This window comes from Spinacia oleracea, chromosome 2, assembly GCF_020520425.1.
Source record: "Spinacia oleracea cultivar Varoflay chromosome 2, BTI_SOV_V1, whole genome shotgun sequence".
NCBI classification, from domain to species: domain Eukaryota; kingdom Viridiplantae; phylum Streptophyta; class Magnoliopsida; order Caryophyllales; family Amaranthaceae; genus Spinacia; species Spinacia oleracea.
Genome location: NC_079488.1, coordinates 4,410,906 through 4,555,084, shown reverse-complemented (window position 1 = coordinate 4,555,084; position 144,179 = coordinate 4,410,906). Strand labels below are relative to the sequence as shown.

General features: G+C 37.2%; 7 protein-coding genes, 1 long non-coding RNA gene and 1 pseudogene across 13 annotated transcripts in view; 2 read left to right on the top strand and 7 right to left on the bottom strand.

The window, feature by feature from the left end:
• Positions 1-1,836: 1,836 nt before the first annotated feature.
• LOC130468256 (uncharacterized) lies at positions 1,837-1,936 on the bottom strand (annotated as a pseudogene).
• Positions 1,937-35,782: 33,846 nt separating this feature from the next.
• On the bottom strand, positions 35,783-41,505 carry LOC110803465 (transcription factor bHLH35). Its single transcript, XM_022008977.2, has 5 exons — positions 41,247-41,505; positions 40,836-41,004; positions 39,676-39,948; positions 38,722-38,892; positions 35,783-36,015 (listed from the first exon to the last, which is right to left on the bottom strand). The coding sequence occupies exons 1-5, from the start codon at positions 41,315-41,317 to the stop codon at positions 35,944-35,946; spliced, it is 756 nt and encodes a 251-aa protein (XP_021864669.1). The 5' UTR covers positions 41,318-41,505; the 3' UTR covers positions 35,783-35,943.
• A 1,260-nt stretch (positions 41,506-42,765) lies between these two features.
• On the bottom strand, positions 42,766-52,843 carry LOC110803454 (phosphoribosylaminoimidazole carboxylase, chloroplastic). Its single transcript, XM_022008964.2, has 16 exons — positions 52,586-52,843; positions 51,402-51,623; positions 51,169-51,280; positions 50,537-50,599; positions 50,303-50,441; positions 49,961-50,016; positions 47,784-47,857; positions 47,554-47,701; positions 46,917-47,090; positions 46,651-46,738; positions 46,434-46,538; positions 45,168-45,265; positions 44,956-45,073; positions 44,500-44,594; positions 43,755-43,861; positions 42,766-43,372 (listed from the first exon to the last, which is right to left on the bottom strand). Exons 1-16 carry the CDS (start codon positions 52,774-52,776, stop codon positions 43,279-43,281), a joined length of 1,884 nt encoding a protein of 627 aa, XP_021864656.1. The 5' UTR covers positions 52,777-52,843; the 3' UTR covers positions 42,766-43,278.
• An 11,108-nt stretch (positions 52,844-63,951) lies between these two features.
• Positions 63,952-76,402, top strand: LOC110803448 (cleavage stimulating factor 64). Of its 3 annotated transcripts, XM_022008954.2 has the most exons (11): positions 63,952-64,133; positions 65,915-66,055; positions 66,159-66,237; positions 67,476-67,650; positions 69,955-69,988; positions 70,103-70,344; positions 70,418-70,495; positions 72,029-72,064; positions 72,160-72,618; positions 72,843-73,169; positions 75,864-76,402. In XM_022008954.2, exons 2-11 carry the CDS (start codon positions 66,022-66,024, stop codon positions 75,984-75,986), a joined length of 1,587 nt encoding a protein of 528 aa, XP_021864646.1. In that variant the 5' UTR covers positions 63,952-64,133; positions 65,915-66,021; the 3' UTR covers positions 75,987-76,402. The 3 variants fall into 3 exon arrangements, with proteins under 3 accessions (XP_021864646.1, XP_056692384.1, XP_021864648.1); XM_056836406.1 differs by lacking the exon at positions 67,476-67,650 and having other exon boundaries at positions 69,955-70,028; XM_022008956.2 differs by lacking the exons at positions 63,952-64,133; positions 65,915-66,055; positions 66,159-66,237 and having other exon boundaries at positions 67,482-67,650; positions 69,955-70,028.
• An 810-nt stretch (positions 76,403-77,212) lies between these two features.
• On the bottom strand, positions 77,213-82,637 carry LOC110803461 (BTB/POZ domain-containing protein At5g48130). The gene is made up of 6 exons (XM_022008970.2): positions 82,408-82,637; positions 81,357-81,490; positions 81,170-81,239; positions 80,509-80,719; positions 79,022-80,079; positions 77,213-78,512 (listed from the first exon to the last, which is right to left on the bottom strand). The coding sequence occupies exons 2-6, from the start codon at positions 81,449-81,451 to the stop codon at positions 77,793-77,795; spliced, it is 2,154 nt and encodes a 717-aa protein (XP_021864662.2). The 5' UTR covers positions 81,452-81,490; positions 82,408-82,637; the 3' UTR covers positions 77,213-77,792.
• A 1,590-nt stretch (positions 82,638-84,227) lies between these two features.
• On the bottom strand, positions 84,228-103,835 carry LOC110803449 (K(+) efflux antiporter 4). Of its 2 annotated transcripts, none has more exons than XM_022008958.2 (20): positions 103,455-103,835; positions 103,176-103,219; positions 100,184-100,242; positions 99,688-99,766; positions 99,499-99,560; positions 99,329-99,404; positions 97,383-97,457; positions 96,803-96,874; positions 96,619-96,702; positions 95,617-95,685; positions 95,110-95,187; positions 94,834-94,922; positions 89,759-89,855; positions 89,615-89,668; positions 86,813-86,908; positions 86,278-86,466; positions 86,097-86,174; positions 85,854-85,898; positions 85,198-85,287; positions 84,228-84,695 (listed from the first exon to the last, which is right to left on the bottom strand). In XM_022008958.2, exons 1-20 carry the CDS (start codon positions 103,816-103,818, stop codon positions 84,666-84,668), a joined length of 1,830 nt encoding a protein of 609 aa, XP_021864650.2. In that variant the 5' UTR covers positions 103,819-103,835; the 3' UTR covers positions 84,228-84,665. The 2 variants fall into 2 exon arrangements, with proteins under 2 accessions (XP_021864650.2, XP_021864649.2); XM_022008957.2 differs by having other exon boundaries at positions 84,228-84,856; positions 103,455-103,834.
• A 2,009-nt stretch (positions 103,836-105,844) lies between these two features.
• Positions 105,845-111,737, bottom strand: LOC110803464 (uncharacterized). 2 transcript variants are annotated; one of them, XM_056836405.1, is made up of 4 exons: positions 110,744-111,737; positions 110,568-110,637; positions 107,041-107,154; positions 105,845-106,091 (listed from the first exon to the last, which is right to left on the bottom strand). In XM_056836405.1, the coding sequence occupies exons 1-4, from the start codon at positions 110,986-110,988 to the stop codon at positions 105,945-105,947; spliced, it is 576 nt and encodes a 191-aa protein (XP_056692383.1). In that variant the 5' UTR covers positions 110,989-111,737; the 3' UTR covers positions 105,845-105,944. The 2 variants fall into 2 exon arrangements, with proteins under 2 accessions (XP_056692383.1, XP_021864667.1); XM_022008975.2 differs by having other exon boundaries at positions 110,568-110,640; positions 110,744-111,736.
• On the top strand, positions 111,579-112,614 carry LOC130467731 (uncharacterized). The gene is made up of 3 exons (XR_008927437.1): positions 111,579-111,719; positions 111,790-111,863; positions 112,471-112,614. It is a non-coding gene; the product is annotated as an uncharacterized lncRNA (long non-coding RNA).
• Positions 112,615-130,374: 17,760 nt separating this feature from the next.
• The window catches only part of LOC110803453 (zinc protease PQQL-like), an 18,182-nt gene continuing 4,377 nt past the window's right edge, over positions 130,375-144,179 (bottom strand). Inside the window, exons 4-22 of one of the 2 annotated variants that reach the window (XM_022008963.2) lie at positions 142,214-142,351; positions 141,984-142,118; positions 141,650-141,907; positions 141,435-141,572; positions 141,253-141,322; positions 140,954-141,167; positions 139,472-139,577; positions 138,843-139,076; positions 138,073-138,237; positions 137,847-137,996; positions 137,677-137,768; positions 135,524-135,605; positions 133,333-133,416; positions 133,125-133,241; positions 132,920-133,030; positions 132,711-132,791; positions 131,938-132,120; positions 131,079-131,195; positions 130,375-130,681 (exon numbers count right to left, since the gene is read on the bottom strand). In XM_022008963.2, the coding sequence (XP_021864655.1) occupies positions 131,124-131,195; positions 131,938-132,120; positions 132,711-132,791; positions 132,920-133,030; positions 133,125-133,241; positions 133,333-133,416; positions 135,524-135,605; positions 137,677-137,768; positions 137,847-137,996; positions 138,073-138,237; positions 138,843-139,076; positions 139,472-139,577; positions 140,954-141,167; positions 141,253-141,322; positions 141,435-141,572; positions 141,650-141,907; positions 141,984-142,118; positions 142,214-142,351 (2,430 nt within the window). In that variant the 3' untranslated portion in view covers positions 130,375-130,681; positions 131,079-131,123. The remainder of the gene's footprint in view (positions 130,682-131,078; positions 131,196-131,937; positions 132,121-132,710; positions 132,792-132,919; positions 133,031-133,124; positions 133,242-133,332; positions 133,417-135,523; positions 135,606-137,676; positions 137,769-137,846; positions 137,997-138,072; positions 138,238-138,842; positions 139,077-139,471; positions 139,578-140,953; positions 141,168-141,252; positions 141,323-141,434; positions 141,573-141,649; positions 141,908-141,983; positions 142,119-142,213; positions 142,352-144,179) is intronic. The other variant, XM_056836404.1, reaches the window with a different exon arrangement.

Sequence of the window (144,179 nt, the reverse complement as noted above, 5' to 3'; positions counted from 1 at the left end):
TATTGAGGATTGCAAATCGCCCTGTGAGCTGAGGGCGAAATGCGACCATCGGGCAGAATTAAAAGAGAAGTGAAGCCATCTACACGCGCCAGATCGGGCGCAGTTCGCCCGGTCCGGATCGGGCGCCCATCAGAAGCTGATTTCAACCTTTCGCAAACCGCCCGATCGGGCGGAATTTGGCCCAATCGGGCCGACTATCGAGCACTTCGCCCGATCGGGCGAAGCGTTGCCCGATCGGGCGACGCCAACCTCTGCAGCTTTTTGACGTGGTTTCTTTTCCATTTTTTATGTTATTTTTGGGCAAACTATATAAGCTAGCCTTTATTATTTTGTAGGGGATCTTGGAATTCTAGTTTCTAATTACTTAGTTTTTATTTTAGTTCTCTCTACTTTCTCCAAACACTTAGTTTTAATTTTAATCAAAGATTCAAGCTTTATTATTCCATTGTCCTTTAATTCGGTATTATCTCTTGCTCTAATTTAATTCATTGCTTTAATCATGTTTTCCATTATGCTAATTGCGTTGTTATTTATTATCATGAGTGAGTAGTTTAATTTCTAGGGTTTAGGGGATCCATGAATGTATGATTGGGATTATATGTGGACTTGATTATTGATTGATTGATTATAATTTCTATAGCTTATTATTATTGCTCGTCAATTCTGTTCGGCCGGACTATTTTGATTTGAGCTTGATTAACCTTGGATTATGCGCCGAGAGGTATAAATCTGATGTTTTAGGTCTGTGGCTATTAGATAGGAATTATTTCTAGTACGTAGCGAGATCCCGCTAGTTGTTCTATCTTAAGGAATTCATAAGATTCGAGAGATGCATGTTTTCCTAGTTATGATTGTTAAATGATTTTTATTGTCCATTGTCCAATCCCGGTCTGCATTTATGGTGAACCGCTGCCCTAGATTCCTTTAATATTGTTATTTTCCGATTTGATTATTTGCTTTAGTTTAATACACAAACCAATCCAAACTCTTGTTACCAGTAGTCTAGATTAGTAATTTAATAGTAGAAAGAACGCTTGTTTCCCTGTGGATACAATCCCTGCTTCCCTTGCTATATTTTTAGTTGGTGAACGTTATGTTTATCTTTGATAGGAGTGCGATTTAGCCTGTCAAATTTTGGCGCCGTTGCCGGGAAAACGGTTTTATTTTCTGTTATTAATTGTTTTTCTAGATTATTGTTTGTTACTTCTCAAGGGACTCCCGTTCCTTGAGATCGGATCTCACGACTGTTTTCTAGTTTTTGCTTGTTTATGCCCAGGACTGTTCATACCAGCGATCTGACTTCGTTCGATCCTGAACCTGAACGGACCTTTCGTAGACGGCGTAGATTTGTTGAACAGTAGAGAGACTATTCTGACTCTGAATCCGACTATCTGATTAGCAATCTATTCCATACAGATTCAGAGATGGGTGACCAAGCACCACCACCGCCACCCCCACTTGTGCCAAGGCTTACAGACTATTCTAAACCAAGTCTGTCTATGCTTCCCAAGGCAATCATGCCTTCCATTGCGGTCGAAAATTTCAAGATCGAACCCCAGCTGATAAACATGATCGAGAGACACCAATTCGGTGGGGAAAAGGGTGAAGATCCCAATCTCCATATTCAGTCTTTCATTCGGTATTGTGCCACCATTAAGCAGAAGAATTTAACACCGGAGCAGACTATGGAGATACTCTTTCCATTTTCATTGAGTGGGAAGGCAAAGCAATGGATTAACATTCTCAACCGCGCAGCTATGAAAATCACCGATTGGAATTCCTTGGCCCTTGCGTTCTATGTTAAACATTTCCCACCTGAGAAGATAGCTCGTCTGAGGGGTCAGATACTAGGTATCTCTCAACAAGCAGATGAGAGTTTGTTCGAAGTTTGGGAGAGATTCAAGGACTTGCAAAGAGAGTGCCCGCACCATGGTTTGGATGACTGGTTCCTGGTTCAGCAGTTCTATAAAGGTCTGGGTAATGAGTCTAGGTGTCTTTTGGATTCAGCTGCCAGTGGGAGATTTATGCAACTGGAGGTACCTAGAGCTTTAGAGGTGATTGAGGAGATGGCCATCCATAGTGCCCAATATGGGAATCCTAGAGGTTTTGCCGATCGGGGTGTTAAGCATGAGATGAACTCTATTGAACAACTTACTGCTCAGCTAACTGCCCTACATCACAAGCTAGATAATATACAGATCGCATCTTCCCAATCCACCCAACATGTTAGTGTCGCTGCAATGAGTGCCCAATCTGCCAATGTCTGTAATGGTTGTGGGATGCAAGGCCATTATGCACAGGAATGCCGGAGCTCTATCGAACAATGCAATGCATTCCAGTCCTACAAGCAGAATAATCCGTACTCCAACTCTTACAACGAGGGGTATAAAAACAACCCCCTACTATCATATAGGAGTACTACTGTCCAGAATCCCCATCAGATTCAACAACCTCCACCACCACAATAACAGTACCAACCACCACCACAACAGTCATACCAACCGCGGAGTAACTACAACCCGCGGCCTAGTGGACCACCTGGTTTTCCTCCACAACCTCAACCCACACAGCTTGATCCCATGCTTATAGAGATGAGGAATATGATGTTGGAATTGCAGAGGTCTCTGAGCGAAAAGGATGCCAAAATCGATGCCCTCACTGCTCATAACAAGATCATGGATAAACGGTTGGCATAAATGGCTACTACTCTTGCAGAGAGACCCAAAGGTCAACTCCCTTCACAGCCTGTGACCAGAGAGTATGTAAATGTTGTCACTTTGCGGAGTGGATATGAGTATGATGGGCCGCCTATGACTATTGAAGAAGAGGTTGAAGTATCTGTCAGTGGTGCTGTGCCAAGAGAAAGTGAGAAGGTGGTCAAGGAGGAGGAAGCTAACACAAGGGTTGAGAAGAAAGTTGAGATACAAGTTCCACCTATCAAACTTCCTTTCCCTCATCGTCAGCTAAAGAACAAGCTAGACAAGCAGTTTAGTAAGTTCTTAGAAGTAGTAAAGAATCTGCAGGTAACGGTCCCTTTCACTGAATTAATTACTCAAGTACCTACATATGCTAAATACATGAAAGACATCTTGACTAGGAAGAGAGCATTTAGTGAGGTGGAGACTGTTGCATTTACTGAAGAGTGTAGTGCCTTACTACAAAATAAGTCTCCACCCAAGTTGAAGGACCCCGGGAGTTTCTCTATCCCGTGTAATATTGGCAACTTTTTTATTGACAAAGCCTTATGTGATTTAGGTGCCAGTGTTAGTGTCATGCCCCTGTCTGTATGTACTAAGTTGAACATGGGTGATTTAAAAGTTACCAACATAACTCTGCAAATGGCTGATAGATCTGTAAAATACCCCCTAGGTGTTTTAGAAGATGTGCCTGTTAGAGTAGGTAAATTTTTTATTCCTGTTGATTTTGTTGTGTTGGACATGGAAGAGGACAGGCAGATTCCTATTATTTTAGGTCGACCTTTCCTACACACTGCGGGGGCAATCATAGATGTCAAGAATGGCAAGCTGACCTTAAATGTGGGGGATGACAAGGTTACTTTCAATTTAACCCATGTTGCTAAGAGCCCTATGGTAGAGGAGTCATGTTTTGGAGTCAATGTTTCTAATGATTATTTTAATACTAAATTGACTCATACTGACTCCAACAATCCTTCGGAAAAAGCGCATGTTTCAAATTGTTTTGCAGATGGAGGTGATCGGAGTATGAACTCTTTGGCATGGGTTCGAAAGGAGGCACGATCTGATGATGCTGAGACCCGAAAGGCCGAAAGCTCGGTGAACGGTGGGCACCGCATTCATGATAGGGGTCGTGATCTGTCACTTTCCGCACCACATAGCTCATCCAAGGCAATTGATTTGACACCAGATGGCACCATCTTTGGTGCCCCCATTCGATGAGTTGTCGTGGCTCTCATCCCCTTCCTTTCGTTGTCTGTGCATAAACTGAGACTGTGTAATGGGGACATTACATCAATCTAATAGGGAATGAGTACTTAACTATCCATTTATTGCTTTCCGTAGTGTACTTTATGCTTTCGTTTTGTGTGTTTTAGTATAACTTTTTATCAAGTGTGTGATTCAGTGTAGTCTTTGGTATTGGAGAGGCGAGAAGAGGGTATTTTACGGTTTGGGTGTTTAATGTTGTGCAGGTCTAAGCTTCAAGTTCGAAAAAGTGGAACAAAAGCTGAAACGGAGAAGCCTGTGAACCGCCCGATTCGGATCGGGCGAGGTGCGCCCGATCGGGCGAGGTGCGCCCGATCGGGCGAGGTGCGCCCGATCGGGCGCGTGTCGATTCAAGAGAAAGGTTGCAAAATCTCCCGAACGGGCGACGGTTGCCCGATCGAATCAAAGGGCGAGTAAAATGCCCGATCGGGCGAAATTCCGCCCGATCGGGCGGTCGATGATGACGTCATTCCAAACTTAGGGAAGGATGCTGGGCTCGAAAAAGTCAAAAAAAATGGGTGTCGAAAATCGCCCGATCCGGATCGGGCAAGGAGCGCCCGATCGGGCGCGCACAGAAAGAAGAAAAAAGTTCAAAAATCTCCCGATCGGGCGAGCTGCTGCCCGATCGGGCGATTTGCAAATCAGCGACAAATAAACCACGGGATCTTCACTTCCTCCTTCACTTCTTCATCTTCAACCTTATTTTCTCTCTCTTCCTCCATTAAACCCCAACTCTCACAAACTTCAATCCCTCATATCTCCCTCAAATCTCCACCAAATTCAACCCTCTTTACATCAAAATCACCCTCTCATCATCCTCTACAACCTATACCCAACCAATTTCAGTTTACTCCACTCTCCACCAAACCCCCAAATTCAACCAAAAACTCAAAACACCACCAAAAATTCAGATTTTCACCATGACTAATCGACCAAGGAGGAGTTGCACCACACAACCAAGGAACCAACATGAGGCTTCCACAAGCCGAGCTCGGGAGCCGACACCACCACCTCCACCGCCCCAATCCGAAGCCGATGAGGACTTTCCGGATGTCATTTTTGCTACGAAGTGGCAACAAGACCGATTCATCCACCTCAAGAAGAGGGAGGTAATCCCCACTCGTTTTATTTGTCAAAGGTCTTTGCATGCAATGGGTATTGAGAGTGATGTAAAACGTCTTTTTCATGGTGTCGGTATGAAGGATATGTATAGTATGTTGCGTCTCACCTTTAGACGTATAACTTTGGAATTTCTGAGTTCGTTGGTTTTGCGTAGAGATGGTTATAGTACTGTGTCGGCGGTTCAGTTTCGCTTGATGAACAGTAATGTTACCATGAGTATAGCTGATTTTGGTGGGATTTTTGGTTTTTCCACCGCCTATAGTAGGAAACCTGGTAGTGCTCATAACAACTGTACCATGTGGGGAAAGCTGACGGGTAATGATAATCCCGATAGTATGCAACACTTGCATTCTTCCAAGATACAACACCCTGTCCCTATTGTTTTCTACAGGTTTCTGGGGTTCACAATTTTTGGGAGAGAGGAGACCTAAAATGTTAGGAGTACTGAGTTGGAGATTTTGGGTGGCTACGTTTTAGAAGGGGAAGAGAGGTATAAAATGAACCTAGCACATCATATGGCCTCCAACTCTTTTCTATATCCACTAGCACACATACCCCTCGCATTACCGTTGGTGGGTTGATCAACCACATTGCCATGGCTACAGTTAACTTTGTTGAGGCTAACCAAACCCCGGTTTTGGGTAGCAACTTACTTGATTTGGCCTATTTTGCTGGACTTCGCCGCCTACAGGGTGAGCATGGGTTGTTTAGGCCGGGTGCCATGTGGTGGATGTTTGAAGGGAACAAGCTTTTCACCTTGCCTGACCCTCAGGGCAGCACCCGTTTCAGACCCAGTCAGGCTCACTATTTATATGCTGGATTTGAGGGTGAGCCGCAGCCTGACCCGCAGCCCCAGCCTGACCCACAGCCAGAGCCCCACCAGTTCGAGCCCGAGCCTCGCACCTACTTTAGGAGGGGGCGTCGAGGAGATGAGGGGAGGCCACAAGGTAGGCCTACACCAGAGGAGGAGCAGGGGTCCATTCATGAGAGGTTGGGCAGACTTGAGCTCGGTTTCCATGAGTTCGCGGCTGATCACCAGAGGACCATGTTCCCTTTCTATGATCGGTATGCCAGGCAGGGCTACATTGCACCGGACGCTCAGCACCCTTCCTGGTTTACCTATCCCGCGGAGGGATATGGAGCTCCCGGTGCCATGGGCACTTTCACACCCACCCACTACGGTGGGTTTGGAGCGGGCACTAGCGGTTATAGCGGTCGAGGTGGTGATGATGGTGATGATGATGGTCAAGGCCATTAGTGATGCTGAGGAGGATTGTGATGGTTCGATACCCCTTGAGCCAATGAGGACATTGTCTGATTTAGCTTGGGGGGGTGTTTCACTCACTTGTACATATTAGGTATGTTTTTCCTTTTATTTTTGCATTTACTTATTTTTGTGTGTTTATTTTGGTGTGTTTAATGTTTTCTAGAGTAGTTTATTGCTTTGAAAAAAAAACAAAAATATACAAAAATACGTTCCGATGAATACAATATCATGCTTCCCTGTGCCCCTTGAACGAAAATTGTTTTGATTCTTGGGATTTGATGATGGGCAATGTAGATGTGTTAGCCATGATTTGATATTCGATTGCTTTGATGCCTTAACATGAGTCAACTCCGACTAACTATTTGTGGACTTGGTGCTTGACTAGTTGATTTGGTTAGGATGTGTGATAGCTTCCTGGTGTGTCATTGATTTTGAGTATTGATTTGCAACTGTTAGTAGTGTTTTATGACTCATATACATGCACATTGTGGAGGACGAAGGCATTTTTTTCTGTTTAGGTAGCCTTCAGATGAATCTAGATACATTTGTTCCCTCCTTTTCTACCCATGTTGTTGCTTGTGCCCCTTTATTCGGTGACTAGCCACATTACAAGCCTGTAAAAACCCCATTGGTTACTAGTCCCAAGCCTAGCTTGGGGGAGCTAATAGTAGTGAGATGAGGGAGTTGTAGTGTGCTACATTTTGAGCACAAAGTGGGTATTGAAAAAGGAGTTCGTCTTATCATGTTTGTTGTTGAAAATGAGTTGAAAATGAAAAGAGATGAAAGAACAAAACAAATGTGAAGGTTGCTAAAAAGAAAGAAAAAAGAGAGATTGAAAAAGAAAGAAAAAAAAAGAGAAAAATTTGTTACTCTCATAAAAAGTTCAAAGTACTGTTTCAATCAAGTTTTGCAAATTCATATCCTTATGAGAGATTGGTTACAATTGTGAAAAAAGGCAAGAAAGTATGGTGTTGGCTATTTGTTGTGTTGTCTTGTGTTGAGTGGGAGATTATGGTCATTATATTGGTTGATCATGGTTGTTTTTAGGATTTATGCTCCCCAAAGCCAAGGCTTTAAAGCTCACATTATACCAAAATTTACCGCACCCTTACCTAAGCCTAACATTACAAGCTTTAAAGACCTTCCGACCTTTGTGCATAGAGTCATACTTATGTGAAAATAGTTGTTTATCAATGCAAGTTATGACATGACGCATTTCGAGTCGACTACTAGGTTGAGTGTATGTTTTTCTAGACACACGAGTGTTGTGAGTTTGGGAGGGCATTGATCACTTATATGTTGGGAGGAGAGCGAACGGGTACATCTTTTATCCGCCACATAAATGAGTGACGAGTGTGTGAGCACTAGTCTTGAATTCCATTGTGCATTTGTGGTTCGCTTTGCGTGACGATTGTTAGGGTGGATTAGTGGTTGAATGGATTTGATTAGTTGACATTGATGCATGCTTGTTGGAATTTGCCTTGAATTATGTTTTTCATTTTGAAATATGTTGGGGGTGAAGTTGGTCTTGTATTCATCGATGATTTCCTTGCTTAGGTACAAGCAAGGATCTAGCTTGGGGGAGTTTGATATGTGTGTTTTATATAGTGTTCCACCCCCGTCCCTTAGTACTTTTGTGTCAAATGAGCTCTTAGGAGCCATTTTTAGTACTAATATGTGTTATTTAGTGTGCCTTGAGTTTCAGGTTCAATTATGAGAAATTGGTCTTTTTAGACCCGTTTCGTGTTGATTTAGACCACTACACGAGCCCAAGGAAGTTCAGGACCTTTATCGTCGACTTTCGGGAGCCTTAGATGCTTATGGTTGAGCCCCGAGAGTTAGACTCGGCGATATGGGCGAAGGATATTGAGGATTGCAAATTGCCCTGTGAGCTGAGGGCGAAATGCGACCATCGAGCGGAATTAAAAGAGAAGTGAAACCATCTACACGCGCCCGATCGGGCGCAGTTCGCCCGGTCCGGATCGGGCGCCCATCAGAAGCTGATTTCAACCTTTCGCAAACCGCCCGATCGGGCGGAATTTGGCCCGATCGGGCCGACTATCGAGCAATTCGCCCGATCGGGTGAAGCGTCGCCCGATCGGGCGAAGCCAACCTCTGCAGCCTTTTCGCGTGGTTTCTTTTCCAATTTTTATGTTATTTTTGGGCAAACTATATAATCTAGCCTTTATTATTTTGTAGGGGATCTTGGAATTTTAGTTTCCAATTACTTAGTTTTTATTTTAGTTCTCTCTATTTTCTCCAAACACTTAGTTTTAATTTTAATCAAAGATTCAAGCTTTATTATTCCATTGTCCTTTAATTCGGTATTATCTCTTGCTCTAATTTAATTCATTGCTTTAATCATGTTTTCCATTATGCTAATTGCGTTGTTATTTATTATCATGAGTGAGTAGTTTAATTTCTAGGGTTTAGGGGATCCATGAATGTATGATTGAGATTATATGTGGACTTGATTATTGATTGATTGATTATAATTTCTATAGCTTATTATTATTGCTCGTCAATTCTGTTCGGCCGGACTATTTTGATTTGAGTTTGATTAACCTTGGATTATGCGCCGAGAGGTATAAATCTGATGTTTTTGGTCTGTGGCTATTAGATAGGAATTATTTCTAGTACGTAGCGAGAGCCCGCTAGTTGTTCTATCCTAAGGAATTCATAAGATTCGAGAGATGCATGTTTTCCTAGTTATGATTGTTAATTGATTGTTATTGTCCATTGTCCAATCCCGGTCTGCATTTATGGTGAACCGCTGCCCTAGATTCCTTTAATATTGTTATTTTCCGATTTGATTATTTGCTTTAGTTTAATACACAAACCAATCCAAACTCTTGTTACCAGTAGTCTAGATTAGTAATTTAATAGTAGAAAGAACGCCTGTTTTCCTGTGGATACGATCCCTGCTTCCCTTGCTATATTTTTAGTTGGTGAACGTTAGGTTTATCTTTGATAGGAGTGCGATTTAGCCTGACAGGTCACGAGCAAAGGGGCAGCGCGCGCGGGCTGGGCGCAGCGTGCGAGCGAGAGAGAGACGAGGGCAGGGGTGTGTGTTGTGCACACGAAGCAAGGGAGACGAGCAAGGGGTGTGCGTGTCCGAAGGCACACAGCAACAACCAGCTTTGTTATTGTCCGTTGTCCAATCCCGGTCTGCATTTATGGTGAACCGCTGCCCTAGATTCCTTTAATATTGTTATTTTCCGATTTGATTATTTGCTTTAGTTTAATACACAAACCAATCCAAACTCTTGTTACCAGTAGTCTAGATTAGTAATTTAATAGTAGAAAGAACGCCCGTTTCCCTGTGGATACGATCCCTGCTTCCCTTGCTATATTTTTAGTTGGTGAACGTTAGGTTTATCTTTGATAGGAGTGCGATTTAGCCTGTCAGGTCACGAGCAAAGGGGCAGCGCGCGCGGGCTGGGCGCAGCGTGCGAGCGAGAGAGAGACGAGGGCTGGGGTGTGTGTTGTGCACACGAAGCAAGGGAGACGAGCAAGGGGTGTGCGTGTCCGAAGGCACACAGCAACAGCAGAGGCACAGCAGCAGCGTAGGGCACAACGAGTGCTCGCTGCGGGCAAGAGAGGAGTGGACGAGTGAGGGAGAGCAGCGCTCGCTGGGGCGTGAGGCCGAGCAGCAGCGACAGCCACGCAACAACGACGCAACAAGAGGAGGGCACGAGCACGAGGGCCCGATGGCCGTGCGAGTGTGCGGACGAGAGAGGAGAGGGAGTTGGAGTGAGGGGCAAGAAAAGGAAAAGAGGGCTTTATGAAATTTTAGGGGTTCATTTAATGATGAGGAGTCCTATTTATAGGCTCCCTATTTTCAATGGGCTAGGCTTAGGAAAATAAAATTGGGCTTGGGGAATTAAATGATTGGGCTAGCTTAGGACTTGAATTAAATTCTTTTGATTGAGCTCGTTTAATAAAACGAATTGGACTTTTCATTTAAAACCCGAACCTTTTTAAAATTACTTGCGACCCATTTAATTTCCCGACTCGAAAATTAAATCCGTTTCGTAATTAATTAAAATAATAAATATTCTAAGTAAATAAAATACATTTAAATATTATTTAAATGCGAAATAAATTCCAAAAATCATAAAATGCTTTATAAATATAATAAAATATACTTATAAATATTATAAAAATACGAGGTATTACAGTCTACCCTCCTTAAAAGAAGTTTCGTCCCGAAACTTGGGTTCGGAAATCAAAATTTAACACAAAACTTGAGACTTTATGAGACTTTTAATGCGTTCACTTGCAAAATTCTAAGTTGATATAATCTTTACATGATTAAACAGGACAATAATAAGTGCAAATTCAACAGAAAGCACTAAATTGAGCATAAAATAGGGGAAAACAAGGTAAAAAGCGCGAAATTCTACCGCACTCTACCCCCCTTAAAAGACACGAGTTACGACCCCGTAACTCAACTAACCTCGGGAAAAAGCTCGGGAAATTTCTTTCTCATTTCGTCCTCCGCTTCCCAAGTTGCTTCCTCAGATTCTTGATTAGACCACAACACTTTGACAATTTTCACATCTTTAGTACGCGTACTACGCACTTTGCTATCAAGGATTTTGACAGGTCTTTCCTCAAAGGTTAAACTTTAGTCTAATTCTATGGTCTCCGGTTGCAACACATGCGACTTATCCGGAATATATTTCCTTAACTGAGATATATGGAACATATTATGCACTCTATGCAAGTCCATAGGCAAGGCTAGTCTATAAGCTACCTTTCCAATTCTTTCTAAGATTTCATATGGGTCGATGTACTTAGGGCTTAATTTCCCTTTCTTTCCGAATCTCATGACACCTTTCATTGGTGACACTTTGAGCAACACCTTATCACCTATATTGAACTCTTCATCCCTACGTTTCAAGTCTGCATAACTCTTTTGGCGATCCTGCGCCGCTTGAATCTTGGATTGGATGGTTCGGATTTGGTTCATGGTGTCCTCCATCATTTGAGGTCCCAACACTACGGTTTCACTAATGTCATTCCAACAAAGAGGACTTCTACACTTTCGTCCATACAAAGCCTCAAATGGTGCCATTCCAATGCTAGCATGATAGCTATTATTATAGGAAAACTCAATCAAATCCAGGCTATCTTCCCAACTTCCTTGGAAATCAATGACGCATGCTCGAAGCATGTCCTCTAGGGTTTGGATAGTTCTCTCAGTTTGTCCATCTGTGGCTGGGTGGAAGGCTGTACTCATTTTCAATGTCGTACCAAAGCTCTTCTGCACACTTTTCCAGAAATTCGAAAGAATCCTTGAATCCCTATCTGATACGATATCCTTAGGAACTCCATGTAACCTCACAACATTCTTAATGTAAGCTTTAGCAAGTTGTTCCATCTTCCAGGTTTCCTTCATTGGTATGAACACTGCTGACTTAGTCAACCTATCTACCACAACCAAAATTATATCATTTCCGGTCTTTGACTTAGGCAAACAAGTGACGAATTCCATAGAAATACAGTCCCATTTCCAGCTTGGAATCTCTAAAGGTTGGACCTTTCCTTGAGGTCTCCTGTGCTCTATCTTGACCTTCTGAAAAGTCAGACATCTAGCCACAAATTCAGCCACTTCGTTCTTCATCCTTGGCCACCAATAGACCTTTTTCAAGTCCTTATACAATTTGTCACCACCTGGGTGCACAGAATATGGCGTATTATGCCCTTCTTTCATCAATTTCTCCTTCAATTCTCCACACTTTTGAGGCACGCACCATCTGCCTTTGTACCTCAAACTTCCATCATCATGGATTCAGAATTCTAACTCCTTACCTTGCGAAATCTTTTCCTTGATTCGCTCCAACTTTACATCACCAGCTTGATTCTCCCTAATCTCATCAAATATTGACGGCTGGATGGTTAAGGCATTCATCATTCCCTCAAGGCTTTCACCACTTACTATTTCAAGGTTCAAACGCTGCATGTCCTTACACAGCTCGTTAGCAACTACTAACGCATTAACACTATGACTTGATTTCCTACTCAAGGCATCCGCCACCACATTGGCTTTTCCTTCATGGTACTGGATATCCAAATCATAGTCCTTGATTAACTCCAACTACCTTCGTTGACGCATATTCAGATCCTTCTGTGTGAAGATGTACTTTAAACTCTTGTGATCCGTAAATATCCTACACTTCACACCATACAGATAATGTCTCCATATATTCAATGCAAACACTATAGCAGCTAGCTCTAAATCATGGGTAGGGTAATTGGATTCATATGGCTTCAACTGCCTTGACGCATACGCAATAACTTTCCCGTTCTGCACCAATACACACCCTAAACCATTCTTAGAGGCATCACTATACACATCATATGTACCACTCTCATCTGGCAAAGTTAACACTGACGCGGTTGTCAATCGCGTCTTCAAGGCTTGGAATGCTTCCTCACACTGGTCACTCCATTCAAACTTTGCTTCTTTCTTCATCAAGGTAGTCATGGGCTTGGCTATCCTAGTGAAGTCTTGCACAAAGCGTCTATAGTAGCCCGCTAATCCCAGAAAACTTCGAATGTCAGTCACACTCTTGGGTGTAGGCCATTCACTAACAGCTTTGATCTTAGCAGGGTCAACTGCCACTCCTTCCTTAGATACAAAATGTCCCAAAAATGCAACTCTTTCCAACCAAAACTCACACTTTGAGAACTTGGCATAGAACTGGTTATCTCTCAGGGTACTCAACACAGATCTCAAGTGTTCAGCGTGATCCTCTTCACTCTTTGAATACACTAGGATGTCATATATGAAAACCACCACAAACTTGTCCAAATAGGCATGGAATACACGGTTCATTAAGTCCATAAATATTGCAGGTGCATTGGTTAACCCAAAAGGCATAACAGTGAACTCATAATGTCCGTATCTAGTCCTGAATGCGGTCTTTGGTATGTCATGATCAGCGATTCTCAATTGATGATAACCCGAACGCAAATCGATCTTCGAAAAGATTCCTGCTCCTTTCAGTTGGTCAAATAGGTCTTCTATCCTAGGTAAAGGATACTTATTCTTGATTGTGACCTTATTGAGCTCCCTGTAGTCTATACAGAGCCTCATACTTCCATCCTTTTTCTTCACAAACAATACTGGTGCTCCCCAAGGCGATGCACTTGGCCTAATGTAACCTTTCTCCAATAGATCCTCCAATTGGCCTTTTAACTCATTCATATCTGCTGGAGCCATTCGATAGGGTGCTTTTGAAATAGGCGCGGTTCCAGGCACTAAATCTATGGTAAAGTCAATAGGTCGATTGGGAGGCATCCCCGGGATCTCTTCCGAAAACACATCGAGGAATTCATTAACTACTGCAATATCTTCAGTTTGATCTTTGGTCACATGCTCTAGGTTTCTCACAATGCATAAGAAGACTGGGTTCCCTTTACCGACTAGCTTCACGAGTTCCATTGCCGTGATGATCCCTATGTTCTTAGGCTTACCAAAACGACGATATGACACTACTTTGCCTAGGATAGACCTCAAGTGAACCTTCTGCTTCTCACAATCTATTTTGGCTTTGAACATGGCCAACCAGTCCATTCCTAGAATTACATCTAGCTCTCCTAACTCAAACTCGATTAGGTTAGATAAGAACACGGTCTTGGCTATGGTCAAAGGCACATCTCTATGGATTTTGGTACACTTCACTATACTACCAGTAGGTATGACTATAGGTACTTCAATTGCTTCAGGCTCTTTCAACCCTAGTTTCCCCAAAGCATCTACTGATATAAAAGAATAAGTCGCACCAGAATCAAATAGAACTGTAACTAAAACGGAATTAATAGAAAAAGTACCCGATATGACGTCAGAGGAAGTTTCCGCTTCTTTCCTAGATATCACATTCAACTTTCCTCGGGCAACTCCTTTGTTATAGCCATCTCCATTGGTGTTTCCATTGTTGTTTCGGTTCCCATTCTGCTGTTGGTTTCGTCCCGGCTTTCCATGGTTCTGGTGATTGCCATTGCTATTGCCATTGTTACCACCTTGGTAGTTCCTTTGGTTTCCACCTCCTTTTCCCCCATTTCGGTTCTGATTATTTCGATTATTGCCTTGGTGGTTACCTTGGTTAGGCTTTCCATTCTTAGAATAGCATTCATACTCCCTGTGGCCTAACTTCTGACAGAATCTACAAGTCACTAAGTTTCCATCACAATCCTTTCCAGGGTGATTCATATTACAGCGCCTACAGTCGTAGGTCCGTACTCCATTCCTTCCAGACTGATTTCCACCACCTTGGTTGTTGCGATTACCACCATTGCTAGCCCTAAACTGGAAGTTCCCATTCCCCTTGTGCTTCTTAAAATTCCTCTGATTCTGATGGTTACTCCCTTGATTCGAGCTTCCACCATCCTTTCTCTTTTCAGTACCCCCATTCTTCCTTTGTTGTAACACATACAAGTGAGCATCTTTTCCGTACAGGGTGTCTAATGAGGTAAAGGTCTCTCCAGACAACAACAGTTGTAAGTCCATGGTCAAACCATTCTCAAATCTTTGAGCCCTGAGCTCTTCCGTTGCCACCACTTCAGGTGCAAACCTAGACAGCTCTATAAACTTAGAATAGTATTCCGTCACAGACAGACCCTCCATTTTGAGTTCAATGAACTCCTGCGCCTTTTTCTTCTTCAGATAAGGTGGGTAAAACTTGTTCCTTAGTGAAGTTTTGAATGTTTCCCACCCAAAGTTAGGTGTGGCTCTAAGGGTATTCTCACATCGTTGCCACCATAAATCAGCTTCACCTCTCAGGTAGTACGCATCACTGTTCACCCTAAGGTTTTCGGGGAAATTCACAGCTACAATGAGCTTATCAAACTCTCTCAACCAGTTTTCAAGCACACTTGGTTCAATCTCTCCGCTATACAGTGGAGGCTTACTTTGAGCTATTTTCTTAAACATTTCCCCAGCCGGATCATGCACTGGGTTGGCTCTAGTTTGAGCTAGGTCTCGAACTACCTCAGCTAGTTGTCTAACCACCTCAGAAATCTCTTGGTTAGCCATATGCCTTCTCTTGAATAAAATAAAAAAAGGCTAACTTTAATATTGGTTGGACATGAAATTACTAAGGCACTAGTTCGACAACGAACCTACTCACAACAAGAACACAGTTACACGCGCCCTAGGGGTTGGCACCACTTTTGGGCCTTCTCACCCCACTATTCGATGCATGAAAATTTAGATGGTTGCTACACCGTGCACATAAAATTTCATTGAAGAAATAACAATTAATCCCTTTGCGATACCCACAAGACTTAGAATTGAGAATTGAACTTAAGAGATAACGAAAAGGAAATTCTATTCTTTTATTAATGCTTCAATGAATAGGTCTTACATCCACCAATGACATAACATTTATTCTCCAACTATGATAGAACTAACAACCATAAGTAGTAGCTTTGCTACTTTATTATTCAACGAAAAATAAAACTAAGGATTACATTTTCTAGAGACTAACGTCATCACGACGATCTTTTCTTTCCTTGTATTGCTCTGGAGTAAAGTCTTGATCATTAGGATCATCCAAGTCTTCTTCCGGATCAGAGTCTTCATCCATAGCCTCATTATTCTGTTGTGGCTCACTATCGACCACATTATTCTCTTCAAGCTCATCTTCAGATCCACTGGATATCTCAATGGTTGGTTCAGGAACTACAGGATTAGGATTTTCAATCTCTACTACATCATCATCATCATCATCGTCCTCCTCAACATCACTAGCTTGCTCATCATGAATCATGCCATCCTCACCATCACTTTCTATTCCTCCATAGCCCATACCTAGACCCGCAGATTACTTCCCATCCTCATAGCTATTCTCCGCAACCTCTAAGATAGTAGTAAGAACCTCAATATCATACTTCCACCTACCATCTCCAGTCCCATATTTGTACCAATTTGGGTACCATCATTAAAATGCATGTCACTGAACTTGTTCTTGAGGTCTATGTAAGGGTTCTTATGGGGCAAACAATGTATAACCATACTAGCCATCATATCTTTGTGCCTAAGGTGGGGCATATCCTTGGTCGAAGCAAGATAGTTGCAAGCAAACACGATCTTCTGGGCATACATGTGAGGAGTCTCATTATCCATCTTCTCTAAGTTCCTAGACTGGTGAACTTAGAAGGTAGCATCCTTAATTCCTGAAAATTCACAACTAAAAAGTCTTACTAACGCGTTTCCATAGAAGTTCCAACCAAAAAGGATACAATAAATAGTTCGTGGAGCCATACAATTTCAATGCACAAGTATATGCTCAACATGAAATATGATGCAATTAATCACATAAAGCAAGATAAAACATGATTAGAACACATACGTGGCACTTAATAAATCACATTGTCACATAATATGCATTCTTAGACTAATATGCCCTTCTTAGTCTACCCATTCCTCACTTGAAAATAATATTAATTTTCAAAATTAATTAAGAAATAACTCCTAACTTAGTTGAAATTATTTAAATTAAAATCGAAAATTAATAAGAATTATTAATTAATTAAAAAAATTAATTTCGGAAAATAAAAAAAAGGTTCGAAAAAAAAATGTAAATTCGAGAAAAAATATTCGAATAAATAATAAATAAATAAATAAAATAAAATAAAACAATCCGGATATTTAAGAAAATCCGAAAAAAATAATTCGAATTTATTTCGAAAATTTCAAATAATTAAAAATTTTGAAAATTTTTAATTAAATTAAATAATAATCCGACTTTTCAACTTATTTCAAACGACCCAAAATAATTGATATTTGACCTTTAAAATATTGAGTACTCAAAATAATACGTTTTGACTTTAGGAAAATAATATTTAAAAATCCTAAAGTTCCGCACTAGTCTTCGATTACCACTTTGTAGTATTGCTTACTACAAAGAAGGAATGAAACTAAGCTCTAGTATACCACTTTGTAACACCCTAATAATTCCTTTCTTTTATAAAACCATTTCCCAACTTAAAATAAAGGAATTACTAAAGTATTACCGCCACCGTGATAACGGTTAAGGCTAGTACCAGAATTACGCAGCAGAATTTAACGTCAACTAACCTTAAAAACATAATAAATGAAATATCGAGGCCTTCTACAATTTGGAACCATGACGGCCCAAAAACCAAATGATAAAAAGTTCAACAATTTCAAACATAATTAAAGTATAATTAAATAGTTCAAAATACGAAAACATGCAACTCTCTCGATCATCCCAAGCCACATGATTCCGATCAACCAACCTGCTATATTATTCTACTCCCCATCAATGCAAGTGCAAATGATAGATCATCATAGGGTCATTAAGGCAAAGGCCATGACCAAAACACACAAAACACGTAGTCAGCAAAAGCTGAGTACTTACAAGAATAGAGTGAAATAAAACTAAAACATGCATCACTCACTAAGTACTAGCCAACATACGAAAGCCATATAATAATTAACAACCAATCATGAATACAAGACTCGACTCATGACTCGACTCTTGACTCACAATTTAATTAGAATAAGCTTCGAACGGGCCAAAAGAATGTTCCATAAAGGAAAGGTGATGGGAGCCAACCATACACCAAAATAATAAATAATAAAATCGGGCCATACCGAGTGCCGGGCCATACCGACGGAATTCCTGAGCATAATATAAATGAAACAACGTCTTGTATCATTAGTAGGAGTACGAGCTTTCCGGCAAGACTCCCCCCATTGTTCATACGCAAGGTATATACGTTCCAAGAGTTTTGAAGCTTGTTCAGGTTGCACTTTACGTTTATTAATATTTTATTAAAGGTGAACTCAAGACTCAACAATGTACACACATACAATTAATAAACGACAACCAAAACAGTCTTATTTTAATGCTTTAGGACTTGTGATCAACCAAGCAAGACTCTTGTGAAATTACTACCATGTTCCTCCTCACCAAAGTGAGATTCCACATCATGCCCATTAACATGAGGGTTGTGCCCTTGCACGACAAATCCTAATTCATTTCATACAACATATTCCCAACTGAACCCTACATGTGCGGTGGCTTACGTGAGCTAACCCTTCACATGTGGTAAAATAAATAGTACAACGAAGTACGAATAAATGGCTCAAATAGTACAACCAAGTACGAATAATTGGCTCAAAGTATGCTAGACATCCCGTACAATAGCATACAAATAAATAATCCACTCCTTGCATGTGAAACAAACCATACATGCATAATTATTGAATAACATGATTGACAATGAAATTCATGCTCATAAACATCTCAACATGCTCGTTCAACCAACAATTCAACAATTCCAATATAATAATCCACATGATCGTTCATCAAACCAAATATGAATCCACATAATATAATTCACATCAACAACAATCATGTAATGTCTTTAACAAATGGTGTGGTCGCCCTAGACTTGTACGTACCTTGAATACCTAAGCGTAGGGGCCACTTTGCAACAACGAGAACTCACTCAGAAATCACCTCCTATTATCAAAATAATGAAACTTAAATTATTTCCATGTTCATTAAATTTCCAGCAACTTTATAAAATCTAAAACCTCATTTAAACTTTAGAATTCAATCGTTTTTCAATAATATAATCGCCTCAATTTGCAAAACCAATCCCTAGTACGAAAACCTACTTTTTTCGCCTTTAAAATCAATAAAAATCAACACTTTAAGCCTTTATTCATATCTGAAAATATAATTGATTATCATAATTAAAATCATCACCTAATTATGCTAATCAATTGACTCATTAGGTCTAGGTTAAAACCATAACTTGAAAATCCCATTAAAACCAATTTATCGTCATAAAAATCAATCCTTTATTAAATAAACAAATCTTAAAATTCATCCTTTAATAATTAAAACAACCCTAATGAATCACAACACGAAAATCCTCAAAGCACGGTGTTCACAACCGATTCCCAGCATTTTAATCATTCAAAACAATAATAATATTACAATTTAAAATACGGAATTGAAATAGAATAGGTAAGGAAGAAGAGAATTATACCAATCCGGCCTATAGCACGGAACACTCACGAATTAGGGTGATTGGGCGAAAAAGAATTGAAGAACGAACACGAACAACACACACACACACACACGCTCGTGTGTGTGCGCGCAGCAAAGGGGCGACGAGCAAAGGGGCAGCGCGCGCGGGTGTGAAGGGGTCGAAAAAGCACGAGGCTAATGCGTGACCTCGTCCCTCGTGGGTGTGACGATTCTTTTTATTCAATCAAGTGTAATTGGATTTCCTGTGAGTTTACACCCAATTGACTAGTAATATAGGAGTCGCCATTCAGTTTTTAACGACAATGAGAAAAACTGACAAAACCCGGTTATCGTGACATAAAGGGAGTGCAATTATGTTTGACCACGACGGCCGTAGGTTCCCTTGTGATCCCTGGTGTGGGGATCTCTCAACATACACCCGCAAGGTAGAGATTGAGGGTTCGGGGGACTGTAACTACCGAGAGGAGTACTTCGCTCGTCGATAACTCCAGAGGCAGGATATCCTTACTAGCTCAGCATAAATAATTGAAGGGACATGCGTTAATTATTAAACTAATCTGAATTGATTTTAGCAACATGCAACGTATAATGCTAATTCGATCGTGATTATCTGATTTAAATAGCATTAAGGGACCTAGCATGATAATCCGATTTCCCAAAAATATTATATTTGTTAGGCGTGATAGAACAATCAGATTAGGTTAGTTTAACAGTTCATAAAAAGGGCGAGGAAAGCAGTTAAATCATCGAAAAGGGACACATTACGACGCACCCTTGAGAGGTGCGTCACGGTTCTCAGAAAACTAACCACTTTGACTTTGCTATTTCTCCTTTTTATTTAACGAATCTCAATTATGGGACAGGATACGTTCTGTTCGATTTATGGATCGATTGCGACAGAACGCGTGAACAATTTCGCAGCGAGAGGCTTAGGCTAAGGGTTGGAGTCAATACTCAGAATATAATTATGTGTTGTGTGTGTTTTTATTTTCACGTCGAATTTAGGGGTCTATTTATAGGGAAGAGTTCGTGGAAAGATAGAATTACAGAGTTCTAATCCACAAAGAATTAGGAAAAAACACGTACCCAGGTATTTTCAGCGCCCAGGGCTGGGCGTCAAAGATTTCGGCGCCCAGCTCTGGGCGTTGAAAATAGGATCCAGGCAATTTCAGCGCCCAGGGCTGGGCTTTGAAATTGTTGTTTGGGCCGTTTCTTTGTCAGATTCGGACTCCTGAAATCCGTAGAGTTTGAGATTTAATCGAGTCTTTTAGTGCGTATCAATTTTATGACGGAATGCGTCTGGGCCCGTTACGAACTCTAGGCTCGTTAGGATTTTAATTAATACGTAACTCTTATTTCCGAATAATATTAGGAATAGGATTCTCGCAGTTTTCTATCTCATTTAGGATTTATGTTGGAATGCAACACCTAATTCTGACAGGTTTCTATCCTTTATGATTTGCCACTTTTAGAAGCTACCTTTTACGGCAGTTACTATTTTTAGCAGGTTTCCATAAATAGCAGGTTTCGGGTGAAATGAAAAGGGAAATTAAGATTCGTTTATTTTATAGGAGATGCGTTGTCAAGTGGAGATTTATGTTTTCATCATCGAACCTTTCCCTTTCGGGAATGGGGACAAAAGTAGGTGTCTACAGTTAGCCCCCACTTTGACTGAGTCTTGGAATAAGACGATGATCAAAGTATTAGACGGAGTGCGTCACACAAGCCATGGTGTATGTGACCTGTTTTGCGAGGGTCTCACGAGCCCCCGAGTGATAACATTTGACTTAAGGGTCATCACTTGTAGTGTCGACATATCCCTCACATGTCATTGGGATTTGTCAACTGATAGTATAGAAAATTCCTCACTTTGTCATTGGAAGGATCTAAAGGTGTGTAGAAACTCCCTCACTTTGTCATTGGGAGTAGCTACAGATGTTTTCAAAATCAAAGCTATAAAGTGTAATTGGGCCTGGCCAAGCCCAATCACGAGGTAAAAATGTTTTTAAAGATTCTCATTTTCAGGGCTAGCTAAACGAGAAAACCCCCTTGTTTTTATAGGACGTAAAACGAAGGAAAATCCAGCACCCTGGTTTTTATAGGACGTAAAACGAAGGAAAATCCAGCACCCTTGTTTTTATAGGACGTAAAACGAAGGAAAATCCAGCACCCTTGTTTTTATAGGACGTAAAACGAAGGAAAATCCAGCAAAAGTTATCGCTGCAGCGACTAAGGACCTGCGCGGTTTAATGGCGCAGACCCCGCCGGCTAAAGATGGCGAGCCTGTTTTAAATTTGAAGATTTTTATTTTTACGAAAACTGAGGACCTGCGCGGCTAGTAACGCAGACCCCGCCCGCTGAGGGTGGGCGAGCCCTGTCCGCTAAGGGTGGACGTCCCTGAATTTGTTTTTTCGATTTGGGATTCGTGTGCCGCGATCTTGCCCGATTGAGGTGGGCAAGTCCCTATTTCATTTCTTTTCTTGTGATTTCTTTTGAGAATTCCTTTTCATTTATTCTTGCAGGAGCGAATTCTTTCGAGGGATGCTCGGATTTAGTTGCAACCTGAATGTGGGTTGACAACATGCTTAGACGGACCATTGTCTTGTGGTCTTCATCCTTTATGGTTTTGAGTTAGTCCTTACGGCTCAATTTTGCCACTACCTGGGTCCTTGATTAGGGGACTATGTATAGGTATCAACGGTGACCTTTGTCTTGAGGTCGTAAACCGGTTTATTTTTTATTTTTTGAGACATCCAAACACGGGACTTCGTATAGCGTAGTCTGGGAATATTGTTTATAACTTCGTATACTCTATATTTTCTTTCAAGCCCCCAAGAATTCGTGTTTGACGGTCATTTCTTGTTGAAGAGGTTCCTTGGGGATACGCATTTCGTAATGTCCTTGATCGTGTTTGGGATTGCGCTCGTAAGTGCGAGCGATCTTTGTAGTGGCGTGCTACTTTTAACAAAGCCGTGAGGTGCGACTTTCGGCAATTTTAAAGTCGAATGAATATGGCAGGGCCCTATAGAAGTCAGAGCTGTTTTTTTTTTGGGTCTGTGATCATTTTCGGCGCCCAAGCCTGGGCGTTAAAGATTTCGGCGCCCAGCGCTGGGCGCTGAAAATAATTTCTGGCGAGGTTTCTTGATGACATAGTTGGCCTCTTGTTCATTCGCTTATTTCACTTGGAAGTTCTATGTATTCTCTCTTCTTTTGTTTTTTTCTTTGTTTTTAGAACGTGATGATTTTCTTGAGAATCTGTAGCCGATTGGTGGACTACGGTGCTTGTTGCTTTGGGGCGATTATTTTAAGGAACTGTTGCTCTTAAGGCGTACAGTTATTGCGATAGTTGGGCGAGTCTATATGGCCCGAGGAACATACCTTGAGGTGTAAGACTTTGATCGCTCTTATATTTTTTTGAACGTGTTCGTGAATGATGATATGTATGTGCGAACGAGCGTTCATAGAATGGCCGTTGTGTGCGGTCCATTAATCAGATTGCTTGAATTTTTTCATTTTTTTTTTGAGCAACGACTGATTTTGAATAGTTTGCTTAGAAGCTTGATAGGGTTCAGGCCCATTCATGAAGTGGGCTCAAACATCGTGCCCTTCCGATTGTTCAAACATTTTCTTCGAGAATTTTTTTTATTTTGCTATGGTTGTTTCGTAGCTTGGAGCTCCCAAGTATGCATGTTGGGATGCTTCCTTTTGGCGTACGATTTTTGTAGGTTCTTTCGAGAAAGATGCCTTAGGGTTCCGCTCGTGTAGGTGCGAGCTATCCCTTTCGTGGTAGGTAATATTTTGCTACCTTTAATCCTTAATGTAGAAGTTGTGGGGCTTGCATTTTGATAAGTAGTCTTTGCCTCTTTTACACATGTTCCTTAGTGCAATATGCCTTACTCTTTTTTTCTTAGACTTGTACCGTGGGATGGTTGAACTTATGGTGCGACGTAGGCTTGTGTGGCATAACGGCGTGTCTTAGAACATTCTTCCAGGTGTTGGGATATCATTTGCATTGGAGTATTTCATCATGCCTTGTTCAGGTGCTCGAATAAGTGTAGCACCTTCTGCGTGGGTTTGCACGGCTTATTACTTCGTTCGATGCGAGGATTCATAGGTGTTTCTTTCTTGTTTTTATATCAGGGCAAGATTTAGCAAGCAGAGATATTCAGCGCCCAGGCTGGGGCGTTAAAGATATCGGCGCCCAGCTCTGGGCGTTGAAAATGATTTCTGGGCAGAACTTTGACAGTTTTTTTTGATTTTTTTTTTCTTTCGCTTTTGCTTTGGAACGATGTAGACTGTGTAACGGGCGCTTTATAGGGCGAGCGTTATGTGCAGTGGTTTGATCGGAGTTTTGGTGACTTGCGATTTTCAGTTACCCTTGTTAGTGGGGTGACTTTATATATTCTAAGTAGTGCTTTAGAATTTGGGAGGGGTTGTAGCCATTCTAAGGTTCGTTTTGCACGATTAAAGCTTAGGATTGAGCCCCTATGACATATGTATAGCATTAGCGTCGAGAATTTGCGATAAAACCGTCATTTCGAGCATTTTTAGAGTGTTTTTCTCAAGCCCCCAATTGTAGCTACGGGATTGGCTTGGTGCTATAATGCTTTGCATACGTTTTTATGCATTCATGGTGACACGGATCATGAATAGTTTGAACCAGACTCGTTTAGTGCGGGGTATGTTCGAGTAGTGATTTGCTACTTCTCTTGTAAATGTCGTATTGTGCGACATTGCCATGGTCAAGGTAGTCACATGTTGAAGTGTGCCTTGACTAAAAGCTAGGTGCCTTTCTTTACCCATAATCATATTTAAAAATCTTTTTGACTCACTTGCAACGTTTAGATGGACGCACACTAAGCTTAAACCAACGACACTTTATTTGTCCGAAGAAGTCTTTAAAAATCATTTGAAAATTATTTAAAATCCGAGTCCTACTGTGTACAATCCGAGGTGTCCTAAGTAGGTTGACTTATAGAAGGGTTCGTACAGGATTACATGAGTGAATCAAAATACTGTTACAATTTTTGGAATGCTGTCTAAGGATTTGCTGGAAGCCAGGGTGCAGGCGTCAAGATATACTTGTGCCCGTTTGGCATGTGCTTTAGGCTTTTAGGGCCATCTTTTCCAGAATTGCGGGAATATAAACCGTTTTCAAATTGACTTAGATTTACTTGGTGTATGTCTGCACAAAAGGTCAAGGTATACTTAGTTCTTTCCCTAGCTCTTTCATTTCACTTTTTAGCCCCCAGTTGCTGTTATGTCTTCCCATTAATGATGCTTTCATATTTCGATTTTAGATGCCCATGTCATATTCCTGAGTAGGGTGAGCCTTGGTTAAGTGCCAAGTCCTATTGACAATGTACCATTTTTTTGTTTTTTTTCAAAGGGGATTAGCAAGCATTTGAATTACCATGAACGGGTGCCCTGAGTTCGAAGGAACGATGGGGCGATGTCGTAGAACAATCCTCTTTATTGCAAGCTTACTGCCCTTACTACTTGTTGGCGATCATGACTGTGTCTAGTGGTGAAAGAAGGTCTTTAAGCGAATGACTATGTCTAGTGGTGAAAGAAAGTCTTTAAGTGAGTTAGTTCGCTTTAGGGAGGGTCAAGTCGAGTACTTTAGAGGTCATGGACGCTTGCGTTAGCCCCCATTCAATTGAGGCAAAGCGATCTTTTTGAGTCTTGGCTAAGTGCCTAGGAGTGTGAGTGCTCCTTCTGGCAAGGGTACGTTCCCTTATTATTTTTCGATGTGTGCTCGTTTTGGCATCTTGATGACTTGGATTCTTCCTATGACTTTTTCTTTCGACTCGGGTTGCAAGTAATTAAATTTCAATAAGGACTCTACTTCTTATTCTTGTTTTTCTATAGGCTTTAACGTTTTGCAAATTGGTTGGACCGAATCAGGGATTACCTACGTATCCGCTTTAAATAGATTTAATTTGGAATCAGGTCTTGCGTAGTTCTTAGCCTAGAAAATGGTTCCTTAGAATGCCGAATTCGATAAGTATGTTCTGAGGTGGAAACATATCATTTGAAACGGTAGAGTTCGTTATTATTTTAATCTGCCGTAAGCCAAAAATTTGTTTTATATTTTTTTCGAGTACATGTATTTTTTGGTGGTACGTATATCTGAATACGTGTTGTGCCCCTCCAAGTGTTCGTTATTTTTCCGTGCATGTCCGGATAAAATGACAAGCACTTCTGGACAAAATTTGGCAAGCAGAGAGGATCAGCGCCCAGGCTGGGGCGCTAAAGATTTCGGCGCCCAGCTGCGGGCGCTGAAAATTATTTCTGGGCGGATCTTTTTTGGTGCGCTAAATGCTTCTTTTTCTTTTTAGACTAACTTTTAAAGGCGCTTTGCAAAGTTTCTTTTTTATTATTTATTACTTTTTTGTACTTTTCATTTGTTTCCTTCTTTTTGTGTTTGTGACTCAAGACGGCTTGAAAGATGGGTTGAATGAGATAGGATAATTTGTATAGGTATTGGTCAAGCATGAGGATTACATCAACCAAGGCCAATGAATAGCATGGGGATAGCTCAAGGGTATATCAACAGGATGTATCCAAATAAGTTATATGGTCCTTGTGCTAATGGTGGTGTAAGAGCAGGTTTGGGCTTTGGAAATAATGGGTATGACGCACGTGTCAATGGTCGTGCGTGGTTTGCGGTTGACAACAAGTTCGAGAACAAGAGTCGAAGTAATGGTTTCTTGGGTTATGGTGATGAGAACATGGACGGGTTAAATGAGCTGAACAGGGGCCCCAGAGCGAAAGCGTCTAAGAACATAAGGATTGGAAAGGGTAGACATCGTAGAATTTTATGATTTGGATTGGTTGACTCAATTCTTTTCCTTCGTTTGCTTGGGTAAATTCCGCACTTTGGGAGGTACGGGCTAAGTATTTCATGGCTCGCTCTTTTCGCTCTCCCTTTTCTCTCTCTTTTTTAAGCATTTCGTGGCTTGCTCTTTTCGCTCTCCCTTTTCTCTTTCTATTTTTTCCTTTTTGCTTGGGATTTCTCCCCAACATAAATCCTTCAATCAATTTTTTATTTGGGCTAAAAGGTAGATGGTTGTGGTCTTTGAGTCACGAGGTGAGACTGAGTGAGCCTCGTTTGGTAGGCCTATAGTGGACCTTTAACTTTAGTAGGCCTAGGGTGGACCTTTAGCTTTAGTGGGCCTAGGGTGAACCTTTTAAATTGTCTTACTTTGCAAGCGTATTTAGTCGTTTCTTAAAATGTGCAAATAGCGTTGATTCAAAATGTTGTTTTTACCTTATTGAAATTTAACGAAAGAATTACATCGAAAATAATTGTTTGCTTCTTTTCAGATTCCAGTTTCTGGGATTTAATTCGAAGTTGTGATTTAGACTCAAACTTTCATTAATCTTTCTGATTATAACCCGTGTATGAATACAAGGAGGTGGCCTAGACTCAAAATAATGACATGGCGTAAGCCTATAATACTTGACCAAGCGACTCTCAGACTTAGGCTAATTGGACCATAACTTTCGTTGGTTGACACTTTAGATTTTAACCCTTGGGTGTTCATTTGTCATGCGCCATTTTGCTTAATGTTGGCAAGGTAGTTAATTGGGGAGATCGAATTTTTATTTTTGTAAGACTAGAATCATTAGTGCGGCTTCTCCCTTAGTGTGTATTGCTTTACCCCAATGGTAGCCTTATGGTATGCCGATTTGGGTATTTTAATGGTTGGTCATGTTGCATTCGTGGAAAATCTTTTAGTCCGTACTTAGTAGTATTTCAAGGAGCGAGTGGCTCGAGAGGACTATGATAGTCGTGACCCAATGTGATTATAAGCCTTGAGGCCATTAATTTTTTGCTAATGGTATTGACACCTTAGGTTCACTTTGGGGGTTGTGCGACCATGGGGGAATGATTTCCAGAATGTGACTGTTTCCATTTTGCAAATACTATATATTATTTTTATTGGTGAGAGAGAGTATTGAGGCCGTGGATTCTTAGCAAGGGATGACAATTACATATGGGTGCTCATTGATTTAAATGTTAGGAAGGGAGACTCAATATGGTTTAACCTTTTAACTTGCAGAACGACACCAAGCATTAGGACCGATTCTATGGATGAGACAACTAAGACTTAGGATTTGGATTGTATTTTGGCATAGCCTAGTCTAGACTCGGATTTATTTGAACATTTATTTTTTTCTTGAAGACTTTATTCGAACATTATTTTTTGAATATTTTGCCCATGTGACATTCAAGGTCGTTTAATTAGCATGCTCGGTTTTGGTGCCGAGCATTGTCGTCGTAGGAGGCCTAACAACGACACAAAGAGTTATTTATTTTTTTATTTTTTTGTCGCTTTTAGAGTCGAGTGCCTTTTCATATGCCCCTGCAGCAATTTTTACGAAAAGTTTTTTTTTACTACGTACATTTTTTCATGCGCGGGCACCGAGGCTGTTGTGCCTGACCAAAAGGCCAGGCAGCAACTTCAGCGCCCAGCAGTGGGCGTGAGAAATTTTGGCGCCCAGCCAGGGGCGTTGAAAATGCGTCCCTGGCTGGTTCTCGTTTTCTGTTGGCGTATACTTTTGTTTTTGCGACTTTAGTTTTGCGTGCTTGCCTTATAACGTCCTTTACGCGTTGTGCAGCGTTTGTGGGATTCGTTACAGGCCATCCCGAGCGTCGCTTATTTTTGTGGCGATCGTTCGGGCTTGCGGAACACGTATGTTGGTATAACTCTTTGGCCAATTGGTTTATGAATGTTTGGGTAATTTTTAAGGTCGTTGGTTTGCTAACATTATTATTCGTACGCACAATCATAACATAGTCACATAGTTCGCTACACATAACTACATTACAAACATGGATTTGAAAATTAAATAATGTCACGTAGTTCATGATAGGCTTCTATGGGTAGTTTATTTGCGCCTGGCTTGGTACCGCTTCTATCGTAGATCCAACACATGCCCCGGTCGAGGTAGTGTCTTCAACAGACGAATTTCGCCCAAGAGGCCAACCCGCAAGTGCAAGCCAAGGGGGCATGCAGGCGAGAGGGACCTAATGAGCGAGCGATTGGGTTCGGGATAGGTGTACTACCTGCACAAGTACCGAGGGGGCAACATGCGCGGCGTATGCACCCCCCTATTGGCGAAAAAAGGTATCCTTAGTCCCAACTCCCGAGGGAGCCGAGATTCGTTATGCGGTTCTGCCCGTTCACATTAATATGCTGATTTTCAGGTCGTCCCAACTTGATGGGGAAATAAACGCGGGGTAGGATCGTTTCACCCTTCGGCTATTTTGATTACCTACAAGCACGAGTATTTCCTTCACTATCCCCAGTGGAGTCGCCACTGTGAGGGGGTCGAAAAAGCACGAGGCTAATGCGTGACCTCGTCCCTCGTGGGTGTGACGATTCTTTTTATTCAATCAAGTGTAATTGGATTTCCTGTTAGTTTACACCCAATTGACTAGTAATATAGGAGTCGCCATTCAGTTTTTAACAACAATGAGAAAAACTGACAAAACCCGGTTATCGTGACATAAAGGGAGTGCAATTATGTTTGACCACGACGGCCGTAGGTTCCCTTGTGATCCCTGGTGTGGGGATCTCTCAACATACACCCGCAAGGTAGAGATTGAGGGTTCGGGGGACTGTAACTACCGAGAGGAGTACTTCGCTCGTCGATAACTCCAGAGGCAGGATATCCTTACTAGCTCAGCATAAATAATTGAAGGGACATGCGTTAATTATTAAACTAATCTGAATTGATTTTAGCAACATGGAACATATAATGCTAATTCGATCGTGATTATCTGATTTAAATAGCATTAAGGGACCTAGCATGATAATCCGATTTCCCAAAAATATTATATTTGTTAGGCGTGATAGAACAATCAGATTAGGTTAGTTTAACAGTTCATAAAAAGGGCGAGGAAAGCAGTTAAATCATCGAAAAGGGACACATTACGACGCACCCTTGAGAGGTGCGTCACGGTTCTCAGAAAACTAACCACTTTGACTTTGCTATTTCTCCTTTTTATTTAACGAATCTCAATTATGGGACAGGATACGTTCTGTTCGATTTATGGATCGATTGCGACAGAACGCGTGAACAATTTCGCAGCGAGAGGCTTAGGCTAAGGGTTGGAGTCAATACTCAGAATATAATTATGTGTTGTGTGTGTTTTTCTTTTCACGTCAAATTTAGGGGTCTATTTATAGGGAAGAGTTCGTGGAAAGATAGAATTACAGAGTTCTAATCCACAAAGAATTAGGAAAAAACACGTACCCAGGTATTTTCAGCGCCCAGGGCTGGGCGTCAAAGATTTCGGCGCCCAGCTCTGGGCGTTGAAAATAGGATCCAGGCAATTTCAGCGCCCAGGGCTGGGCGTTGAAATTGCTGTTTGGGCCGTTTCTTTGTCAGATTCGGACTCCTGAAATCCGTAGAGTTTGAGATTTAATCGAGTCTTTTAGTGCGTATCAATTTTATGACGGAATGCGTCTGGGCCCGTTACGAACTCTAGGCTCGTTAGAATTTTAATTAATACGTAACTCTTATTTCCGAATCATATTAGGAATACGATTCTCGCAGTTTTCTATCTCATTTAGGATTTATGTTGAAATGCAACACCTAATTCTGACAGGTTTCTATCCTTTATGATTTGCCACTTTTAGAAGCTACCTTTTACGGTAGTTACTATTTTTAGCAGGTTTCCATAAATAGCAGGTTTCGGGTGAAATGAAAAGGGGAATTGAGATTCGTTTATTTTATAGGAGATGCGTTGTCAAGTGGAGATTTATGTTTTCATCATCGAACCTTTCCCTTTCGGGAATGGGGACAAAAGTAGGTGTCTACAGCGGGCTGGGCGCAGCGTGCGAGCGAGAGAGAGAGAGAGAGACGAGGGCAGGGGTGTGCGCTGTGCACACGAAGCAAGGGAGACGAGCAAGGGGTGTGCGTGTCCGAAGGCACACATCAACAGCAGAGGCACAGCAGCAGCGCAGGGCACAACGAGTGCTCGCTGCGGGCTGCGGGCAAGAAAGGAGTGGGCGAGTGAGGGAGAGCAGCGCGCGCTGGTGCGTGAGGCCGAGCAGCAGCGACAGCCACGCAACAACGACGCAACAAGAGGAGGGCACGAGCACGAGGGCCCGATGGCCGTGCGAGTGTGCGGACGAGAGAGGAGAGGGAGTTGGAGTGAGGGGCAAGAAAAGGAAAAGAGGGCTTTATGAAATTTTAGGGGTTCATTTAATGATGAGGAGTCCTATTTATAGGCTCCCTATTTTCAATGGGCTAGGCTTAGGAAAATAGAATTGGGCTTGGGGAATTAAATGATTGGGCTAGCTTAGGACTTGAATTAAATTCTTTTGATTGGGCTCGTTTAATAAAATGAATTGGACTTTTCATTTAAAACCCGAACCTTTTTAAAATTACTTGCGACCCATTTAATTTCCCGACTCGAAAATTAAATTCGTTTCGTAATTAATTAAAATAATAAATATTCTAAGTAAATAAAATACATTTAAATATTATTTAAATGCGAAATAAATTCCAAAAATCGTAAAATGCTTTATAAATATAATAAAATATACTTATAAATATTATAAAAATACGAGGTATTACAGAGGCGGCAACAGTGCTGGTGGTCGCGGGTTGGGCGACACGGCTGGTGTTGGTGGTCGCGGGTGGTTGCAGGCAACGAAAGAGGAAGGTTGTGCGAAAAAAAGAAACAGGAAGTCGATTGAGGAGGAGAGCAAGAAAACGAACGAAAAAAGAAAAGGAAGGAGGAAAGGAAGACTACCGTGCGGTGGTCGGCGGTCAGGGGCTGCGCTAGCGGCGGAAAAGTGCTCGGCGACAGCAAAGTTCACGGAGGCTGCTGTGGTTCTCTGAGAAACCGAAACAAAGTGAGGAGGAGAAAGTCAAGGAGACCGAAAGAATAAGGAAGACGAGGGAGGAGGGGGAGGAGTACCGTACAGAGGGAACTGGTGAAGGAAATAATGCCCTTGGTCCAAGTATGCATTCAATGCTAAGTCTCATAAATGCGGTTCAGTATTTATTAATTATACAAGTTAATAATTCACTGAGATCAAGTGAACTGTATGCCTAGCTAGAGGCCGCTTCAGTTCAAGTGGAATTAATAAATCCACAGCTTACTCTTGACTGAACCCGTAGGGTCACACAAATAGTACGTGAACGGATCAAGTATTTAAGTGAATTAAATACTCCATTTATGGATATTCGGAATCGACGGATCTCGGTTCCAGTGGGAGCCGAAATGGTCAAAAGGCAAATTATGAATACTCCGGAAACAATGATATTGCCGGAAACAGAAATATAAATATTATCCAAGTCGTAGATGTTGCCGGAAATGGAAACATGGTACGTATCGGAAAATATTATCGGAAATGGAAATATTACCGGAATCGGAAATATTGCCGGAAACGGAAATATTGTCAGAATCGGAAATATTATCGAAATCGGAAAATACTTCCGGAATCGGAAATATTAAATATTTTTTCGAAACGGAAATTAATTCCGGAATCGGAAATATTAAATATTGTTCGAATCGGAAATGAATTCCGGAATCGGAAAATTAATCGGAAGCGCGTCGTACGAAATAAACATCGGACGAGCTTGTTAGACGCAAGGCCCAGCACGAAGCCAGGCCCGCGCATAGCAAGCCCAGCGCGCAAGGCAACGCAGCAGCAGCCAAGGCACGTAGGCCCAGTCAAGCAGCACGCAAGGCCAGGCCCAGCGCGCATGGCAACAGGCGCGCCCAAAGCTCGTGGGCTGCGAGCAGTTGTGGGCTGCAGCGCTGTGGGCTTCTCCGCGCGCGCATGGCCCGCGCCCCTTGTGGGTCGTGCGCGTGTGTGTGTTGAAGTTCGTGCATGCATCAAATCCTTAAGCAATTAGGATTAGATTAAAAGATTAATTTCCTAAAGTTACTAGTTTTAATTAATGTCTAATTCTAATAGGATTAGATTAATTGAAACCTGGTATACTTCTAATTCCATTATTCCAACCCTATAAATATGTGATGGCATTCACAATTTATAAACATATTATTCAAGTATTCACATAAGTTTTAAGGATTAAAACTAACATTAATTTGCCTCAAATTATTCGAATAACTTAAAACCTTAGGTGCAATTCTAGTTAATTAAATCTAAGGCGGATCCGAACATGCTGTGGACTATCTACGGAGGGACGACATTTGGAGTCCCAAACTTGTTCTTGTTCGGTTCGGGAGCAGCTAGGGAGGGCACGCTACAAAGAGTATGCATCCTAAATTATGCTAATTGTTATGTGGCAATTAATTTGGATTCCTGGCTTTATGGTTTTTCCGCATGAAATATATATGATTTATATGTATCATAACCTAACAACCGGTGGCGCGGGCGGCGGAGGTCCGGCGGCGGTCCGGCGGTGTGAGCAGCAGCCGCAAAGGGGAAGCAGGTGTAAGAGAGAGAGAGGGTTTGTTTGCTTTTCACGTGAATTGAAGGAGAGGAGAGGTTTGAGAGTTTTTACGTGACATTGAAACATGGGTAGGGAATATGGGTGTATTTAATTTGGGCTTTGTCAACTTGGGTTAGGATTAGAATTGAGTTTGTTTGAATCCAAAACCGGTTCGGATTGTTTTCTAAATTCAATCGTGTTTTCGTAATTCAAATTTTTTTCAACATCGAATTCTAAAATTATTTTTGATTTCATAAATCGTTGAAATATTTAAAATGTATAAAAATAAATATTTGTAAGTTACATATTTATTTCTAAAATTCGTAAATTCTATTTAAATATAATTAACTATACGTTAAAATACATTAATAAAATGTATAAAATTACGGGGGATTACATGAAATCTCATACCTAGGGGGAATGGATTCTATCTCCCATACGGCCATACCTACCTGGAATGGATTGTGCATCTCATTCATGTTGTTTGGTTCATTCTTTCAATGAGTACTTTTTTTGTCTAATTAGTTATAAAAAAACACGAGAATTCTCAATGCATTCCACAATCTATAATCTAAATTTACTATAAACAAAAAATATGAATTTTATGATCCATAATCGATTTTATGAATGATCAATTACCACAAAAATAGAGCTTTCTTTGTGTTAAGATATGTTAAGATATTAGATATTATTCTGTGAATATTCTGTAGAGTCCTAAATATGGTATGTTACCTAATATGAGTCCTACATATGGTATGTTACCTAATATGTAATCTAGGGTTTAGGTAATGAGTTGTACTATATATATACGTGTGTTATTAATGAGAAGGATACGAGATTACACAATATTTGACATGGTATCAAGAGCTTAGGGAGATCCTACGACCCGTCTACAAAAAAAAAAAATATCCCCTGCCGGTGGGTTAGAAAAATAAATCCACCGGCGGGATTCGTAATTAATATAATAATTCCGCTGCAAATTGGTAGAAGATGAGGTTTGTGTTGGAGAAAAGACTCGTACTTGGAATCGCGTCCAATTCGAGTATTCATATTGAGATAATTGGTGAGTTCGAAAAGAAAGGCGTTCTCATCAAGAGAGAAAAAAAAAAAAGTGCAGGTTCGAAAAAAATGGCGTTCTTGCTCGATTTTTTTTAATCGAAGAATGGTGATTCCAATCGCAACGTTCGTGAAACTGCCGTTACGATTGAGGGAGGGAGTTAAGGATAACGTAGTTATCCTAGAGGATAGAATATCATATGAGATAGAGTTATGTTATATGATACGGGTGATACTGAGGGAGTGTCGTCACCTACGGGTGATACTGAGGGAGTGTCGTCACCTACGGGTGATACTGAGGGAGTGTTGTCGCATACAGGTGACAATGAGGACGTGTCGTTGACTAGTGGCGTCGACGAAGGGGTGTCGTCGCCTGTGAGGGAGGAACAACAACATTATACACCCAGTCGAGTGGAATCAGACGTCGTCTCAGCAACGACAGGTGTCGATGAGACGACGTGTAGTGATGAGAGTGAGACAAGGCAGTCATCAGCCCGTCGTATGTGTCGAGACTGTCGACGAAGGTTCAGTTAGCAGATATCGTCACTAAAGCGTTGGGGAAGAAGCAATTTGAGTTTTTTTTGAACAAGATGGGCATTCGAGATCTACATGCTCCACCTTGAGGGGGATGTTAAGATATGTTAAGATATTAGATATTATTCTGTGAATATTCTGTAGAGTCCTAAATATGGTATGTTACCTAATATGAGTCCTACATATGGTATGTTACCTAATATGTAATCTAGGGTTTAGGTAATGAGTTGTACTATATATATACTTGTGTTATTAATGAGAAGGATACGAGATTACACAATATTTGACACTTTGACACCAGTAACATAATAATGGCGGGTCACATATGAGGGAAAATCTAGCCCCACGCATATCTACAAAACTAATTGAGAACTCCTGCAATCCTCCATTGTTGATGTTTACGAAGTTCCCACTTACACTTTCATAATTTCTTGATTGTCAAAATGAAGTACTCCGTAAAAAACACAAGCATACTTATCGAAATTTTGTCAGAAAGCATAACACCTAATCGGAACTTGGGGGCCGGGACATTGAGAACGTGGGAGGTGGTTACTGAGTTAGGGATGGGGACGCTGGAGAAGATGGTGGTCGTTGGTGGTTGATGGTTGCTGATTGAAGGTCAAAGTTCGCCGTCGATGATTGAAGGTCAAAGTTCATCGGTGATGGTATTCAACCCATTCCAAAATGCCCAAGCAAACGACCCCTTAGTTAATATTTATAATATATGGTTTTTAGATTATATTATTTTCCTCCCTATCCTCTACTAAGTTGGATCAAATTTGTAAATTCAACATTAAGGTATGAAACATAAGTCTTTCTAATTTATTTTATTCCAAATAAACAAGTCGATGGGTGTAATCGAGTTGTCCGTTTTGGGTATAGATACGGATCAATCCATTCAGGTTGGGTTATATTTGTGTAACAAATTAACATACATGTCAAAATGGGTCCATCCATGTAAGAAAGTATTTGATTCACGTAAAAATCAAGTTCATTCAGCCCATGCCAATTCAAGACGCATATATTGAAAATTACAGATCGAGTACCTTTTTGCAAGAAACAAACTTATTTCAACTACTATGTATATTTGATTACGGGCATGTATGTTTGATTCGAGTCAATTTATTTTTGAGATAACATAAGATCATCCAATCTTATGAACAATTAAAATTCAACTCTAATCTATTCAAGTTTCGAGTCATCATTTTTTTTCTAAAAAAAGGTCTCATATTAGATCATTTGAGTTAGATAAGTATTGCATGGTCTACCAAAAATTAGTCAAGGGCCATGTTTATTCAATTTGTAATTTGTAATTTGTAATTTGTAATTTGTAATTTGTAATTTGTAATTTGTAATTTGTAAAACCAATCTCAGATAGGAAAGCATCAATTTTTTTTTATTCTTTTTGTTGAGAAAATTTCCAAACTCACAAGAAAGAAGGATACAATCATACAAGTAGAAAGCAAAAAAATTAGCAACGGATTTGCAAATGAAAACTTCCCACAGGTGACAAATATAGAAAAAGCCGACGCTAAATGTGTGTAGATGATGATATCACTCTTTCGATCTTTATCCTCAAGTGATCTTTTTCCAATTCATCTGCCTACATACACACAAAATCAAAAGTTAAAGACTTTGTTTTTTTCACCGTATTCGTATTACTTATTAGAGCAGATCATAAAAAAGTAAAAAAGACTGACACAAAATATTCAAACCAGATTAGATCAAATAAAAAGTTAGAAAAATCAGACAAGACCAGATAAAGTGAATAAAGCCTAATTTCGTAAAGAAAAAGAGTGAACTATTACTTTTTCAACCATGTTATTTAATAAGTCCATCAATTAAAGCAAGATTAAGACTTAAGGTAGTAAACTATTATTAGTTCCTAAACACAAGCACAAGTTGGATCCTCATACTATACGGCATTAATTGATGCAATAGAGTTGTGTGCTACGTTGTATGTATCTATCAAATACTGTAAACAACGTACTTCTGACGCTTTTAATTAAGTCTTAACTACTTTGATTGTAAATAATAGCACATGCACAACTATTGATGCAGTTGTATCATGTATGGTACTCCTACTCAGTACTCACTACTCAGATAGATGCATTGCATCAAGGATTTAAGGCTGTTAAAAATTGACCTGATCCGACCGATATCCAACGAAAACAGAATTGACCAGAAAGAAAAACTCCACATGTTCAATCCGCATGAATATAATAATCCCGCTTAAAAATTATCCGATTATATCTGAGCCGATTATACCCGATCAGTAACCAACTAATAACCCGATTTAACAGCCCTTTATTGCATCCAATAACTTAGCAAAGGTTATGCCAACGATGCTTACAGTTTTTTTTAACGTACTCCAATCGGTAAAATATTATAGCGTTTTTCATCGGTTACCGTAGAAAGTACGGAGTAAAGTTAAAAATTATACTTTGTACTGGCTATCAATTATTACGAACGGAGGAACTATACTACTCCGTATTCCGTATAAATATTCCTAGTTGTCAGTTTGTCACAATCGGCAGAATTACATAGTGGTAAAGGCTTGACCTCATAACCTCAAGGTTATGTATATGAAATCAAACTTCACTAGGGACTTTTTGGAGATGCGGATTTCTCTTATAATAAGGCTGACCAGTAAAACTTAATGAAAATACATATACAAGCTACCAGTTCAGTAAAATCCCTTCATCTTATCTTCTAAAAAAAAAAATTAACCACAAAATATGTGTATTCATGTCCCCGTCAAATGCAACATTAATTTGTTGTGTTCAATTAGTTGTGAATTGATTCAATCTAGAATCCATATTCTAGTTCATACTTACTGTTTGAAATTCAGGAACATTATATTCAAACTCTTGATTGAAAACCCCCCATATGTTTTGCGTGGAGAATAATTGACTATATTGCCTCTATATTCCCACTCAATACAAGAATTTGATTTATGTCCTTGTCATTTTTTTGGTATTTGTTTTTTGCCAAGACACAATCGTTGTCAACTTCCGTTTTAAATTAAGTAATAGTTGGTACTAGTGGATGTCGAAGTTAATTGTGTCAATCAGAATAGTTGGTTAAAGTTATGCGAGGTAGCAAATCTGTGTGGATGTTTAAGTTGTGTCGATTAGCTTAGTTCGCTAATCAATCTAGATACTAAATAATTCTTTTATGAATCTCAATTTGGATTTGGTCTAAACCAAACCTGGTTTTACATGCTACTTATTTTCTTGAATGTATAACCCCTTGAAAAATGCAAATATCTACATTATATACAAAACGAGTAAAAAAAACCTTCCTACACTATTCTTAGCTGTTTGTACGCTAGTTATATACTCCGTAAATAAGAAATCTTCACTAGGGGTGTTTAAAATTCGGCTCAGGCCGGAAAATAGACCAAAACCGGGTTATATATGGGCTTGTGAAACCCAAAAATATCTTCATTATCTATAAAACAAGTACTCCCTCCGTATTTTTTTAAGGGATACACTTGCCTTTTCCGGCCGTATTTATTTAAGAGATACACTTGCCATTTTTAGTAACTTATCAACCCCACCATCTAATTAAATAATACATCTAATATACCCTATCTCCCACCATACTATTAAACAAATATTTTCATAAACTCACCCTACCCTCCACCCACCATAATGACATGGTCCCCACATATTTAATAATTAAAATATCTATCCAACCCCACTTGCTTTATTATTTTATTTCATTCAATTATTCTTCTTAATACCCGTGCCCGGCCAAGTGTATCTCTTAAAAAATACGGAGGGAGTACAAAACTTCCTACAATGTTCTCTAAGGGCTTGTGAAGTTGCGACTTGCGAGCCATAGTAAAGATGGTTGCGGATCGGGCTGACCCCATGCCTAACCCGACACGAAAGCTCGACCCGGCCCCACGGAAAAGCACGGCCTGACACGGACATTAAGTAGTGGGCTGCATTTTTTTTCGAACAAGCGCGACAAGATCTGACCCGCTACGACAAATACAGTAAAATTAGGCATAGGCACGACGGCCCGACACGTGGGCCTTGTCCCCATTTTTAATGTTTTGGCCAACACAACCAGGTTCAATATAAACGGGCTTGTTTTGGTTGGCCTGTTTAAGCCCACGGCCTGTAGGCTCGACTCAAAACCCAACCTGACCCAGTCCACAACCACCTTTAAGGCGCACGACCACAACCACCTTTAAGATACGGCGCACATCCATCTTTACCCTAACTTAGGACAATCTATTGATTACTCCCTTAGACAAATTAAAAATATAGTAAAAATATAGCAAAAAGAGACTAACCTCGAGAAAGACTGTCTTCAAAAGTCTCCCAGCAAAAGCAGTGATATGAGCTGTAATAATCTTGAGCTTTAGAGACTCAAACATCTCACATAATTTTACCATTGTACCCTCTCTTTTACTACAAGTCAAGCTCACTACTATAGTCCTCTCCCCCACGTATGACACCCTCACCTGCACACAATCAAATTTATTTATTATTCTTCATTTTAAATAACATTATTATTATTGTCAATTAAAGTATATTATTGTTAATATATCTATCCCCAAATAGTTTATAATTTTAATCAATATAATATAATTTTACCATATCTTCAAGATTTAGTCAGACAATTATTGCACAATATATTAAATTGGGAATAACAATTAATCATTCATAATAAAGCTACAACTACCAAAATTAATTCAACCCCACAAAAACTGGAATAACAACAAAAACAAATTGATTGGGGTTCGTTCAGTATCACTATCAGTTTTCAATTTTCGATTTTCATACTGTATGAATTGGATTCAACCATGAACAATAATATTAATCATGCGAAAACTACGGCCCGTTCGGTATCGTTTTTTACAAAACTAAAAACCAAAATATGAAAATTGACGGTGATATCGAACGAATCACTTTTCGTGGTTTTCATATTTTGGTTTTTAGGCCCTGTTCTGCTCACCTTATTTCAGAAAAAATAAGTTCAGATAAGATAGGGTTGACCAAGTATAACTTATAACTAATTCAAATAAATTTTCATAAGTTCAGATAAGTTCAGTTGAGTTCAGATAAGTTCGGATAAGATAAGTTCAGAAAAGAAAAAAAGTGAAAATCAGGTGAATAGAATGCAAACTTAATTTTGTAAAAAACAGAAAACTGTAAATAAAAAACGACACCGAACGTGACCTAATTAATTAATAAAAAATGATACCCAACGTGACCTAATTAATTAATTAAGAACACCTACTTACTTCTAAATCATCAATGACAGAAGATCGGTAACAACCATTGGAGTCATAATGTTGTTGTTGTTGTTGTTTGCGATGATCAGTTCTTTTTTTCTTGGACTTGATTTGTACAAAAGGCAATTCTTGATCATAATCCATCATTGAACAACTATTATTATTGCCATTCTTCGATCTTCGATGTTCGAGATCCGATATGTCGGATTTGATCCTCCGTTCTTGTTCATGGAGCTCTTTTATGTAGCTTATTGCGTCCTTAATTATCGACGCTTTGTCCATCTGTGTAATTTTATAAACAAAATTGTGTCGATTATTTTTCAAATTTTGTGTGCTCAACCCAAACAAAACTGGTAAGATTACTAGAAATAGAAAATTCAGTGTATTGAAAACAGTTTCCAAATCTGGTAGCCTGTCAAAAGCTAATCAAAACATACCTGTCAAAAACTAATCAAAACATACCTGTCAAAAACTAATCAAAACATAATCTAAAATATACGAAAATTGATCACTTTTTTTTGCTGAAATATAAACAGAAAAATCAATTCTTACCAGTTACCACAAAAAAAAAACAAAAACAAATTGTCAATAGCATGATTATTGAAATTGCAATTCAAATTGTAAATCTTACTGTTTTAAATAGTTTTAAGATTCAAATATGATCTTAATATTATTCACTTTTTCCAAGAGTAGCAAAAACCTCTTAAACTTAAATCACAATGAGAAAGTTATTAATAGATAAATATCATTAATTATTTCTTATTTAGCTTGTAAACCACTATAAATTTCAAGTATTAAGTCTCACTTTTAGTGAAATATATTAATAGATAGATATCGTTAATTATTCCTTATTTAGCTAGTAAGCCACTATAAATTTCAAGTATTAAGTCTCACTTTTAGTGAAATTTATTAATAGATAGATATCGTTAATTATTCTTTATTTAGCTCATAAACCACTATAAATTTCAATGATTAAGTCTCACTTTTAGTGAAATTTGAGGATAAAATCTTAATTATTCCTCATTTACCTCTTAAACAACTGCTCATTGTGGTATATAACTATAAATTTCAATAATTAAGTTCATTTTCAATGACAATTTGAGTATATATTTCAATTATTAAGTTCAATTTCAACAAAATTTGAAAATAATAATCTTAGTTTAGTGTACCTTAGTAATGTTGGGAACAACTGCTCGAAGAGCGAAAAGGCGTTCATTAAGCTTTTGTCGACGCTTTCTTTCAGAAACGATGTTCTTCGAAGTCATGGAAGAAGCACAACCATCCGGCGAGCTCGAATCGTAGTCGTAATAAGACGATAAAGTGTCATCAAATCCCAAACTGTAGACAGAAATCAAGAACAACCATTAAACTGTAATCATAATCAAAAATTAAACTCGATTATACTCAAAAATCAACAACAATCATAATAACAGTAACAGCATTCGTAATTCCGACGAATAAGACGATAAGGTGTCATCAAATCCCAAACTGTATATACAAACAGAAATCTAGAGAAATTAATTAATTAAACTCGATCGTACTCAAAAATTAAACTCGATTATACTCAAAATTAACAATACCTGTCGAATTCTTGATTTTGGAGGTACATTCCGATGATGTCTGTTTCCCAGAGTGGGTCGAAGTTGTCCATTTTTTTGTAATTGAGTTTTTTTTTTTATTATTATTATCAAATCAAACAAAAAAAATCTGGAACTGGATGCTTTTCTTTATAGGGAAGAAGCAGAGATTGAGAATCGGACAATTTTCTCTTTCTTTTTTTGGGTTTTGTTTAATTTAATTAAGTGGTGAATTCGTTGGACAATATATATACACATAACATACTGTAAGTGACATGGACGGGACAATTATTTTGGGTATATTTAGACATGTAAGTGACCGAGTGAATGGGAATGAGGTTAAAATTGGAGGAAGACTTTTGAGGGAACTAATAGTTTTTTTTTTTTGTTGCATTTAAAAAATTATTTGAAGCACGTGAAAATTTTGCTTAAATTTGGATTGGTTGTGTTGAAATGATCATAACCGTCCATGTGGTCAGTGAACAGGGTAACAATATCGATGGTTGTGGGCCGGGTCGGTCGAGATTCAGGTTGAGCTCATGGGTCATGGCCTTGAACGAGCTCGACCCATGCAAGCCCACTTTGTATCGAGTCCGGACATGTCGAGTCAAAATTTTTAAAATAGGACTCAGGTGGACGGGCTTTCGTGCCGAGTTGTAATGCCGAAGTCTATTTTACTAAATCTAGCATGTTTTGTCGTGTCGGGTCGGACCATATCTTGTCGTTATTTTTCCAAAAAAGATACGGTCTAAGCCGGGACCACGACTTTATGCTCGTGTCAGGCTGTGCTTTTTTCTTGCTCGTGTCAGGTCGGACCTCAGGATGCCCCGACCCACAAACATCACAGGTCATAAGGTTTGAGCCCATTTAGATTGGGTTAGAAATAGAGCTGACAATGGGTTAGGTTGGGTTGAAATCAGGTCGACCCATTTATAAACGGGTAACCCGACCTGTTTAATTTAAACGGGTTGAGATTTTCAACCCAATCCAACTATAAACGGGTTGACCTGAAGTTGACCCGTTTAATTTTATTTTCCCACTTTTAAGTGTAAATTGACTTGGCTATAGAATTGCTAGGTGATTTTTTTGTAGCATATCTCATAGCAAAAACTAATACTTCAATATGTATTTGATGAATCAAAACATCATTAATTATTCAATTTCGAAAGAAAAATGAGAAATAAAACCTTTCAAATAACATTTTACAGATACTTGCTTGAACTTAAACGGTTAGCCGGGTTGTTTTCGGGTTGAAATTTCAACATGACCCAACCCATTTAATTAAACGGGTTGAAAAATCTTGACCCAACCCCTTATTATTGGGTTGGGTTCGGGATACGTTGGTGGGTTGGGTCAATTTTTACTAGCTCTGATTAGAAACCGTTGATGAGATTTTAGGAACCGATTCATTCGGGTACGGTCAATGTTTTGGGTGTATTGGAACTTAAGTTGGTGATAAAAATTAGTTGCATAAAATTAAATCTACAACAAACTAGAATAAATGGAGGAGCAACAACAATGATTAAACTAAGACAAAATCCAGCACATAATTAACACAGTTATATTAATCGAATATGTAAGCCTCTTACAACAACTTGAAAGATGGCTCTTTAGATACTTCTCTAGGACAATGATTGATCCATATTTGTTCTATACTGAATGACACTAATCTAGCAAGGTAACGAGCAGCAAATTTACCCTCTCTTTTGGCATGAGACCAAGAAATAAAGTCAAGCTTTAGAGCTTGCCTCTAAGATGTCCTCCAACATCGAGTCGAGGTCAGTAAAGAAGAGCCGTTGTTAAGCCGGGTTATGAGTAGCTTCCGATGACATCCTAGCCCGCTCGTCTACACTAAATAATAATGCACATTCACGTTCACTCTATATCCCTCAGGGAAGAATGTAATATGCACTCGGAAGAACCCCCTTGGCGCACTGCATACCCTGAGTGCATATAAGAAATTTCGGTTTATCCCAGAGTCAAGTCATTGATGTGCAACAATTTCAACTTTTCACAATGAGAAAAATAACATTTCTCAATTGTTCAAATATGATTCCCATCCATCCTTGTGTAGCTTTTCAGCCTTTACCAACACATCGTTTCTAGCATCTTCGAGATACTGGGCCATTCTGCAAGAAAGGAAAGGAAAGTAAGCGTCATGCTCTGTTCTGTTCACCTTATTTCCACTTATTTAAGAAAAAATAAGTTTAGATAAATTTGGTTAAGTTCAAATAAGTTCAGTTCAGGAAAAATAAAAGTTACCCAACTACAATTTATAACTTAAAGAAGTTCTGATAAGTTTTAATAAGTTGAGAAAAGTTCAGTTAAGTTTAGGTAAGTTAAGATAAGATCAGGATAAGTGAAAATCAGGTGAATAGAACGCATCATATGTAAAAAAAACTCTTTTTGGTTTTTGCTCGTCACTTTTTTTATCCCTCGTGTTTTTGACAAGATATAACGCCTTAAGAGTATCATATTTCTTAGGGTGAAGAAAAGTAGAAGAGTTCAAACCTAGACTTCAAATCTGTATCAGCAACCCCCAACATCCTCACTGCAAGGAGTCCAGCATTTGTAGCATTGTTTATCGCAACTGTTGCAACAGGAACTCCTCTAGGCATCTGTGTTGATAAGATAAACAGGTCATGTTTAACATGTCATCCAAATGCATATACTTAGGGACACAACAAACACGAACACGGATCAGATAAATAATACTTCGTACGAAGTAGTACATGAAATACATGTAGAATAAAAGCTTCGGGTTATTACATTTTCGTTCTACTAATCTACGCATTGAGGAAATCATGCAGTGTGCAAGGGACTCGTAAGTCCTTGCACCGTGCCACATACATATATATATATATATATATATATATATATATATATATATATATATTTCCTCCGTTCCTTAAATATTACACCATGTTGACTTTACACTTCCCAACACACAACTTTGACTCTTAATCTCTCGAATTATGCAAAAGTAAAATATTATATTATAGAAAATTGATGTTTAGAAAGTATGTATATCGATACGAATCTAACAAGAGCTTACATGATTACATATTTTCTTACGTATATATTACAACAAGAGATGGTCAAAGACACATCGTGAATAATGTAAAAGTCAAAATGGTGCAATATTTGTGAAACGGAGGAAGTGCATAGCCATCTTGGATTTCCAACACTTCCTCAATCCAAATAGGAAGATGTAAACAATTAATAAACTTGCAATCAGAAATCTGCAAAATGATACCTGAACAATTGATAACAGGGAATCCATTCCATCCAACGAGGAACCACGTACAGGGACACCAATGACTGGCAGTGGAGTAAGTGCTGCGACCATACCTGCAAGACGCGCACTAGATAAATCAAGGGGTTGTTTGATTGACATTTAAAAATGGGGGAAGTGGAAGTTTATGGGAATTTTATAGATCGTTTGGTTGACATTAAAATGTGAAAATGGAGGAAGTTGTAATTCATGGGAAGTTGGAATTCCTACAAAACATGGGAAGTAAATTACCTAGCCCTCCTTGGTCAATCAAAATTCATGGGAATTTCTAATTCCCATGTTGTCAACCAAACAATGTAAGGAAATTCCTAGGAATTTAACAAGGGAAGTAACTTCCCTTAAATTCCCATGTGAACCAAACAAGTCCTAAGATTGTCAATATGATGGGAAGGAAGAAACAATTGTTAAATGAGTAACCTGGCAAATGTGCTGCACCACCAGCACCAGCAATGATGACTTGGATACCTCGTTCACAAGCAGACGTAGCGTATGAAAACATCAAATCTGGGGTTCTGTGTGCAGACACAATTCTGACCTACGCAGTTATGACATATGCCGGAAAATATCATGTCAAGATTTATTGCAGCTGATGAGAAATATAAAACACAGAAAACTTGAGAGAAATCCACCTCATGTGCCACTGCAAACATATTTAAGATCCGGGAAGCTTCCTTCATGACAGGAAGATCTGAATCGGATCCCATAACAATTCCAACTTGGACAGAGACTGAATAAATAAAAAATGACATCGCATAAATTCGCATAACAAGTTGGCAAGGTTGACATATAATTAAGGACAACTATACAATGCAGCTCACTTTATAAAAACTTCGAAATACCAAGTAGTGTGGGTGGTGTTGCATCAAAATAGCTGATCCCCGCTTCACTAAAGCTATTCGGATATTTATTACTTGTACAAATTTTCTAGCCGTGTGGGGATAACCAATTAATTACTTCCTCCATTTACAAATAGTTGCACCACTTTGACTTTCAAGTTTGTCAATGCACAACTTTGACCGTTAATATCTTTAATTATTTATAGTAAAATATATTTTTTTAATATATTTTGAAAGTAGACATTGAGATAAATCTCACAACTTTTTTATATGAGATCATTTTATTTATTTATGTACGTGTAAAAAAAGAGTCGGGGTTAATATATGAATAGTGCACAAAGTCAAAATGGTGCAACTATTTCTAAACGGAGGAAGTATTTCATAAACTGCTTTCATTGCATTGGTAGAACTTTAAAAGCACAATGTAAGCAACGTTTATCCTAACATGTAAAAGTATGAAGAAGCCAACAACCAAAAGATTGGCATGCTAGGTTTTAAAACCTCTCCCTGGCTCCGGCATGAAGAACGGATTTATAATGATCACATGAAAATGGAAGGAGCAGGCATCGCTAAGTGGATCCTGTACCATGTACTCGGACAACAGGCTAAGAAGATGATTCCTCCGTTAATCCATATCTAAAAAGTTGTAATATTTCTTCCCATTTGCTGCTAGGTATTGAGAAATTTGTTAGCAGGACCTTTTAAAACAAAAAGTTTGTGAGATAACACCTTTTATTTATCAAGATATGTGAACACGCATTAGGACCTGTAGGTTTTTGTTTATCAAGATGGGAATCTGGGATACACACAAGTAAACGAGGAATAAAGTAACACCTAAAAAGAGATGTTATCTTGACCCATATTTGTAAAATCATCATCCCAAATCATTGTCTACAAGGAGTCAATGATTAGCCTACGAATTCCAAACAACATTTCACAATTCTCTTCTTCTTTAGTTATCGAATAGAATGGACTAAACCAAAGTGGTTCATTAAGTTATTTGTGCTTATTAATTGTAAAATAGCAAGTGATGGCTAAATATAAAACAAGAGTACAAACCATCTGACTTGTCTTCTTTTAGCAAGGATTTCAGATGTCCCTCCACAATGCCCATAGAAGAGCCAACAATGGTGATGTGACCCATCTTGCGTTGCCTTTTCATTTCTGCAAAAACAATTTCCAAATCAGCAGTGTTATGATTTCATGAAACATGATCATCTAGCATCTGCGAAGTGTAAAATTTCTAAGAAACTCAGGATTGAGTTCTCTCACAAACCTAATTTGTTATACCAATGAACAGACGCCCCTGGCAAAGCTAGAGCTCTTCTCATGATATCATGAGCTATAAAGAAACCTGGTTCCCCCTATAAGAATAAAATGAATTAAACATGTCATTTCACCATGGGGTGATTCAAGTCGAAGAAATATAAACAAGTCAGTGTTATTAACAGTTCATCAGCAAACTCAAATTCTGTGGAACAGAACTCAAATCTTGCAACTTGAAACTTGTTCCCTTTTTTATCCAATGGAAAAAAGAATCACCTCATCTTCTCCCAGTATGTTATACATGACTGCAGCTGACGTCTTCATAGACGGATCACCGAGTGGAAGACCAACAACTGCTCTCAAGTGTTGCTCATACTGAGAGGTATAACAAGATTCAATAGTATGATGTCCACTGTTATGCGGTCTTGGAGCTACTTCATTAAGAAGGATCTGCCGCGAAAAAATGTAAACTTAGTGTAAAACGCAAGAACTGAAAAAAATGGTTCACAAATGTATGAACTAAAATATATCAAGTGAATGAAAAGAAACCTCCATTGAGGCTTCGTTTGGTAGAGTGGAAAACGTTTTCATGGAAAACGATTTTCCCTTTTTCAATCATTTTATGTTGTTTGGTTTGACAAGGGATGAAAAACAATTTTCCATAATTCCCTCAAATGTGGAAAAACCTTTTCCATTTGAATGGAAGGGAAACCATTTTTCTCCTTACCTCCCTCTCCTTTCTTCCCCTCAATCTTCACCATCTTCTCCCATTTTCTTTTAAGGAACCAAACAAAGGAAAACTAGTTTGGAATTGTGTTCTCCCTTGGTAAATGTTTTCCATGGAAAATCATTTTGCAATGAAAACGTTTTACACCAAACCAAACAGTGCCTGAAAACAAAAATAAAGTCAAACCTCTCCAGAATCTGTCAAGAACAACTCTACTGCAAAGACACCTGCTCCTTCCAAAGAGCTTACAGCTTTATGTGCAACATCAGTGGCTAATTTTCTTACTTTCCATGGTACAACAGCCGGAGCCTTAACAATGTGACAAATATTTTCCCTGACAAAACATTATGTATATGAAAATAATGAGGCACTTAAAATGGTTGAACAACTTTCCAAACTCTACAAAAAATGCATACTTGTGTATTGTTTCAACAACAGGATAGCACAAGACAGAATTGTCTCTTCCTCTAGCAACAATGACAGCCAATTCCTGAAAGAAATAAGCATCTGAATTATCACATGCTAATCCACCATAACATGTTATGATGTAAATGAAATGGTAATAAGATCAAGCAGGGATGCTAAAAAAAATTTTGCATGTATTAGAAATTGCTAAATGTAGCCTTAAGGGCTAAGTATAAAAAACTAAAAGTACAATACTAAACATTATACAATCAGTAATAATAGCAACCAATTTATAATTTTGTCACGAATTCCTGAATTTACTTTCTCCATTCGAAATTAATTGTAACACTTTGAGTTTTTCACTTTTTTATACATCTATTATTGTGTAAAGTAATGTCGAATTAGTATCATTGTTTATCTTCAGAATATCAACAAGTTGTATTGGCAAGCATGAAAATTAAATTGTTGCAATCAATTTAGAACAAAGGAAATACTATTACTTTGGGAATACATCTGATGCTAATACCTAACCATTACGGCTAGATAGAAAATACATCAACTAATTTGTTGCTGTTTTTTATGACCGATTGTGCTGAAAAGAAAATACTCAATGACAGAGCGAGCTGGATGAGAAACTTCCAGTGCATGTCAACAGAACTTGTGAAACATAACTAGTGCCTAGTGAATTGGATCCTCTGTGTACCTACAGCTTGCATATGGCAATGACGAAGAAAAAGAATGGTGATTTTGGTGCAGCAAAGACCTCCTCTGTTACCCGGACTCTTCATTTTACCTCAAATACCCGTGCCAGATCCTCGACACTCTAACATGGGTATGGACACTTAGTTTTGGACCAAAATCATGCAAATTTTTCACAAAATAGCCGTGTCGGACACTTGGACACGTACCCGTGTCGGATATGGGTATCTGAGTCCGGGTAAAACAGGACCTCTAAAGCTAGCTCTTTTAGAAATAATTCTCAATCAATAGAGAAAAGACTGGATATTGGCAATGGTTGTGTGATTATTGTTCAGTGCACGTGAGCACCAAGTTTCATAAAGGAACTAGTGGACTACTGCCCGAGAATTAGGTGGATTTATCTATTGCTTCCCTGGCAAAGATTGAGAAGCAAGATACTGGATTTGCCAGTAGTTCTGTTAGTCGGGTACACAGCTGGAATGGTACCTTTCTGTGAACAGTTGAAGATAGATTGCAAGTGTTTTGGTGGGAACTGCAATCCCGATAGCTGAACAACGAAAATAGAAATCAACAGGACAAATTTCCTCAATTTTTCTCTCTCCCTTCTATTTATAGAAACTCTATTCCTATTGCCTCTCTTATCTTACTAATTTTTATCCTTCTTCCTCAAGGCTCAAGCTATTATTCCTAGCAATGATACGAAATTAACAATTTAACACAGTACCCTTTCCCCTTTTCGCCCAATTCTTAGCATCAAATTCCAAGCTTTCAAGAAAGTCACTATTCAGATGGATTCTCAAATATACAATCAGAAATTCTAGCAAAACCATAGCAACTAGTAAAGTACCAAATTAGGGACAAATGGACAATGCTTCTATATGCATATTTGGAAGTAAGTACTTTTCTTACTCTTGTTAAACCCTTAGGGGGCTAGGGTGTTAGAATGAAAGATATGCGCCCTATAACCATATAACTTTTAAGGAGCTCCTTTTCTAACTCCTTGGAAAATGAATTGAGACTAGAATATATGATTAATAGGGTTACAAAACAAAATTTACCGCTTAAACAATTTACAGATATTCTCAATTTTCTGATGAACTTGACTGCTTGTAAAACTAAAATTGCAGTATAAAGTTGTTTCTAGTGTGAACTCTACATATCTTAAATCTCCTGTTAGACAACCAAGCGTAGGAATGCCTTGAATGTACGTAAATAGCAGCAAATCTTATAAAAAGGGAGCAACTTCAGCCGTTTAACTCATGTTCTCCATGTCGTTTATTCTAATAAACTTGGCCAGATCGTGTTGTGCATGTAATACGTTTACTACTATGGAGAAAATAATATAGTTCAAAAAAGTTCCAAAATTGTTGCTTAGACTTATGTAATCAACAAAATAATTATTTATAATATGCACAACATCAATGCGTAAATGAAAAACTAAAGGTCAACATCACAACCAATTGCTTCCAATATAATATATGATGCTAACCTTTACGAATGGAGCCCATTTCTCAACATACAAACCTCGTTCATACCCTCCAAGTGCTGCAGAATACGAAAATCATGTTAATTTTGCAAAATAAAATAAAATAAAATGCATACATGGAGAGAATCAGGAAGCAAAAAGAAGGGCGAGAAAGCTGACTACACTAGACAGTTCAAACAAAAAAAAACATCAGGTTGCTCACAACAGAGGTAGTGAAATTGAAAGCTACGCATTAGAAAACATGTACAGAAGGTCGATTGCTCTGGGTGTAGTAAAAAAGTCATTCATGCTTTGGGTGTATTTGTTTTAACTTTTAAAGAATTACGGAGCATAACTAAACCATACCAGTGACTGCAGAAGAAAGATCATCTTCACACTTAGCAACAGCATTACCGCGTCCATCATAGGCAAGCCTTTTGCTCTTAATCATAAGTGGATAACCAAATAGCTCTCCAGACCTCTTAGCACTTTCATAATTATCTATCTGCAATGGACACAATTCAGCAATAAAATCCAAAAGAAAGAAGCAACACATACTTCCAAAATATGTAGACACGCCGGTCATAAGGCACTACCCACCTCCATAAACTCAGGCAACGGGATCCCATGTCGAGAAAAGTGTAATTTTTGAAGATATTTATCCTGCGCATTACATGTAATATCATAATACAGATAGATTATTACCAACAACAACAACAACAACAACTACAAAGCCTTAGTCCCAAAATGTTTTGGGGTCGGCTAACTCCGCCTGTGAGTGTCGCGTATGCGGCATTCACTTGTGAGTGTCGCGAATGCGGCATTCACTTGTGAGTGTCGCGAATGCGGCATTCACTGTTGGTCCCAAGCCCGGATAAAAGAGGAGGGTCGCGGTAGATTGGTGGCGGCCAGCGGTGAAACTAAGTCACATATTATGACATGAGATAGATTATTACCAACAAAAAAAAAATCTCAATTCTAATTTGAATAATAAAAAAAAAACGGAGTCTAATCTCCATGAAATAGTGCATATCATACTCTAATTGCTTACTCACATGCCTACACAAAAAAACAGATATAAGTTTCATAACTAAATCAAATTAATTCGCAGGTTTAGATTCAGTAAAATCTTGGATAAGAAAAACAATTGCCAACTTCAAGAAAAAAAAAGGAACCGAGCTCATCCAATTTTTGCACATAGGATAGTCATAATGTAAGCGTAAATTCTATACCTGAATTATTCTAATGGTAGAGGCTTTGGGTTGGCAGTCAACTCCTTGTTTTTCAAGCTTATCAAGTGTGGCAACATCAACATGCTCAATCTCCACAGTCAAAACTCCACATCTAGCCACCAAAAAGAAAAACTTGTTCATTACTACCGAACATAAACGAAGTTAGAAAAACAAAAATACTTGTTTAATACTATCGAACATAAACAAACTTAAAAATACTAAAATCTTGCAACCTTTTTGCAAATTCCTCAACTGTGGCACTGTCATCAAAGCTCCCAACCATATGATAATGTGACAAAGAACTAGCTGGGCAGTTCTCTGAAGGGTCCAATATAGCTACTTTGATGGCCAGTTCTGATGCAGCTTGGCATAACATGCGACCTAGCTGCCCGCCTCCCAATACGCCCATAATCTTTTCAGACACACCATGAACAGATACAGACACATTCTCATTCCTGATCAAACACAATAAAGCAACAAACAAATCCAATATCATCGTGAAAAACTATTGAAATCATCAATCCACCAATCAATTAGTACATAATTCTTGTTATAATGAAACTACACATGCTTCATTTACAGAAAAAAACTCCCAATTACTACCGAACATAAACAAACTTAGGAATAAACAAACCCAATATCGTCGTGAAAAGCTATTGAAATCATCAATCCACCAATCAATTAGTACATAATTCTTGTTATAATGAAACTACACATGCTTCATTTACAAAAAACTCCCAATTACTACCGAACATAAACAAACTTAGGAACAAACAAACCCAATATCCTCGTGAAAAACTATTGAAATCATCAATCCACCAATCCAATCAACTAGTACATAATTCAGAGTGATTCCAAATCAATAACTGTTATTGATGAATAGTACAAATCACACGGCATAATTGTAGATAAATAGGTTTTTTAATATATACAATTAACCTCAATTTTTATTCATTTGAGTTCAAATTTTTTTTCATTTAATTCACTTTTTTAGTTTCTTTTTCTATTTTCACCTCCTTTTTTGCCAATTTAATTACAAAAATGCTTATTTGCACTATTCAAAAATTATTGATAAATACATTTCCCATAATTCTTGATATTATAAAAACATACATGCTTCATTTACCAAAATTTCCCAACTAGAATATAAATACATTTCCCTATACTAATTTTGAAAAGTAGTTCCTAATTATAAAGATTCTGCAAAATACCCCGATGCTTTTGAGAAAAAACTAGAACCTTGAACCCAGAAAAACCCTCAAACGTGCAAACCCCCACAACAAAAAAGCACGGTTTTTGGGAATGCAGCAGTGCAAATTACTGGGAAACGCATAGGATTAACAAACAGCAAGTTTAAATTAAGAATTAAAGTAATTAACTTGAAAAAATTGGATTAAAAAAAGAGAAAAAGACTTACTTTATTGAAGAATTAGAATCTTGAATGGAAGCTTGACAAGAGATTGAAGGGAGTTTGTTGGTGTAATCTGACTTGAAAGAAACAGAGGAAGAAGACGAAGAAGAAGAAGCCATGGAAATTCCTGAGAAGAAAGGAGCGTGCTTTGTGCAGGTAGGCAGTGAGCAGAGAGCAACCTGTCGTTGAAGAAGCATCTCTCCCTGCTTTGCTTTCCCTGTTGTTCCGTTTTGCGTCTGTAATAGACCGATTTCTCGCAATATTGCTAAAGCAATGGGTAAATTACCATAAAACTAAAGATGTTTTGGGCTGGGCCAGCCTGAGGACCAACTAGGCACGAAAAAGCCTGGTATGATACGAGCACGAAGTTGTGGGCCGTATTTTTTTTAAAAAAAAGGCACGGTACGACTCAACCCGACATGACAGAACACCTAACTTTAGTAAGCTTAGGTTTAGGCACAGTCGTACGACGTCACGACTCAGCCCGGTACGAGGGTCATTGATCCTGGACGGGGCCTGGGCTCTAATTTGAACTATTCGGCCCAACAGTCTCTCATCCTATGCAGAGTGGGCTTTGCGTGGACCGGGCATATTTAGGCCCTCGACTCGAAGCCATACTCAGCCCGGCCCACAACCATATTTACATTAAACTATTTCTCCTTAGCTTTATTTTATTTTATTTTTATTTTTTATCGCAGGGAAGTGAGCCTTTGGTAGAATTAGTTGTTTCATGTGAGATGGTGTAGAATTTATGTTAATGTTATCTTATGCGCGTTGAAGTGTACAACACTTAGGAAACTAAAGCTAGATAATTTGTACTCAGTACTAGAAATTGAGGAGGGAACGAATGAAATATTAGTAAAAAAAAGTTGGTCATAAAATATAGAACTCCGTATTTAATCTCCTATATGAAAATGAGCAAGAAAGGGCATTTAGAATATATGCTAGCCTTTAATGTCCACTACTTTTTTATTGCAAAAGATTAATGTCCATTTGCTCATCTAGGCATCTAATATTTTGAGTAAGATTAAACGAAAAAAATTGATTTTTGAATATATTCTTGTTCTATAAGTCTAAATTTTTAAAGTATTTCAAGACACAAGATTGCATTTTTTTGAGCTTCTTAAACCTTGAAAAGCTTACATCTTCCATCAAGGCATCAACTGTGGTCATTACCAATGAGGTATTGCCTAAATGGCAAACATTGAGGGTATGTGTACGGCCGGTCTCATGTTTGAATCTATACTCGTCTCCTTTTTTAACTTATAATAATTCCTTTATGGCTCTTCCAGTTCAAAAAAAAAGAAAAATAAGAGATCAACTATAGTTTATTAGCAACACTTATTTATTTAATCACCCTTCAAATCACAATTATATTAACCTTAATCCAAACTTGCTTGTTTAATTTGATAGTTTTTTTTTACTTATGAACCTGGAAACACTAGCTAGACCTTCTTTTAAGTTTTGCTTTTCCGAACAAAGTTACCCTTCTAAAGATATTCAATAATCTACTAGCATATTTCATTTGAGATGAATTCACCTAACCAATACAACTAGTTACTTGTCCAAGTGAAATGATATTCCCCCTTTTAATACTACTACAGTACTACTATATGATCTTCCTTCTAATCCAAAGTTTCTCATTAGGGGATGATGATCCCACAATTCTGCTTATCATACGAAATTACAACAATAAAAATACAACATTTTCAGCCTAAAGCTAATGAAAACAAGAACCAAGATCATAATTTCACAAATACGAAATTAACTCCTCCAAGTTTATTGATTTATTGTTTTTCAACAAATCTCAAAATCACACTCCTTTCCAATTATAAGCAAATAGAGAATCACAACTGACCAATCGAAAATTAGGAATTCTTTCTCCAATTCATAAAATGCAATTGAAATTGAATATTTGATGGAAATCGGATGTAATTCTTCCGTTGAAATTCAAGAGAGTGTTTAATAGAAAGTTTATTATTAGAATATGAAAGGATCGAAGATTAGATTATTGAAATTTAGATAATATTGGATATTTGCATTAAGTTGGGGAGATGAACTGCACGGATGAAAGCAACATTAACTTCTAACGTTTTTAAATACTTATATCGAACTGAAAATAAGCCTTCTCATTTTCGGTGTCCGTATGCTATTGACCAGGAGACCTTTGCCGGACCTGATTATGCGTAATTTATACAAAACAAATAACTTTTTTTTTGTTGGTAGTTGGTGTTAGCACCCGGTTCACCCTTAGTTAATCCGGACTTGGGGCGAGTTTTGGGTGGATAACTTGCAGTCCCCTCCCAATTGTTGCTGCGGGGGATCGAACACGAGTTCTCCCTACCAAGTTCAGTCTCATTTACCACCGAACCAACAGACAATTGGTAAATAACTTTACATCCTAACCCTTTTAAAAGCAAGAGTTGGCTCCCAATTTTCCTTAAGAATAGTGTAATTACGAGCCTGCCCTTGAATTCCTTCCTGAATTACCACCTCACCCTGGTCACTCTATCTGGAAAAAGATACTCCGTAAATGCTTACTTCTTTCTTCGTGCTTCTGCTTTCCTCTCTCCCCTCCCATGCCTTTGGTACCTCTACCCTCTTCTCTCCCATGCCGTTGGTACTCAAAAAAAATTATCTTTCTCTTATCTTTCTCTGGGTTTGATTTCATTTTTATTTGCACAAATCGATTTCCCAAATACTCTAATTTGCTGATTCAAATGGCTTTGAGAGAGCTTGAGGCGAAAGATTAGGGTTTCAAAATGAGATGGATCGGGGCTCGCATTCATTTGACTTGGACGATGTTGTGGAAGGTCCGTGTTTCTCATTCAAGATTTGGTTTATTTTTCTTTTTCAACCGTTTGTATCTTCTCATTGATTTTGTTTCTTCATTTTTTAGGGTTTATCAGTTTGAGCATCAATGGTACCTACTGCTAAAGGTATTTCTTCCATTTTTCACTTGAATGTATTAATTTAATTTGAAGTTTTGGTAATTGCATTAATTATATCTCTCAATTTCAAAAGCTTGGCCCAAAACCATCTTTGGCACTGCAAAAGCTCTAGAACTCAACTTTTAGACTCTTTGTGAACCTTGCGCAATGTAAATAATATGCAGAAAGAAGTGAGAAAATAGGTGGTGATTCCGTTAAGTTGTAATATAACAAGGCTGCTGGAATTTTTCTTCAAAAAAAAAAAAAAAAAAAGGTTGTTGGAACTAATCTGTAAGACATAGCATCCAGCAATTTAAAACTGTTGGAACTAAATCAACTATCTGAATTTTGGCAAACAAATTTGGACCATTATGGAAGGAATCTGAAGAGTATAAAACAACTATTTTCTCATAAAACCTCAATATGGGACTATTTAGTTTTATTTACTGCTCCAATACTCTAAACTTCAAACAATATGGCTTTTTATCTACCCAACAGAAATCTAATACTCAGATTCTCAGCCAAAAAAAAAAACTCTAAACTTCAAACAATATGGCTTGTATTGTAAAGTGATTAACTTGTTTGAGCTTCTCGGTTCATTTTAGCAAGGAGGCAGTCAGGCAGGACATGTCGAGGAGTGAAAATTGAGAGTGGTTTCTCTGTCCCCACCCCAACCACTGTCACCAGTTCCTGAAGGCGGTTCTCCTAGGGGCTTTGTTTCCGACAATGGGCATTTTAGTGCTTCTGACTTTCTGAGTCTGCCGTTGTATGCACTTTCTCGTCTTATCTCTACTTGTTTATTTAATTATTATTATTATTGCTTCTGATCATGGGGCTTCACTTCTAATTGCAGGGGTCAAGATTATTTCCTGAATCTAATGAAAAATCTACAGAGGTGATTCATTTTAGCCATTTTCATCGACCTGACATTATGTTCCATGTGTATGATGTACTATACTGTAGGATAATATCAGTACAAATTTCTCTAGGAAGTGTTTGATAGGTTCTTGTAGAAGAGTTAGGGATAACCATGTATTACTGTGCTAGCATTATGGGTAATTTTCCATGTGATTCATTTTACTCGTGCTTCCTGATGAGAGGAGGTACATCGAAACTGAGATACTTCCTCTGCTTTACTTTAGTTAGTATAAATTTCCATGTTTGTTTGAAACACAATGTAATCCTTAGTAACATAGCTTTTGTCGGATACAAAGGAACTCCATTTGTAAATTAGCTTATCCAAACTGTAAACTGTGTGCAGATTTCTTGGAGCTGGCACTGCAGTATGGAAAAATTGGGCTGTGGAATCCTGTTGGTATTACTCAGATGGTGAAGTGTGTCATACAAATCAAGACTGAGTTAGTTTTCAACTAAGTCGTTTTGCATCTGAAATTGAAGGGCTTGGTGCAAGGTTATTTCTCTAGATCTTTCCGAGCTGCAAAATTTATCTATTTCCGAGCTGCCCTTCCCAGAAAATCACATTATGGAGGTATCGGTTTTGTTTTATCTATTTCTAATCCAATAAATACTGCGTATACTATTCAGATTTGCATTGAGTCAAGACTGATACTTTTTTTCCCTGTAAGTCTGTAACATATTTTGGGTTGTCCGTCTAAAATTCTGTACCATTCACCAGATAGTATATTGTACTAAAGAAAGATAGAGCGAGTTAAGAAATTAGCCTTCTATATATGCATAAATCATAATCATGCAACTGATCCCAAACTGAAACAAAACATTGAATTAGCCTTTTTCATTTGTATCTTGTCCTGCACCCACCATCTCTTCCTTGACTTCTTTATCTCCTCCTTCCTTCTCATTCCTTTTCCCTGAAACTTGATTCCATGTTGCTATCGAAATTAGACCTTGAAAATGTCGCTAAGCAGCCTACTATGCTCGAGGTACTTGCATTCGTTATATGATGTATCTATGGTTTTCGGCTGGTGTATCTATGGGATTTAGTTGATGTATTTATGGTTCTTAGTTGATGTATCTTCCATACTTGATGTAACCATGATTTATGAGGATCGGGAAGAGAAATATGAAGCATCAGCCATTTTAGACTTAAAATTTGAACACTTGATAAAATTCCGATCAAAATTTACCTACAAATAGGATTAAATTAATTGTGCATATTCAGAGCCTTATTTTGGTTCATTCTCTTATCTTCCCTCAAACCCTGAACTTTTTCAAACTTTCTAGGTCTTTTTATTTAAATTTCGATTTTTTTGGGGTTTGAGGCTTCAAATTGGGGTTTGTATTTTCGATCATGTAATATCGATATTTTTGAGGGTTTTTATGCTTCAGATTAGGGTTTATGTTTCCTATCATGTAAATATTTCAATTTGTGAATTGGAGAGAAGGATCACTAACTATCGTGATTTTTGTATCAGAATTGATTTAGTATATTTTCCCTGTTTTAGATGATTATCAGCTTCACAGCTTGTCGTGTTTAGCTCCCTTGTATTAACTTCTGTAGCCTCTAAAAATTTTCCGAATCAGCCTGTGACTAGGGCTTGTTCTCTCTTTGGTTTCTGGTTTGTTTTCTTTCCGTTGCAGATCATTTGCAAAGGAATATTTTAAGTCATTGGCTGACCAAAACCGCATATGTGGTATTTAGGGAAAAAAACATTACTGAAAGCTGCAGAATGAAACATGTGCTTTGGTGAAATTCATGAACGGAAATATGTGTGAAGGTTTGTGGTTATTCTGTGAGAATTATGAGAAATAACCTGGCACCCGTGTAGATCAAGGCCAAGGGATAAAGTCCCAATGTTGGCTATAGTATGGGGTTCATGGGATTTTCGCAAAGTGAATTTCCATAGAGATGGGGTCCTGCTCCCTTTACGTTGGTGCATTAACTGCTTGAAATCACCGCCTTTGTCATTGAGACAATACATTCCCTTTACTCAAAGATTCTTGTGAATTGTGTACTCCCCTACTCAAAACTTGAACCCATCTCCGAAGAAGTTACTAAGTGCAGACTGCAGAGTGAGTAAACAAAGTACATCTTTATATTAATCCTTGAAATGTTGTTCTGTCATCGGTTGAGGTGAGAACCCCATGAGGGAGTGTATTGTCTCTTAATGAAAAAGGCGGTGATTTCAGTTGTCTAAAATGACTGTCTCTCGAACAATTGTTCTATCTTAAGGCTTGAGTTGTAGTTGCCAATAGAATCTCCCGTTTGGCAGATCTCCACGTTTACTTTAAACTTTACATGTTCTTGTAAATAGATAGTTTACAGAAGAAACTCTGAGTGACGGTATTTTCATCAGAATACTATATATATGCTGGTGTATGGTTGCAAGACTGTTTTATTCGACTTCCTGCAAAGGAGAGGAAATGTACTTATTTCATAGAATTCTCTTAATTGCAATGTTTATTTGCAAGCTATTGTTGAGTTGCTTGAGGAAGAAAATGTCCACATTCCTTCATGGATCTGCTTTAGCTCTGTCGATGGCAAGCACGCCTCATTGGGAGAATTCGAAGAATCTCTTAATATTATCAATAAGAGTACAAAGGTTACGATTAATTGTAGGAATAAACTGTGCACCACCACTTTACGTTGATGGTCTAATTCCCAAATTTAAGAAGGTAAACACTGCACCCAATGTAATTAAAATCTATTGAAAAGCCTGCTTGAGTTACAAGTTTTCCATGGGATTTTAATTGGCTTCCTTTTCCTATTACGGTTGACAGACAAGTTGATAGCAGTTTATCCGAACAATGGCGAGATATAGGATGGCAAAGCAAAGAGATGGTTGGTGAGACACTTGCTTGATCTTCCTCTAATTTTATACATGTTTTTTTGTTTAATGATGACATTAACTGACATTTGTATCTCAAAGACGATCATAATGATTTCCATTGTGCTGTTTGTTTCAACATTGCAGCCACCCCAACGTTCGAAGGACGGTGATTTTGGATTATTAGCTTTAAGATGGTCAGGAGATTGGCTATTCGTCACTCCACTCTTTTGCTTCCATGTTAGTAAGTTTATGTTTGAGTTTATTCGTAATGTTCAAAAATGGTTGTATCTGGCTCAAGAAGTAATACCCTAATGTACTAATGTGTTTTTGTGGCGTTGGTGAAGGCTATGAAAAACCCAAGAAGTAGTTGTTGATGCTGTTGATTTATTCGTTGCGTATCGTGGCTGCTACTGATTTATCTGTCGATGTTGCTGATTTATTCATTGCGTATTCCGATCAGCTGATGCAACCTGATTTCTCAGTTTGTTTTAACAATAATATAGGTCTCCCCTTTCTTTAATCTTATTTCTCAACCTTTGTTTTAAATTTTTCTATTTGTGTTTTTCTTTTCAAAATAGGTGTCAAATAGCTTGTATTCATTCACATGTGATCAGGTTGTAAATAGAGAAAGGAAAATGTTGTAAATGGGAGACCTACATTGTTGTTAAAAATGATTTGACTACTTTTAATACCCTATACATGGGTTTCAGAGGGAAGAAAGGAGAGTCCCGAAGGTCCATGACAATGCAGATACTATAAGGAAGGCTTTAAATCTCGGAGTTAGTGTGAAAATTATTACTGGTATGTCCACCTCAACGGTAAGAACAATATTTATGGATTGTATACACTATAAGGTAATGAAAATGAATTTCCTTTGCTACAATGGTTGAAATTTTTATCAGGTGGTCAACTAGCAGTAGGAAAAGAAACTGGTCGTCGCTTGGGCATGGGTACCAACATGTGACATTTTAATATAATCCAGAGCATAAATATGAAATTGTCAAGTGATTGCAAGCTTAGAAATATATTTGTGGAATGACTGGTGATGAAGTGGATGATGCCCCAACTCTTAAGAAGGCTTTCATTAGTGTTGTATTCACAAGTAGAGCAATCTTACAGAGAAAGAAAAATCACACTGTATGTTTTATCTTAGAAACATAACCCAATTTAATTTCTTTCTTCAAATCTTATAGTCCTCTTTGTTAGCCAATTATGTACGAAGTATATATTTTGCAAGATACTCCATTTCACAACCAATCAAAGGTTTACATGACAGACATATGCAACATTTATTTAAATAACACTTTAAGCTTCTATGACTTTACCTTATAAGGTTTTTGCTATTTTTCTGCCGGGCCTGCAGATTTATGTTGTTTCTATCACTATTCATATTGTATAAATTACTTTCTGTCTTTTGAGATGTTGATTTTATCAGTCGTGAAGTCCTTGTGTGCTGGTATTATTTATTTCGTAGTTGTTTCCTTACACTTTTCCTTTCTAAATGACAGCTTGGCTCTCATATGGAAATTTGATTTCTCACCCTTCATTGGTTCTAATCATTGCCATTCTCAATGATGGTATAAAATAATAGTTTGTAGGCATCTTCGGCTCTAATGAACATTATTGGAGAGATTGGCCGCGTTTTGCGAATTCGAGGTACTTTAGAACACTTTTTTGTGAATTTACGCATGTCCATTGATTAAAAACGATTATGCGGAGTACAATTTTTTTTGTAGTTTTATCCGTATTTTTTTCTCTGTTTTCATGTAATACTTTTTTACGACAAAGTAATACTCGAAGATCCAATTGAGAGGTACATATCACACCTTTTCCGGTAGAATCCAGTAATATTCTGAAAAATGAGACTATATTGTTAAGTTGTTTGATTTTAGGTTAGTTTTCTATGCGTTTTTTGCTTTTGATTGAATTTCTTTTTCCTTTTGAGGGTAAAGAATAGAAAAGGGGGAATATTGACGGTGGCGGATATTTTTTTGTTAGTTGTAGTTACTCTGTTTAAGGTTTAGGGTTGCTACACTCATAGGGTTTCGGGTTTATGCTTATGAATTGGGAAAGTTAGATTTTCCCTATACACCCGACTCTTCTTTCTCTCCCTCCTTTTGTTTGTTTTCTCTATGTGGGTTGTATGCGAAAAAGGTTCAGCCTTTTGGTTCTGTACAATTTTAGTAAAAGTTGTCTACTTGACTATCCAGGAAAAGGATTTTGCCTATGCAAATCTTCAGTAGAACTTTGGCACTTTATTTAGGATATAGTTGTAACTGTTGTGTATACCATGTTCAAACCAGATGTTAGTCACAATATATATGATCTTGTGCAGAAGAAAAATCATGAAGTGAAATTGTGTCAGTTTTCATCTCTATTGATCTTGAAAGAGACATCATTGAACAAGTCTTTGAGTATGTATAAGGTACTGACTAGAGTCTTCTGTCTTTTTCTAAACCAATGCCCTTTTTAGTGTGAAGGAAAGATAAATGATGTGAAAAGAGGCTTCTTCTGAGCCAACTATTCCATTCTAAGGGTGTTCTTTAGTTTATTGATAAATTATGCATGTGGATACTTGAGGCATGAAATTTCTGCAGCTTTTCTTGGTGATGCCCTTCTTTTATGTGTTGGTCGCATTATCTTCTCATAATTCGTAGTATGGTATTGCTTATTAAAATATACACGCAAGATAGTCTCAAATCTCACTTTCTTTGCTTCAGCTAAATGCAGAGTTCCACCCAAATTAAATTGATTGGATTAACTGGTGTTCCAGAAGAGATACGAAAAATGACTCGTGCATACAGAGTGTATAACAAGAAGACAACAGAGGAATTGAAGGATCAGTTTATCTTGTTGGCCACTCTATAGTCATGTATGTGCAAATTCAGTACCTTATTGCTTCTCTAGGCTCACTTTTACTTTTTGATTGATTCATCATTGGACTGTCGAGCTAGGCGTTTCCCATTTTCATTTTCCTGTTGTTATATACTCTGTATTTGAAAAGAAGATTATTGGTTATGACTCCTGAATCCTTGATTACTGTCCTTGCTATTTTCTGTTTGAAATCAATGTAAGACATGCTGATGTTCCTCTTATCACTTGATCCTATTTCTGTTGTCTCCAAGAGAAGATGACCATGTTATAAATGAGCTTTGCTACAAGTATGCAAGTGTCGGGCATGAGCTCTGTGAATTCTGTTGTGTGTTTATGACCTAAATTAAAAGTAACTTTAGAGACCATATCCACGCCACTGTCAGTTATTCGACATGGATACATAAGGTGAACTGGAAGTCCTTGGTAGCAGTAGCGTAACTAATATATGGAGTACTTGATTGAAGAGGATAGGATTTTCTTTCTGTCTGCCTAAGTTTCTTGTGAATTGATGCCTATTCCAGGGATGTTATGCTAGGTTTGGATTTTTAGTGTATTTTGAAGAGTACAATTGGTTTTGATGGTGAATGTTGGGTGGTTATGATGAAGGCTCATAGGGATAAAGTAGTCTTTGAAATTGGTCATGAGTACTCTATAATGGTATTTTGAGTCGTGCATATTCATTGTTGTTAGATTATACTGAGTATGTAGAACAAGTAATGCCCTGCACTAATATTCTTAAATAGTTTAGTAGTATAGATTATGTAGAACAAGTAATGTCCTGCACTTAAAAAGTGCCGAAGATATTCTTATAATTTAGTAGTATAGATTATTTTTGTGTTGGACTCTGAAATTAGTTTGAATAATAAAAATCTTTATGAAACAATGTGTTTCAGTGATCATATGGTGAGCACTACTGGTAGCTTTAACACCAAGTCAATCTCAGTGGTGTGCCATTGTGCGTCTTTTTCTACTTAATGTGCTTGCGTCTCTTCGAAAACCCGATTCAAGTATGTTTTTAAAGCGAACCGGCCTTAATATGTCATGTATGTCGGCCAATTATCCGTTTTCATATTTGTTCCTCTTCCTCTCTCCCATTATCATTCCTAATCCTCTCCCTCTCTCCCATTATTCCCCCCCCCCCCAACCCATGTAAGGAAGAGTCATGTGAGCTAATTGAGTCTACAAAACACGTATGGAGGGAGTTAATATTCACAAGGTAGCTTCTTGCTTGATGAGTTAAGAAGAACAAGGAGATGACCTTTGCATCCACTGCGAATCCCTCAGTTCCTGTAAAAGTTAACAAAATACATAAACAACGAATAACGTCCAACAACCTTCAAATTGAAGTTTTTTCTATCTTGTACTCCTGACTCCCCAATTATGAGTTTTATCATTGACGATAACAGGGCCTAAGTATCATTTGTATGTGTATTTATTCCTAAATCCAAATCAAATCTTCACAATACGTTTGCATTATCCATAAGTATTTTGCACAGATCTTTTACGTAAACCTATTTACATCATAGATTTTTATATCTTGGGGGACCGTGCGCGCTAGCGCACGGGCCAACAACTAGTATTTTTAAAAACGAGATAGAAAGTTAATTAGAAACTCACACTTTCCCCAAGTTTATAGAATTAAAACCGAGTTAACCTCAAAATAAAGACCTACATTTTGGTTTTAATCACCAATCAGGACCTATGTTTTATTTAGTCGCCGTTTAGGACCTATAAAAATAAATTATGACCGTTGTTAACCAAATGTGAGTTAAATGTGGACCCGAACTATAAGTAAATTCATTATTTTTTGAAACGTAAAAGCACAAGAAACGCAGCGTTTCCATTTTTTGGAGTGAAAACTCCTTCCTGCGAATCCTGCGCAATTCGTCTTCCTCCTCCTCCTCAATGTAACTCGAAAATTTTCATTGTCAAAGATATAAGCCGTCTGCAAGAGCTACCCAAACGAGGAAATTGCAGAAAAATTCACACCAATTATCAAAGGTATTTACTTTACTTGTGTGCTGCAAAAAAAATTTCCCTCAAAATTGATTTGATTTGTACTGGGTATGTTAGGATTTAGGGATTGAAGATGCAAGTTCAAATGTTTTTTTATCTTTTTTTGCGATTTTATGTTGTTTAAGATTTGTGTTTATGGGGGGTGGTATATTAATCTAAAAAGACAAAAAGATAGGCAAAGAGTTTATGAATTGGGTGCAATTGAAAAACTGATTAGGGTTAGAACTATTAGAACAGGGGAAATTGTTTAAGAGATTAGTAAATTGAATTAGAATTTATTTTATAATTGGTTTGTATTTGAAGCTTTGAAGTTGCTTCTGAGTCATTGATCACTTAAGCGTCTTTGATAACTAGTAAGTGATTACTCCCCACAATTTTGTTGGTTCTTTGTGTTAGAGTATATTTACATATTTCATATGCCATATATTCCGTGTAAATATTCTTAGAGAACATTGTGATAGTTATGCATTGATTTAGCAATCTTGTAGTTATAGAAAGTGTGATCATTCTCTACGTAATTATAGCCTAACTGTAATACTTTGTACACCAATTCTTAAATGGACTTGGTCCATACTAAATTTATTGTGAACCATGCCTGAAAATAAAGTCAACAACTTGTTCCCAATTTATTTTGCCATTTTATTAAGATTATTATGAAATAAATATCAAATTAGTGTCGTTGATACATGTTGTGCTTGAATAATGTAATTTTAATTCACAATTCGCTTCTAAAAATATAGGGTTACTATGCTTCAAAAAATGGTTACTATATCTAAGAATTTTGGTGTTTAGTTTATTATAGTTACTATATGAACAATAAAGGTCACCTATGAATGTCAAAAGGGTGCTAGAGAAAACTATTGATTTTGCGTCTACACTAATATTATTGTGGACCAGGTCTACGCAAGAATAATGTATCTAAGGTTAATTAGTCAATGCAAATAATCAAGGAATTATCTTTTAACACTTTGAAGTGGTGGAGAAAGTGCAAGACCAGTAGTATTTTGGTGTTTTGAGCAGCTATTTAGTATGTATTTGAGGCCCTGTAAAAATACGTTTTATGCTCTTTGATTATATGCTTAGATAATTTTCCATCCACTTCACGTTCATCACTATGTACCAGGGAAACTTACTCACTTTAATTAGCTTGATCTGTCTCTCTCTTTTGTGAAATATGTCTTCTGATTTGTGAATCTAGTAGTACCTCTTGAACTAATTCATTTGGTTGCCCTTGGTATTAAATGTTGGTTCCATCTTATTGTGGTTTTGTTTAGTGATTTTGAACTTCTAAAGTTTTGTCAATAAGATGTATTTAAGTAATAGTTAAGTACTATAGTATCAGTGGATTTCTTGTTCCTGCACTGAACTCACATGCTAGTATTCCGTACAGTACCAGAGCTCAGGGAGATGGATGTTGTATTTTTAAGCATTGTAATCTACGTAAAAGGGTAGTAAATTATGTAGCAGAATAGGCTGTAATTTTCAATTTTGGAGCTGAAATGTTAGAAAACTCGTAAATAAGCAATAAGGACCTATGTTATTGAAGTTATTGAGTAAAGAACATAAGTTTTATATTTTTTGCTCCGGTGAGCTAAACTTGGTTAACTTTCCGGATTGTTAATATTAGGTCCCAATTGGTGAGTAAATAAGAGTGAGGTCCTGATTGGTGATTTATATGAAAACTTAGGTCCCAATCTTGTACTTAACTCAATTAAAACTTGTACAACCATGTCATGTGGCTCTGTGTGCTAATCTAATTTCCACAGTTGTCTGAAACTGCACATTCAAAGCTACATCTGAAAGCATCATCAATCAATGAAGATGCGAAGAGTGAAGCAGGAGAGCTCATTCATGTCCTCTTCTCATTGATTTTATGGCCTCTACTCAGCAACATCGTTGCGTCTTCGGTTCGTCTTCTTCCTCTTTCCTATTTTTGCGCAAATCTGGGCATGTCTTTCATTTCTTTGATTTTCATCTTTTCTGGGGTCGAATTTTCTTTGAAATTAACAGTTGGGAATATACCTTATGATGCAACTGAAGAACAGCTGATTCAAATTTGTGAAGAGGTCGGTCCCGTTGTTTCTTTCAGGTTGGTCTTTTCCCTCTTTTTCTCAATTTTCTCAATTTTTTAGTTCTTTAAACTATACCCTAGTTTGAACTAAACCCTACTTAGTGGTACTGCTATTCCAAAAATTATTGTTTCTAGAATAATAATAATAAAGTTGGGTGCTAGAATTTTGTGCTTCAATTAGTGAGGTTTTAGATTTAGTTGGAGAATTATGTTGCTTCGAGTGCGAGTGGGTTGTGGCAGGGGCTGATCAAGGGATTTTCTTGGTTTTGGGTGGCGAGTTTTGTTTGTTTAAGCAAAATTTAGCATAACTAGTTGAATTTGAATTTGAAATTGAAATCTAATACGAGGGAAAATCTTTAATGACAATAGTAGCATTGTCTTGGTGGATTATCATCATTTTTGGAAGCGCTCTAACATTGTTGTTTCTAAGGTTTCGAGTTTACTTTCTTTCTATGAAGCGCGACAGAATGATTAGTCATCTCATCTATTGACTCTCTATACTATTACATATACCACTTTCTCTAGGAAAATGCTGACTGTGGGATGCAAATTCTTTTATATATACCCTTGATTCTGGTTTTTGTTTCTTGGCAAAGATGGAGTTATTGATAGGTAGGTTGTTGACCTTGTGGTAAAACAGTTTAGAGTAGGAAACATAAACTGACTTTTAAAAGATTGCGTTAGATCAAGGATGCTGTTGCATTTTTTTGTTGGGCTCCAATATGCAAACTCATTTTGGGAACCTAAGGTGATATAGGTAACCATAATTGTACGATTAATTAGGATTAAAGGTGTAACGTGTAAACTATTCAATTTTTATCAATTTCTGTTTTCATTTGTAGTGCTTGTTGAACTTGAACTTTGGATTACAATACAATATGTTTGTAAGTTGAAGTCATTTATATTCGGGTACTATTTTGGTTTGATGATCAAGGGGCTATTTTTTAGGTTTAGAGAAACACAATTCTTGAGACATCAAAGTCAAACTAAGAGGATGTTTGAAATCTCCCTCTCGTACATATTTGTTAGTTTTCCTCTATGCTGGGGATTGTTGTATGCTTTGTGGGGAGGAAAAACTTATATTGTACTTTTAATTTCCAAGAGATATTGTAAAGGGAAACTTTAGACATCTTTTGGGGTCTCATAGATCAAGTTTCATGTTGTATAAAATGATCTGAATATTGGGAAGTGCTTTCCCAGACCAGGAATTCAAATTTCGTATTCAATAATATTGTTTTCATAACTTCAACTTTCAGACTGGTTATAGATCGTGACACTGGGAAGCCAAAAGGTTATGGATTTTGTGAGTATAAGGATGAAGAAACATCACTCAGTGCTCGCCGTAATCTTCAGGGTTATGAGATTAATGGTCGGCAGTTGAGAGTAGATTTTGCTGAAAATGACAAAGGCGCTGATAGAAATCGTGAACAGGTGGTATTTATAATCCATGGCTCGTACAATCATTCTTTTAGGGCTTGTTCGGTATCATTTTTTGTTTCTTTATTAAACTCAAAACCAAAATATGAAAACCATGAAAAGTAGTTTTTAGTTTTTTGTTGCCAGTTTCAAAAATCAACCGGATTACTGTAGGTATTCTCGCTTATCTTAAATACGTTTCATAATATGTATAGCTATCAGTTGACCATTTTTTCATTCATGAGTAAATCAAAATCATATGACTTAAAACCAAAAACTGGAAAGTGGAAACTGATAGCGATACTGAACGAGCCCTTAAGTTTAAAATCCCATGTTATGTGGTTTCTTTTATTCATTGTGTTATTGGGCTGTTGTAAATAAATTCCTTAGTGCAGAGAACACTATTAAGTAAAACCGTGGTAAACATAGTAATCCAAGGTCAGGCACAGACACAGTGCATGGTATGAAAAGATAATTCTTTGACTAGTCTGGAATCCCAACTCTTTTTTTTCCCACATTGTAAAGATAAATTAAAAACTTGCTCTTGAAATTCTGTTAATGGTTCTGCTTGATCAACCAATATTTTCAAGTTTTCAACTGTGTACAATCAATATTTTTGCTCTTCTGACTATGCATTATCATAGTTTTTTTTTTAAAATAAATTGATCATTTTTTATTTTCATTTGCTGGTTGAATGTATAAAATTGAATGTAGGGTTTTATGCTTGAACACCACGACTTTGTTTGAGACCAAAATTTTCGTTCATAAACAGTTTCAAGAAAGCATTCCCTTTTAATAAATGTGTTAAGAGTTGTTAGACTGAACTTTTGGACAGAGATGGAGTTGAGGCGAGTGCAAAGTAGGAATATTGCATCTTTATGACGTAAATGGTTCTTGTTTCTTTATCAAAGGTTCCTTCAGCTCCTTTTTCCATTTCAGCTCTCATTTTTTCCTCATCTTTTGATGAATTTATTTTACCTTTTGACTTCTGATGGATATGATAGATATTCCTTTTGATTTTGCTTGAGTGTATAAATCGAAGAGGAGGTTTGGAGGACTCTTTAGAATGAGAGTAGGTGAACTGATGGCTAGTAACCTAATGGTGTGGTGGTGAAACACGCGTAAATTAGTGGGCTATGAAGAAAGAAGTGATGTATTCTGATTGTAGTTGTTAATTCGACTGTTGTAGTGTTAACTCAATCAGAAGACCTAACTGGGAGTTGGACTCTTGGGTTGCTTGAGGTCATGAGGATGAAGGAGAGTTGTGCAATTTCAAGCTTGTGGAACATGTGAAAACTCAAGCTCTGAGGTCACGATGATTTTGAGAGGCTGTAAGTTTGTGAGCATATCTTGAGTTTAATACCTTCTGTTGCTGTTCATTTCCCTGCTAATGATTACAGCGAAGAGAATTTTATTGAAAACATGCCCTTCACATCCTTTTGCTGCAATGCAGCAACAGAGAAGTGGGAGTGAGAATGTTGAGATAGGCCAGACAAAAAAGGGGGCTTAGGGAGGCCAGTGAAAAGGTTAAGATTGTGGTGAAAAAACATATCTTAAACGCGGACTACATAAAGTTGTTCTCACTGTGCTGTTTTTTATTGATTTTCGAATGAGACTATATTGAGGTGCATACATGGATTAAATGCTAGCAGGTATTATATTAGAAAGGAGAATCATGGGATACTGGTAGATGATCTAAAGACAGCGAGGTTCCTCAATATGGAATGTTTTATCTCTGGTGGAAGGGATCTGCTGCTGGAGGCACGTGGACAAACAATGTTGAGGGTGAATAGGAGTCTCATGTTTGAGGAAAGCTGGCTGTTGGTGTTCAAGATACTAAGCTCTTTAAAAGAATGATTTGGAGAATTGTTAATGCAGCACAACCAAGATTCCAGTACTTGAGGGGGGTTACAAACAAATGGATTCTCTCAATTTCCAACCCTAGGACAAACTACTGTCATAAGAGTATAAGTTAAAGTCACTTTAGGTTGCAATAAGTACAAAGATGATTAGGATCAAGCTCTCATGGACATGTGTTGTTTAAGCTAGTTGGTCCAATAAGAGAGGAAGTCTATTCTAAGAATTAGAACTGGAATTGGCAGCTTTAAAATTCGTACCTGGGTGTCAATTATTTTGGGTTAGGCTTAAGAAGGGTTTTCTTTGTAGGCAAATGAATCTTGTAGTTATATTTCTTGAATTAAGTACGTCATGTCCTCGGTCTTTCATTTCCGCATCTTTTCTTCCGGGGAAAAAAGGGAATGGCAATTTTTTGTTCTTTTGATTACAAGTGCTCAAAATTGCTCCTATTTCTCACTGCAGGGTAGGGGTGGACCAGGACTGGCTACAAATGTTGGTTAGTTTAGTTTCTTCCTCAACTGTTTCAGCTTTTAGAGGTCTTCCTTTATCTTTTTTCATATGGAGGCTTAGACCTGTGAATAATATCCTAATGGAGTTACTATGTTGACAGATGCTCAGAAGCAGGTAGGAAGCCCAGCTACCCTTGTGGATGCATCATTTCATCAGCCAATTGGCCTACCAATAGCTATGACTGCTTCTTCTGTTATGGCAGGAGCTCTTGGTGGTTCTCAGACTGGTAAGGTAAATCAAAACGGTTTTCAGAATCAGTCACTTATTGGCAATGACCCTTTAACGCATCATCTGGCCAACATGTCCAGGAGTCAACTGAATCAAGTTATACATGAAATTAAGGTAAATATTGCAAAAGAGCTATTTTCAAGAATTATTTTACATGTTCATGTATTTACTTTCAACCTCGTTCCAGATGCTTTCTATGCAAAACAAGGACCTTGCACGTCAACTTTTGCTTGTGAGCCCACAGCTTCCAAAAGCTCTCTTCCAGGTTCTCTTCAACTCTGAGCTGCTGCCATTGATTTGTAAAATTACTTAAGTTTGTCCTTTCTGTCTGGGTGTAGCAACGAATTTAACCTCCATGCTTCAGTTTATGGTAGTGACCTTACGTGAACGGGAAGTTGGGGGGGGGGGGGGGGGGGGGAGGGTATGATATCCTCTGTATCTATAGAAGCAGAAATGTCATTGTTGAGCAAGCTTCTGATGGTTAATTTACTATGATTATGAAATAGTTTGTGTCGCAAAAGCTTTTCATCAAGGTTGAATAAGTCTGTGATTGGGAATTTGGGATCGTCTTGGCTCTCCACCAGTGTTACCCAATACCCATAGAGCGGTGCTGTGGGGACCTATTATGCAAGTTGGCCTGTTCTGTGGTTCATGCAGTAGATAACGTGATATGCTTTTGGTTTGTGGTATACTGGTTAGATGTTCAGTTTGCTAATCAATCTTTAATACCAGTGTTACAGTTTTTTTCTTAAATTTTAAACTACGTACATTTCTTTCATATTCACTCAATCCCCAAATGAGAATTATGTGCATGTTATCCCCGAGCTTTTTGCTTAAATTGCGTCCTTTATAAAAGTAAACAGGCTCATTCATAAAAATTTCTTGGCTATCTGTAATTTTCTTAAAGTAGCTTAAAAGGGAAAGTTATCAGAAAATAAGGCTACAGAAAGTTGAAAAGTCAAAGCGTAAAATAATCACTGTAAAACCTTGCACTTAAACTTTTTAAGCTTCCAACAACGACTAGACACTAAAATAGCTTGCCATCCTGCCTACAGGTGCATGGTGTGTTTGTATGGTCATAACCACTGATTGTTTGATGAGTAACAGTTTATCGTAAATAAATTAATAATCTGTATTAATTTATCTGAAATACGACAATCTTGACCTTTTGAATGTGCTGAACTGTTGGTAATACTCTGAAAAATTTACTGTGGGGGTATGAGGCGTTTATTATGGAGGTTTTTGCTCTTTATTTCAATTTGACGCATGTTTTCCTTCTCAGGTTGGCACAATAATAATGATATTAATCTGGGAAGTCATATTAGTTCCTTGTAGTGTCATTGTCATGGTTCTCTTTAAAGTTTAAACATTTTGATTTTATGAATTGGTTTATGTTTATTTTAAGAGCTTTTAGAAACAACTTGATTAATTTTCTTTCTCCTTCACTATGCATTGCCGAATCAGCAGTTCACCATGTAGATTTAGGACACTGACATGATCTTGGCTTTGTAATTAGTTGCTGCTAACACAGTAACACTGCTGGTTAATCCTTTTTATTTTCTGGAGTTGTTATTTTTGTTTTATTTCATTGTATTCTTGTTGTGGGTTTCTTGGGTGTCCTGTTTGTGTTGCGGAATCCAAAAGCTGATAGTTGTTAGGAATATTTTTATGTGATGTTTTATTGGCAGAGTAGGTTGTGCTTTTGTTCCATATATATGTTGTTTGTTCCAAAAATCAAGTTTCAAAATGCGTTCTGTGCCAAACGTTCTTACTTCTTTTTGTTTGTATTCGCGTGCAGGCACAAATAATATTGGGGATGGTGACACCACAAATGGTATGTAAAGGAAGCTATGACAGTATCATAATAGTTTATTTTACAATTTTACCTATTCAAATTGTTAGAATAACCTTACGTTCTGGTACCTTCAGTTGCAGATGCCAAATCTAAGGCAACAGACCCCAAATCCAGCTGTTCCAACACCACGTCCTTCAATGCAACATACCCTACAGGGACACCGTCCACCTGTTCAGTCTCTTACCGGGTTGCCCTCTTTCACTCCATTATCCTCTGTGTCCCAGAATCCTTTGGCACACAACCAGTTCTCAGCACCATTGCCACTTCATCCGCAACTGCGACCTCAGCAACCAAATCTTAACCAGATGGTCGCACCATCACAAAGTACAGTTCCTGCGCATTCTGGGCTTTCATCACATCTCTCTACACGTCCACAACCTCTAAGTGGACTGCATATGCCACCTGTATCTTCCTCTTCATTTAGGCCTGTTCAAGCTCCACCATTGCAACATCCAGGACATGCTGGTATTAAAACCACTCAAAATGTAAACCTTCAGCCTACCTTTCAAAGCCACTCAGATCCCGGATATAAGGTTAGAGAGTTATCCTGTATCTTCTCATGGTTTAGTAGGTGATAAAAAGTTAAAAAATGGACATAATTTGTGCATTTTGGAGCCATGAACTCAGTAGAGCATGAGAAATATTTGAGAGGGCATGGGAAAAGAGGGGAGTCATGTTTCATAATGCAAAGGTAGTAGCTTTTTTAGTAATATCTCTGTTGGAGAATTGATTTTGTGAACAATTGGTGCTACATCAGGTTGCCTCTTCAGTACGCCCGGCTTCGGTGGAGGCTATTAAAAAGGACACTCCCGTACGTGCAAAAACTGCCAGGGACACAACTTTGGCAAGTCGGACAAACACCTTAAAGAACTTGGCGTCAGTAGCTTCGGTATCTGATCATAAAGATTCTCAAGATCAGATGGTTCGCCCTTCAAAAGTTATGAAGTTGGATAATGAAAGAGGTACTCCTTTCTCATCTGCTGGATTAGCTACACCAAGCGCCACTGCCGTTGCAAGTAGCTCTGGTGCAGCTGGTCAAAGCTCTAGCCTAGAAGCGCAGAATATAGAGAAACAAGCCCCACAGGTATTTTGGTGCAGATTGCTTCTGACATTCACTTCATTCATTCATATATCCTTCAGCTTTAAAAAATTTGCGTTCTTTTCTTTCTCCATCTAGCTAGCCTTTGAAGAATTTTTTTCAATTTTTAGAATTTGGACTAAGTGGCGGTGTTCGGTTATGAGACTAGTGGCAATGATAATTGGAATTTGTTGAGTGTCAAAAGGCTTGAATCGCATGTTGAGTATTATCACTAGGGGTGAGCCAACAGAGTACCCTGACAAAATTTCAGGATGTTGCAACAGGTTCTTGAAAATGAGAACCGGAACCTATTCCAATAGGTTGGGATTCAGGGTAGCCAGCCATTTTAAAAATTTAAATAAATTATTTTTAATTTATTGAAAAAAAAATATCTACTTTATGGTTGGGTTTTGGCTTTTTTATAGTTTGGGCTTAAATTGTATTTCTATATTTATATTTCTAAAAATTAGGTTGAATTGTTTTATATTTTGAGCATATGAAGCATTTTTTATATGCCTTAGTCCCTTATTGTGGGTATTTCATATTAGAATTGGTGTGTATAGGGTACCCAACAGGGTATCCGTTCCGAAAAATTGAGAACCGGAACGGGAACCTGTTACTAACAGGTTCCCAATTTTGTTACCCGGAACCGGAACATGCACTATGGGTTCCGGTACCGCAGGTTCCTAACAAGTTCCGGTTCCGATTCAGGGACCCTAACTTTGTGCTCACCCCTAATTATCACCAATAGTATCTTGAGATTTGGAAATGGGTGCTTATTGAAATCAGTATAATAGTATAACAACAACAATGTTATTTCACACACAACAAGAAAAAACAGTATTTGGACTCGAATTGTGATTATTATTTGTTGCTGTTAATAATTATAATAATTCTTCTTGGTTCACTAAAATTCATATGCGAGTAAATGCAGACGTAGTTTTGATTAAAAATGAAGCTGCAGGAGGAACTTGACACTTGGATAGTAGATACCATCAGGCTCCGATCCATCTGTTTCAACTGTAGATTTGCAAATTTTATGTATCCTATAAAGGAAAATTTGATTTAAAAATTCCCACCTTGGGCTGGTCTTCTTAAAATGGTCCTTACCTGATGATAACCGGCATAACGAGTTAGCGTCATACTATCCCTTTGTAATTTGTCTACCCTTCTAATTTTAGTTTAATTAAAAAATATCCTCTCTTTCCTCTCCCTCCACAGCACCTTTCTCTCTCCTCCATCTCCACAACCCCATTGCTCCTCTGTGTGACCCCCTCAGCCTCGACCCTTTCTTTTTCTTTCAAACAAACTGATGATAATGGCGGATGCAGTTATTGTTAATATTATTTATAATATTAATGCTGGGAGCCTTTATGAATTCCTAATATACATTTGTAACTCTTCTTCTTCCTCTGTCAATTACCATTTTCACCGTGTCACCATTATTAAAAGCCTGAAAAAGAAGGTAGCAAGATGAGGAGGTGTTGCAATGACAACTTGACAATAACAGAGTTTTCAGCTGTAACTTTTGTTCTCGCACCTTCATCTCTTCTCAGGCCACCAAAACACCCACAAATACCAGTACCCGCACCTCCTCCATTCACAAACACTAAATAACAGCTATTGGTTCTATGGATGAGGAGGTGGTTTGTGGTGGTGACGGCGGAGGTGGAGTTGGAGGAGGGTCTTTTTATTTCTCTCCTGCTTTACTCTGTTTTCCACCAACAGTTGGGGTCTGTCACTAATTTCTCCACTACCACCAATTTCTGAGCGACTTCTGTTTGTGGGAGTGGTTGTTCGTATACTTATGGGTTTGGAAATGGGTTGTTTGGGTATGGGTATGGGTATGGGCCTGGGCCTGGGAATGGAGGTGCAGCACGGTGAAATTTTGAGCTTGAAAGTAATTATAATAATAACAATGTTAACACTTAACACTAATAACGGATTATTAATGGGGGCGGCGGTAAATGCTTCTGCGGCTTCTCATCCTGGTGCTGCTGCTTGCTTATTACTATGCCCACATTGAATTTATTAAAATCAGTTTTTCCTCCTATAAATGGATTTTTACAACTCCATCTGCCCTAGAATAAAAGGATATGAAACCAGTTAATTTTCAGTACCCTAACTGTGCTGATACACTTCAACTAAATTTTACTTTTTCTTTTTTTATTTCACTCATTACATGCTTGAAAAGTTATCTATCAACTCATATCCAAAAAGAAAGAAAGGTCCACTATTACAGTGATTCTAGAAATAGGGAGTGATGGTCACTGATTGAAGAACCAAGGGCCAAAACATTTTAGTTAATATACTTCGAAATTTCCAATAATTTGGTTTATCATTTACTGTATTTGTAGTCAGATTTGCAACTAATATTCATGTAGTCAAATTTCTACTGGAATGATGCAACATGTTTATACATTTTAGTTAATATACTTCCAAACTTCCAATAATTTGGTTTATCATTTACTATATTTATAGTCATATTTGCAGCTAATATTCATGTAGTTAAATTTCTACTGGAATGATGCAACATGTTTATACACTTAGCTAAGTTGTGAGGAATAATAGTTTAGGACCCTAATATAATATCTAGGTATAGAAATCCTTGAGCTTAATCTGCTCTATGTTGTTTATTACTTTGTTTTATATCGAATAAGCTTAGTTAAAACTAATTTATGATATTTTTGTTGATTGCAGTTTCCACCTGATGTAGATCCTGCTTTGTTGCAACAAGTACTCAACCTTACTCCTGAACAACTGAGTTCACTACCCCCTCAACAGCAACTACAAGTCATTCAACTACAGCAGATGCTCAGATGAAACAACCACTCGAAAGATCCTCGTCTTAACATCTCCAAGTTCGTGTGTGGATAAGGGAGCAGTTTTAGGTTAACACATACGAGGGCAACCGGCTACGTTACCCGGACTCGAATACCCATATCGGACACGGGTAATGTGTCCAAGTGTCTGACACAGCTACTTTGTGAAAAAAATTGCATGATTTTGGTCCAAAATGAAGTGTCGAATTGTCCATACCCATGTCCAAGTGTCGAGGATCTGACACGGGTATTTGAGGTAAAATGAAGAGTGCTGGTAACAGAGCATCTGATTCTTTGTAATTGTTGTGACTTGTGAGCCTTTATAGAGAAATATACATAAATCAACTATAATCATTTATAGACAAAAGGTTATTTTTTTGTAGTCATGAAATTTTGGTACCAATACTCTTTCCTTTATCTTCCTCTTGAGACAAAATGTACTTTACATATTCCACAAAACCACAATTTTTGGTGTCCGGATCCTCTAGAGTTGTATCTAAACCATACATTTTAAAATCAATGACTGATTTAAAACTCTAGAGGATCCAAAACTCAATTTTTGTTATCTGAAGTAACCGTTTTCATAGCCTTTCTCTGTTTATGGCCTTAGCCTTTTTTTTTTTGTTAATTTTCTTTTTCCAATTTTGAGAACTTATGTATAAATTTAGTCAAGCGGCGTTTGGTTCGTAAGATGTACGGATTTCGAATGAAGAATGGTCTCTATGTTTAGTTTGATTTATGCATTCATTTTATCTCCTTATTTTGTGATTCTGTTTACCCTTTAGTACGATAAATTGTTTAAATTTATCTTTATAATATTTACTAAGCTATATTTTTAATAAAATATGTTTTCTTATATTCGCACGCATAATGTACATATAAGACCAGTCTCTTATATGCAAAGGAGTAAGGAAACGCATTAAGAATTTATGCTAGCCTTTAATGTCCACTACCTTTTTTGTTGCAAAAGAATAATGTTCGTTTGCTCATTTAAGCATCTCATATACTCACGAAAATTGAATATAAATTTGATTTTTGAATTTATTTATTTATTTTTTGACATGAGCTTAAAGAAAAAATACCAAAACTAAGGAACATTATTAAAAGCTAATAAAGTTGTAGATGCTCCCTTCGCGAGATCGTGAGCTCTCTGCACTCTGCACCGATCCACCTTCTGTATACGCCACTGGAATATTTTCCCAACCCTTTTAATCTCTGCAACAGTCCAAAGCAAATGGACATCAATCAACTCTTCTTTCATCACCATCTCTACTAGCGACTGGGAATCAATAAGGATTGTAACCTTATCAAAGCTTGCCTGCACAGCCCACCGTAACCCATATAAACAATCCAAAGATTCTGAATGCAAAGCAGAAAAAGTCGTTCCTGATGCAACTCCACCGAGGATCCTGTGAAGATTCTGAATTTATTTATGTTCTATGTGTCTAAATTTTTTAATTTTAAGTATTCCAAGACACAAGATTGCATATTTTGAACCTCTTAAACCTTGCAAAACGTACATCTTCCATCAAGGCATCAACTATAGTTCATTACCAATGAGGCATTGCCTAAATGAGTAAATGGCAAACATTGAGGGCACGTGTACGGTCGGTCTAATGTTTGAATCCGCTAGACTCGTCTTCTTTTTGTAACTTGTAATGCCCTTGTGGCTCTTCCGGTTCAAATAAAAAAAAGGAAATCTACTATAGTTTATTAGCAGCAATTATTTCTTTAATCATCCTTCAAATCACAATTACAATAATCTTAATCAAAACTTGCTTGTTTAATTTGGTAGTTTATTTTTCCCTTATGAACCTGAAACACTAGGCCTCCTTTTAAGTTTTGCTCTTCCAAACAAAGTTACCCTTCTAAAGATCTTCAATAATCTACCAGCATATTTCCTCTGAGATGAAAAATTCACTGAACCAATACAACTAGTAACTTGTCCAAGTGAAATATTCCTCCTTTTACTACTACTACTATATGATCTTCCTTCTAACCCAAAGTTCTTCATTTTGGGATCTTCAGTTTCTTTCTTCTTCAACCGAAGATTTTTCTTAAGCGATACAAGTTCTTGTTCCAGATTCTGAATTCTGAAACTCGTGGATTCATACTCCTTTCTTGCTGCTGCAATTATATCAGGCTTTCTCTGCAAAGCTACTGCATTATGATCATTATTATTGTCTAGTATACAACAACTTAAAGGCTGATTCTTCATTATCATTATTTCAGCTTCATCATTATCAGTAATATCTTCTAGATTTTGGCTTTTGGAATTCGGATACCTTGAACTCGAAAGACTACCAGAGAATTCCCTTGAATTATATGCTGCAAACCTGAATGACTCTGAACATTCCTTAAAAGCATGTTGTGTGTTAAGTTGTTGAACAAGAAGTGCTTGAACTATTAATCGTAGTGGCATCAACTCGTTCTGCACCGCCTCTACGCATAACTCTTGGGATAACTTCTGACAGTTTAAGTACTTGCAGACTGATGTTTTCTCTTCTGCGGACAGATTTGGATGTGCCTGAAAATAGTACACAAGTCATCTGGTTATTAACAAATAAATCAGTAGGACTATTAATAAGTTTTGATAAGTTCAGATAAGATAAGTTCAGGTTGGCCAAGTACAATTTGTCACTAAAATAAGTTTTGATAAGTTCTAATAAGTTCAGATAAGACAAGTTCGGGAAAAATAAGTGAAAATCAGGTTAATAGAACACACCCTAATATAAAGTTCTGTTTTTTAGAACGTTTTTTCTCTATATGCTTCACCAATAGGACTATAACATGTAAAATAATTTTTGATAAGTTATAATAAGATAAGGGTTGACCAAGTACAATTTATAAATAAAATAAGTTTTGATAAGTTATAATAAGTTCAGATAAAGATAAGTTCGGGAAAAATAAGTGAAAAACAGGTGAATAGAACGCCCTCTAATGTATAGTTCTGTTTTTAGAACCATTTTTCGCTATATGCTTCACCAGTAGGACTAGAATGTATAGAATATCAGAGTATGTATATTGTATGCTTACCAGGATGTATGTATTCATTGTTGTATAAAGATGATCATGGTTATTTCTATAGGATAAGGGCACCAACTCAACAAGACTCATGAACTTCTTTGGTGTCATATTTGGATCATGAACAATCAAGGAGAGGTATGAATCCCACAATTCTCCCACAATTGTATTTCCCATTGAAGTAGGGTTATGAAGCTGCATTTCAATATTATTGGATGAAACATATGTCGAAAAGATGCACTCCATCACACCCACTTCAACACTAGAAGAAGTAGTAGAAGTAAAAGAATGTTGATCATTTGTTGGTTGTTGTTGTTGTTGTTGTTGTTGTTTTGGAAGAAGAAAATCTTCCACATGAGCCAAAGGTAAAAGATGAGCAATTTGTTGTTGTAGCCTTAACTTCCCTTCTTCAACTATGGTAATGGTGTTTGTTCCTCCTTTTCCAAGTTCAAGAGACCTAGCTAATAAGGCGAAAAAGAACCCAACAGGAATTATTTTACTAACCTTCCTTCCTACATGTAACAAATCTAGTATTCCTTTTAGTGTTTCCAAAACCATATCACTTTCATCATCATTACACTCATAATCATCGTCTTTGTCACACAGACACTCCCAAAATTGGCGCGTTTTCTTGGAGTTGATCACCCATTTACTGGCATAGAAAACAATGATAGGACTTACATATTTCTCCTTCATACCTTGCCTTCTTAATGACCCAATAATCCTTTTGAAAAACCCAAATGGCAAGGCAATTAGATCATTAATCCAAACATGATCTTGATCACTACTTGTAATTTCTTTTACTACTAGTTTGATGTTAATGTTCCATGGTTGGGCTGCAAGAGCTTCTAATGACACAGTTGCCTTTTTCTTCTTCCTTTCAGGATCAAGAATCTCCATACACGCCATAAAGGCTAACGATTCAATACATCGACTCACAATAAGCAGTTCCTCTGCCCATGGAAGCAATGCTTGGCATTTTTGGAGGACAATTAGGGTATCATCCCAACTCTGTAGTACTACTTGAGTTAAGTACAAGTCTGTTCTTTCACATAGGTTTCCAGTTCCACCTGATGTTAATACAATTTGTTAATACAATGATACGACCTAATTACTCTAATACAGGTGCCTGAGACTCATATACTACCCCTTTTCATAAAGATATTTACTGTTACTATTTGCACAAATATTAAGACAAAAATAAAAAAGTTGTTTAAATATAATAAAATATGGATAAATTAAGATAAATGTGTTAAAATGTGGGTGAGTGTAGGAAAAAAAAAAGAATAAAGTAAGAGAAAGTGAATGGAAAATTGTAAATATTATGGAGTAAGAAGGGTAAAGTAGTAAATTTTTATGCCCAAAAATAGAATAAAGCAAAGTGTAAAGAACATTATGAAACGGACTAAAACGGAACATGTAAAGATCATTTTGAAACGGGGAGGTACTATATAATAATATCGTACAATTACAAGTATACCCTTAGTATCCTCTATTACCTGATGATGCTTCTGATGTCATTTCTAGAAACTCTGCTGCACAACGAAGTGATGCAACATTGAAGGGGTCGATGAATGTGGAAGAACCATAGATGAAGAGTGCAATCATCTCAAATGTTTCTGAACCTCCTGGGAAATTTGTTGGTAGATCAACTTCTTGCCACTCATTTAGTTGTCTCTTGAAGTATTCACTCTTAGATGTCAATGGAGACTGTTAAAAGTCATTAAAACATGGTTAAACATTAAACTTAAGAAAAACTTCCAAGACCTGTTTTTTTAGACTTTATTTCACTTCAGTTCAGTTCATCCGAATAAAGCTCAGGAGAACATGACCCAACTCTTAAATTGAACTTCATATTTTGTTTGGTTATCTTCCAAGGCCTGTTCTTTTCAGTTCCATTCAACTTGGTTCAGTTCAAATAAAGTTAAGAAGAACAAGGCCCAACTCTTCAATTGAACTTCATATTTTGTTTGGTTATCTTTCAAAGCCCGGTTCTTTTCAGTTCAATTCAGTTCAGTTCAGCAAAATAAAGCTCATAAGAACAGGGTCGAACTCTTAAACTGAACTTCATATTTTGTTTGGTTTGTTTGCTTAATATATACTACTACTACACAATATAATTTTGTTTGGTTTGTTTGCTTATTAGAATTTGTGTAGTACCTTATGCAAGTTGAAGGATCTATTGGCAACACGAACACGAACGGTTACTGGCAATCCAGTCTCTTGACTCCTGAAATGATATAAATCAATGTTCATATATACATGAATATATATACATATATGCATGTATGTCCTAGAACTTTGGTATATGATCTTTAAAGGAAAAAAAAAAGGATTAATTACTTACCATGATATGACTTTAATCTTGAGCAAGGCACTAAGATTGGGAGAGGAGTAAGGACTTGATAGAATAGATGAATCTTTAGGGCTAAATGCTTCCATTTGTTTAACAGTTCTTGGATCAAGAAACAGCTAACAAATCTTCAATTAGGAGAGTAAATTAAGAGAAGTATTAGATAAGCATTCTTTTTGCAATATAAAAATAGCAGCATTAGCATATTATTTACTAATTTAGTAAGCTCTAAACAATATTTTCTCATGTAGTTAGCTCCATATATTAACGAGGGTCTGGGCCCCATTTTTAAAATTTTCATCCCGACCCGATCCAATACAAACGGGTTTGGTGTGGGCTAGACCCACTCAGGTCCATAGCCCCGTGGGCTTGTCCCGAAGCTAGCATGGCCCACGACCATCTTTACTTGTAGCTTTTGGCCTTTGTTAAGCCTTGTTTTTACCTATAGCTAAGGTGTTTTAGGGGTTCTTTTCTAGAAGGTTTCGTTTTGTCACCTTTATGTTTACGCTATAAATGCTACTTTTGAGGTAGTTTTCATAATCTATATTCACGAGTCACGGACCCTATGACGGCCGGTCCCTTGTATGGATGTCAACTAAGCTAGTTTAGCCATTTAAATGGTCGATGTTTTGAGGGTAGTATTCAAAATCGGTAGGCTGAGATCAAATTATGGTTACACAAGTGCATATATATGTTATATTTTCGTTATATTTCTTTTTTTGAAAGTATATTTTCACAATTCATTACTTTCCTTTTAAGGATTAAGTATAGGTAAAATCTCCTTGTTTATAGTGAAATAAAAGCTCATTATCATCCGAAAGAAAGAATTAGATAACTTAACTTAGGTTGGTACTTTTTAAGGGACTAACCTGATTTCTTTTCTTATAATTTTTTTTTTTAAAAAAAAAGTAGTGAAATGAAAGTAGACACTTCACATTCACAATACCATGTATTACACAATAATACAGTAATGATTTATGACTCTCGGAATATGTTTTATACCAAACCAAACGGAACCTTAAGTACGAATTGAAGAAATACTAACCGATAAATATTCGCCGAAAGACAACTTAATTAGCTAGCTTGACGATGGAACCATCAATTTTCTCTCTTCAATTCTTGCTTCTTACTGCAACTTATGCACCATTTTCTACTCCCAAAAATTTACCATTTTGAAACAAAGTACTCGATTGTATTAATAATGTTAACTAAGACAAGAGAAGGTGATTTATATCATAAAGTTAAAAAGTTTTGATTTTGGCAAAAAAAGAGGAGTAATTTTTGAGGAGAAAAGTAAGAAAATCATGAAGTGCGGAAGAAGCAAATCTCCATTTATTTGTATGAATTTGTGTTAGTTTTTCTGGTACGCCCAAGACGGCACGGCTACTCAATACAATACTCTATTTTTTTTTTAAAAATCTTACATGCATGTTGTTCTATCAATTTAATTTGTTTTCTTTCCTTACTTTCATCAATTATTTTTTATTTTTCAATCCCAATACTATTGAATGACATAAATTATACTATGTACGTGTTAATGTGTTATACCTTAGCCTTGTTCTCTTCACGTGATCGGGTATGATGTTTCTAGTTTTTGGTTTGGTTTAGTATGATATTTTTAGTTTCTGGTATGGTCTAATCTGATACGGTATGAATGTTGTGCTTTCTGTGAGTGTTTTTTTGCCCTTTTATGGTCTGGTCTGATCTAATAAGCGACAAGAATAAGATGATCAGAGAAAACAAAGTCTAAGTGTCGCTTTAACTAACATTCCAACAATTATAATGTGTTGGAATTGATATTTTTAATGTGTGTAATTAATGATAAGACAGACAAAGAAAGTTGTCTATTTTTCGTCTCCATGTGTCACCGTAAAAATAATAAAGCGACAATTATTTAAGAACAGTCAAAGTATCCGATTTCAATTACTACTTTTACAAGTTTAGTTGTGGAAAAATGTGAAAGTCCTGCCTTTGGATTCAACGTTCAAAGCATGGATAATTGTTATGTGCATAAATTAATGCATGTAATTTGGGAGAGGGGGGTGGGAAATTCAATCTCTAGGTTTAGCAGATTAAGAGGTTGATTTGCTTGTAACTTAAGCAACACATTCTTTTATAAGGTCAGAAATATTGTGCACCCCGCAAGCCAATATTTGGTACACGTATTATGTACTCCCTAAGGGTACTTGGTACTGTTGTATATGTATGGATGATTGTAGACAAAAGAAGATAACCCTATACACTATCCCCCCATACACACACCACTGTCAAAGTGTCTAGCCCGTTAACCCGGATCAGGTGACCGTGCGGGATTCTAGCCAGGTAGGGAACTTCATCTTATTTTCAAAAAAAAAAAATGTATGGATGATTGTAGACAAAAGAAGATAACAAGACCATACACCATTCCCCCCACACCCAAAGTGTCTAGCCCACTAACCTGCGCTGGGTGACCCGTGCGGAGTTCTGCCCGGTAGGAAATTTCATCTTATCTTCAAAAAAAAATGTATAGATGTATAATGATAGACAAAAGAAGATAATAAGACTATACACCAAAGGGGTCGAGCCTCTGGATGGCCCGACACAAAAGAAAGTCCGACACGACACGAGCACGACAAGCACAACTGAACACAAGCATTAAGTCATGGGCCATTTTCCGAGCATGTGGCGCACTATTTTTTGGAAAAAGCATGTCAAGGACATCACGACAAAGCACGCTAAATACCGTAAAATTAGCTTTAGGGATGACATAGCCAAGGCCTACAAGCTTGGGCCGTATTTTGAAATTTTTGACCCAGGTTCAGCCCGAAACCCGGCCCAACCCACAACCATCTTTAAAGTTAAAGTACCTTGTAACACGAGACAAAATGAAAAATAAAAATTTGCATTTCACTAAGGATCGAGGATATTCAAGATACAAAGAGCGAGAAAACTCTTTTCATTCACTTGGAATTAGTGTTGTATGGATCACTCCACTCTGGATAAAATATGCTCTGATTATACAACTAAACATTCCTAAATCTGCATCAGAAATTCCACTAAACTAAAGAACCCCATATTGGGTTAACAACAGGCAAAAATAAAAGGGAACTTACTACATTACAAAAATGAACACTATTATACAAAAAAATTATGCACGTAACGGGAGAAAACGAGACCATCCGCTGTTTAACTTTGGCAAGTTGAATCGTATCTTTGTACATTTTCCATTCTTCACTTGCCATATAGTACCTCACTTCTCAAATTTGTCAGATTTTGTATACAATAGACACCAATAATGGCGCAGTGTGGCAAGAGTTGACTTTGTCAGTCAACCTCCTTTGCACTCTTAGTCACCTGTCCCCCAGAGTAAGAAGCCCATCAGGTAAGGCCCGAAATTTGCTTTTCCGGTTCAAGTTTTTTTATTTTAAATATCATGAATCATGGGACCCCCCTTGGACGATCAAAGAAATACGCTTAGCACTGTCTGAGCGAAGGATATCGCCTTTAAATCCAATCTGGGAGGATAAACCATGTACAACAAGTAACCTCAAAATTCTAAATTTTACGAGCAGAAAAGAAAAAATTCTGAAACAAAAAGTTGAACCAATGCACATATCTGAGCTGTTGCAACCTCTGTTATCCGGACACTTCATTTTACCTCAAATACCCGTGTCGTATCCTCGACACCTGGACATGGGTATGGACACTTCGACACTTCATTTTGACCAAAATCATGCAATTTTTTCACAAAATAGTCGGGTCGGACACTTGGACACATACCCGTGTCCAGCATGGGTATCTGAGTCCCGGGTAACATAGGTGCAATAAAATAAGGTGCATGAAGGAAGATAATTACCTCACTAGAACTGTCAGGAGAAAACCACCGCAACAACACTCCAAGATGAACGACTGCAGGTATCAACTTAAACAGCAATGGTGTTGTCACCTGAAATAATTGATCATTAGGTTCCGTTTAGTAGGGTGTAAAACGTTTTCTGGAAAACGATTTCCCCCTTTTCGATCATTTTACGTTGTTTGGTTTGCTTTTTTTAGTTTACAAAGAGAAATCTAAAAGGCACACCAACAGTGAATCACATTGCTAGGACAAACACCAAGAAAGGAAGAAAGTAAGAAGGATAGAGAGAGCAGGAAGATAGAGGATAATAAAAAATAAAAAAAGATTTAAAGCATCTGTTATAGCAACTCGAGTGTTTTTTTATTTTATTTTACAACAAGCATTCTCATGTTTTGCATCTGCTAATGAAGATACAAAGATATCAATAAACGGAAAAGATAAAATATTTAGTGGAAGAGGGGTAATATAAAGCAATCACTGAAATAAACAATGTTCCCACTTCCCATACTTTCATCATAGCAGCTAACGTATATATCCCTTAAGAACTCGCAACAGCATACAGCAAGTATATAAAATACTCCGTATACCCCTATGCGTTTGATGGGTCAAAATCTTTGTGACTTTAATTTAAAGAAATGTCAAGTAACCAAACTTACCAAACTGAGAGCGGTTGTTCCAAGCAACAGTAAGTAAACTTTCCCCTGCAAGAGAGAATTACACCCATTATGTCATGCAAGAGAAGGGAGGTCAGTGGAAAACATAGGAGGGTAACAAAACAAGAAAAGTATAACCAGCTTAGCATTAGCCACTCCAAATCCCCATTTTTTTAGCAATAAAATAAAATTCAAAAGATGCTCTAAAAATGACAAGATCAAGAGATTGAAAAAATATGCACTAACCCCAACCAGATGCAAATTAGAAGCACGGCTAAGAAGAACAAAAGCAAATTCCCCAATTTGTGCCAACGACATTCCAACCTGTTATTACAAATCAATATAAGTTCATATAAGTTATTAAGTTTGGCCATAGAATTACAGACTTGCATTTTGGTAAAGCTGAAATTAGAAGATGAAATCTTACAAGAAGTGATGTCTTGTTGTTGTAACCAAATGCTTTGACTACTATTGCAATCACAACTGTTTTTATGATAATCACTAATATGACAGCCGCCAGTAAAATGTCAACATGATTCCAAAGGAATTGAACATGAATTAGCATTCCAATGCTCGCGAGAAACAGAGCGGCAAAGAAGTTCCGAATTGGCTCAATCTACAAAAGAAGCCAAAACATATAAGAAATGTTTTCCAGAAAAAAGCATTAAATATCAAGTTGCGGAGAGGAGTGACAAAAATATGAGCATATAGGCTGTCTACATTCTAGAGAAATCTGAAACTCATTTCAGAGTACAGGATGAAAATTGGATTTCCAGCTACAATTTTAGAGGAATGTCAATTACACCATACTGAAGAAGATAAGAGCATTGAGTTTCTTGTTCTGCGTAGATCTCAACCAGGATAAATCACAGGTTTGGGTTAAGTTGCAATAGCTTTCACAATGACGTGAAGAAAAAATAACGGAAGAAACACGATCTTATAAAGTAAGCAGAAAGGCTTGCCTGTTCAAGTGTATGTGGAGCAAGATCAGTAGTTGAAATCATAACTCCAGCCGCAAAGGATCCCAGCTCAAGACTTAGACCCAGCTTATCACTACACTGAAAAGACACACTCATGTCAATGATAGGCAAAAAGGTGACACCACAGAATAAAAGTAAGAAAAAGAAGGAATTATGACATGTGACATTAATGAAAGGGGAAATACGAGATAAAGAAGGAAAAGAGTAGAACATCAATCATGAACTTAAAGGTGAAAGTAATTACAACTTATCAAGTTCAAAGAGGTCAGTCTACATCCCATATCTTTGGCTAAAGAAACTGATACCACTACCTTATTAATATCTGCTAAGCTTTAAAAAGAGCAAGTATGTTACAGTTAGTTCTGGAATCAGTAATTACTATCTGCTAACTTGCTAGGTCCTAACTTGAGTTTTATGATTTTGCAGACTTATTTCTCTTCTCCCTATCTGCTAGAGTAAACAATGCAAGGGAGCATAACTTGCTCGTTTGTTACAGTAAGGTAGTTTTAGAATCAGTAATCACTGTCTGTTAACTTGTTAGGCCCTAACTTGAATTTTATAATTTTGCAGACTGATTTTTCTTACTCTAAAGACTCAAACTGTATCCTCCCCTACCAATACTTTCACATCTGTGCTGGCTCTTCTTACAAGTCTTCTCCTTAAATTCCCTGTCCCTCCCTATTCTTGATCAAATGAAATTAGGGGGAAATTATTGGAAATATAGAAATCCTCTACTTTGCTGTTGTTGTCTTAATCCAGCATACGCATTCTTAACTTATTTCCAATTCAATAAGATACTTTCACATCTCTTTCCTTCTCCTCTTTTAGCAAGTTTTCTTCCCCACTACCTCCCTACTTCATGTTTAGTGACCTTAACTTTCCCTTCTCCATTTCAACGCAGGAGTCAATCTATTAAATGTCTCAATAACCTGCCATCTACTTATTTGTTGTGAAGTTATAGGGCTGTGCATTTTTTATGAATCCCGTTTGCGCAAGAATAAATCCCGTTTTTTTTTCTAAGCAGAATCCTGGTAGATCCATTTCAGCAATGGATATGGCCAGAACCTTTGAAAAAATAAGATGTATGAAGAAGGTGAAGACAGGAGAACATGGAAAGAGAAATCAGGAGAATACCAGCAACCAATAGGTCAACAACAAGCAGGTAGTCCTCGGCTTAGAGATTTCCACAATACAAATTAGGCAGCCCGAACAATCTATCCAAAACATAGCTATCAAATCTAACAACCTCTGGGTGACGTGAGTTGATCATATTTACCTCAAAGGCAGGGACTGGTGGTCTTGCAGGCAGCAGACTTTCCTAGGGAGCTAGTTCAGAAAAGAAGATTCGTAAGGTGTTGACACCTACAGGCTTAACACTTAGAGCTGAAAACCTCACAGTGGGTAGGTTCCGTCATTGGTTGTTTTTTTTTTTTTTTGACAGGCGTTCCGTCATTGGTTGTTAGCTTATCACTGGTGGTGACCCACCACTTGTGTAGGCAAAATAATTGGGCTTCGTAGATTTGGAACAAATAAGTGACCATTGAGTTTAGGAAAAAAGTTACATTTCACAAAAAAATTGCAATGCCAAGGAAGATTCATTTCCTTAGACGTTTCAAAAAACAATAGTCTGTTGGGTTTACAAAGTAGAACTGTTCATACCCCGGGGAGTCGGGGGTAGTCCTATGCTTTTGTCAGTTCCATTTCACAGTTTTCTCCTTCATTGAATATTCTACTTTTAAGTCAGCCTTAGTACAAGTTCCAGTATACCTCAAAGTATTAAAAAAAATTCAAGGCGACAGGCACACCTAAGGTGCACTAAATAAAAAGTAGAAAAGTTGGATAACAAAGAAGTTATTAGCCCAATCAAACCGCGTTGCCTAGAACAACAAAGGCGCAATGTCGCTTTGCACCTTTTTATACACGGACGTACCTTCATAACATTCTACTCTGGTAAGGAATTTTTACTTCTCACATATTTGAGTCAACCAAACAAGCACTATATATTCCCAAGCATAATTTGTGCTGGTTAGCTAAGCTTAGCTCCTTAGGATACTAAAAAAAAGGCACAGATTGAAAGCCTTATGGTCTGTGATAAAAAAATATTCCTCTTCTATTGAAAAGTGAGCTATAAGGTTAGCTAAGCTTAGCTCCTTACGATACTAAAAATAAGGCAAAGATTGAAAACCTTATGGTCTGTGATAAAAAAAAAATTCCTCTTCTATGGAAAAATGAGCTATAAGGTTAACACAAATAGCCTCTCAATAGTTAACGTGGAACAAATGGAGTTGGTTCAAGAGTGACAACAAGTGTCCTTATGCATGTAATACGTAAAGTAAGGAACATTGTAGTTTGGGAGCAAAAGGTTGAGCCAGAGACATTGTTCAAGAGTGTTAATGCTGAAATTAAGCTTCAAAATATGCAAAGTTATCCCTAAGAAAAATAGCAGAGTGGACTTTGGTGCTACTTCTGTGAGATAGCTAGTTTTGCCTCTGGGCTAATAGAGGATCTTCGTTGAAAAATGAAAATTCTCTCTCACCAGTTGGTAGTTTTAAAGTTCCTAGTCATAAGTTACCTTTGATAAAAAAAAAATCTTATCAATTATAAAGCAACATATTGGTACATGAGCAAATTTCCTTTCCCATTAACCATAGTTAAGAGTAAAATTTCAACAATAGAAATAATAGTACCACAAGATGAATAAGCTCAATTACTAAGTACATTAATACAAAGAGGAAAACAACAAAGATGAAAAGAATATTATTCATAAGGAAGATCGAGCCTAACCCAAGCAACAAGCAAGCAGAAAGCCACCGATGCCAACTGATAAAGTTCATTTGTCTGCACATTTAAAAATGCAGTTAAATGAGGTTAAAAATCATTGAAACAATCAGTAAATAGAACATTGTAACAAAATTATAGATTGCTTACCTGTGAAGAAAGACTTATCATCAGCTTAAGAAACCGCGGGACAAGAGTTCGAGTCAATATTGACAAGATAGCCAAAAAGGAGACTAAAGTGAGCAACCTGGATGGCACACACAATTTCAAAAAATGAATGAGAACATTGCCAAAGAATTCTTACAAGGAAACGAATCCCAAAGACACCTCCGGGTAGAACGCACACACGCATAAAAGGAAATATTGTAGGACAGTTTTGATTCTACATCGAAAGGAACCAGTAAACGTTACTATTGTACTCTTATGACACAAAAATAATAAATGGACAATCAGTACAATAATTCAACAGAAACTCAAGTTTATTCCCTTCTAGAGTACCATATTCTTTAGATTATCAGGGCCATGCAGGAATATTTTATGTGGAGTACTTAGGTTCCAGAAAGAAATCAGCCCTGAGATTTCTTGTAGTGGAAAAGAAGTACGTCTATTATCAACTAAACATCACACTTCTGAACAAACACTAGTAGCACCATGAATCCATGGCCAGAATGATCACCAGAATTGACTCCAATCATTACCCTATTCAGACTCGGCTTGAAGTATCAAACACGAGCATATTATTAACTTTTTGGCATGACTATGGGGCCCTAAATGGAAGTTTCTAAGTGCCATACCAATGTCCGGATGCCGAGTATCCAACGGGTACTTGAGGTGAAATGAAGAATCAAAGTAACATAGGCCACCTCCCCCCTGTCCCAAGGAAAAAGGGAACACTGAGATGTGCTATGACTGTAATCTCATCAGTGACTGCAACGCAAGCATCTCTTCAGCCTCATCTATTCATCTTACCTTTACTCACCCACCATACTGTACCAGCCCACGTGATATCATCAGCTGAACACAATTTTCAATCTTACAGACCCAAATGCACGAGATGCTACTGAGCTATGTAGCATGAAAACTGAAATGGATAGAGAGAAACGGTAGTTTTGAAGAAAAAAAAGGAGTAAACAGTGAATGTTAATTAAAGTAATGAATACATTTTTTTTCAAGAAATTTTCTGAAACATACTTTTATGACGCAATTTTGTTAATGCTAACGAGTAACGCCTAAAACAATATCAATTCAATATTTAATTTAACATAAAATCAAGAACATACTTGGGGGGAGGGGGGGATTATTAATTGGAAAACCGAATCTTAATACAACCTTTGAGTGGTATGTTTAAAACGGGTATCGATTAACTAAGAATAATACGTAGTTTTAGACCTGCCTTCTCATATTGGGCTTCCATCAATGATGACTTGTTACATCAGGTAAAATGCCCTATGTGGCAAATCGTATTATCATTTGTTTTTCTTTTCCTACACCCACTACTAGTTCTCCTACCTTCCTCTTTTCCTTCCTCCCTTCTCTTTTCTCCAACCTCCCTTCATCTTTTCCTGCCTCCTTCCCTACCTTTAACAGTTTAATGGTCTATGGCAAATGATTCACCACATTCCTGCCTCCTTCTCTTTTACTGCCTTCCTCTTTTCTCCGTCCTCTTTTAATTATGTGATTAAGTAAACCAAAATGATTTTGGGTTTTTTTTCCACAAAATGAATCAAACACATATGGGAAAAGTAGGATCAAAAGGGAAGATTTGGAGAATTAAGAATTAAATCAATTTCATGGTGGGTGGAGAGAGAATTTACGCCGCTGAAAGGGGTGGTGCTGGTGGAAGTAGCGTCCTGTGCGGTGGTTATGCCGTTTGTGGTGCGTTTGAAGGAGGGAGCGTGGCGGGTGATGAAGCTCCAGAAGCGCGGGCTATTGACGATTTTGGCAACGCCATAGTTAGTGGATGAGGTGCGATGCTGGTGGAAACCCCTGAAACAATGGTGTTTTTATAAGAGAGAAAGTTAAAAGGAGTTGGAGAAGTGGAAATCGCCATTGAAGTTAAACTCATATACGATTGATTTGATTTCTCTGATTATTCTTTTGTGTTTATTGGTATTAGTTTGTCTTATTTTGATGTTAATGAGTATTTAATTGTTTGAGAAGTGTGGGCTATTGACGATTTGGGAACACCATTGTCAGTAAACGAAGTTTGCTCTTTTACTTTAAGTATCACTGCCATTAATGTTGATGAAGTATGTTTGTACGAATGTGCGTAGCGTGCTACCGTTGTTTGTTCTTGAAACATGCAAGGATTGTTCTCATGTATTGATAAAATTGAGAGGGGAGTATACAGAGAAAAGAAAGAAGAAGAGTACTGGGAAGAAGAATGGACAGAAGTTGGTTAGAAGGGAAATGGGATCAACCAAGGGTAATAAAGTACAAATATAATGTTCCAGTTACCGGTCAACTTAGTCGGTCTAAAGGTTAGTTAATCAATAACTTAGCCCGTTTTAAGAAAACCACCAAAAGGTTGTAGTATTAGAATCAATTTTCCCTTACTAAATACCCTGTTTTTTTTATCTGGTGCCTCACTGCTTCCCTTAATTTACGTAAGATAATAGAAAATTATGCCCTCTTTTAACTAGTTTCCTTAATTTTATATTATTAGAATCAACTTTTCCTTATTAGTTACCCCATTTGTATCTGGTGCCTCACTGCTTCCTTTAATTTATGTAAGATATAAAGAAAGCTCTGCCACTCTTTTAACTAGTTCTCTTAAGTCAATTAAATAGAAAATTCCGCTTCTCTTTTACTCCCTCTGTCCCGGAATACTCGAAACGCTTTCCTTATAAGGCCGTCCCGGATTACTTGCAACGTTTCTAAAAATAGAAAATTTTACTAATATTATATCAATTTCTCACTTACCCAATGACCCACCTACATCCATACTCCCTAAAAATAAACATTAAAAAATACCCCACTACCCCACTATCTATATTAAAAAAATACCCTACTACCAACCTTAGTTTAAAAAAGCGCGCCTAAGCGCAAGTCTCACCTAGGCTCAGCCTTCGGCGCCATCAGCTCACTGATGTCTGTCCAGGCTCACTGATGTCAACCAGGCGCAAGCCTTCATGCGCCTTAGGTAAAGCGCAAGGCGCAGCGCCTTGTGCACCTTCAGTCTTCAGGAAGGAGTGGAACACGCGCAACAGGGTGACGTGGATCTTTTATTTACTTTTTATTTTCTTTTTTAATGACATAAACACACCCCATGTGACCTATCAACGGTCATATCTCTACAACCTAAGCTTTATGGGTAGTGGCATTAGCATAATATGAGTTAATTTTCATAATTCCAGCTTGTAATTACCATGGAAGGTTCTAAATCTGCACTCCATCGACGGGATCACGCGATGCTTATAAACCGGCAAGAAAATATGGCACTCGAATAGTATTATGTTGTTTTGAGTATAAATTGTGTTAATTTTGTTCTATACCGAATTTTAAGGTTTATTAGTAAATTATGTGCCCCTCGTATCCAAAAGGCGCGCGCCTGAGCCTTGCGCCTAGGCTCCATGACCCTTGTGCGCCTTTTTAAACTAAGCTACCAACTACAATCTAATTAAATAATAAGTCAATTACAATGCATTAAACTCTGTGCCGATCAAAGCGTTTTGAGTATTCCGGGACAGAGGGAGTAACTGGCAGTACCCCACCAGTTTCCTTAAGTCGGATCTATCTCCCTCTACAGAAACAGAAGACATGCTACAACTCATAGCTTTGTATCATGCAACAAAAGCCAATCACTGACGCCCGGAAAGAGAGAGAACATCTTGGAGGCATGCTTGCTGAGAGAGAGAGAGTCGTTAGACCCCGAGCACTCAACCACCTCTACACCTATTGATGTCGAAAAAACGTTTTCAGCGAACCTCTAGTCAGGTTCGTTCCTTGACAGAGAAACCTGAGGGAGGGGGGGGGGGGGGGGGTTGCATCGATGATCCTAGGGTTAGTGAGGTGAGGTTGATTACCATCTTTTGAGGGACTTTTCCGACGAAGGAAACCTGAGGTGAGGTATTCACCTATGCTTGTCTTGAAGCGCTTATTAAGGCTCACCATCTGACGTTCAAGAACCTAAACACTAGATTCCGTCTAAGATTTTTTGACTTCTCATACCAGATCTCAGGGGTTTCAGAAACTGAACGCTACCAGAAAATTGAAACGCGAGGTCCCTAAATTTCTCAAGCCTTATAGGTAACGAGTAAACAAAACGTCTTAAGGAAGATATCCCAAAGTCGCAAAACTGCAGAAGTGGTTAATACTAACAGTAATATGGTCACTAAGATTTTTCTGCCGTAATCTAAGCTGCTGGAAGCTTTCTTGTACCATCAATCATGTTTTAACTTTCAAGAAGAAAGTACTTTTTGGCAATAAAAATAGACCATTTGATCCATTTTCGTCAGAGACGCAGTAGGAAGGCAGGCCAACTTAAGGAATGTAGAAGATGTAGTTCATGTGGCATACTTTCCGGGAGAAAAAAAGGGTGTCATTGTGTTTAGGACGCAGATATAAAAGCAAACAGTGGCAAGAGCTTATGATTCCACGTAATAGTGTTAGAATGAGCAAATTCTGAAGCTGCACAATAGGGGTGAGAGGCAAAGGGGATTGGCAACGGTAACAGCTTGTAGGCAAGTGGATAAGTCCAGATACTTCAAAAGGGCAGTGATGGACACTAATGAATAGAAAAAAGCAATGGGTTGAAGTTAGCTACCCAGACATGGTAGAATATGGATCTTTTGAGATTGGATAAGCGATTCTAAGTTTCATGCCTAAATTTCTTATAAGCAAAGATAAGAGGTTAAAAAAGGAGCTATATGCAAGCAGCAAGAAATTTTCTGCAAGTGCAACATCAAAATATCATCAAATTACATAATAGGTACAAATCGATCAAGCATTAGAAGTTTAAATCAGTTAAGTAGAGTTATATGTCAGAGTAATGCTGAACAAAAAGTAGAAAGGGATACTTGGACTTTTGATCTTCAATATTACAAAATATCAACTCTTACTAGAGTTGTAACAGTTACCGTCCCGTTACTAAAACAACTATTCTGGTTCACTGATGGCTTATCGCACTGAGGTGTGACGATTTCCTCTCATACTTTCCATTTTGAAGTCATTACCAAGTCATAAACTGATGAATCTCATAAAACAATCAGGTAGAAATAACTTACGATTTAGTCATGGATATAACTCCTTGAAGAATCCCAGAGGTACCGCCAAGGACAGGTAAGAAAGCAAATAACAAACCTACAGTACAGTCCTAGCATCATTAAACGATTAATAGTTAGAAGCATCAAACTGTATGATCAAATACTAAGCAGAATGAGCTAACTACAAGCACAAAAACCTCATTGCCCCGACCACTAATTCCCCATCAAACTACAGGACAGTGAACAGAACTTTCCCCTTTGGAATATGATAAATGATAGCACAAAGAAGATGCAAACCTGCAAAATCAGGGTTCCAATAGTAACTTGACCATGAAGGGCACTGACATTATTTCTTTCCATCAAAAACTTCAAGACCTAAGATAATTACAAAAGATAGAGTCAGAATCATGATTACAAAGTTATGAGATACAATTTATAGCTAGATGCTAAAAGAAATTGAAATGAAGGTTTACTTTCATATTTCTAGATAAATGGACATTAGTATATCAGCAAAAGTTTAATTTGCTAACTAACCAGAGCAGAGACACCACATAGTATTAGTTAAATTTAGATATGAAATGCTTATCAACATTCACAAAATTTTCTCTCAGAAATATTAGTTCATAAGGTTGAATGACAGTATTCCAGCCAACAACAATATCTCAACAAGAGGTAAATACTAGCATATATTGTCAGGAAATTTATCAAAACAAGAGCCAGGTGAACACCAAAAAAACACCAAATACATTGAAACATAGCATAATAATTTCACCCATCAACCAAAATACAAGATTAGAGACGTACCACAGCTGTTGATGACATTGACAGGAATAAGCCAACAAAGACACCTTCAGAAGTTTTAGCACCACATAACTGTAAAACAAAAAAAAACAGCCTCGTTAAGGTTCTGCGCACAAGGCAAGTAATTACCCTCTGAAGTGGAAGAGATGCGCAAAAACACACAAAAGGTAAACACAGATATTTAAGGTTGTGGAACTTTCACAAGACTAGATAACTTGCCTATTGTAAAATGGCTATGACTAAACCGATGTGGAAGAAGGAGATTTTAAAAGTAAGTGATATGGAAAATGCCATAATTTTTACATCCTCATTGACTAGTTTTCATCTACTTTGAAATTAAATAACTTTCTCCTTCCCATATTTATCCTCCCACTTGTATATGGTTCGTGGATTAAGCAATTTTTTTGTTGTAAAAGGTAAAATAAATAAATAAAGGTCAATAAACATAAAGGGAAGTAAGAAAAAAAATTGTAATCACTTGTAAGAATTTGGTTAAAGAAGACATTAGCTATCATTTTATCAGAACAAATGTCAACAAGTACATTTTAACAAGACACCAAACTACTTTATCTCAATAAGAAATAATTTCTTAAACCTAGAGAACAGGGAGTCCTCTTTAGAGATAAACAAAATTACAACAAAACATGGCCATCACATTTATCACCCATATATTATCAAGAAAGCTGAAAGCATGTGGTAAAGTTTTATTCACTATTGAATGATGGTGTCACTACCTAGTACCTACAGTCTAGAGTCTAGACTTGATAACAAATAATGTCAACTACAATTAGCTAATTTGGTTGCAACGTAACTACTAACTACGAGGAAATTAAACTATTCACCCCAAATAGACAATCTAATTATGTTCACGACTTCACGTGACTTGAAAGATTTGAAAATTGAAGTGAAAATTCAGCAGACAGGCTAAGGTAAGTAATACTCAAGGTGTTAAGCTACTAAAAAAAGCTTGACATGTAAAAAATGGTAGCATCAGAAGACACATACTGAAGCTGTTACTCCACAGAGGAACATGAAAAGGAAAATTTGGAATACGCCCCCAAGAATAGCTACATTTCGGACCACGCGAAGCTGTGCAGTAATTATACATGAAACTTGTCAGAAAATTCTTTGCTTAACTTCCAAGCTCTAATGAGAAGCGCTAGCATAAACATGAAATTGTCAATTAAACCTTAGATGCAGAGAACTCCAAGCCCAACGCAAATAAGAGAAATATAACACCAAATTGAGCCACTGTCTCCACCTGCAGCAGCAGAAAAATGCTATAAAATTAAGCATGAGAAATATTCAGTTTTCAGTATTCCGTCCCTCCTACAGTTCCTGTCCACTTCATAACATGTGGCTTACAACATTGTCAGACACGCATTACAAAGGGGAAAACATTGTGGGACAGCTGAAGAGATTGGAAACCAAAAATGGAGCACAGGATAACTGAAAACAAAGAATGACACTGAGGATTTTATAATTTTATCTCTCTCCCCCCCCCCCCCCCCCCCCCCCCCCACCCCCCACCCCACCCCAAAAAAAAAAGCCTCCTATTCACTCTTCCCACAAAGAAGGAAACCATAACATCACTTATGGCATCACATATATTTAGGAACTATGAAAGATGGAAATAGTTTCTGACAAGTGGCTATCTAGAAAATTGTAATAACATAAAATTTTCATTCATATCATCATGTCATAAAATTATGGAAATACATATGAACACATAACCCCTTTTTTTTAATATGGAACTGCAAAATGCATACCTGCACCATCTCAGTCACAAAACCGAACCCTCCAGGTCCAATAATAGATCCTGCCAGCAGATAACCAGTGATAACCTGCAACGTTGTGGTTTAATAATTTAGAGTGACATACTCAAATTACTTTTTTAATGAGCGGGACAGCAATAATCACCTTATACATAAAAATTATTGGAAAATGTATTCATGTCTTTACAGTTATAACATTAAAGCTCTTGATTAAGGACTCCTCCATCCTATGTTACTCGGACTCGGGTACCCATGTCGGACACAGATATGTGTCCAAGTGTCAGACTCGGCTATTTTGTGAAAAATTCCATGATTTCAGTCCAAAATGAAGTGTTTGTGTCCGTGCCCATGTCCCAGCGTCGAGAATCCTACACAGGTACTTAAGGTAAAATGAAGAGTCCAAGTAACATAGCCTTCCTCCATCCAGAAACAATAGTTATCTCAATAGTTATGGACTATGGGATGTCCAGAAAACAATTTACTGAAATGATAGTATATCATGATTGGATTTCTCATAATATCCCTGAGAGGACAACAACGGCCCACCCATTTTCCATTCCATGCCAACCCATGCAAAAACTTAGGCCAGGAATAGCCAGCCTACGTGCCTACAGAGCCGAGCTTGGCCCATGTTCTATTCCAGTGTTTGGATTTTTTCAAAGTAAGTACCAAAACATTCACTAGACCTAAGTGGCCTTTACTGCAACTGAAATTTAAGATTTTCTCATATAATATAAATTACTACTCCATTCCTGAATATTCGCAATACTTGTGTTTGCATGGAGTTTTAGAAAATTTTGTGGGTAGAACATGAAAATGAATAAACTAATAAGCAAGTGGAGTTAATGGGGATATTTTAATTTTTTGTGTGAGGGAGAAATAACAAAGAATTGGTGCAAGTGGGGTTAGAAGGAGAGAGAAACAATAAAGAATAGTTACAAGTGCAGTTAGTAGGAGAGAGAAACACTAGCGATAGTGGTCCCATGAAACGGCCGAAAGAGCCAAGCGAGTATTCATGAACGGAGGGAGTAGTAATTTACTCAAAACCTTCCATACGATTTCAATTTGATGAATGACTAAATACTATGGAGCAATATACAACAGTTTTTAGTCAAGTTGAAAGTATTTGAAATACAATATCTACAGGATCCTCCTAGGCCGAAATGTAGCTATTCTTGGGGGAATGAAATGCAGGTCGATTAACACACAAAGTATCATAATGATGTTGTGTACAGGATCCATAATGTTGGATCAAACCTTTACTACCTCAAGGAAAAGATGCATCCTTATGAGTTATGATACTCACACTTGGCTACAAAGTATGAAGTTAGAATGGAATTACCGCTACAACTATCACACTGATCATTTTCTGAACATTCAGCATGTTCTTGACACTATAACATATCAAAGTGAACTGTCAAGTATCAGATAGGGATATATGAGCAATGAAGAGACTTTGGAAGGAAAGATGCATACACTTTGACTTCCCCTAACCCTGTTTACAATGAGATACATAAGTCCCACAGACATTTCCACTTAACCTATAGAGATCAAAAGCAATTCCGGCAATACTGTAATCTACCACGGATTGAAATTGATTGACAAGTTCTCAACTTTGTAGGTAATGGAGATAGTCAAGGCTCTGTTCTATACAACTTAATTTTGTCTGAACTTATCATCTGAATTTTATGTCTGGAATATGTTGAACTTGTGAGAGTGTCCAACTTATTTTATATGAACTTGTCTGAATTAATATTGTTTGACTTATTTTCTCTGAACTTATTTTGTCCGAAATAAGGCAAAATAAGTTGAACAATGCATGCCCTTAGTACAATATTTAAGCACAATCCTAAAAGATGCAGAACGTAACAAAAGCTTCAGCTATGATGTTCTCCAGAGGAGTCAAGTTCAATAAAGGATAGTGGGCATCAAGGGCATACCGGTTGTCCAGCACATGCAAATGCAATGCCACCACAAGTTGCAGAGACAATGGCAACAACCAGCTCTGATATCAATCTGTAGAAAAGCCAGAGATAGTACCCTCGATGATAAAATGAATATTACCACCTAACTAATCAATCAATTGAGAGAGAGAAAAGTGGGAACTGACCTAAGGTCTAGCTGCAGTATTGGATACTTTGATTTTGGATTGGATATAATGAAGACATTATCCTGGTAGGAAATCATTGGAAAATCTCAACCATAAGTATCCATGTCTCATTTCAATTAGAGATGATAATGAAGCCAGGGCAACATGATGCTACTATGGTAGATGCCCAGTAAAACTTATCCAATGTACCTTTCTATCTATCAACGTAGGTGTATCCTCAGGTCCATTCTCATTGTCGAGATTGAAAACTTGATGAGAGAAAAAAGACCTGAAACAGAAACACAACATATGTTAGTTACAGATAAGCATGATAAACTAGAGTCCAATGAAAGTATCATGAGGAATAACATAAAAGAAAGTAGGGTTGGCAAATTCCAGAAACAGACAATTGAACTTACTCAAGATCAATGCTAATAATTCAACATACCCTCCCATATTGAAAGACAGAAAAGTTTTATCAAGAATATTAGAACATTATAAGGTGCCAGAAATTCACAAAGATATCATGCTTGCAGATCAAACCAGAACAAGTTAGATTAGAAAACCATAGATTCAGAAACACCTCAAATTATCAGCTATCAGCACCAGCAGTTCCTCTTTTATTTTATTTTTTTTATGCATTATCAGAAAGCATTTTAAGTCATAATATAAACCAGCTTGTGTATCCACAAAATACGCTACATACTTCTCCTCTTTTGTTTCATTTTTCTTCGACCTCACTCTAGCAACCGTCTCCAAAACAGCCTGAAAGAGAGAAAGAAATTCTTCAGAATACTTATAAGAAGAGATCTAAGTAAAATATAACTGCATACAATAAACATAAGCTACACATACTTAATACAAGCAGGAACCACAAACAACATATAAAAGCCTTATAAACAGACGATTTTCCAACTCCCTACCTCCTTTGTAACCTATTCCTAATCCCAAAAGGAGTAACTAAAAGAGGCTGACAGACATTGGCTTATTACTAAAAAAATCTGAAAAAAGGCCAAAACAGAAAGGTACCAGAAAGCCTCGGAGCTTCTTTTAGGGTGCGTTCTATTCACCTGATTTTCTATCTGAACTTATCACAACTTACTTTAGTTATAAATTGTACTTGGTTAGCCCTTATTTTTCCTGAACTTCATGCTCGTAAAGTGGTTTCTTCCTACCATGCACACCACATTAATGCCAAAGGAACCAGCTATTTACACCAACTGTCCAAGTTCTTCTTTCTTTTGCAATCTACAATACATCCTTGATCCTTCCAAGGGGAACTCAAAACATAATAAAGGCAGAACTGAGAGGAGGGAAAACCACGGACAAGCGAGAAGGAGTGAAGGACAGTATTAATATACATTATACCCTTTTAAAAAAATATGATGCATTGAAACACTACATTTCCTCAATTTTGCACGTTCTCACTAGAAGTAGGAACCTTACATTTGAACCCTGCCCAAACGAATAAATATTCTACGTTGTAAGAATGTAAGGTCCTTCACCAGATCACCTCGGAAGAGGAACTCACTACGAGACACTTCCAAAAACTTACAGAAGCTTGTAATAAACTTTTGTATCACAATATCTCTAAATCAAATTATCACCTTCGGAAAATACCACCCTTTAGCATGCAACTCAAACAGTCAAATAACAGAATTCTCTCATCAATCACTATGGGCTCCAAAGAAAGTAAGATCCCAATTCCTTTGCTTTCATCCTTAGACCCCACCTTGTGGACTGAAGCATCGTCAAAAAAGGTGATCCTACAAATTAGTTAAAATTAGATCTTCCGATCATACGATGTAGTAAGAGCAATGTAGATCCACTCTCTAACATGTCAATCATATACTCTGTTTGACCGCCTCTTCCAGATATGTGACGTTCCTCATAATGATTATTTGCAACAATGAGATAAGTCAAAATGCTAAAAATGAAGATGAGGAATCTTTTATATTATAACCATCCATATCCTATAACAATTACACTCATAAATCAATATCTTAGTAACTAACAACTCCTGACATCGTGTCAAGGTTAAATTTGAATCCGTTAATTAATCATATCCAAAGTCTTACAGCTTAGGTTCTCTCACAATTATTTTAAACTAATATCCTAGAAAGACAAAGATTCGTGTAAAAATTTAGGGTATGCAAGCTAGGATGCTATGCATGGAACTTTTGAAATTTGGAGCACAAACGTTGGCAAACCAAGTCAGAAATTTTAATAGTCTTTCATAAATTATCTGAAAGATCATCAAAAGCATTGAAAGAAATGCTAATATATATATATAGAGGGAAAAACTCAACAAAAAGACTGAGCTATAAAATTATTAAAAAGATATAATGTAACACATAAATCCAATCTGTTGCCTTTGCAAGAAGAGTAATGAAAGAATTGCACACTTATTCTTTGACTGTGAGTTTTCTGGAGAAAACTGGAGTAATATGTTACAGTGGCTTGGTAATCAGAGGCCCCAGGTCCTTGGAATCAGAAGATTCGGTATGATGTTTCTGATCACAACAGCAATTCAAGCAAGGATCGGTGTTGACTGTTTCTGTGTATCTCATCTGGAAGGAGAGAAATTACAGAAAGTTTCATAATGTTCAGAAGAGGCCGGCTGACATTAGTCTGCAAATCCAGCTTATTACCTATACTAGATGTTTTCAATTTCAGAAATTACAAGGTTCAGTGCCTTAGAGTTTGTTTGTATGGCTGTTGCCTGACTTGTTTTGTTCTTTTTTTTGTTGTTGCTCCTTAGGTCAGTTGGCTAGTTTTGGAGCTACTGTTTGTATGTAGTTTGTACTTACATTGCTTTTGGTTTAATAAAATCTCTGCTATTTTACCCAAAAACAAAATGCAACAGATTCTAGTTTAGCTGTTTTTCCAGATTATTCACACTTGAAGACCACCTGATAGTCAAGTTCAAGGCTTTAAGGTTTTAAAGCCTCATATTCTTTACTGACACTCTTACCAAAGCTTTTCTTTTAAAGATCAATGATGATAGAGAAGGTGAAACACATTACTTGTAGTCTCAATTCCAACAAAGGTATCCCTAACCAACCCTTCAAACCCAGAGATGATACAAAACTTGTACATTTCAAAATGCACCAATGAATAAATGATGTCCAACTTAAATCAACTCACTGAATCCCTCCAAAGAGTTACAAGTCGAGGGGAAAGAAGGATTATTTGACATATATATTGAAAGACTTATCAACCTCCCGATTAATCCCCATGAGGAAATTTCAATACCATAACTATATTCAAGATACATAAGGTTGATTGTGAGTCCGGATATTCATGCCAGACGGACAAATAAAGATGCTGGGCATAAAAAGGTCACCTTCATCTTTGTCTGTTCATGAAAAGTAGCGCAAGGAAATCGAAGAATCAACATGCAACAAATCACCAACAGAAGACTCAACAAAAGCTATGCAACGCGATATAGAACAATTACATCCAATGAAAGTTTCCATGAATGCACAATTGAAGGTAAACCTAACTGGGCACCGTCATCAACAAAAACATGCTACTTTCCAGAAAAGAAAACGCATTGCATGTGGTTCCACCAAGCGATAGTCAGATTTCAGAGAGCTAATCCCATAAGAACTCACAAACCAAAGATCCTCAAACATGCAAATTCAATTAAACTAACAAAGTTTCAAACTTTAGCATTCAGAAACGGCATTACTAACCTGCTGCTCCGCAACACTGTTGTTAAAGCTCCCTGAATCGGGGACTGCACAAAAGTTAGCAACAAAATCAGTCACAAAAGATCCACATTCTTCAAAACAAATCACACCGACAAAAAAAAAACAATACTGATCCACCAACCCTAAGCTCAGACAAAAACACAAATCGAAAATCCGAAAAACCCTAATTCATGCATTCCGCAACAACTTCAAACAAAAATTAGGCAGAAAAAACACGATATCAGATCCAAGCCAAAAACCCTCAAAAATCGAATTAAAAACCTTCGTTCTGATCATTTTCAGGGAATTCCTTCTCCAAAGCACGATCAAACATGTCGGCGAAGCTATTAGTAGAATTCGTAGTATTGGTAGAAGCAGTGAGATTAACATCGCCATTGATAAAGCTCGTGGAATCGTTGGCGAAGTTTACAGAGATAGATAAAGAGGAAAAGCAGAGGAGAAGATCGAGAATGAGGAGTGCGGAGAGAGAAAGTGAACTGCGTTTCGCCATTGTTGCCGGTGCACAGAGGCGGTGGCAGTGGTAGGCGCGGCGGCGCGCGCTTTCGACGGCGTTTGTGGTGGTGGTGATGCTACTGTCTGTTCTGCGACGAGTGTGCGATAGTATGAGTGTGTTGACACAAAGCATATAATTCCTTTCTTAGCATTAAGTTCGCGGAGTTTTGTTTATTTATTTTTTAAAAAAATTTAAATTATTTTATTTTGTTTAATTAATTTTTAATTAGTTTAGGTTGAATCTAACGTTGAATATGATTGATTCATTGAGAAAATTTAACCCTTTATAATAGGTTGTTGTTTCTTCAAGTTTGATGCTGGTTATGTTAATTACGGACGATGATAAAGTGTTTTATTTCTATTATATCTATACTAATATTTTAAAATCAAAAGGTCTTGCGCGTACAAGGTGTATAATAAATTTATTGTACATCAAAATAACTTTAACCCTTTTTTTTTAACTTTAACCTAGTTTTGATTAACTTTTATATTAGTAAAGAAAAAATTGATAGATAAATATTTTATAGGATTAAATGATTAATTTTATACTTCCTCTGTATTTATTTAAGAGATACACTTGTCTTTTCCGGCCGTATTTATTTAAGAGATACACTTGCATTTTTAGTAACTTATCAACCCCACCCTCTAATTAAATAATATATCTACACCCAACCCCCAACCCCACTCCCTAAAATGACATGGTCCCCACTTGTTTTTCTTATTAAAATATCTATTCAACCCCACTTGTTTTATTACTTTATTTCATTCAATTCTTTTTCTTAATACTTGTGCCCGGCCAAGTGTATCTCTTAAATAAATAAAGAGGGAGTACATTATTAGTGATTTTGAAAAATAAGTTTTACTAAAATGAAAAAATTTATCACTTAGAAATAGATAACTTTTACATATATAAGCTTAACTTTTAAAAATTTTGAGTTAACTTTTACTCCGGTGTACAATATTTATTGTACACCCATTGTAAATAAGAATTTGTGTTTTAGAATAGAATGTGTTATTTATCATTAGTTCTAAACCTGATAAAAGCGAAGTGAATTTGAGTCAGGTTCCGACGTAAAAATCAATCCATTATGTCGGGTTGGGTTGAGCTTTGGGTCTTTGTGTGCCCAAACCACGCTATTTCGAGCAGGGGCAATTTTATAACTAAAAGTGTACTTTTACGTTGTCCAAAACCCGTCAAAAAAAAAAAAAAAAAACAGGCCTAAAAATTCTACCAAAAACTCATTAATTTTCAGGTTGAGCTCCAGTTGATCAGGTATAACTTGTTCTCTTCTTGATTTTAGTTATTTTTTTCCTTTGGCCGTTTAGTTTGTACGGAATAAAGGGAGTGAAACCAACAAATGAATTAAGACGGAAAAGAAAGTAATTCCCTTTGACATAAGATAATGTTTGATGGTTTTTGACCTCTCAAAATCTCTTCATAGTTTATAAAAGGGGCCAATTTTTAAGAAATAGAACAGGGCCTCCGAAATATACGAGCTAGATGACCCTGGTTTTCATATGAGTTACATTGATTTTTCGGGGGTCGGGGATTGGTTTTTCGGGGTGGCGGAGGTCGTCGGGGTGGTTATCATGTTGGGCTACTTCGTGGGTGGGGTTGTTGTTTCATAGGTGCTACTTTGTTTTGCGGGTGGGGTTGGGGTTTCATGTGGGCAAGGGGCAAGGGACAAGGTATATTTGATGGAGATGGGTTTTCGGAGAGGTGCATGGGTATGGGTTTCATGAGAGGGGTGGTTTCTAGTTGTTGCATAGGGGATTTGCTGGTGGTGGTAGGGCAGCAAAGTGGTGCTTTTGAGGGTGATGGTAGTGGTAGGGCACAATTGGTGGTGTAGGAAAGGGACTGAAAATACCATACGGGGTGGCCGTGTGGGGAATCAGTAATTCAGTATTGAGGAGTTTGAGGGTTAGTTGGAGGAAAAGAGAATTATCAAAATAACATTACAAACAACAAACAGAATAAGCCCTTCTCATTCTAGAATATTAGGTTAGATTTTCTTATACTATTATAAAAAGAAATTTGTGGATAATTACCCAAACATTTCAACCACTTTTTTACACCTTGCAAACACGCGCGGTCAAGCAACACTAGTAGTAAAAGTAAAAACAAGAATAGATCGGAGGTGGCAAAATTAGGGCCAGAATGAAGACTAAAATAAGAGTGATGCCATAGATAGATAGATAATGTATTAGTGTATTGTTGTTGATAGTGCGGTAAGAGAATAAACACTAGAGTCTCGTCACTCACCGTTGTTGAGATAGGCTTGAAATTGATGAAATTAACAAAAAAAGCCACAAAATTACAATACTTCCAATCATAAACCAAAACCAAAACCAAAAAGGCCTTTTGTCACAGAATGGTGCTTCGCCTTTAGTGTCTTCCATCTCAAACTGCAGCAAAAAATAAAAAATATCACTAGAATGAGCAAATCAAGTCAACTAAAGTGAACAATTGAACATAAACACGTCGTATAATACAAAGCACTAACACGTACTCTACCAATTGTCTGTTGGTTCAGTAGTGATTGAGGCTGAACTTGGTAGGGTGGACCGCGTGTTCGATCCCCTATCCACCCAGAACTCGCCCGAATCCGGATTAACCCTAAGGGTGAACCGGGTGGTAACACCAAAAAAAAAAAAAAAAACCAACACGTACTCTATACTAGTGAAACGAGGCAGGTAATATGGTCTCATATCTTACTCCCTCCGTCCACACTAACATATCCCCATTGGAAAAATTCAGTTTTTTAGGACTTGGTTGAAGTTTGGCATATAAATAACACAATCTTAAAAGAAAGTGGACTAACAGAGTTATTGAATTAATCAACTATAACATGAAATAGAGGACTATAACAAAAACAAGTAGTTGATGAAATAGCTAGTGAAAACGAGGATTCAACTCAACTGCCATAATGTTCAATGTACACATACATCAATAATGCTCACTTTACTCCAGAATTACAGTATAGGGATAACCAATTTGTGAGGCGGTTGGAGTATTACAGGCATGTTGGAGAAAACATTTGATGAAAGCCATATCGTTAGACCAAATTTAGATATTACGAATACTACTTTAAGTTCTACCAAAAAAAAAACAGAGAACAATATTTTAAATATGAAAAACAAGGAAACCTAATTGTATAACATTTTATCCCAAAAAGCCAACGGCAAAAAGGTAATTCACACAAACACAAAATTCACAAACTTGACACTACACGAGCCATTTCACAGCATTAATCTTAAGAAGGAAAACTGGTTTCATACAAAAATTTGCTCAAAAGATGTGAAATGGGAACAAATAAAAAGCTCAATTAAGATGTGTATGCAAAGAGATAAATACCAATTGAATCATGCTTCTTTTACAAAATCCCAGAAAATTTATAAGCTTATGCAGATCCGTTTCTGAGTCATCTAAAGCTCTCAAGGCATACTTTGTTTTCGATGAGCACAGTCCCTGAGACAAAACAAAGATCTCATCAACATATCAAAAAGGCAACATCAATATCAAAGCACCTTAATTAACGAGTGGGCATTAAGTTTGATAAATATTTTATGCAGATCAAGGGGGGAAATTCAGTAAAAAAAATCGATGCTGAAAGCATGGGGGGGGGGGGGGGGGGGGATCTACTATGCAAAGAGGGTAGAGAATTGTCTATCCTATATTATTAGTATGATTTAATAGAAAAAATAAAGTTGTACCTTGATGGACCAATGATTATCGGTGATGGTATTGGTGATGTATTTAAAGTGTTTTTTAAATACGAATGGTCATGGGTTCTATCCTCATGCCTAACATTAATTTGCCATTTTAGCTTTGATTCTTATATTTTTTCCCCTTAAAATCCTTGTTTTCCTTATTTGGAAAATGATTGTGTTTTCTCTATGTACGAAATACTCATATTGCTTTAATAAGAGTGTACCCGACTCTAAATTTCTGAATCTGACACTGGCTGAAAGTATAAAATATACTAGACCTGCCAAAAATCTAAAGCAACGGAAAACACAGATTTATACACAAATACCTTCAAAGGTTACAACTGGTAGTGAAAAAGCAGGCCTGGGGGCTAGGAAAATAGGATAAGGCATCTTTTAGGAATAACAAACTTCGCAGAAAAATAACAAAACTGCAATGGAACGATATTTCTACCCTCACGATTGGAAATGATTTAGCCCAGTGGTAGGTAATATGATTTAGAAACAACCTCTCTGCAAATGCAGGGGTAAGGTTGCGTACACCCGACCCCCCCCCTTACCCCGCTTCTTGCGGGAGCCTTTTTGAGGCAATGGGGTAATGATAATGATGTAGGTAATATGATTTAGCTAAAATAAACGTTGGATTTAATTCTTTGTTGAATTTTTAGTTTGAGTTTGTTTTAATAGGTGAATTGATCAAAGAAGAAAATTATGTAAATGTCAGATAAGATTCGATGGTCGAGATTTTCTTTTGCAATTTTAGACTTGTATAGTTGTTAAGAATTATGGATTTTCGATGTACTGGTAACATCCTGATGTGAATTTGAAGTGAAATTTGGACATTTTCTTAAAGCTTATATTGTCTAGAATCTGGTTACTCTTGGTGCTTTTGAAAGTCTTCATTTATGATCAATTACACCGAGTTGAGGGATTTTAGTAATGTGGAAGGGGAGATGCTAAATACTTCGTAGTTAGTATAAACTTTTATAGTTTCTGTTCAATGGGAAGCCGAAAATGTTGGACTGCCGTTATATGCCCCATTCGCGTTCCAATTATGCCTTATTTAAGCATATTTTTAAATCACACCCCCTCTCCGATCTTGCACTATTAATCTAAATTATGAACAAGATATTTTGAAGTATGCTTTTCTGTTTTTAAACGAAGGTAGGAAATTATGTAAATGTCATGTTTTTTATGTTAAGGAGAACAAAATGTCTGGATCAATGTGCCTTGTTTATGTGTTTTTCTATAGCCTTTGAACAATGGTGCTTGTGTTTAATTTTTCAAATGGATCTGTGCCTTTTTCCCGGAAGATTCGAATTGTGGCATGCAGTGTTTTGAGCATGGAACAACTTCCCAAATTAGAGAACTTGCTGATAAGCTAGCTGATCATATTTTGACACTAAGCCTTCAAATGTATGGTTGTCGACCAGAAGGTATGGTTTTTTACGGTAGTTCTCTATTTCTCCCTTTTCAGGAAATAAGTTTCAAGAGTCTTGGCTTCGGATAAAGCTTCTATATCAGAAATATATGTTTCAGAGGAAACTTTTGTTCTCACTCAATTCAGTGCTTAGGGGGTAGTAGTCGTAGTGCCAATGTTTCTAAACTATTTATGAATGATTATCACAATTAATATTTCAAGGAATTTCCACATAAATTTTCTAAGAAATGTAAAAATAGGGAAAGTTTTGATTATCAGGATTTGCATCATACTTCTTTGAGGTTCTGACGCTTTGTTCTTGCTTAACATGCCATTGAATATTTGAAGTTGTTGATTTGGACCAGCAGAAGAATATGGTTATGAAACTTGATGACCATGTGATGCACTGTGTACGCGACCAAAATGGAAATCATGTCATCCCCAAAAGTGCATTGAGTGCATACCTTCTATCCAGCTTATCATATCAACTTTCTATGATCAAGTTGCAACTTTGTTAACCCATCCATAAGGTTGTCATGTTACCCATGTTTAACAATACTAACACTTTTAAGGACTCTTGTTGATGCAAATGTTTCTTAGCTGTACAACTGATGTTAGTGGGACATAATGTGAATCTTGATTGGTTAATTTTGATTCACAAAGTGTTCTGCAACGACCCAACAACTCAATGAATATGGATGAGATTATGCAGTCTGTTTGCATGTTGGCATACAGAAACTATGTTGTTCAGGTTTGTCTCAATGCTGCAACAAAGATGTACAAATATTTCCGTAACTATTATTGCAAGGCTTATCCACTATGACACTACTATGCCTTTCTTTATTTGTCCTATACTCATTTGAACAAGGGCCTGGACCCTGGTAAATTGGTCGAGGTTTTCAGGCTTAGGAATTAATGACTATCCCTCTGATCATGAACTGATTATTACCTATAATCATGTCTAACTTTTGTTACTTACGCATATTGCATCGCTTCTTGGTAGTTTAGAAACTGTTTTTTATTGAACAACAAATAGGTAATGGGTAATAAATGAAGCGGATATGTTGTTTAAAGAGAATTGTAATGACAACCGAACAATCTAACTGCTCGATTGTGTTGTTTGTCAGAGGGAAAATTACATTGGATATCTACTACAATTTCTGAAATCTAAAATCTAAATGCCTTTCTGAAATCTACCACTATTCTGATCCAGCGTCTGATAGTCTCAGAGGTCACATATAAATTTACTGAACAAGCATTACTAAATTCTACTAAAAATTGATTGTAACAAGTTTGCACTTTGCAGGTTTTTGAGTAAGTGCTTGAAAATTCTCTTCCCTTCCTTAAAGACAACTATATAAAAAAATTGGAACTATTAGGTGAAGCACAATAAGGGGTCATCAATTGGGAAGATAAAGGCGAACTCAAGAGTGGAGAAAGAGTATCTGAAATCTGCTTACTCTGCAAGCATCAGAAGTACACTTGAAGATGGATTGTTTGATGGTAATACTTCCCCCCATGATTTTTGGTCATCAATTATAGTAGATTTTTTTTAAGCTTTACTGGGTTGTTTTCTATGGCTTAGTAATATAGCTTTTGTCGGATATAAAGGAACTTTATTTTTTGTAAACTTTAGCTTATTCAGACTGTAAAGTGTAAGATTATGATGTTTGCAAGTGCATATCAATTATCAAGGCAAGTCAACAACGATGTATGTCGCAAATTGTTGCTTAAATTAGGTTGTGATCAATTACCTCATTAGAAGCGACGAGTTCTTCGACTCTGAATTTCATCTCCAAAGATTGCTCATCGATCAAATTCTTTCTGCTGGAATTATAAGAAATAAAATTGCAACATTATCAATTAACAACAAGTAAATTTTAATAGGAAACCCTAGAGACGAGAAACAAAAATGAAAAATCTCGCTTACAATTCCCATAGCCGATAATTAGGGGTTGAATACAATAATGAGGCGTGCATTTGACGGCAAACGGATCGAATTTTAGAGATTTCGTAGTAAATTGAAAGCAGCGATCCACCACAATCATGAACTCCACCGTTTTCTATGTCGGATTCAAGGTTTTTCAGACGCCCTTGCGTTTCGTCAATCATCTTTTTGGCAGGTTTGTATAATTCTGCCAACGGTTTTTCTGATTCAGACAATTTTATCCCCATTCTTTCTACCACGCAAACGACTTGTAAATCTCTGTTCTTATTTATTAATAGATTTTCAATTTCAATTTTATCCCCAAATTAATAGATTTTGGGGATTAAATCAGTATGAATTTGAATTTCTAAGTTCGTACAAAGTCTGGGATTTATTTATAAGAGGATGAAAAAATACAGAGCTTGCACAAGTCATGGATCCGAATATCCGATATCGTAATCGAGTCGAGCAGCCCATACCCAATACGTCAATAAGTGGGCTGTCAAATCGGGACTCACGATTGTAACTGAACTCACAAATGGCCGGAAACTGACCCACGGACCTGATCGAAACACCAAAGTGATCCCCAAAATGAAACTATTGCCGGTAATTGATCGAAACACCAAACTGAAACCCAAACTGAAACGGAACAACGGAACTCTCGCACTGCCGGAAAACGAACCCACGAACCTGAAACTGATGCCGTGCTAAGCCACCGGAAAAGTCTGAAAACCTCCGACACCTACGACCCCTGAAAACCGCCTGCAAAAACCGCCTGCAAACCGCCTGCAAAAACCCCACGAAACCGCTGCAAAAACCCCACGAACCCGCCTGAAAATCGTCTGATCGCCGCCGCCTGAAACCTTACCGCCTTCGCCTGACCCCGGAACACCGACGCCAACGCCGGAGCTCCCTGAATAATCGACGAGGAGGGGACCTTAAACGCACATAATCGTGCCCTAATCGCCTGTTTTGAGAGGTTTATTATTATTATTATTATTATTATTATTATTATTACTAAAGATAAGTAAACATACTTATTTTCATAGAAATCCCGACCCTCGGAGCTCAGGAAGGACGATAATCAAGGCTAGAGAAAAAGCCTAGTCAATCACGAATAGAGGTAACGGCTATTGCTAGTACCCGCAAGTCCTTTTAAATGAGATTATAAAATTACGACGTTATATTTGATTTATTTAATCATTTTTATCGTATTTTATGATTTGCGGGAAAGAAGTATGCTTTAAGTAAACTATTTCATATTTATATGATATTTATGAGAACCATGAAACAATTATGTTTTATTGATCACCTGATCTCAAGAGTTATTTTACTTCAACTGAAGTACAGAGGTTGAGAATTATGAAACTCATTAAAACATGATAAATAAAAGTGAAATACCTAGTTTTGTTGGCAGTATCACTTCACAGGTTACAGTTCACAGTTTACAGTTTCGGTCATGCATGTACCTAGGGGCACAGGCCCACAGTTGAGCACAGGCTCTTATGGACACCGGTCCATCGTGGAAAACGTTCCACCAGTTTATACTTGCCAACAACTAGTATGTTAATAAAGAAAAGGTTACGAATAAACTAATATGACGTTTTATTAAATGTTTTATGATATTCTATTCTCCCTGTTTTAGTAACTAAAATGAGTTGAAATGATTTTACGTTGCTAGAGTAATACGTTACTGAGTCTTCGCCTCACCGTTTTGTTTTATGTTTTAGGTACCGACCGGGACGACGGATGCGAGTAGTGGCAAGGATTTCGTGTTATTAGGGTTCACCTAGTTTAAGCTTAATTTGTACTAAGTTCAAGTAAGAATTTTCTACTAAGTTATGTAAGCCACTTTTGAATATTAATATAGAACATAGTTATATTAATTTTATAAAAGTATTATGAGGATAATAGCCTTGTAATTCCCAAGAGGGAGTTACGGCGATAATGTCCCGACCGAATTAGGGTAATTCCGCTGCTTAATTACTTGAGTTAGAGGTCGGGGCGTGACATTTAGGACTCCAAGTGTCGTCCCTTCGTAGATAGTCCACAGCACGTCCGGATCCGCCTTAAGATTGACCAACTAGAATCGCCCTTAAGGTACTATACTTTTTGGCTAATATGGGAAAGTAATGTGACTGATTTTTCTGCTCAAAAATCACAGCTTTTATTGTATGAATACTTGTTGAAAAAATCGTGTATAAATTTATGACCCTAGGCATATATTTATAGAACCATGGAAAAGGATTTCGAATCCTGTTAGAATACTAATTAATTAATTAGAATCCTGTTAGAATTCTAAATAATTAATTTTATCTTTTAGGATTAGGATTTAATCATAGCACGAATTCCGATAGCTTTAGGATTCGTATAGCACGCACACGAGCACCGTACGAGCACCGCACAGCCCGCGCGCATGCCTCGCGGCCCACGCGAGCTGCACGGCACATTGGCCCATAGCTCGCAGCCCATTCCCTGAGCGCGCGCGCCATGCCTGCTGGGCCTGGCCTTGCGCTGGGCCTGGCGAGGCTTTGGCGTGTGTTGATGCGTGTGGCTTGCTGGGCGACGGCCTGGCTTCGTGCTGGGCCTTCGTCTTAGCAAGCCTCGTCCAATGCTAATTCGTACGATACGTTTCCGATTAAATTCCCGATTCCGGAATTCATTCCCGATACGAACAATATTTAACATTTCCGATTCCGGAATTAATTTCCGTTTCGAAAAAATATTTAATATTTCCGTTTCCGGAATTATTTTCCGATTCCGATAATATTTCCGATTCTGACAATATTTCCGTTTCCGGCAATATTTCTAATTCCGGCAATATTTCCATTTCCGATAATATATTCCGATACGTACCATGTTTCCGACTCAGATAATATTTATATTTCCGATACGATCCTGAAGGAAATAATGCCCTTGGTCCAAGTATGCATTCTATGTTAAGTCTAATAAATGCGGTTCAGTATTAATTAACAAGTTAATAATTCAGTGAGATCAAGTGAGCTGAATGCCTAGCTAGAGGCCGCTTCAGTTCAAGTGGAATTAATGATATTAATCCACAGCTTACTCTTGACTGAACCCGTAGGGTCACACAAATAGTACGTAAACGGATCAAGTATTTAATGGCATTAAATACTCCATCTATGAATATTCGGAACCGACGGATCTTGGTTTCAGTGGGAGCTAAGATCGTCACAGGCAAGAAATGAATACTCCGGAAACGATGATATTGCCGGAAACGGAAATATGGATCGTATCGGAAATATGAATATTATCCAAGTCGTAGATGTTGCCGGAAACGGAAACATGGTACGTATCGGAAAATATTGTTGGAAATGGAAATATTACCAGAATCGGAAATATTGCCGGAAACGGAAATATTGTCAGAATCGGAAATATTACCGGAATCGGAAAATAATTCCGGAAACGGAAATATTAAATATTTGTTCGAAACGGAAATTAATTCCGGAATCGGAAATATTAAATATTGTTCGTATCGGAAATAGATTCCGGAAATGGAAATTTAATCGGAAGCGTATCGTACGAATTAGCATCGGACGAGGCCTGCCGGACGAAGGCCCAGCACGAAGCCAGGCCATCGCCCAGCAAGCACGCACGCCACAGCCCAGCGCGCACAAGGCCGCGCATGCGTGGGCCGCGCTGCGTGGGCTGCTGCTCGCATGCGTGGGCAGCCCTTGTGGCTGCCGTGTGTGTGTGAGTTTGAGCTCATGCGAGATTCCTGAATCTGCAAGAGTCAGTGTATGATTAAATGTCTATTCCTATTGGATAAATTGATTAAGTAGAATTCATGTAGAATTCTAATTCCAATTAATTCGCATCCTACTAGGATTACGATTCCTTTTCCATAACTCTATAAATAAAGGCCTAGGGGTCATAATTTATATACAAGTTTCAAAGTATTCAAAAGTGAGTTTTTTGAGAGAAAATTCAAACACCCATCTTGCCCCAAAAGTGCCGAATTTTCTGAGTACCTTAAGGGCGATTCTAGTTGGTCAATCTTAAGGCGGATCCGGACGTGCTGTGGACTTTCTACGGAGGGACGACACTTGGAGTCCTAAAAGACTTGTTCTTGTTCGGTTCGGGCGCAGCTAGGGAAGGCACGCAACAAAGAGTATGCATCTAAACTATGCTAAATGATTATGTGTAAATAATATGTTTCCTGGGTTAATGGTTGTTTCCGCATGATCTATGTAATGTCATATGTATCATAACCTAACAGTGGTATCACGAGCCCCTTATTATTTTCATAATCTAAATTGCATGAACATGGTTAAATATTACAAATTTGCAAGAATTAAAAGGGGTGATTAATTTTCGTAATTGTTAATTAATTGCAAATTGCGTTTATTTAATTATATGTACGCAGTTTTTCGGCAGTTTCTTCATTACTCATCCGAATTGAGTGATTTTTGTGTCAATTCCGCATGTAAAAGGCATTCTAAAATTTTGACAAAAATAGTATTTTTCTGCCGAACCCAGAATTCTCAAATTCGAAGCCTAACTATGACTTTTCGAAGGTTTTAGTTTTTCGGATGCAAAATTTCGTAAATTTAAGATGTTAAATTAAATATTTGCGATTCTTGTTGATAAATCTTGAATTTTTGATTGACCTACTGCATATGTTTAACAAGTTTGAATGCCTAGTCTTGTTAATTATGCAATCTAATTTGTAATTATGATTAATTTGTTGAAAATTAGAATAATTTAGAATTAATTTGATTTTCATAATTAATTGTAATTTAATTAGAAACCTATGATTAAAAACCACCATAAAAATTGTAAATTTACGATAAATTTTAAATTTTTATGACCTAGACTTGAATCCATATCAATCGGAAATCAATTGGATAATAAATTTTCGATTTTTTCGCCCTAAAATTATGAAATTAATAATATTTATTAATTTGTCATTAATTTTAAATATAAATTTTAAATTTTTATGCGATTCGTTCAAATAACTTGCACGCACGAAGCAATGGACGCTTCGTGTTACCCTTAAGGGGTGTTGTATAATGCGGGCATGCGACGACGAGCAAGGGAGCTCGTCGCCCGTGCGGCACGAATGCAATGAGCAAGGGCGTAGTGCACGAGCACAAGGCAGCAGCCCTGCCTTGTGTCGTGTGCCACGAGCAATGAACGGATGGGCATGGGCGAGGGGCGAGCCAAGGCAGTCGCGTGTGGGCAGCAAGCGAGCTGCGCCACAGCGCGCGCTGCCTCGCATAACAGCGCGCAGCCTCGTGCGCAACGAGCGCAAGCTCGCGTGCCACGAGCGCTGCGCACAGCATCACTCGCGCGCACCAGCGAGCGATCTCGCGCGCCAGCGAGCGATGGCTCGCGCGCACCAGCGCGCGATCTCGCGCGCCAGCGAGCGATGGCTCGCGCGCACCAGCGAGCGATGCAGCGCCCCAGCGAGCGATGGCTCGCGCGCACCAGCGAGCGATCTCACGCACCAGCGAGCGCGGTAACGCGCGCGCGCTGCGAGCGATAGCTCGCGTGCGGTGGGCGCTGTGCGGAGGCTTGCGGATAGGACAGCAGCAGCTATGCGACGAGCGCATGGGCTGCGCGCACATGGCCAGCAATGGCTGTGTGCGTACGGCCCATGGGCGTGCAACGCGTAGGGTGTTTGCGTTTCGATTAGATCGTTTTGAATGTTTAATTTGAAAGTTTCAGTTCACGTAATTTTAATTAATTTTAAAATTAATAATTTGAATTAATTTCTTGGATTTTAATTTTGAATATTATAATTATAATAAATGGAATTTATTCTAATTATTTTACTAAAATTAAAATCATGAATTAATTTAAATGCGACTGAATTAAATTAAATTCTTGGATTCAATTATAAATTTATATGAGCTTTAAATTTTAATTAAATTTGTATGTTTCCGGTTAGACTAGAAATACAATTTTATGTTTAAAATTAGTAAAGCATATGAATTTATTGGTTTGAGTGGGAGTGCTTTTAGTCATAAACTCTTGATTAGGTCTACAAATCCTTAAGGTTAAAACAACTTGATTAGAATTAATAAGGACTGAATAATTGGTAGATTATTGGTGCCCTTGATTAATTGCTGCAAATGTTTACATGATGCATAATGTGTTTTACTAACCAGCTATGTGGGCCATTCATGATAATGAATGGGTGAATGGTATATATTGTATATGTACTGTTTTGCAGGTTATGAAGTGACTAGTATGGCCCAAATAAGATAGAAAATATGGTCTGCGTACCATTAATTTGAATGTAATTGGTCTATAGTACCAAAGTTATTTTTCAATTCAAATATGGTCTGCGAACCATCAAATAGTTGTAATTAGTTATAGCTTATCCTATTTGAAGAAAATGGTGCCTCCCACGGAGATTTTCAAGACGGACTTTGAAGTCAAAGCTTCAAGATGAAGTCGGGCCATACTAGATCACAAATATCTTATGCATGTTTTAAGTTATTTATTGCTTTAAATATGTCTTAAAATGCATGAGATCAAAAGCTTGATTATGTTGCATGATTAAGGATTTTAGTTCACTTAAAATCTAACCAACATAGTAAGAGCCTTAAGTTCCAAACTTAAAAATTGAGTTAAAAGGTGCCATGCCAAAATATACACTTGCTTGGATATCCTTTACATCAATCTAGTAATAGTTTTCGCTCAGCGAGGTGTTACTTATTGGTCCTAAAGGGGCAAGGTACACAAATAATTGTGAGTACATGTTAGTTTTGGTGAAACTCAACGATATAAGTAAGGAGTCCTTTTATGTCGTGGCAAAAACGATAGGTTTACCTAATAAGTTCTTAGACGTACCTATCAACCAAGAGTAGTTTCTAGACTATTAGCAAAAGGCTTTTGCTTACCTAAAATGTTTTAGAATTGAGTCGACAAACTGTGCTTAATTCTTCAATGGTTTTAGGGTCTTGGAATCATTTTATTCACACCTGCCGGAACAATAAAATCGAATAAAATGCTAATAACTTGTTTGAATTGCATGGTTGCTTTAATTTCAAGTTATTATTCATGATAAATGTTTAGACTTTGCATGCTTCAATGTATGTTTTAATTATTGTTTATAATTAAATGTCTTGCACTGCAGTAAATCCTTTTAGAAAGGTAACAGTAAATTTCCTCGATTGGTAGTGAATCCAAGAACGATTCACGGAAAAGAGAGAAAGTGAGCAATTTAAAATGTACGTTTCTTATATCGACTTGTATGGTTGTTTTCGAATATCAAAATCGAATGGCAAACCAATTGGTGCTTGTGAATTCAAAATACACTGTAGTTTTGAAATCATGAAGCATTGAGTTTAATACGCTCAGCTTTACCAATGGTTAACAACCTAATATCTTTGTCCATTTAATTCTCGAATGAGTCTAGTCCCTAGACATTCGAATAGATCGATGCTTAGAGAACTTTAGAAGCTTCTGGTAAGATCATCTAGTTGAAACAGAATATTCAACATAAATTAAAATGGTAAAGAACCTTGTTGGTGACATTGGACATGTCTAACAAAGTATAAAAGTCAACACTAAAGAATTCAATTCTTAAGACTATAAGAAAGGGTACAAGAAATAGGAAAACGAGGAACAAATGAAAGGAATTTACGATTCCGTTTCTACCTATAAATTTATGTTTAAAGAGAAGTGACCTAGCAATCAAACTTCCTTGGTATCATATACCGCTTGAGGTTCTTACTTCGGTAATAACTCAAAAAATGGAAGCTAGGATACACTAATGACCTACAAGTGGGAAATGAAGCATGGCAATGCTACATTAGTTGTAGGGTCATCTAGTTTGTTTTAAGTCCTTTCAAAGGCTGGAACTCAATGGCTATTTTGTTCCATAATCAGCATACCTAAATTTCTGCTTCAAACACAGAAAGACTCACATTCAGAAGAACAAAAACAATGCTTGTTTGTTTGTTTATTTGAATAAAATGGTCAATTACTGGTTGAGTCAATATGCTTGATTAAAACAAACAACTCTTTAAAGAACTTTAATAGGTTCAAATCAAACCCTTGATTTGAGTTCCACTAATCTTTGGCATTGTTGCTTAGACCATATCAACAAGTTAACATTCACAAGATCTATTTTAAGTGGACTTTTGAAAGTTGGTTGATTTCTAGATCAACTTAAGACAAGCTAGTCTTACTTGTTGAAAGTAACAAAGAATATGAACTATTGTTAGAACGCCTAGACGATAGAGTTCAAAGCTAAAGAAAGGTTTTATGACTTTATTATTTCACATGGATTTGAGTGAATATAGGTTTATTTACTCAAATGTGATATAAGTTGAATCTGTTTGGCTAGTTCAAAGATTCAGAAGTATAAAATCCACTTGGCAAGAAATCATAAAGATCTAGGTTAGATCATGTTGATGATTACTTGAGACCAAATATGATCATCAATGGTTGTGTGGTGTAATTTCACAATCTAGGTCCATAAGATATGGCATATCTTAGTTGGAATAATCGAAGTCAATTAGTACTTGATTCGATTAATGATGAATCATAAAGACTTTTCCTATAATTTCTAAAACAAAATGCTCAACTACCACCAAACTAAACCAAAATTCGTCAAAGCTATTGAAAAGTAAATTCAGAATAACTTTTCATAAAATATATATCTAGAGAGTTGCTAAACTCAGTGGGAGCTTAGTGTTTGTTATTCAACAAACTAAGGCCCAAGTATAGATATATGTTTCATTGTGATTTATTCAAATGAGACACAAGGGTATTGTTTCTACCACAAATTTTTGAACATAATGTTTGTTTGCTCGAAATAATGTCCTTTTGGAGATTCGTTTCCAAAATGACAAGTGGGAGAAAATAGACCTCGAAAGTCTTCGAGACGAACAACAAACATAAACGGACATTCCGGAGGCTTTTCGAAGTGCTTCAGAAAATCCGAACTTATTCTTTAAGGACTTTAGAAGTGGCTTTAAAGAATAGACATCTCTTAGAAGACTTTACAAGTGCTTCAAGGAGAACAGAATATTCAAAGGACTTTCAAGTGGCTATTTGATATTCTATTGTTTGATGTTCTATACCCAAGTAGGCATAGAGTTCAAGTCACTGGAACTATGAGATTCTTCTATTAGATAGTAAGGAAACATAGAGTTCTGGTCAATGAAACTATGAGATTCTTCTATTCGATAGTGAAGAAACCTACAACTTACAGTCAAACTATTATCATGTAGATTAATGAGTTTATGACTTGTAAGAAAGCTATGACGAAACCTAGATTCCCTAAAATGGTTAGAGGCCATATATAGACTCAAATGTTTTAAATGGTTAGAGGCCATAAAACATACTCAATGTTTTGATGACAAAATTGAAATTTTGTTGATTTGCAAGAATAGTTTCACACCTATTGGTTGCAAGTTTGTTTTAAGGATAAAAACCATCAAACATGGAATTGTGTTCACACACAAAGCTAGATTAGTTGCTAAAGGTTACAAGCAAATTCATGGCATGGATTGTGTTGAAACCTCATGCAAAATCGTAATGCTTAAGTCTATAATTCAAGCAATGATTGCATATTGGTACATATGGCAATTGGATGACAAAACGTATTCCTCAATCAAATGTTGGAATAAACTATGTACATGGTATGTCATAGGATTTGTGGATCCAAATAAATGCTTGAAAAGGAAAGCTAGCTTATGAAATCTAAGTCCAGATTTAAGCAAGCAATTGGGAATTAGAACTATATTTAGTGAAGCTAATAAGTATTTTAGTTTCATAAAATATACATGATTCTTATAGATATATAAGAAGTTTAGTGGGAGTACATAAAAACTTATTTGGTCCTATGTGTATAACACACATATCTCTCTATTGTGAAATAACATTCAAATGCTAATGACTTAGATTTGAAATTATTCATCAATGATGGACCATGGCGAAACTTAGTACATACTGGGTATTAAGATCTATTTACAAAGATCTTATAATATTGTTTTAGATTAAGTAATGGCATTTACTAAATCAAACACGAAAGTCTCCATTGGAGATATTCGACCCATGTGAATAAATCTAAGTAAAGAATGTTTGAACTATGTATAAGCATTTACTAAGTTAAACATCAAAGAGTCTAAATGAGATTCTTAACCTATATTATATGTCAAAGAATTTAGCTGGATTCAGTATCTACTAAAATTGAATGAGCTAAAGTTACATGAATAGAATTCAATTGGGAATTATTCTGCAAAAGAATTTATCATGTATGATATAATATGAGGATCGCCAAAAACGTATCGTATGACTTTAGCCATGACGAACATATACCAATCTCTATTGGTCTAAGTGAAGATCAACTAGATTGAGATCAAGAATACTTATGGTACTTGAAAAGGTACATAGGAATAGTTCTTGATTCAAGGAAATAAAGATATGCTAAATATTGATGCTACACGCATAAACACTGGCAAAGGATCAAGCAAGACCCTTTGGAGTTAACCATTGATAAGGACGAGCTATAGAGCATCGTGTTTTGAAATGGCAACATGGATTGGAGACCATGAGTTGTTGCGTGGGAAATTAAAATATTAATTTCTATGTTCTAAGATATAGTTGGAGAGTCTTCCACATATCTATGAACTGCTTGGATAGGTAAATCCAAACAAAGCATCACTAGCAGCCTATACAGTTGAAGTAAAAGTAATTATTGCCTAAGAAGCAATAAAACAGGGTTGTTTAAAGTTCTTCACTGAACTTGGGTAGATCACCTATCTGCTGGCTTGATGGTTCTTCATTGAAAAATGCGTAGAACCACTCTTGAAGCAAGAAAAACGTCTGCTAACTTGATGGTTCTTCATTGCAAAATGAGTAATACCACCATCGAAGTAAGAAAGACTAGATCACATAATAAACAAACTCGAAAAGATCTTATCATCATATCTCGAAGAATATTCGATGAAAAGGATATTAAGATTGGCAAAGCATGATAACTAAACCTATGCAACAAGTGAGAAGCAACACTCACATTGTAGCACTGGAAATCAAGCATAGCTTTGAATTCCATGAACTGTTTTAGAAGATGGGTTTGAGGCCCATGGTTGTAAAACATTGGGGTTGAACATTTATCATATATGAAATGTATTTTCATATTCCATTTAATCTTGGTTTAGTATTAAATGATGAGTCCCTTCAAATTTGACGATATATTCAAGATAGACTGTCAGGACCAGTCCTGTGACTAAGAAATGTCTATCAAGTGAACTTGAATGTCAAAGGTTGAAAATGGTCCCTAATCGGAGTTTTCTATAAAATTGGACGCATAGAAAACGTTAGACGATTAGAATGCAAGATGACTAGTAGTTCTGTTTCTTGAACTATGTGGACATGGCAATGTCATAATCATTTGCATAGATACTTACTTTGGGAAGACTAGTATCGGACAAGACCTATGAAACTTTACTGTAAGAGATGAAAGTCTGTCATAAGTAAATTTCATTAAATTATTAGACACTAAATCCTCAATACCTGAGTGATTTGAGATTACTTGTTTGAGAACTGGTTGCTTTGACGTTGACCAACCGTCGCACCGTAAAAGGAGGCTATAAAGGCAACGCTCAGGTAATCACCTATCAAACGAAGTCTAATCTCAAGATCGCAAGATTGGGATTGTCCTCCCATAAATCGGGATGAGATGCTTAAAAGTTGTACAAGGCCACTCGGAGAGCTAGAAACTGTGAAATGCATGGCCGTGCTCGGATGAATCATAGGCTATGATTATCTGTTTATTTGATCAGTTGAACTCTGAAACCGAGGAACACCTCTGGACATAATAAGGATGACAACTCTTACCTTATGTTCAAGAGCAAGCATCGAGCGACAAAGGAATTAGGAAATGCACACTTGTCCCTAAGGACAAGTGGGAGACTGAAGGAAATAATGCCCTTGGTCCAAGTATGCATTCTATGTTAAGTCTAATAAATGCGGTTCAGTATTAATTAACAAGTTAATAATTCAGTGAGATCAAGTGAGCTGAATGCCTAGCTAGAGGCCGCTTCAGTTCAAGTGGAATTAATGATATTAATCCACAGCTTACTCTTGACTGAACCCGTAGGGTCACACAAATAGTACGTAAACGGATCAAGTATTTAATGGCATTAAATACTCCATCTATGAATATTCGGAACCGACGGATCTTGGTTTCAGTGGGAGCTAAGATCGTCACAGGCAAGAAATGAATACTCCGGAAACGATGATATTGCCGGAAACGGAAATATGGATCGTATCGGAAATATGAATATTATCCAAGTCGTAGATGTTGCCGGAAACGGAAACATGGTACGTATCGGAAAATATTGTTGGAAATGGAAATATTACCAGAATCGGAAATATTGCCGGAAACGGAAATATTGTCAGAATCGGAAATATTACCGGAATCGGAAAATAATTCCGGAAACGGAAATATTAAATATTTGTTCGAAACGGAAATTAATTCCGGAATCGGAAATATTAAATATTGTTCGTATCGGAAATAGATTCCGGAAATGGAAATTTAATCGGAAGCGTATCGTACGAATTAGCATCGGACGAGGCCTGCCGGACGAAGGCCCAGCACGAAGCCAGGCCATCGCCCAGCAAGCACGCACGCCACAGCCCAGCGCGCACAAGGCCGCGCATGCGTGGGCCGCGCTGCGTGGGCTGCTGCTCGCATGCGTGGGCAGCCCTTGTGGCTGCCGTGTGTGTGTGAGTTTGAGCTCATGCGAGATTCCTGAATCTGCAAGAGTCAGTGTATGATTAAATGTCTATTCCTATTGGATAAATTGATTAAGTAGAATTCATGTAGAATTCTAATTCCAATTAATTCGCATCCTACTAGGATTACGATTCCTTTTCCATAACTCTATAAATAAAGGCCTAGGGGTCATAATTTATATACAAGTTTCAAAGTATTCAAAAGTGAGTTTTTTGAGAGAAAATTCAAACACCCATCTTGCCCCAAAAGTGCCGAATTTTCTGAGTACCTTAAGGGCGATTCTAGTTGGTCAATCTTAAGGCGGATCCGGACGTGCTGTGGACTTTCTACGGAGGGACGACACTTGGAGTCCTAAAAGACTTGTTCTTGTTCGGTTCGGGCGCAGCTAGGGAAGGCACGCAACAAAGAGTATGCATCTAAACTATGCTAAATGATTATGTGTAAATAATATGTTTCCTGGGTTAATGGTTGTTTCCGCATGATCTATGTAATGTCATATGTATCATAACCTAACAGATCCATATTTCCGTTTCCGGCAATATCATCGTTTCCGGAGTATTCATTTACTTGCCTTTGACGATCTTAGCTCCCACTGAAACCAAGATCCGTCGATTCCGAATAACCATAGATGGAGTATTTAATGTCATTAAATACTTGATCCGTTTACGTACTATTTATGTGACACTACGGGTTCAGTCAAGAGTAAGTTGTGGATTAATATCATTCATTCCACTTGAACTGAAGCAGCCTCTAGCTAGGCATTCAGCTCACTTGATCTCACTGAATTATTAACTTGTTAATTAATACTGAACCGCATTTATTAGACTTATCATTAAATGTATACTTGGACCAAGGGCATAATTTCCTTCACTGTTAGTCCGCCGTTAGCTTAGTTTCATAATTCACCAAATGCCCCCTTTTTAAAAATAATTTCACCAAATACCCATGAGACCAAACTATGTCACAATTCTGTTACGAAATTCCAGCGCGTTAATAATAACATGGAACAGCGTCCGTACCACATCAGATGTCAAAAGGGCTGCGTCTAGGGACTTCACCCATATGTTCACTTTAGCTATACGATCCAAGAGATTTTAGTGCTTATCCAAATAACTACTAATATTACTACTACTACTACTACTACTACTACTACTACTACTACTACTACTACTAGACAATCACTTACTAAGTAGCCTGGGCCTTAGCCTGCCACAAAGTATCGTGTCAGATCACAAGGGTACAAAGACACACATGTGACATCAAACTTCACTACTTTACATGGGTACCTTGACACGCATGCATAAATGAACTTCTCGTGATTTTACATGGGTGCTATGACTCACATGCAAATAATAAACTTCTTCTTGACTTGATTATAGCATGAATGAGACTCTTGCGCAATTCATACTACATGCTTGCACGATTTAATAATGACAAACATGCTCTACTAAATGAATACATGTAAACGATAATATAAGTATTGTCATTGTTGTATTCAAATACTGTCACAATTACCCAAAAAAAGGAAATGAAATGAAATAGAAAAAGTAAAGGGACCACTTAAATGAATGGGTAAAAGTGTTGCATATTAAATGAACTAGCTTTTGAACTCGTTCAATGAATGGGCTAATTATATAGTGTTGTTAAGCTGTCTTTTAAACCGCTAATTTTATTGATGGTTTGTGATTTTAGTGGGAATATATGGTTTTATATATAGATGAAATTTGAAAGTTAAGAAAATATATAAATTAGATGGTGAATTAAAATTGTTCGTAAAAAAGAGAGATGGAGTAGCCAGAAGATGTTGAATGAATATAAGAATTAAATGGTGTTAAAATTGGTGTTGAGTGAGGAAGATGAAGTAGTGTTGAAGATGTAAAATGGAAAAATTGAAAAACAAAAAAATACATTTATGGGTGAAAAATGGGGGTGACACGTGTCATCTAATTATCTATGGTTATCCTTTTTAAATACAAGGTATAGATCGATGGGTAAAAGTATGTATACAAAGTGTTATACTTCCTTCGTTCCGAAAATATCGCACAATGGTTGATTTTTATTCCTCTAATCATTACTTTGACTCTTAATATCTCAAATTGTGTGCAAGTAAAATTATAAAAAAATAATATTCAGAAATATATATTGATACAAATCTAACTTGACCTTACATGACTAAAATTTTCTTACGTACGAATCACAACAAATGGCCAAAGTCGTAGTGTGAATAGTGTCAAAACACAAATGGTGCGATATTTCCGGAACGGAGGAAGTATAAGTATTGTTATCGTTTGCATAAATATTGTCCTTGTTATATTTAAATATTGTCATTGTTTTATTAATTACTAGACGGTCATTGTTGCCGATTTTTTGTACTTTGTTTGACTTTTCAACACATTAAGTGAAATACTATTTTACCCTGAGTATGGATAATAATGTCGTTGGTGACCAGTGGTGTAGTCAGCCTCGTATAGTGTGGACGAGACAACTTTATGCTTGACACAAGTGGGAGTAAAAATAATTTTATCTATGTACCCTTATTTATTTTAATTGTTTTAATATATAAGAAACCAAGTGAGCAATATAAATAACAAATTTATCCATCATTTGTCTTAATTTGGAGAATATCCATAAGCACTATTATGGTAATCTCACAATTCAAGATCATTCGTATCTAATGGCAATACCGATTTGCAATTGCACTCATTTGATCGACCGCGCAATTCATACACTAGCTACGTACTTACTCGATGTTATTAGCAACTTCCATTTCCATTTTCTTTTTCTAATCATTCTCTTAATTCTTACTTCTTCATGTGTTAGGTTTAACTTAAACAAACGTACTGTACGCTTGTTTTTCATTTTGTTGGTTATTAAAAACTTCCTAGTAGTTTGTTCGTATTTTCTTAATTAGTATTTTCTTAATTAGCATTTTCTTAATTTGTATTTTCTTCGTATTTTCTTAATTAGCATTTTGTTGCTATTTTGTTAATTAGCATTTTGTTAGTCTTTTTGTAATTAGTATTTTATTTTAAGTTCTTCCCGCCATGTCTAGAAATTAAGTGTACCTGTAGACATGCAATATGACTCAACACATAAATAATCAAAACCACAAAGTTTTTCAAATTTCACCGCAAAAAGGACACCATTTCAGCGTTTCGCTCTATATCATTTGACCACCTCCCTCTTGTATTCGATTATACCTCTACAATTAGGTGTATTCAAGGATTTTTAGATTTTTACTCGTTATGATCAGTAATTTGGTTACGGAAATGATACTAGGTCGTGTCACAGTGGTGAAATGGCACACTTACGTGTCATAAATGTATTTGAAAACTAAAATATTTAGATTATATATCCTATTATACACGTTACAAAAAAGGTAGAAAAATCTTATTATTCTACTTTACAAATTGAGTAATGTAATTTTTTATTTCAGAAAAATAATTCTAATTTGTATAGGAAATTAGAAAAAAAATACTTTTAATTATTTATATGATATAGGAAATTAAAATAAAAAATACTTTTACTAACTGTACTTAGAAAATAAAAAATACGGGTATTGCTAAATGCAGGATTTATTTCTTAATACAAATTAGACTTTTACTCGTTATTTTGATCAGTAATTTGGTTATTTGGTTATATCATAACTCTAAGTATACTCGAGTAGGCGAGGACGTGCTGCATAATTTTTTACTTGGCATTTTTTCTTTTAGGACAAATTGTTTTTTACCACCTATAAAAATCGAAATTTTGTTTTTTACCACCTACAAATTTTAAACTTGTATTTTACCACCTAAAAAACTATTAAAACTTATTTTTTACCACATGAGAATGAAAAAATAGATGAAACCTTTATATAAGGCTATCTAATTCAATTTTCCTCCAATAATTGTTTACACTCCTTGTGTGATTTTCTTTAACTCTCTCACCTTTCTCTCTTTACTTGCATTACATTTTGTCAATTTTGTGAATTAATGGTAGTGAAAAATTATGTAATTTCATAGAAGGTAAAAAACAAGTTTTAATTTTTTTAGGTGGTAAAAAACAATTTATCCTTTCTTTTATCAAGAAAAGTAAAATCAAATGAACTAGTTAAACTAGGAAAGAGATAGAACTAAATAACCAATATTTAATTGCTAGCTAACTAGGTCATTCTAGCAAAAATTCAATGACAACCTTAAATAAGAAATGTACTAATGAATTAATTTAACACCAAGTTTTGTATGGTATAGGGCATACGTTTTATTTACTTCTATCGATGCTAGTTTAAGGAAATTATCCAACTTAATCACATGAAGCACGAAATTATATAGTCCGTGTGACTTATAGATTTGCCTTATTATAAAGTAATAAAGTTAAATCGACCCTTAATCACTCCTCTCCTCTCGTCTTTATTTATTTTGTTTATCTTAAAATTAGAAGTACAAAATATCGAGATGGGAGGAATATTCATTAGCATCTTAAATCGTCCCTTTAGTACTCCCTCTGTGTTAGAATCAATCTTTCTTACCTTGTATTTTTCTTATATTTCCTTGTATTTTTCTTATCTAAGTTTTTTAGGGTTTTTCTTTTAAGTTTCTAGAATTTAGATAAGATTATTATGTTTTTGTCATCCCAATGTTCGCTGGCAGCTTTTAGCTAATTCAATTCAAAATAAACCTATACGAGGGTATGTACTAATATATCTCACCGGATGTTGTCTTTGCTTAATCACTAACGTTGCTGCAAACCTTTATAGATATTGTGTTATCGCTTGTTTTTAAGTCTTCTTGCCTCAACAAAGTCTCCCAAACTGATATACTCGCGTCGTCGGCCCCACTTGTGACTGTTGTGCGCACACAAGTGTCCGATCGGCGCTAGCTTGCGTCCTATTCTTGTTGTCTATAGACAAGAGCGCTCCTTTCAGAAACCTTTGTTCGCTTCACGAGCCCTTTGAATTCGTTCCGCAACCCCTACCGCCCAATAGGTAGAAGCGCGACGCACGATCCGGTGCCCAAAACATTTGGACCGTGACAGTTGGTATCAGATTTATAGGCATCTTAAGCTTGACTTTTCACGGCCTTAAACGTGTTTTAAAACAAAAATAACTATCTCCATTTACGTAAGAATAAAAATTTGTTATTGTAAACTATAATCGATACGAAACAATATCTCACATGAACCATTGTATTGTACGGAGTATAGATTAGTAATAATCCAAGGACTTTTTTTTATATATAAACAGTTCCAGCTCACAAAAAAACAGGAGTATAAGTATAGGACAGATTAAGTATTAATTATCATGAGGAACTCCAAGTTCTGTAGTTTTTTTTTTTTTTTGAAACGACATGATTAAACTAGATTACATTTCGGCATAAAGCCTATTACAATCCAATAGGAAAAAGATCAAACAATAAGTTCTTTAGTTTAATTACAAGATGTATCACAATTGTTTTGCAATCATGCTTCTAAACAACTAGCATTATTACCATTACCAAATGTATTAATTAGTATGTTTATGGTGCCTAAATGTTTACTAGTATTAGCAACTCATCAAAGTTTGAGTACTTCATCATCATCATCATCTTCATGTGAGATGCCGTCTATATTCAACTTTGGAGACTCAAATTCCGACACCGGTGGTGGGGCTGCGACATTTGGCCACATATAAACCACCGCATGGTGAGACCTACCTTTTTCCGGCCATACCGCTGCCGGAAGATGCTCCGATGGCCATCACATCATTCATTTTATAGGTATGCATGCATTTTATTTTTATTCATTTGTCCCTTTTTTTTTATATAGGCTTAATATTGAATGAGAAAACAACGTTTACAACTACAAGATTATAAAGCAAACTGTGGAGAAGCTACTAAAAAAAAAAAAAACACAACAATCTCTCCTTTGTTGGACCCTCGATTGCGGTTGATATGACTTTGTTTACATCGTCAATCTTCAAATAACGTGCCAAAGCCATCTTTAGTTGGTTCCACGTAGATGACTGAGTCACGACAAATGAATAAAATTGAAGGTTTTTAAGGGAGCCTTTACGCCACGGGTTCCTCCTCCAATAGGGACGGCGAAGGTCAATGTGGACACCTATCTATAAATGTAATGCGGGCAATCAAAAATGACGACGATGCATCACCCATAGAGCTGACAGTCTCTGACACGACACGACAACACGATCCAATGAGCTTAGTTTCTCATATTATGCAACTATTATACTTTTTAGATAGTTTTGGTAAATTTTATGAACACGAGATCAACACAAGAACCGAGCACAAACACGACTCGTCCCGACACGACACTTTACCGGATGTAATCACTAAATCACCCATCTTCTTGGTCTATGAAGATATTAAGAAAGTTGGTTGCTTATTTGAATTATTTATAAATATTCATGCGAGGAGAGCGGGCAATACGACAACCTATCTAGTGGCAAGATGGATGTCGATATTGGCTTGAAGCATGTTTGTTTAAACGTTTTCCGCAATAACATACACACTTTGGTGAAACCTGATTTATATTAATAAAATTTGTGCTCGTTCTCCCCCTCAAGAAAACAAAAATAAAAAATGCACTGGGTGCTTGAACTTTACCGCTGCAGTAAATCCACTTTTTTTGTTTCAAGTTTCTCAAAGCATGACAGCCATGGCCTCTGTATTTAGTTGCAAGTTAACTACTTTTATAAATTCCAGGCTATTACGACATTAAGGTCTTGTTTTCTTCATCTGATCTGGTTTTATTTTTCTAGTTTTTGGTATAATCTGGTTTGGTCTTGTCTGATCTATTCTGATACTCTGATGTGATCTAATAAGCAATAAACTAAGGTGAAAAGAACAAAGCCTAAGCCGCTCATCCAACTATCCCCATGGATCACAACTACAAAAAAATAACCAAGGGAGAGGGAAAAAGGCTTTCAAAAACGAATCAAAACCTCATATGCTTATAGAATTTAGGCATCAGTTTATTTCTTTCCATGCCCTAAAAGCAATGAATTTGAAACAATTTCAACCAAAAATTTCCAAAATGCACTGTAACCATGAATGTGGCATGTATCAAAATGACTTGGGACAATATGCACCGGTAGCGGCGCTCAGCGCCGGTGCAACTTCCTGCTGACTCAGGGTGTTAATGATTAGATGGAAACTTGTTCATGGAAATTTGATTATCTGGGAAGCTCAAGCTCTCCTTTCCTTAGAGCACATCTCCCGGGGGCTTCTGGCACAAGTTTTCTGACATTTTGTATTGAGAAGCAAATTTTTATGTTCTTCAAACAAATAATTCATCCGTTTCTAAATAAGTGTTCACTTTGAGAGAATTCACGGTAATTAAGAATACTGAAAAGTGAGTAAAAAAAACAATGATTGAGATTTGAGAATGGTTTTTTTGGGAAAGGATAGAATAGATAGTTGTTTCTTGATAAAATACAAATAAAAGTGGATGTGGGGATGGAAAAGTGTAAAAGGGGTAGAATGTGTAAGAAAAAACAATCATGATTTGTGGAAAAGTGTATGTCCGATAATAGAAAGTTGACTCTTATTAAGAAACACCCGAAATAGAATAGTGGACACTTACTTAGGAACGGAGGGAGTACTATCAATTATACAAGATTCTGTCTCAAAGTCAAACCTTACATGAAGCAGAGATCTGGGTATGTGGATGTTTCATTCCGGGTTAATGCTTACTTCGCGAATATCTCCACAAAGCGAGAGTCAGAATGGTCAGACCAGCTATGCCTACTGCATACTGTTACATAAAGTCTGTAGTTAGGGCATAAGTAAACAGAAGAAAATCCAAAATATAAGGACAAGCAGATAGTTAACCTACATTCCCTCAAAAAAAAAAAAACAGTCAACATACAAATTTTTATATAAGACGGTTTTACACAAAAGGCCATCTTGGTGTCATATAAGTTAAGAGATGGAACCAATTAGTTAAACAATTAAACCAATTAGTTAAACAATGGAACTAATTAGTTAAACAATTGAACTAATTAGTTAAGCACTTGAACGAATTAGTTAACCGCTGAAACCAATTAGTTAACCGCTGAAACCAATTAGTTAAGCAATAGAACTAATTAGTTTAGCGATGGAACCAATTAGTTAAGCAATCAAAGCGGTCTTTTCGGTAAGGCGGTCTTGCACAAAAGTTACCGTAATTAACATGAGTAGAAAAGGCAGCATGAACCATTATGACAGTAGGCAAACATATTTTGTTCACTCCATCATGCAGACGTTCAAGACAGGTGGATGCAGTTGGAGTGATCAATGATCCTGTACTGCATCTATCCTGTTCTAGTGGCTAAAGATTAAATATAAATCCTATTTATTCAGAATTTTAACATTGGACAACATAAGTGCCTAAGATAAGTACCCTGGTTGTACAAACTACAAAGACCTAAAGTTCTAGACCTGTTTGCATGTGTCTTGAATCTTGATCTGATCCAACCAAAAAAATGAGATGCAAAAGCTGACAAATTCCAACTGACCTTCGTAGATGGATAACTTTCCCAAAAAAATGAGCTTAGCAATTGGAAACGTCTAGTTTGAGGAACCAAAATGACCACTGTGTACTTCTTTCTGCAAGGAAATGGAAGAATTCTTTGCAATGCAAACTTTGATGTTAACGGTGTTAGAGATGTTCTTACTCTCAACCGTGCTTCGTCTTGAATCTGTAAGGGAGAACTAATAATAAGAAGAAAGAAACCTGTAGGAAGAGATAAATATTACAGAGCAACCGAATTCATCAGCCATCTTTTGTAAGTTGTAACAGAAATATGATTGAAGGAGGAAGCATCTAAATTGGGGGGGGGGGGGGGGGGGATATATTTCCTCCATTTCTCAATTGATGAACCATTTTGACGCTTTACACCATTTATATGCTGACTTTGATATTAATAGTCAAAGTTTTGAATGGTGCTGTCAAAATGATGTATACACTATGTTACTCAGACTCGGGTACGAGTGTCGGATACGGGTACGTGTCCAAGTGTCCGACACGGCTAAATTGTGGAAAATTTCCTTGATTTTAGACCAAAATGAAGTGTCGGAGTGTCCATACCCATGTCCAAGTGTCGAGGATCCGACACGGGTACTTGAAGTAAAACGAAGAGTCCGAGTAACATAGTGTATACATGTATATATATATAGCTTTTGCTAATCATCAGGTCAGGTATCAGAGATACGATACTAGCGGATGCATCATGAAGAGAGCTTAAAATAGAAGCACATAATATATAGAACATTAAAGAAAACTTCTAACCTGGAAAGAAGAGCCTAAATCACCAGAATAGACTCTTGATTGGTAACTTCGAATAATCCTTTCTAACCAATAGTAGTTCTCCTGGGAGGAGATGAGATAAATTATGCAAACTAACAGGTATATAAATAATGACAACCTGGTATGACATCATTTTATGTAAAAGAGAGAACATATACTTTAAAAAATAAGGAGATGATTTTCGAAAATACCTGCAAGCCATTTTCATGGGCTCTCTGCTCAATTTCAAGTATGGTTGAGATATCTTCATTTGAAGGGCCTTCATTCTGCAGATGCAAAACCTCATCTAATGCCAGGTCAACCTGTTGTAAAATGTTGAAAAATTGGCTTTAGCTGATTGTAACACACCCCACCCGACACATACAAACACAAAGGACAATGAGTACAAAGGATGACCAGAGTTGAAGCCACTGAAGGATCACAAGAAAAGTTTATGCTAATGTCCCCGCGTACGTCACCAGTTCTTGATGGCTTGTTTCCCCCCAAGAATACAGACACACCTGCAGAGTAAATCTATGCCAAATATGCAGAAGCAATATCAGGAACATCCACCATAAAGAGAGATAAAGTGGAAAATAGAAAAAATTGTGAAAGACATGCGCACCTGCCCATGTTTAAAGCGGAGTACTTGTATCATCTTTGTCTCCAGCAATTTACTCAGAAATCCAACAAAGTGAATCTCTTCAATCTAGCCCATCACAGAAAAGGTAAAAGATCAACAAAGTCCACAAGTGGACGTCAATACTGGGGTTGGGCTGGCATGCAGTATGAAATTCTTGTTATATCATGCAGACATGCAGTATGAAATTCTACTTGTTACTTCGATTTTTCATTTTGTCTTACGTACCCGTGTTAGAAAACTCAACAGTGCAACGAGAATATAGAACCCTTAACCAGTACTTCAAATCATCCAGTCAGCCACATACTTCAATTATTTTGGACTATATAATCACAGAGATTGAATTATCGAAAGGGGAAAAGTGAAGAGAAATTATGTAATATATACTCACGATCGGGCTTGTGATCAAAATCTTAATAACTCAATCTAAAATCTAAAATCTAAAATGTATCTGTAACAGTATCATCCCTGCTAGCAGAGTAGCAGCATAAAGGCTTGCCCGCACATTTCAATAAAGGCCAGGAAAGATGGCTTGGGGACATCCTATGGGCCAAGGAGAAATCCGATAAGGGCTTTCGTTGGGATTAGTGCAAAGACATTTGTGGACACAAGGTACGTGAAATTCTTTGTATTAGACCATAGTATGCCATAAATGAACCTCTCAAGGAAGGGTGGCTTAAGCTTTGAAGGTTTGCAATTGAAGTGGAGGTGTACTCGTAAAGTCTCAAAAAGCTCAAGCATGGTGAGGAGAAGTTACAGGGTAGGATCAGAAGGTTTCTTGCTCTCGTGGAGTAGGCATTCCCCTTCGCAGGGTTTCAAGTCATTAGTCCTAGGTTTCAAGGTAAAAGCGGATAAAGGTCCAAGGGTGGTGACATGGTGTTTTGGCATGGCACTTTGTAAAGACTGTGTGCCACTGATCCCAAATAATATTGCATTATTAAGTTCCTACGAAATAATACAACCTTCACAATAATGCAATTGATTATTCCGTTTACTAACTACAACTAGCCAAACCCCCTTTAGGCTAAACCATAAAACCCGCCTAAATTAGGAAACATCCCAAGTCTAAAATCCTAGAATAAGGCACATACAAAAAATCTACCCAATTTATTAATTAGCAATCCGAAGTAAATTAGGAAACTAAACAATATTAAGCAAATAATCCAAGCTATACCATGCAGTAAAGTAAATACATTGCCAGCAAAGTTTCCTAGCTGACCACCGCCATGTGAATATACATGTCCATCAAAATCACAGCCCACAGCACAACTTTTTATGGTGCTTGTTTTGGCATGTTCACGAACTGGGCTTTGAACCCAAACTACGATAGGAGCTCTAGTGACTTACATAAGTTGTGTTTCAATTCTAACATATTTTGTGTGGAGATCAACATGAAAAGGTCTGTTTCCTTAGAATCATGCAATTTGAGGATCACCAGGAGATATCATGCAGTTACTTCTTTTCATGAGCCAACAGAAATGATGATATGATTTAGTTGCATGATATCTTTTCTGTCAATTATTTTGATAACTTTCTTAAAGAGACTTGCTTCTGATATGGAAGACAACGGCTCCTACAACTTTTTCTATTTTCACATGGCAGCAACTCAGCAATTAAGGAGAGGATGACGACAGAGAATGTACCTAAGTTACGAAATTTTAATCCACAAGACACTATAACTTGTTTCTAGAAGAGACTTTGTTAATCCTCTCTGTCTTAAAACTTCTGGTTCTATCTTTTAGGCACTAATAGCTTAATTTGGGATGTGTTCAATACAACCTTGACCTGCCATATTTGTCAAAAGAACAAAGGAGAAAGATTGGATTCTAAAGTGTGAGGGGATATCAGGTACAATACTTGGAAAGAAAGAAACCAGAAAATTATCGAGGGTAGAAGTCTTTACTACGTGTAGAGTAGAATTTCTTGACAATATATTTCAAACCAACACCTACAGATATACAGTGAGGAAACTACAAAATACAAGAAGTACAAGACTAAAAATTCAAAAGCGCTAATGTCGGAGTTTCAGACAAGACGGAATCAGATCACGTCAAGACGATCAAACTTCAGATGAAAGTTAAACAAATATGAAGTTCACACCAGTCCTCAAATGGCAAGTAATGAAAGTCAACACTCATGCCATAGCTGCCAAAAAAAGTAAAAAAAGCACTCTTACCATGTCCCCATTCTTCAATTCTACAGGAAAACATAACTGCACTGAGCACTGTGCTTCCACCATAGGTCTACGGACAATTTCCCTGCAATCAGATCTTTGTCTCAAAAAAATATAACTAAAAGATATATACATGAACAACTCAAGAACTTCTTATTATATCCAGAAATATATATTTTCTTTCAATTCCATCAATTTCTCAAACAAAGCACCACCAGACATGCCGAATAATAATTGGAAATGCTCTTTCCTTTCATTTCCATCAGTTTGTCTGACAAAAACTAAATCTCTTGGATATAGAGTTACTGAGCACTGGTATGGGGTACAGCGGGGAATGGTTGGGACACTTTTACAGGCACTCAAGTTCTCTAATCCAATTCTTTGAAATTTAAATGTCACGTACATTCCTTGTTTTTTCCCTTGGTCAGGTACAAAGTTAGGATGGGGCTGGTTAAGATAAGGGTCTGGGAAGAAACCTGAGTAAAGGAGTTGTTATTTTTCTATTTCTTTCCTTGCCTTATAGAGTTACAGCTTACACTTTTTTTTTATCAGATATGACTGTATGAGAAATTACGAGATTATTTGGGGTAGAATTGTTCCTTTAAGCCCTACAGATAAGTGAAGGGATTAGAGGATTCTCCGGGTTTTTCTCTAGCAAAATGTTCCATAATCACTTTAAGAAATCTCTACACATTTTTGCTCAACTATTTTCAGTTACATCTGGAAACCTAGGATGAAGGATAAAGCTTTTCTGCGGAGCCGTGGTACCTTGTTTCAAGAGAATAACATGATTAACACCTACTAACTTCAGATCTGATGCCTGAAACAAATAAATGCTCACAATCAGATGTGTGTGATATGTTTTCAAAATGGTAGACCACGAAATCACCTCTTCTTCTCTTCCTATACTGACAAATTCTCTTTGGAACGGTTGTTCGCCATTATGAGGACCCAGGGCATTTTTAGTCATTTGTTTTATCGCACAGGATAACAGTGCAGTTTGATAGAATAACGAAAGGACATCTTTGGAGATCAGTGTGTTTGTATATCCTTTGGGGTTATGCATGTTTTTTCTCTTCACAAATGCTGCTTATATCCCTATAAAATACCAGGAATTACCAGTAAACATGCACCCACTTAGAGGCCAGAAAAGACGCATTCCAAGTTTCAACAACGAAACTATATTTTATACTTGATCTCCAGGAATTTCACTAAGAGCACAGTAAATGAAGGTGATCACTGCAATTGCCTTTGAAGATTGTTGAAGTGTAAGACTTAGGCTGAAAGAATACATCCCAAGCCACTTTCCCACGCATGATAATCACCAAAATCCTGAAAATCATACCTTCTTCCTCCTTGGGTCTATCTATTAATGAGATTTAATACACCAACGCACTACCTAGGAAATGCAACATCTTCGGGAATTACCTAGGAATTACGGTAGGTAATTCTTGTAGTCAGCCAAATAGTTTTAGCCTTTTAGGCATTACTAAGAAATGAAGAAAATACTTGGGAATTTGCAACTTTGCAATTTCTTGAGAAGTTACATTAACCAAACAACTACTAAGTTCTCTCACTCTATATAATATAGTAAATAAGAGACCTTTTCTATGTTCTAAATACATCTTATAAGGAAATCTCTAACAAAATTCTCACTCTACTCCACAGTGTCCGCCGGGCCTAACTTTGGATGTTTTTCATACTAGCCAAGTAGGTTAATATACATATTATAAAGCTCTTACCTTATCACCTTTATTTATTCAACAGCTATAAGCCTATAACATCTTACTTTGAGGATAATATAGACAACTTATTATGACATGTGATCCACAAGCATCTATTGTACTTAACTAGTTAACAATCAACTAGGATAAGCAATATGAAATTGGGAAAGAAAAAGTAAGAGGGGTGTCAAGAATCCAACAACCAAATGAATCAGAGAAAGTATCGAGGGGTTTTCAATTTCCATTTAAAACCCATAAAACAGAACATTTTAATCCAAAGCCCCAGGATTTTCTTAGAAGCAATTACATCCCTAAACTTTTCAGATCAATCCCAAAGGAACATAATAATTTTCGTCTTGGTAATAATTTCCCAGATTTCATCATATGTAGAACTAATAAAGATTGATGTACTGGATTTCGGAGAAAACTTACCTGATTATGTTATCAGGGAAAGTGAAGGGCAGGCCATTGAGGTTATCACGACTGAACTGCAAAACTGGGACAGGAGGCTTTGGTATTCCACCCTGCATGTTCAAGAGTGCAGTTGATGCCAAACATTTGTATTCTTAAGAGTGCTGAAAGTTTGAGAAAATCCTGCTTACCAAGTACTGCAATATCAATGGACGAGCAGTAGCAGGATCAAGATTGCCGACAATCACAACCGTAAAAGTTGATGGATCTTTGAAACAGTTGCTGAAATACTCACATGCTTTATAAGCATCAACCCTTTTTAGATCGCTAATTCTGATAGGCTGCACATAGACAGTAGTAATTTTAACGCACCACCCATCCAAAAAACCAACAAATACAATGATACTGTGAACATACCCTAAAGAAGTATGAGTTTCCATAATTTATCTCCCTCACACGGTTTTCAAATGCAGTATATGGATCTCTCTCCTGAGCACGGACAGCTTCTTCTGCCATTTCCATCACTTTTTTAACTTCCTCCTCTCTTGGCTCCACATTTGTCATAAAAAGCTGATAAACAAGCTGGATCCACAAAGAAAATGAGCCCACAAAGACAATTAAAGAAGAAAGGGAAATTTGACCCATATAAAATGCTGTGAAATGTGAATCCTCTCCAGGCCCTAGACTCTACCCATACCCTACCGGACCCATAGGGTCTGGGTAAGGGTCTTATAATTTTAGACAATATAGGGTAAGGGTAGAGTATAGTAAAAAAATTAGGGTTCGGGTCCGGGTATTGCCAGACCCTAGCCAGACCCTACCCATTGCCATCCCTAATTCTAATGATAAGATTTAGATTTTGTAGAAATACAGCTAACACTGTTACCACGGGGGAAGAGGGCGAAGAGTGTATTGGATTGTAGAAAAAATTTATACTACTTGAGGGTGGCAAGGAACGTAACAGGGTTACCACGGTACTTACTGTCTTCTCATAGTAAATTTTCAAACCCTGTCCACCTTCCAATTTACGCTAATAAGGGATCCATAACTCAATATCAAAATAGGCCCTCGTATTTCATTGTTCATCTAACAGGAAACGCATTTCATTGTGACCAACATGCAGTACTACAGCATAATATAAATAAAACTGAAGCAAAAGAAACCGAACTCTGAAGAGCCAAGCCAACCTGTAGTGCAGTCTCCAGATCTGTTGGTGAACAGTCAGCAGAAAAGTTTCTCATATATGGTCCTAGTTTTGTTCCAACCTCAGCCCTCTTACCAGCAAGCATGTCCATCAGCACTGATGGTTTATGGCCAAACTTACCAAGTTCACCAGCAATGGTCGAACCCATGGAACATGAAATATAATCAGCTTCTGAGAGTTCTGAAAGACCTCCATAAGAGCACCCACTTATAAGAACCTGCTCAGACATGAGTTTGATGAGAATATATGGTAGCAAATATATCATAACACAGTATATCACACCATATTACAAATTTTAGAATACCATGACCAGTAGGGAGGTAATTAAAGTTAGGTTGCAATTAATTGAAAGACTCGCAACATTTAAACCAGTTTAACATCAGAAAAAATCACACGAAGGCACGAAGCACATTGAACAATCTTCAGGAAGATAACCTGATAAATGTGTATAACATCCATAGCATCAAACACGAAATTTGTTAACTACATATGAACATTATTTCACCTACAGATGGAAAAAGACTCATTTTTTCACAGACTTCAGGCAATAGATCTATAAGTGCCAATGTATCTCTAAAACAGTTCACGTAGCAAACCTGCCAATCATGATACCTGATCATCAAGGAGGTCAGTACACTTATAGCAAACTCTCATGCCATTTGATAAAATTAGCTCAGTGACGTTGATTTCTGCAAATTCTTGCTGCTGATCAACACTCCTGAGCCAGACACGGAGACCATTTAGAATAGTCCGGATACAAATCTTACAAGGCACAAGGAAACTCCAAATTTTATAACTTGGGGAGCTGTGAAAGGGATTGATATCATAAAGTACAAGCCAAGCAAGGCAATCAATACATCCCCTGCTAGTATTAACTTAGTTGCAGATTAATTGTGTGAGAACCAGACAATCATCCAAGAAAAGTGGGTAAAATACTGTTTCATATTTATAAGAACTAGCAGGTCTAGATCAATTCATCTACGCAAGTCGCAACAGCTGTTGACTTAGCAAATTAGCAATATAAATACAAGCAAACATATCAACAGATTCAACATTAATCTACTTCAGGCAGTAGAAGAATGGCAAGAGAAGCATTCTAGAATACGGAAGACACAATAGCAGGGGAAGCATCTAAGATATGACTGGGAAAGTAATGGAGGAAAGCTGTACAAACGGAAAGGAGGCAGTGGAGGAACAACACAATAAGGAAGAGGGGGGGGGGGGGGGTGAGGTGACAGGGTTTTGGACAAACTAAGACATGGAATCTAATTTCCAATCAGTCAATACAAAAAGATTGATTGCTTCCTGAAGACACATTAAAAAGATAATGGAAGGAAAAAGTAGCTAAGGAGAAAATTTTGTTACTTTAAAAGAGAGATATAGGAGGATTATTCCTTAGAGAGCTCCCTTCGTCCTCTTCAACTAACTAACATACTCCAGTAAACAAATAACTAACATATCTAGGAATCTAGGATATAGGAGGATAATGCCTTAACGAAAATAAATCAAGCAAGCCTGGCAATTAACTAACATACTCCAATTTCCAATAATGAGCATTTCTCCTTAAGTCAGGATTCCAAGAAAATGAATATTCTGACACACAAAGATGATCAACAATAAATGAATGAAAAACTTGAACATAATTACAGCCAGATACTCCAGTAAAAGATAAAAGAAAGAAACAGAAGAACACCAATCGTTAGATGAGCCTTTCAAACAGATTAAGAAGCACATAATATCTTACAAGTGAGTTTATCCAAAGATCCTGAACGACTAACGAACTGAAGAGAAAGAGGACTAATTAAAACATTGCAAAAAACAAACAGGAAGATTATTTGGGGAGAGAGGGAACAGGATATTTAACATTCAGATGTAATTCACACAGCATTCACACTTCCAAACTACATGGTAGTCTTTTGCTTGAACCAAATGCATCTTATATAAAAAAAAAAGGTAAAGAAAACGAAAAAATTCAAATCTTGATCATTGCAAAGTCAAGCAACAGATCTTGGTAAGAGATGAACACAAACCTAACCAGGGAACCAAATAGAAAAATTCAAAATAATCCAGCTATTTTAAGAGACTAGAAATTACCCAGAACTTGGCTTAATAGTAACTATTTCTTCAGGAACTTGCTCTTCATCCCAAGCCGAGATGTTTCCTCCTTCCTCAAGGCAGGTGATTTTTGCCACAGCATTTTTGAGGTCATCTAAAGTTACAGTAGCCTGAGGCTCAATTGCCTTAATGACGCAATTGCATGTCGTGCAAAACTTCTGAGCATATGTGGCTACCTCAGCCACAGATATAGCTACAAATAATCATAATAGATTAACAGCACAGTTGATGAGAGTAAATGCAGGAGTTCTTGATTGCATTTCTAAAAAGATACGTACATGGTAGAAGAGTTTTTTGAAGTTGTGCCTCAAATTCAATTCCAACAACAGGTTCATTGCAGAGAAAGTGCTGAAAGAGATAGGAAAAAAGGGAGGGGCAAGATAAGCCTAAGTAAGAGCTTTCCTTTCCATAAACACCTACTGAACATCTTACAAAAAAAGTACTGAGTATATAAACTAACCTGCACATATTCATCCCTTAAGCTGGTTGATTGTATTTGATCACGCTCCAGATAAGCAGATTCAATCCCAGATAATAGTAAAGCCCGAACAATGGATATTTCACGCTCTGAAAATCCATGCAGGTGAATCCTTGCAAGCTGGAAAAAAAAAAAATTAAGCATCAACAACCAAAATAGTTAACAAAACTCAAACTGGCACCAAGAATTTACCACACCTCCATGAGCATCGCCTCCAAAGCTTCAATTGTTCCATTCTCTTTACAAGATGAAGTCATTATATAAGCTTTAATTGGATATACTAGATCATCCGCCGCAGCAGAGCAAGAATGAAAAGGTGGGTCTCTCCTACGAGAAACTTTGAACAGTCTCTGGTTTAATGCTAGAAGGAACAAGGACTCCACAAGCAAATCCCTGTAGTCCTTTATAGTCTTTAGCTCTTGTGATGGCCTTTTACAGCTGATCATTACTGCAGACTAAGACAAACAATGCAAAAGGTAAGAAAGAAAAATCTTGATCCTCAATGCACCAACAGAAAATCTCAATGCTTACCCCAGCAGCTTCAGATTCAATGAAACATGAAAAACGCGGCTCGTCATGCGATGGAACTGGAAAATTAGGTATATCCGGAGGTTCATGAGATGAACTTTTCTGTCCAAAGTGCACCCTTATCAATTCAACTACACCCTGCATGATAAGGAAAGACAGAGGGAGAGTCTGATTTAGCTAACACAGATTATTTGCTTACTTGGAGATATCTTTAGATTAATTATAAGTAAAACCTCTGTGCTGGGAAAGTCTCCAACAGCTATCAATGCCATATGCTGTAAATGGTACCACTTCTTATAGAACTGCTTCACGGTTGCAGCAGAAACTGTTCGGATAACTTTTTCCGTTCCAATTGGCAAGCGCTCCGCATACTGCAAAAATAACAAGGCATTTTAGATCTATTAGCCAACATATTCTGGTCTGTAATGACTTGCTACGAGCCAAAAGAAAATGATTTGAAAGGGCACATAGGCTCTGTTCTCATAAGTATCTATCAACTAAAGGATCATCCTAAAATATACCAAAAGCCAGAAGTTCAGTCCTAATGCTGGTTTAAAACCAAGATTGTTTTTGTATATACAGCCCTCCTGATTTAAATGAGTGAATCCACTAGCTTGAGAACATGATGATTACAGTCCCTAATACTCCCTTTGATATGGATCAGCTGCTAAGGGTCTTTCAATGGCAACTTTTATCACTTAAGAAAAAATCATGGCTTTGCCTTATTACTTACAAATGTCACGATTAGTCTTGATATTGTCTACTTTCATATAAAAACCACAAAAAATATGACTCTAATGCAGTATTACCTAATTCTTTAATCGCCCCACCAACTGCGAACCGAAAAGGCAAATTATAACATGAAAGTGGTACAATTTTGGACTAATTTAGCAAATTAGGTAGCGAATTGCGGACCAGTATCCAATCTCATACTAGCGAATCTGGTGACAGTGCTCTAATGTGATAGCGTGATTGCTGATTTGTGTTGATCTCACACAGTCACACACACGTGAGAATAAATTAAGCAGAATTTCCTTCATGCATGCCAAACAGAAAAAACTATGTAACAAGCTCAGCACACTCTATAAAGAATGCCCTGTATATACCTAGCTTGAACTAAAACATACTAACATTAGACACCTAATTCTATGAAAATAAACTTTCCCTTTTCTGCAGATAATTACCTAATGTTTATTTTCATTAGAATTTATCTAACAAACTTTCCCTTGTCTGAAATTAGTATTTCTATGTTTCAAAATAGTTGCACCATTTTGGCTTTCAGGTTTGCCAACATACAACTTTAACCATTAATATCTCTATTTTTTTAAAATATTCTCAAATTATAAAAGTTTGATATTTTGAGAATGTACATTGAGGCTAATCCTAACAGCTTTTAACATAACCACATTTCTTTTTATATGTTAATAAAAATATATGGTCAACGTTAGATGAATAGTGTAAAAAATCAAATTGACGTAACATTTTGGAACGGAGGTAACATAAAAGAAAGGTCAATTATAATGATAAAAGATGTCACTAACTTTAACATTTTTCTAAATATGTCATAGAAAGCTTTTTTTCATCTCATGGAGTCCACATAATTAGGCCCTGTTCTGTTCACCTTATTTCCACTTATTCCAGGAAAAATAAGTTCAGATAAGTTCAGTTAAGTTCAGATAATTTCAGATAAGTTCAGGAAAAAAAAGGGTTGATCAAGTACAACTTATAACTAAAATAAGTTTTGATAAGTTTTAATAAGTTCAGATAAGTTTAAATAAGATAAGTTCAGAAAAAATAAGTGAAAATCAGGTGAATAGAACGCACCCTTAGCAACTGTAAATATCATAGTTTTTGTAGCCAAATTCATTAATGGTTTGTAGTAGTACCTTTGTTTTTTCTTATTACTCACTTTCTGTTTATCATTGTTCTGTTTCTACTCACTTGTACTTTATCCCAGTTTTTGGCAAACCCCTTTTATTGTCTTACATTCTTACCCCCACATACTTACACTTTTCCACTCACTCCCTCTTATTTGATTCACCTTTTTTTTTGCACACATCCACTTTTTTACTCTCTTCCTCTTACTATATCAGCTTATCCACCTTTTTTTTACACCCAGGTCATTTTTTACAAAGTTTCTTAAACTGCGTGTCCACGATAACTGACCTGAAGAAAAACCGACTGTTGTATGTTGAAAAC

What these genes read in the sequence shown, in the direction of transcription:
- LOC110803464 (XM_022008975.2), bottom strand. Translation starts at nt 110,988, where the DNA reads ATGGGGATAAAATTGTCTGAATCAGAAAAACCGTTGGCAGAATTATAC. An exon ending in AATTATCGGCTATGGGAATT is followed by an intron (nt 110,641 to 110,743) that starts GTAAGCGAGATT and finishes TTATAATTCCAG; the next exon opens with CAGAAAGAATTTGATCGATG. An exon ending in AAAGAAGCATGATTCAATTG is followed by an intron (nt 106,092 to 107,040) that starts GTATTTATCTCT and finishes TTTTTGCTGCAG; the next exon opens with TTTGAGATGGAAGACACTAA.
- LOC110803448 (XM_022008954.2), top strand. Translation starts at nt 66,022, where the DNA reads ATGGCCTCTACTCAGCAACATCGTTGCGTCTTCG. An exon ending in AGGACTGGCTACAAATGTTG is followed by an intron (nt 69,989 to 70,102) that starts GTTAGTTTAGTT and finishes CTATGTTGACAG; the next exon opens with ATGCTCAGAAGCAGGTAGGA. An exon ending in AAGTTATACATGAAATTAAG is followed by an intron (nt 70,345 to 70,417) that starts GTAAATATTGCA and finishes ACCTCGTTCCAG; the next exon opens with ATGCTTTCTATGCAAAACAA.
- LOC110803465 (XM_022008977.2), bottom strand. Translation starts at nt 41,317, where the DNA reads ATGGACAACTTCGACCCACTCTGGGAAACAGACATCATCGGAATGTAC. An exon ending in TTGTTCCCAACATTACTAAG is followed by an intron (nt 39,949 to 40,835) that starts GTACACTAAACT and finishes AAAATTACACAG; the next exon opens with ATGGACAAAGCGTCGATAAT. An exon ending in CTGTCATTGATGATTTAGAA is followed by an intron (nt 38,893 to 39,675) that starts GTAAGTAGGTGT and finishes GATTGTGTGCAG; the next exon opens with GTGAGGGTGTCATACGTGGG.
- LOC110803461 (XM_022008970.2), bottom strand. Translation starts at nt 81,451, where the DNA reads ATGGAAGCATTTAGCCCTAAAGATTCATCTATTCTATCAAGTCCTTAC. An exon ending in AAGATTAAAGTCATATCATG is followed by an intron (nt 81,240 to 81,356) that starts GTAAGTAATTAA and finishes ATATCATTTCAG; the next exon opens with GAGTCAAGAGACTGGATTGC. An exon ending in CAATGAATACATACATCCTG is followed by an intron (nt 78,513 to 79,021) that starts GTAAGCATACAA and finishes TACTATTTTCAG; the next exon opens with GCACATCCAAATCTGTCCGC.
- LOC110803449 (XM_022008957.2), bottom strand. Translation starts at nt 103,818, where the DNA reads ATGCTTTGTGTCAACACACTCATACTATCGCACACTCGTCGCAGAACA. An exon ending in ACAGTGTTGCGGAGCAGCAG is followed by an intron (nt 100,243 to 103,175) that starts GTTAGTAATGCC and finishes TCTCTCTTTCAG; the next exon opens with GCTGTTTTGGAGACGGTTGC. An exon ending in CTCCTGACAGTTCTAGTGAG is followed by an intron (nt 84,857 to 85,197) that starts GTAATTATCTTC and finishes TTATCCTCCCAG; the next exon opens with ATTGGATTTAAAGGCGATAT.
- LOC110803454 (XM_022008964.2), bottom strand. Translation starts at nt 52,776, where the DNA reads ATGCTTCTTCAACGACAGGTTGCTCTCTGCTCACTGCCTACCTGCACA. An exon ending in AAAAGAAGACAAGTCAGATG is followed by an intron (nt 45,266 to 46,433) that starts GTTTGTACTCTT and finishes TTATTTATTCAG; the next exon opens with TCTCTGTCCAAGTTGGAATT. An exon ending in TGTTTGCAGTGGCACATGAG is followed by an intron (nt 45,074 to 45,167) that starts GTGGATTTCTCT and finishes ATAACTGCGTAG; the next exon opens with GTCAGAATTGTGTCTGCACA.